This window comes from Arvicola amphibius, chromosome 6 (assembly GCF_903992535.2).
Source record: "Arvicola amphibius chromosome 6, mArvAmp1.2, whole genome shotgun sequence".
NCBI classification, from domain to species: domain Eukaryota; kingdom Metazoa; phylum Chordata; class Mammalia; order Rodentia; family Cricetidae; genus Arvicola; species Arvicola amphibius.
Genome location: NC_052052.2, coordinates 155,712,496 through 155,851,794, shown reverse-complemented (window position 1 = coordinate 155,851,794; position 139,299 = coordinate 155,712,496). Strand labels below are relative to the sequence as shown.

The following is a 139,299-nucleotide window of genomic DNA, read 5'->3' as shown; positions in this document are numbered from 1 at the left end:
TACAAAAATGCTTGCTCTTCCATGTCTTTCGCTGCTGGAATCAGCCTGACAGACAATGGAAGTGTGGTCAAGTTTTACTCAATCAAAGAAAAATGAAGTTAAGCAACCTGCAGGAAAGTGGACCTAATGATATTATGCTGTGTTCTCATGTGAATCCCGGCTTTGAGCTTTCAGAACTGTGTGTTTAAATTGGAGTGTGTGGAGGCCACAAAACCAGAAATGGTCCAAGAGGAGCAGAGGGATGAGGCCTTAAGGGCTGAAGGATTAGAACTCAGATGCTGTAAAAATGGGGGAGTACTGGGGGCTGAAGTTTTAAGTGGAGGTTGAAGCAAGGGATGGAGGAAAGGAATTGATGGTGTGGGTTAACCATATACAAAACTCCTTTATAAAAATTCACCTCTGGGGCTGGAGAGATGGCTCAGCAGTTAAGAGCACTGTCTGCTCTTCCAAAGGTCCTGAGTTCAATTCCCAGCAACCACATGGTAGCTCACAACCATCTGTAATGAGATCTGGTCCCCTCTTCTGGCCTGCAGGCATACATGCAGACAGAACACTGAGAATACTGTACACATAATAAATAAATTTTTTTCAAAAATTCCCCTCTGCATCTGATTAAAAGAGGTATTTTGTAAAGGTTCGAAAACAGGTACCCTACACGGATAGACAGGAGGTTCTTCCCTAGAGACATGAGTAATTAAATGAAAATCTCGGTGCTAGCACAGAATAGCTATCCATGAGGAACTAGTCAGAGAGGGCCCCTGAAACAAGACAAGCTATTGATTGCCTGCAGTTGCTCTTGGCTGACCACCAGAACTAGATGATGAGACTAACTAAAGGCAAACATGCTACAGCTGGAACGGACCTCAAAGCCTCTCTGTTACCTCAAGAGTGACTTGTAACTGGTCAAGGGATTACAAGAAATGACTGTTGGATGCTCAGCCCTATATGAGACATCTTTATCAATATCACTAAGCCCTGCCCAAGGCTCAGGGACACAAGCATAAGAGCAAACAGAATGTAAAAGCCAGAGGAGACACACTGTAAATACCATCTTCTGGGTGTGGCTGTGGTGTCCAGGAACTCATTACAAGACCCGCACAAGACGAAGCCAACAACATTGACCGCAGAAGGTAGCCCTTACTGTACTCAGAGGAAGAGGGAGGGAGGGGCGTGGGTGGGAAGTAGTTATGAAGCGTTATCAAGGGAGGTTAATGTATGAAATTGCCAAAGATAAAAAGATTCAAAACACTTTCACAATTGAAGATTTTCCTAAGTAATGTAAAATGCTTCATTCCCTATGAGTTAATTCCAACATTTACTGGGCACTTCCTAACTTACTTTATCGCCAAGCTTTAAAGAGCAAGCCGTATGCCCGTTGGGCAAGCACTCGATCGACCCCAGGGCACGACTGAGCTACATCCCCAGACCAAATACTTAGAGCCGGTGTTACACTAAGCTCTGTCCACAGTAAATCACAATGTCACCGCCAGCTCAGTACAGTGTTGCCCTTCCCTGATGAGTGAACTGAACGTGGAGGCCGTGTCTGTTTTCTATAAAACATTCTACTGTAAGACTTGAGGCTGGACAGTGGTGGCGCACGCACGCCTTTAATCCCAGCACTTGGGAGGCAGAGGCAGGTGGATCTCTGTGAACTCAAGCCAGCCTGGTCTACAGAGTGAGTTCCAGGACAGGCTCTAGAAACTACAGAGAAACCCTGTCTCGAAAAACAAACAAACAAAAAAGTTAAAACAGGAAGGAAATTAAAAAAGCGTCAGTGGGGGACCGTTCAGTTGGTGTCACAGAACAGAGAAAAGGAGACCATGGCAATGACCTTCAAAGGCCCCCTGGTGACAGAGGACTTCATTAGTCCCTGCCTCTTAAGCTGCATACCGTCTTTCAACTGGGAGTCAGCCAGAACCAAGGCAGCTCTAATACATTGCCAAGGAGTGGATGGTCCTGATGTGTCCTCAGGAATGGGCATCCTTTCATGTTTGCAGAGACTATATTAGTGACTCTCACATAAGAGTCTCTCGGTGAACAAGAGTGCACCTTCCTCCCTAATCCCTAGGACCCTGGGACCTCATGATCTGAGGAAAGCCTCAGTGTGTTGGAAAGTGAGTTCCTCCATCCTGCAGGCTGTGTGATGTTCACCTGTACTTTGAGTTTCAGTGGGCTCCACGAGTCAACTTCTCAGAACCAAGGTTTTCATGGGCCATGAGGTGCTTAGTACTGTGATAGAGTTTCTAGAGCTCAGTCAGGAGCGCGCTGACAGGGCCAGCTTCCTCCACTCCTACAAAATACACCAAATATAGCCAAAGTCAAGGAAGCAATCTTAATCATAATAGCCACAAAAAATATGTTCTGGAACAACCCGAACTGGGGAAAACAAAGACCTCTTCAATAAAAACATTAACGTTGAAAAAAAGAAATCAAGAAGACACTAAAGAGGGAAAGAGCCCATGCTCACGGGCGAGGAACCAATAATATGACAATGACCATCCTATCCCCAGTGGTCTAGAAATCCCCAGGGGTCCTGCTGTGCAACAGTCTCTGTTCACCGTGTGAAGATGAGTCTTGTGATTGGTTGGTAAAGAGCTAAATAGTCAATAGCTAGGCAGGAAGAGGTTAGGCAGGACTTCCAGGCAGAGAGAGGAACAGGGGGACGAATCTGGCACGTCAAGAAACGCCAGGGAGACACGGAGGAAGTCAGACATGCATTATGGGGGAGGCGAAGAGCCACGTAGCAGAATGTAGATGAATAGGAATGGGTTAATTTAAGTTCTAAGAGGTAGTGGGATAAACCTAAGCGAAGACCAAACATTAACAGTAAGTCTCCATATCGTTATTTGGGGGCTGGCAGGCCAAAGAAAATCTGACAAGAAAGCTACACATTCCTAGTCAAAACTCCAGGACAGTTATTGAGGGACTGTTTTTTCTGTAGTGATGAGGCAAGCAGGCCTGCTTTTTGTCCTGCCTGGCTCCCAGCTGCCTGGCTAGCTTATGCCCCGAAATAACAACACACAAATTGTATTCATTTAAACACTGCCTGGCCCATTAGTTTCAGCCTCTTATTAGCTAATTCTCTCACATCTTGATTAACCCATATTTAGTAATCTATGTAGCACCACAAGGGGTGGCTTATCGGGAAGATTCTAGCTTGCATCCATCTCAGAGAGGAGAGTCATGGCGACTGCTTGAGGCAGTTGCCTCACTTCCCTTCTTCCCAGAATTCTGTTCTGTCTACTCCACCTATCTAAATCCTGCCCTATCAAAAAGCTAAGACAGTTTCTTTATTAACCAATGAGAGTCCATCAAGTTTTTCTGTCATGAACACCTGCCCAGAGGTAGTACCTCCCACGGGGCCTGGGCCCTCCCTCATCAATTATTAATGAAATGCCTTACAAACTTCCCTATAGGCCGATCTGATAGAGGGTTTTTTTTTTCAATTGAGGTTCCCACCTCTCAGGTGGCTCTAGCTTGTGTCAAGATGATAATCTATGTCATCAACTTCATATACAACACGTCACTTTTCAACTAGAACTTTTGTTTATCATTTGTCCCCAGGATCTCATGAATATCAATAATTATAAAAGCACATTGCAAACTTAAGTGTCCAACCATCTTTATAAAGTTAATCACTTTAGAAGTTAAATCTCCTTCAAAAACATTCAAAGTCTCTGTAAAACTCCAAAATGTTCTTAAAAGTTCAAAGTCTCTCAACTGTGGGCTCCTAGAAAATAAAAATTACTCTCTTACTTCAAGGGGAAGAACCAGGGCACAGTCACAGTCTGAACAAAGCAAAAACAGCTCTAACAATGTGAATACCTTGGCGTCCAGAAGGCTGAGATTAACTCAAATGTTCAGGGCTCCTTCTCCCCTCTGCCCTCTGCAGCACACACAGCTTGTCTTCTAGGCTCCGATGGCTCCACTCCCCACTGTTGCTGTCCTTGGTGGTCTTCCCATGGTACCGGCATCTCCAAAACGCGGGAGTCTGCTGCAACTGACCTGTACTTTCACCAATACCCCTCTTCTGATCTCCCTTCAGGGACTCTGGTTCTGCCACACAGTGCCCACAGTGCCATGACTCAGCAGTTCCTGACCCTTTTCTGCCCTCCAAACCAGCACCACCTGGATGGCGCTTACACTATCCAGTGCAGCTGCCAGCACGAGATGCAACTTCAGGCCCCTTGAACACAGCTTCTGTGTGCTGACCCTGTGAAAACACCCCCAGAAGATCTGACCTCGGTGATGTTGGTCTCTCCTTAAGCATCGATAATTTCTTAACTAAGCAGCAGCAAGTGTCCCAGTACAACAAAGCTTCTACCTCAGAGGTTCTGGTATCTTGTTACTCACAGCTGATTCTTTAGCCTGAGCTGGCTGACCAGAACCACAGAGTCTTAATTCAAAATAGCAAATGGCCCTGATAGACATCTTCGCTTCCCTCTGCAACATCACGGGCTGCGTTCCTCTCAACTGTGTTGCTCCCAGAAGAATCCTCTAGTTTTTTCAGGTTTCGTAACTGAGCTTTGAAAACTCAGCTTCTCTAGGACAAACTTCTAAAGTCCTTCTACAACCCTCCCCAAAACATGGCCAGGTCTGTCGTAGCCACAGCCCACAAACCTGTCACCAATTCCTGTCTGCAGATGCCTGGAGGGACGCTGCTTACTGGTCTGCTCCTGTGGCTTGCTCGGCTACTTTCTTAGAGAACCCAGAACCTCCTGCCCAGGGCAGCACCACCCACAGTGGGCTGGGCCCTCCCACAGCAATCACTAATTAAGGAAATGCCCCACAGGCTCGCCCGCAGCCGATTGTCTCTGCTGTGCTGAGTTTTCTCTGATTTGGCTGAGCCTGTGCAGGTCTTACGCATGATGTCACAGTTCCTGAGTTCACGTGTGCGTCAATCCTGTTGTCTCCAGAAGACACGGGTTTTTTTTTTGTTTGTTTGTTTTGTTTTTTTGTCATCCCTTCCGTTTCTTACAATCTTCTGCTTCCTCTTCTAAGTAGATCCCCGAGCCTTGAGGGAAGAGGCTAACGTACATTTGCTTTTTAATTCATACAAACCTTGAAAATATTGTTTTCTACAAACTGCCTTTATTGATGTTGGCATAGCAGGCAATCAGAATGTTCTCACGAACCCCATTCTCATTACAAGGCTCTCAGTTTAGAAGAGTGTCACACTGTCACTCCCAGGAGAGAACGCAGGAATGCAGAGGGTGCTGGAGCTGGGAGCCCAGCAGACCACCAGGCACACAGAACAACTCTACTCACAAACTGGCCGATGTTTTAGGTCATATTCTCGGCTACGAGATTGCTTTCATTTTAAAACTAGGACCTTGTTGTTAGAGTTTCTATTGCTGTGTGAAACACCATAACCAAAAGGCAGGCTGTGGAGGAAAAGGTTTGTTCAGCTTACATTTACACACCACAGCTCTGTTCACCACTGACGGAAGTCAGGACAGGAACTCAAACAGCAGGAACCTGGAGGCAGGAGCGGATGCAGAGGCCATGGAGGTTGCTGCTTACTGGCTACTCACATAGCTTCCTGCCTGCTTTCTTCTAGAGCCCAGAGCCACCAGCCCAGGGATGGCCCCACCCACCGTGGACTGGGCTGTCCACCGTTGATCACTGCCTTAGTTAGGGTTTCTATTGCGGTGAATGACCATGGCAACTCCCATAAGGAAAACATTTAATTGAGGGAGCTGGCAGTTTCTGAGGTTTAGTTATTATCCATTGTTATCACAGTGGGGATCATAGCAGCATGCAAGCAGACATGGTGCTGGAGGAGTGCCGAGAGTCTTCCATCTTTCAGGCAACAGGAAGTCGACTGAGACACCAGGCAGATTACTGAGCATAGGAGACCTCAGAGCACACCCCCACAGTGACACACTTCCTCCAACAAAGCCACATCTACTAGTAGTGCCACTCCCTATGAGATTATGGGGGTCGATGACATTCAAACCACCACAATCACTAATTGAGAAAATGCCTTACAGCTGGATCTCATGGAGGCCTTTCCTCAGCTGAGGCTCCTTCCTCTCTGATGACTCTAGTGTCACATTGATATACAAAACCAGCCAGTACAGACCTAATTATTAAGAAATCACTTTTTAAGTGATGCCTTGAGAACATAGGAATCTGTGAGGTTTGTGACCGACTGCCACCTAGAGGTTACTTCACTTCTCTGAGCTTGGTTGTATCCATTGAGAAAAAGCTCCCAGTACCTGCCCTGCTTCCCTCACGGGGTTGCTGAGAGTCCACAAGTCAGGTAGCAACTGTGTTTGCAATAGTTCAGTTGGTGTAAGAAGGATACATGTTAGGACGCTCTATCACTTGACATCAGTGGAGGTCACTGCTGGCAATCCAAAATATGTCCTCACGGACGCAGCTTCACCTTCGTGAAGTTTCCCTTGTTGGGGAGAACCACCGTCCTCAGCCATTCTTTCAGCTTTGCGGGGACACCTGAGAGACACTGAAAATGGACCAAAGTAGGATCTGGGAAAAGAATTGTTACTGAAACTTCATGTAGGCTTGAACTCTTGGCACAAGTCTATACAGGAGAATAGCTAGGCAGTGGTGCCAAGTGTTATTATCAATCTTTCCCAAAGGACCGTTAGTTCACGGCTGAGCGCTGGAGAAACAGGCCGGGAAGCCTAGTCTAGCAGCAGTGATGGACGCTACGGGTAGACTTGCCCGAGGCTATAAGCCAAGAAAGAGGAGCTTGTCCTCTGGGCAGGGGCGTGTGCTGCTTAACTGACAGGCTCTGCCTAGCTTAGAGTCAGTCCCACGCAGGACAGCTCATGAGACGTGTGGGCTGTAGTAGGAAGTGATGGGGTTTAGCGTTTAAGGGAGTCGTGAGAAATGAGCAGACGGAGGAAAAGTCTAGAACACTGTAGGCCACAGTGGGGTATGATTTGGATTTATTTAAACCTGAGAAGAAATACTAATGGCAGGTTCCAGCTTGGGGCCAGGTGGTTATAGCAAGTTTAGTTCAGGGATAAGCAGAGAGAGCCCTGAACCCAGGTTCTGCCTGGGTCCCACCCTGTCACCAAGGACTTGGGGACTCATCCCAAGGGCCTATGGTCAGTCAGCCCTGTCTGAATCACGGAATGCCAATGCAGTTGTTGGCGTGGCCGGGATTCTATTCTCTAGGTAGAGTTGGGGGAAGTCAGGGTCAAAAGATGATGTAGGAGAAATGAAGGAGAGAAGACCAACTCGTCTCAGACATGAGAACAGCGTGTGTGTGTGTGTGTGTGTGTGTGTGTGTGTGTGTGTGTGCGTGTGTGTGACTTAAAAGTCTTGGTCCACTTGATGCTTCACTAGTTTCAGAAAAATAAACGGAATAAAACTATATGCAAGAATGCTGGACAATGTAATTGTGTGCGTAGTGTTTATATTTCTTTAAGTTTGGTGATTTGAGTCTACCCCTGATTAAAGTACAGACTGGAACATGAAAATGTTCTAGTCAACATTTATAGACCTAAGTACAAGAGAACTTTTCTTCCTAGTCCCAGTGAAAATAAAACAGATCCACAGAGAAGATGAGATGAGCTGGAGGACATTTGTGCTGTTAAGATTAAAAGTCCAGCCCAAAGCAAGAATCCCAGGTGGGCTGTTGGAGTCCAAAGCAGTAAAACTGATCACATGTAGACTGAGAGCTGCAAAACCTAAAGCTGGGTGAGGTGAAGTCCTGGAGACAGAGAGAACCAACAGAAAAGCTCCATGTGGAACCCAAAGTGAGGAACGTGGGGTGGGAAGGAGAACAGCAAGCTCGGGCTGTTCTCAAGCTGGGACTTAGGGGGTAGGGAGGGGCTGAGGGCTCACCCTCCTCCCCGCCCTCACAAACCCTCTATGACTGTGCCCTGCTCTGTGATGCAGATCTGACTACAGGGAGGCCCAGGCAGCCTCAGCTCTCAGCTGCCTCAGGCAGCCAAGCGATTCACACTACGGAGAAGGTCCTCTCCTTTCTGAATACCGCCACTGAACCGCGGTTGGGCTCTCTTGGATGCTGATCCACCGTACCTTCCTGAGCGCAGGGGCTGCTTCTCCCGTGCCTGGTGTACAGAACACTGACTTCGTTTTATCACCGTGGAAACGCCAAGACCTCAGAAAGGTGAGCCCTAGAGATTATTCTATACTGATGTGTCCCATTTCTGTCCTCGTATTATTGGAGGGATGTGAAGAGTTTGGCTGTCGCAGAGAGATGTCTGAAGGGGGATGCCGAGGAGAGGAGAGAACATGGCTGCCCTAGGGCATGAGGCCTGGTAGGGCTGGGATTCAAGGAGAACCACAGTTCTCATCTGGACCCACAGCCTACCTCTCTGAGTGTAAGTCAAGTCCCATGATCTAGGGTCAAGCACTGACTTGGGGTCTCATTGACTTCTTTCCACATGGTGGGTTCCCTGAAGAGTGGTGTCCCCAGACGTTTAATCTGCCCTGTTCACTCTCATTGCCCTTCACCAGGCCTTTCCTAAGCTGGGCAGCAAATGAGGTCCCTAAGGGCCTCTGAGCAAAACCTGTGTCCCCAAAACATAGGACCTCCAGAGGTCCTGAGCTGTGGCTGCTGGCCTGAACTATGCCTGGAGTAGAGGACCAGGAGCGAAGAGCCTGGAATGTGACCACGCAAACTCCTTTAGTTTCCCAAAGAAAGAACAGTTGAGTATGACTGTCTTCAAAGTTAATAAGAAGGAAACTGTTACTTGAAGTCAGGATTCATGGATAATAGTTGTAGAAGAGAAACAAGTTGCTCACGCCTTTAATCCCAGCACTCGGGAGGTAGAGGCAGGCGGATCTCTGTGAGTTCGAGGCCAGCCTGGTCTACAAGAGCTAGTTCCAGGACTGTTGTTACACAGAGGAAACCCTGTCTTAAAAAACAAAAACAAAACAAACAAAAGTTAATGCTGCCCACATTCTTATATACTTAATATCAGAGCAGAACCAAGAGAAGACAAAAAAAACAAAAACAAAAACAAAAAAAACCTGTTAACCAAGGTTCTTCCTGTCCGACCTGAGCCCCTCAAGGGGCCCCTTCCTGTTCTTCCATGAGTTTCCAGGCCCATGATCCGATAATGTCATTTGCTAGACACAGTGCCCCTCAAGGGGGAGTTTTCAGAGAAAATGCTTACAGGTTCACATCTGAGCACGCCTCGGAGCCCCATCACCCCCGGAAGTCGCAGGCATTTGAGTGCTTGGTTCCTAGGTGGTGGTGGTGTTTGGGAGGCTTAGGGGGTGTGGCCTTGTTGGGAGGGTGTCACTGGGGACAGGCTATGAGATCTCAGACCCACCTCATTTCAAGTTTGTTCCCTCTGCTTCCTGCTAGAGGCTCCAGATGTGAGTTGTCAGCTGTTCCTCTTGTGGCCAATGGGCTCTTAACTCTCTGGAACTGTAAGCCCAAGCTGCTTGGGCCATGGCGTGTTATCATGGCAACAGGAACAAATGCAGTAATTGGAACAATGTCCTTCATTGGGTCCTTCTCCTTTCTGGTGGGAAGAGGTTTAACCAGGTCTGTTGGCTGCTGGGAGTCACGACGTCTGTCTCCTGACATCACGTGCAGCGCTTTGTCCCCGAGTACCATCAAAGGGCTCCTGTAGAGCCTATGTCTCAATCTTCATTTCTTGTATTACTTACTTTTGCTGTTGCCACAATGAAATGCCCTGACCAAAGCCACCTGGAGGAAGAGTTTGTTTTGGTTTATAGTTCAAAGGTACACTCTATCCTGGAGGGGAAATCCTGGCAGCAGGGGCTCGATGTGACTTATTGCATCTGTTGTTTTGACCTAAGTTGTTCTATTTTACCAGTAAAGTCGCAGGAGTCAGACGTTGGGCTGAAAACCTGCTTAGATCAGAGAAGCTGAGAAGCAACCCTCTGACCTTCCCTTTTGGCCAAAGACCCTGCAAGAGAACCTCTTTCCACGATGTCCCAAACCAAAAAGGCCTGAAAATGTCCTTCTCCTTCCTGACTTCCTGTCTTCCCAGGTCCTTCGTACTCTCTATGGCTAATTCTTGTTGACCAGTCACTGGATCAGGAAAGTAGCCTCATCCAAGGTTAGTCTGATTGACACAGTCTGAGTTTCACGGTGCAGTCAAATATCTCACAACACATCTGCAGCCAGGAAGCACATCAGTATCAACACGAGAGCTGTCGGCTTACTCTCTCCTCTGGGTACAGTCCAGGACCCCAGCCCATCAGCCAGAGTGAGCAAGAATAATAAAAACCTAGAGACAGATATTGGGGTTCAAGCTGAAGATGAGAAAAGCAAAGCAGTCAGCTACTAGAGAGACCTTTTACCTCTACCAAATCTTCAGACCGAAAGGGTGAGAACCTGTCTCCACGAATCCTCAGACTCCACATTTTTCACTAAGTTCCTGTCTTCTCCCCCCTATATTCCCCTCACTGCCCAGCCATATGGCTCCTGTCTCCACCTCCCTAGTGTTGGGATTACAGGCATGGGATCCCAAGAGCTAGGATCACCTTTGTGTGAGCTCGGTTTCTCTTTTTTGTATAGCCCAGGGTGGCCTTGAACTCACAGATATTCGTCTGCCTCTATCTCCTGAGTCCTGGGATTAGAGGTGTGCACCTCCTCCACTGCCTGGCCTCTATGGCTGACTAGTGTGACTGCTTTGCTCTCTGATCCTCAGGCAAGCTTTATTTACTAAAACATATATAATACCATTACACCAGTGCTGCCGTGTAGTGTGGCTCTTCCAATGTCATAGCCTAATATAGAAAGTGCCTCGAAGATATGACAGGGATTTGTTTAAGGATGGTAAATCCCACCAAATCGACGACTGAGATTTACAATTACATAGAAACTACTGTTTTTATTTCCCAGATTGGAGAGCTTTCCAGAGAGAAACAGAAGAAGGGGAGACGCTGTCTGCTCTGGAAGATAACTTAAGTGTTTGTCTTTATTCTTGTTCCCTTTGTAACGTGGCTGTGTGCCGTTTGTCTTTATTCTTGTTCCCTTTGTAACGTGGCTGTGTGCCGTGGGCGCTCAGGGCAGCCAGTCCTGGTCCTGGGAGGGATAGTCTCTGGCTCAGAGATGTGGCAGACCATGACAGGCGTCAGGTCATCCCACCTAAGATGGGCCACCATGGCCTTCCATCCCTTGTGTTGGTCCTTCCATGTGCACTTTGTGGGTGGGCATCGTGACAGCAGCTACTTGCAGGAACTAAGGTGTCCTGCTGAGGTCAGTCACCTGCTGTGCCTGACCAGCACAAATGCCCCATCTCTGGTTCCTTTGGCTTCCTTAGCTCTTGTGGCTGTGCACGACCTCCCTGGCCCTTCTTGGAACCTTAGCGCTAGGCCCTCTGCCTGAGTCTTTTCCTACTTTCTTCTCCATCCTGTCCCCTAACCAGAGGACCTCCTCGGGGAATGCTTCCATTCTCACCACCGAGTAGCTCTCCAACACTAGAGCCCACTCCTCCCCTGGAGTTGACCTTTCCAGGGAGCATTCCTTAACCCGGCTGCACACCCTCCCTCCCTGAAAGTGCTTCACACTCAGAAAGGTGACCCAGTTTTTGGACCGGACCACTTTGTCTCTTCTTGTTGTTCAAATGCAGCCATTCCCCGCACTCCTCCCTGGAGCACACCACACGAGACTGCCTCACTGTGGCTCGTCACAGAGAACGTTTCCCTGGGTTGGGGGATTGGAAACAGGACCAGGCCCTATTTCTTTCTTTGTCCTTCGCATACAGGAATCGTAGAGACAAATGAAGTGGCAATGACAGAAGAGCAGAGTGACACATTTTCGGACTCCGAGGGGTCAGAATGTCAACTCACAGCCCCGTGGAAGGCACCGGGCCAGGACACCCCAGGCCTGAAAACTCACTGGAATCTCACAGGGGAAGCAGGACAGTTGGGGGTCTCTGAAGAGCCTCTGAGTGTGAAGGCCCCAGGGAAAGACTTGGGGCAACTGCAGCACAGTCTACGCTTCTGGGGTCTCCCCTCCCTGCACAGCGAGTCCATCGTGGCCACTCTCCTGGTGCCCCTGGGCAGCTACTCACTAGAACCTCACCTCGTGTTGTTCAATGGGGTCTGTAAAGCTGTCCCAGCCCCAGTACTGGACCACGGATCTCCATCCTCTCCCCAGCCCCTCCCGGTGCCCCTCACCTTCGTACATCCTCAGCCACAGACTGTCCCTTTCTCTCCTGTCCATCCTCAGGCTCCTATGCAATCTCCTCTCTCTCCCATGCAATCATCTGTGCCCCATGGAAGTCCTCTCCGAACACCGCAGAACAGGACTGTCTCTGAAGTCTTAAGCGGAAGTAGACATCCTCAGTACCATTTGTTGCAGAATCATCCAGCTAGCTTGTGGGGTGTGGTCCCTGAATGTCAGTATGAACATGTCTTTGGTCTTCTAATGCCCAGCTTTCCCTCGGTCAGCCAGCCTCCACAGGCCTATGTCTCCATCCCCGGGACTGGCCATTTTCATTTCAACAGTGAACCTCAGAACAACCTGGAGCCCTGTGGACCACACAGCCTGATCCCATCGTGGCATTATCAGCCCTGCATTAGGACAGGCGTCCCAGAAGTGGTGGACCCTCCGTCCAAGCCAACAGGAACATCTCCCCATGGCTGCAGATGTGCTAAACCTCAACGCTCCGTACACTGGAGCCAGAACTGTAGCGACATCAGGACTGGAGAACCGAGCCAGTCAGAGAGTTTCTGTGAGCAGGCCTCAGTGCAGCCTCAGCTGAGAAAGGATATAGCCAAGAATCTCGGCCAAATCCTAGGAAGGTGCCCCCTAGACAACCCACAAGTGATCTCAGAGTGTTATGTCCTGAACAATATCAGCGCTGTACCCAAGACAGAGCAGGATTGTGCGTGCCACTCCAGGACTGGCTCGGAAAGACAGCGGTTCATCATCACAAGGAAGAGCTTGGACCAAAGGCAAACAAGAAGCATTCTTAGGCTACACATGAACAGAAAGCTCTGGCAGATCACAATGGGTCGGATCCCACTCCAGGTGTGCTGTTCATGGCTGGCTGAAGATTTGCCTCCCTGGAACTCACTGGGAAATGTTTCCTGCAATACCGCTATTCCCCTCATACCTTTTCTCGACCACAAGACACAGAAGGTGCTGGAAGCCCATCTTATCAGATTCCGAATGAGTCAGAAGTGGGACCTCCCCCTCAAAGTTATTGAATCCATAAAACTCTTTATATTGAGAGAAGCTAAAACATGGCCCCTTCCTCAGTCTGATTGCCCCTCCCCTTCCAACAGTACTTCTGAATTGGATTTGAAAAATACCTTCTCCCCTCCCCTCAGAGGAAGCTCTAACCTTTTTCATGAAGACAAGATAGAAAGAAACTTAGCAAACTCAGCCTCCATCATAGACCTCCTTCCTCTTGCCATCCCACATGCAGATGGGGAAGGAGGGGAGCCCCTCAGACAATCACACTCCAGCCCTGCTTCTGAGGTTTCAGAGATGGTCCAGACAGCCAAGGGAGACAGACCCAGCAATGTGGACAGCACAAGTCGGGACAACACCGAACCACACAGTAGACCTAGACAGGAGCCACCCATGAAGGACCAAGTGGCCAAGTCTGAATGGAAGAATGAAATGGTAAGCTTGTCTTCTCACCAAATCCCCACAGGCAAACAGAAGGTGGAGAGGAGCCCAATGTACAAGGTAACACGGAGTATGCTCAGCGAGATCCTCAGGGCCCCGGAGGTGAGCGCGCTCCTGTCGGGGTCTGCTTTTGGCGGCAAATTCGGAAGCTCCACGGAGGAGGATGAAGACGGGAATAAAGTAGCCTCCAGTCTGGCCAGTCTGGCCACGGAGCACAACCCATCAAGGGCGCAGCTTCCTGAAGATCCAGCAGCGCTGGACTTTAAGAGGCTGTTGGTTAGAGAACTGAAGCTGAAGTTGGATAATCAGTCCCAGAGCCAAACTGTAAACTCCGAGAGCAATGTGTCCTTGACCTCGGGCAGTCTGACGGGCTACTCGCCATCTTCTGACAGTGTGTCCAGTGTGGACGTCTCGGTTTCCAGGGACTTCCACACCCACCTACATAGCCCAGGGATCAGTTTGGATCTATGGCAGAAGCCCAGGACCTTCAAATATATCTTAAGGAATTTAACACCAGCTGAGAACAGACCGGCCTCACCAGTACCCAGAGGAGAAAGCAGTAGCAGTGAAGCCCCAGTGTTAGTGACTTCCAAAGCAGGAAGGAAGAGCCAACCTGGTAGAGGAAAATCAGACCACAAGCCACATCCTCCCGAAGGTTACTTCAGAAGAAAGATGGGACAGTTTTTCCAGTGGCTTCATTCCAGCAAAGACAGTGCAAGACACAGATCAGAGAAAGACAGGGCTCTCTCTATGAGCTACGGGCCTCCCGAAGCCCACGAGCTCATGGCATCCCTCGGGAAGCTCCTGGAGGATAAGCTCTTGTGCGGGCAGAAATCGGAATTCTTGGAGTGGGGCCAGAAGAAGCGGCTACAGGCTCCGCTCAAGCTCACCAAGGGACAGCCTTCCACCCGTGGGGCTGCTTCCGCCCACCATGGAGAAGGGGAAAGTAGCTGCTACTGTCCCCAGACAGACCTCTCTTCAGGTCCAAGTCAGACACTCGGTCTTGAACAGAGACATCCTCATGTATCTTTTGAGCAGCAGTCACAATTCTTGAGTTATATGCCTTCCCCCGAGGCCAGGGATCCCTAGTCCTAGGCAAGCCCTGGGTGCATGAAGATGTGTGTGTCCTGAGACCTCCAACCCTCTCCGTACTCACATCTGCTAAAGGTAGTGTCCTGAGACCTGACTCTTCCTCAGAAATGGAACATGTTTCTGTCTATGTGAGGGGAAGTTTCCGCAATAGAACCCAGTCTTTGTTTAAAAAATTAAAATATTTTCAGAGCAGTACACACTGTGACGAGAATAATCTATTTACCGAAACTTCTGAGAGTCTTGTGGGCCTTCTTGCCACATGCCTAGTGAGAATGGCTCTATTAAAATGGATGTCTAGTCCTTGTAGGGTGCTTGACAGTGGCCTTGCAGCTTCATTCTGGAACTTTTTGTTTCATTGGTTTTTATCAAACATTGTTTTGAGAAATTTCGTACATGTACATAATGAAATCTACCTCACCATCCTCCCCAAAATGTCTCCCCCAACACACTCCCAACTTCGTGGCTTTTATATATAACTCACTTGGTTCAGATAGTGCTGCCCACATATGCGTAAGAGTAGACACCCACTGGAGCATGGGAAAACTGCATCTTCAAAAGGGATGACTCAGTGGCTCAAAGTATTTGCTGTTCAGAGGAACAGAGTTTGGTTCCCATCATAACGTCAGTTTAGCTTAAAACACACGTGACTCCAGCTTCAGGGGAAATGGTGTCCTCTGGCCTCTGTGGGCCCCACACACATACATGTAAATAATAGCAAGTCTCTTAAAGGACAACTCTTCCTCGCCAGCGATTGGCCACCGCTCCTCTGTAAGGGGTGGGACCTGGGTGTTGTCTGTCCCTCCCAGCTTGGGCTCCTGGCTGGCTGGATCCTGTACAGGCTTTGTGCTGGTCACAGGTGTGCCATGAGTTCGTGGCTGTGTTCTGCACACTCCTCCCCAGCCCCTCTTCCTGCCGTTACCCGAGCCTTGGCGCTAGTGTCGATGAAGCCCACTTAGGGCTGAGCACTTGTCTCTTGTTCTCACCACTTCACCTGGTTCTGTCGGCACCGGATGCTGCCCACTGCAGAGAGAAGTTTCTCAGACAGGACTGAGAGCGGCCCAGGTCTACAGAGAGAAGCAGGTGGTTTGGGAAACCTCCCTACAAGTTCTTGTTCCAGAGGTCTCCAAAACCACACGTGCCGTTGTCACGGCTGCAGTTACCCACCGTAAGCACATGCCAAGACCCTGTTGCTAAAGATACCACTTAACAGAGTACCGGGCCTAGAGAAATCAGTCTAAAGCCACTGGGAAACTTGCAGCTGGTCAGCTTCCACGGTGCCAGAAAGGGCCAAGCAGGTTGCTGGGGGAGAAAACAAACCAGCGGTCTTAGTGCTGGGCTTGCGTGCTGCAGTGTAGACCTGCCAGGCAAGCTGTCCCGACTAGCACACATCTGGTTGGATTGTGAGGTATGATCCACGGAAGGGAATTTCATGCCTGGTTCTGTAATGCTGCTCAAGAGCCCATGGCCAGAGAATATTGTTTTATTCTGCTCAGTGGTCCACTGGGAGATTGCCTTGTAAACATCTATGCTTATATCCATTTCGTGTTTTTAACACAGAGTCTTATTCTGAAAATTTTCAGATTTTTTTTTTAAAAATTGGTTATTTTCAGGTAGGGTCTCATATATGGCCCCAGTCAGACTGGAATGGAATTTGCTATGTAGACTAGGTCAGGATCAAACTCACAGATAGCTGCTTGCCTTTTTTAAATTAAAAACTTTTCATGTGTGTGTGTTTATGTGTGGGGGTCCACGGAGGCCAAGGAGGGCATCAGGCCGCCTTACAAGGGAGCTGCAGGTGGCTGCAAGGCGCTGGGAACCTCTGTAAGCGGCAACAATCAGTCTCCGAGACCTCGCTCCCTTGCTATAGCACACAACAGAGCTTCAGAGCAGGGCACCTTCTGATACACTCAAGACAGAGATGTCCCCTGCAGCCCCAGGAAGCGTGGAGTCAAGGCTCAGAGGTCAGCCTCTCTGACCTCATCTTCATGAGGACTGAGAGTCACCTCACAGAGTCATCTGTCTGTCCTCACAAAGGGTGCGGTGAGAACTCTGCTCCCCGCTTTTATCTGACACTACTGGAAGGGTGACATTTGGCAGGTGTTCCTTATCTGCTGTTCGCAGATGCAGGGAAGACAGAACTTGCTGCCGTAAAGGGTCCCAGAGCTAAGAAGATTTTTCTGAAAAAAGGATTATTTTGTTTTTTTCCTGGTAGCTGGAGGAACAGCTGTGGGTTCTGGGAACTGAACTCTTGTTTTTGGCAGTGAGCCTAGCCTTTAAGGCTGAGCCATCCCTCCAGCCCTTCTGTTCTTAAAGAATAGTCTCGAATGTTTCACAACTGAATAGTCACTGTGAGGTATCCATAGAGCTGAATAGACATTGTGTGCATGGTCCCTGTGTGAGGTGTGTGTCCGCAGACTGTCGTCGTCACTGTGTGAGGTGTGTGTATGGTGGCATGCTGCTCTCCCTGGCAATGACACTGTTCCTATTCTTCACTTGAAGAGGAGGTATCATGACACATGGAAGAGCCTTCATCACCCCAGGGAATGCTCTAGGATGCTGGCTTCTTGACATTAGCAGAACAAAAGAGCCTGCACAGCCACACAGTATTTGAGAATAAAGAAAACTAGTTTTGAGTAGAGTCAAAACCTCAGAACTGGGAGGAGAAAAAGAAGAAAACAGGAGGGGGACGCCACTCCCTCATCCTCTCAAGGGCTTCCTGTGCGACAGTCCTGACCCCCGGAGGACAAGGTGGACTGTCCAGCCCAGGATGCTGTTGCTTCGCTGTGAGAGGTGTCTTCCAGCAAGCAGACAGCCCTGAGGGGTGTGCCTGACTCTGTGTTACTCTGGGAGGGTGGGTCTGCTTCTCACCCAAAGTCACAGCGATTCCCAGAATGTATTGATCACCTATTGGTGTTAGGGGTACTTTAAATTTCAATGGTTGGAAACCTAATTTATTGCCTGAGTCTCTGTGAATCGAGAGTCCAGGCCACTTCTACCTGCATTCTCTGCCTTGGGGTCTTTGACATTGGTGGAATTGGAACCGCTTGACTGGAGACAACCCATTTCCATGTCTGCTCTGTAACTGCTGGCAGGTTCGGTTCCTCGAGGCCACCTGGCTGAGGCTGTCTGTCGTATGCCATCGGATGCCATCGGATGCCGGCTGGTGGCTGAAGCCCTCCCTCTGCCTGGCAGGTGGGCGGACCCCGTGTGGCAGTTTGCTTCATCAAAGCCAGGGCAGGGAGGAATTTGCTAGCACAATGGAAATGCAGTGTGTTGCTAGATGTGCAGAAATGCCTATTTGTTGCGCGCTGGAAGTGCAGGTGATGTGCCAACCTTTCCCACCACCGTGCCAGCTAGAAGCAAATCTGTGAGATTTGTCCAACGCATGATGGAATGACATGCGTGTGGATACCAGAGGCAGGATTGTTGGCACCTTTGTAGAATTCTTTCATCACTTTATGCTCTTCTTGGGAACTTTGTTACCAGTGACAAGGGGACCCTCATCCTCACCCACATGTACGTCAGCAATGTTGACGTGCTTCCTCACCCTCACCCACATATACGTCAGCAATGTCAACGTGTTTAAACACAAGTGGAGTGGATCTTGGTAAAAAACAAGCAGACAAATTTGAGTCACCCAAAGGGAAGGAAGGCTGAGTGAGTCACTCTGTGGATGTAGGAAAGGGTAAAGTAGCTCATAGCGCCATCTGGTGTCCCACTGCCACCAGCACACCCACTAGGTAGCAGGTAGCAGGTACTTGGTGGGCTCATCCAAACCCTATCCATCTCTATATGGCAGACACAGAACTAAATGGCAAAGCCCTTCTGCGCAGACAGCCAAGTCGATAGGAGCAGGGCAGTCAACACGGCTTAGCTTCTCACATTACTATATTCAGTGTGGCGTGCCCATCACCTCAGAGATCTCGGTCACAGTGTGAACACCAGAGAGAGGGGTCTCACCACTGGCGGGAAGGCATTTCCAGGGCATTCCAGGGCCTGTGCCACCAACTCTGGGATGCTTTTCGCATGCCTGAAGAGGAGTAACTGCCTGAGGTGAGGAAGCAACTGTTCTTAAAACACAGCTACTTGTTGCCATTCAGGAAAACACCAGAGGTCGCAATGAGACACAACCCTCACTCAGAGAACATCTAGGAAGTGCACTATCTGAATCATCTTCAGAGACACCCATCTGATGATCAGCCACATCCTAGACTTCACTGTGACAGGGAGGTTGTATTCAAGCTGACAGAGGAAAACCCCCTCCCTAGCAAGCCATGGCCACATATAATTTCTGGTAATGTTTACTTGTGACCAGCCGGATGTTTCTTCTTCCTGCCAGTGTAGACTCCACAGTGAACCAGGGTAGCTGTCCACTTCTGCCAGCGTGGACTCCACAGTGAACCAGGATGGCTGTCCACTTCTGCCAGCGTGGACTCCACAGTGAACCAGGGTGGCTGTCCACTTCTGCCAGTGTAGACTCCACAGTGAACCAGGATGGCTGTCCACTTCTGCCAGCGTGGACTCCACAGTGAACCAGGGTGGCTGTCCACTTCTGCCAGCGTGGGCTCCACAGTGAACTAGGGTGGCTGTCCACTTCTGCCACGTAGAGAACTTTTCACTCTCCATCTCAGAGGTTATTCGTGGCTTTCACGTCCCAGCAGAAGAGTTGAGGTGCACAGTATACAGGGCTCCCCAGATTCCCAGTGGTTCTAATGCGTCTGAAGGCCCCGGGGAAGAAGGGGTAGGAGTTCCAGCAGATCCTGGCTGGCAGAGGAAGCACTCCTTAGCGCTGCTGGCAGTGAGGCTAGTGATTTGAAGCTAGTATATAAAGATGGGCTCTGTTATAGATTAGGTGTAGGTCCTGTGTAGATCACGTATAGGAAGCAGCAAGATGTGTTGTGGGATCAAACGATGCTTGCAAGATGGATAGCCATGGAGCCCCATTATGTTGGAAGCTGGAGAAAAAGAAGGCAATACATTTGTCCAATCATGGCCTGAGACAACATTAATTAAGGGGCCAGGAAAGGCCAGAGTTGGATTGTCCTGCGTTTAACATGGAGACTTAAGGTTTAGTTCAACTTAGAGAAACTACATACTGCTAGTTTTAGCCCAAGGTTTAATTCGGGTGAGCTGTCGTGAGTATCCCTCATCCTGTCTCTTCAGAGCTTTGAAATGTGTCCTCTTCCTTCTTCACAGGCATTGTCCTGAGGGACAGAGGAATCTACCTGCATTAAGTTTACAAAGGCCAGAAAGCCAGGAGTGGAGAGTCCTCCTATATAGAAATGAATAATGGATCCAAAAGGTAATAGCCCATCAGCTGATTAAAGGACAAGCCTGCTGAGCAGAGTACTTGAAAAAGCCTGAGAATAAGGTGGGAGGCTCTTGCCACCTGGTGTCCAAGACAGTTGCAAAACCCCTGGCCAGTGGCAAGATGGCACACCAGAGTTTGCCTCCTGTGTTGCTGAGGAAAGTCTTCTGTGTGCATGTCTCTCTGCCCCGAGGGAATTCTGGATGAGGTGACATCAGGCAACTGCTAATCAGATGGAAACTAAACTCTCTCGATGGCCTTGTGTCTTTATGGTCACCCATGTGTTCAGTCTGTAGCATGCTTGCCAGGTAAGCACAGAGATCTGAATTCAGATTCCCAGAACCCACATAAACAGCTGGGTGCAATAGGTGTGCTGATGGAGGAGGTTACTTTCATTGGTTAATAAAGAAACTGCCTTGGCCCTTTAATAGGACAGAAAATTAGATAGGCGGAGTAGACAGAACAGAATTGTGGGAGAAAGGAAGCAGAGTCAGGCAGACGCTTCAGGCAGTCGCCATGCCTCTCCTCTCCAAGATAGATGCAGGTTAAGATCTCTCCTGGTAAGCTACCACCTCGTGGTGCTACACAGATTACTAAATATGAGTTAAAGCAAGATATGAGAATTAGCCAATAAGAGGCTGAAACTAATGGGCCAAGCAGTGTTTAAATGAATACAGTTTCCGCGTATTTTGGGTAAAGCTAGCCGGGAGGTAGGACGCAGCCCCACCATTCCTTCTACAGTGTGCCTGTGACCCCAGTGTGTGCTGACCATCATCCAAACTGGTGAGCTCCAGATTCGGTGAGAGAGACTGTCTCAAAAAATGACGTAGAGGGCCAGCCTGGGCTACATAGTGAATTTTAGGACAGCCAGAGCTACACAGTGCATCCCTGTCCCAAAACAACAACAAATGAGGTAGGATTGGCCAACATGCAAAGAACATGCAAAGAACACGAGACTGCGGGGAGTTTAGCACAGTCCTCCCCATCAAGGCTCAAAAGAGGAGCGGAAAGTCAGAGGGAGCAGAGATCTCCAGAGCAAGAACATTTGCCAGGCGTGACAGCACAGTTACACATGTGAGCTCACAATGGCTGTGACTGTGTGCACAAGATCAACCAATCAAAACCAAAACCCAGCATGGATGAGGAGGCACTCGGGAGCCAATGACAGCTGATGATAGAGAAGGGAGTATGGAGAGAGAGGGGGGAGGGGGAGAGGGGGAAGAAAGGGGGAGGGGGAGAGGGGGAAGAGAGAGGGAGAGGGGGAGGGAGAGAGAGAGGAGGGAGGGAGAGAAGGAGAGAGAGAGAGATCATGAAGTTGGGGGAATATGGGGGAGGCAAAGCTAGGGGAGGGAAAGAATGGAGGGTGGATTGGATTCAATCACGTTGTATATATGTATGAATATTAAATAAAACATTTAATTTTTAAAATGGAAAGTAATAGAAGACAAACATTATTAACCTCTGATCCCCAGCATGCATATACCTGAACACACATGTGCCCATACACACACACACACGCACACACACACATGCACGCACATACATCCCAAACACTACAAAAAGCTCTTTGAGTTCATAATCCTTTAAAAGGTGTAACCTTCGTCATTGAAGGGGTGCCCTGACTTAGGACTGAATACATGGAATAGGGATCAAAATACTAATTTAAAAACCCAGGGTCTGGGAGATGAGCTGGTTGGTAAGGGGTTCGCTGCACAAGCACAAGAGCCCTAGTCCAATCCCCGAGCCCACATTAAAACAAAACAAAAAACAAACAAAAAAAATGCGCATGAGAAACAGAGAATGACAGCGTCGTCAACCAACAGTGCTCCTCTCCACGTGAGACTAGGTCCTCAGCTGTCACCCTGCACGCCACTGAACTGCAAAGGTATCAAGAATTGGCTTCATAGAACCTTCTTCCAGTAACAGACGGAAGCAGACACAGAGATCCGCAGTCCCAGAGTCTGGTTGAAGAGAGGGAGGAGGGGCCATATGAACAAGGTGGGGTCAAGAGCATGATGGGAAAACCACAGAGACAGCTGACCTGAGCTTGTGAAAGCTCACGGGCTCTGGACTGACAGATGGGGAGCCTGCACAGGATGGAACTACACCCGCTGAATGTGGGTGACAGTTATGTGGCTTGATCTGTCATGTGGTGGAGGGGCAGGGGCGGGGCTGGCAGTCGCACCAGGACCTATCCCAGTGCGTGAACTGGCTTTTTTTGAGCCCGTTTCCTATGGTAGAAAATCTTGTTCAGCCTTGATACGGGGGGTGGAGGGGAAAGGACTTGTTCCTGCCTCAAGTTGGTGTCCCAGACCTTGTTGACTCCCCAAGAAAGGCCTTACTTCCTCTGAGGAATGGATGGGGGATGGGAAGGGGAGAGGTGGAGGGTGAGAGTAGGGGGAGGGAGGAGGAACTGGAGTTGGTATGTAAAATGAAATTTTTTTTGGGGGGGGGTTCAAGACAGGGTTTCTCTGTAGCTTTGAAGCCTGTCCTGGAACTAGCTTTTGTAGACCAGGCTGGCCTCAAACTCACAGAGATCCACTTGCTTCTGCTGGGATTAAAGGTGTGTGCCACCACCACCCGGCTAGTAAATTTTTTTAATTAAAAAAACATGGAAAAGGAAAAAAAAAAAGAGAATCTCAACATGCCAGGCAGTGATTGCACATGCCTTTAATCCCTTCCCAGCACTTGAGAGGCAGCAGCAGGTGGACCTCTGTGAGTTCGAGGCCACCCTGGTCTACAGAGTGAGTTTCAGGACAGCCAGAGAAACCCTGTCATAGAAAAAAAAAAAAGAAGAAAGAAAGAAAGAAAGAAAGAAAGAAAGAAAGAAAGAAAGAAAGAAAAAAGAAAAAAAACAGAATCTCAGTATAAGACTGAATGTTTCAAAATTCTGAAACTGCTGGAGGAAAAAGTAAAGGCATACACTACAAGACAGAGGCATAGGGAAGGATTCTCTAAATAGGAAAGCGCTGTGCAGGCTGTTGGGAGAAGAAAGGTCTTAATAATCTCACCCAACTGCGACCTTACGTGCTACCGTACAGACCAGACATTCGTGGCCACCCTGCCTGCCCTGACAGGTCTTCCTTGGGTCCACCCAGCCTGCTGTGTTCCCAGACTCAGTGAGCTCAGCTGCCTAGCCTGCTGGATCCCACAGCAGCCTGAACCAGCTTAGTCCAAAGCTGCACACTGTTCTCAGCTACCCCAGTGCACCCCGTAGGCTCCATTGCCAGTGTCACAGGGCCCCTCATCTGTGATAGGCGAGTCTGTCCACTGTCCAGGCTCACGTGATCCCATCGGTGGGAAGGATGCCACACGCCCTCTTCCCAAGATGCCCCCAGCGCTTTGTGCTCCCCATCTCACCCAGCCACCTCTGCTCCTCATCTTCAGCCAGCGAGCTTCCCAGCTCACCCTGCTCTGCTGCCACTAGCCTGTTTCCTATTCTCCCCTCAGCTCAGTCCGCCATGGAGCTCTCCTCCAAGTCCCTTCATTATGATGTCACACGGCCCACCAACTTTCCCTTTCCCAATGTCACAATGGTGCCACTAGAGCGCCTGCTTCCACAGACCACCCCCATCCCACCATGGCCAGGCGACATTCAGCCCCTTTTCCACCCTCATCTCCATCTGTATTTGCCCCTGCTGAATGGGCAGGGGGCTCCCGCTATGCCCAAGCTCACCGTGGTCCCATGTTCCAGTGTGTCCCACAGTGGGCACTAGCCTAGCCCGCTACCCTACTCGCGCCCACCAGTTCACACCAAGAACGTGCCAAACCTCACCTGCATCCCATTCTCCATCCCGCTGAGCCTCTGCCTAACCTTCCAGGAGAGCCAATCCCCAAACTTCACTGGCCGACTAGGAGACCATGTTCTGCCCCCTCATGCTTACAGGCTATATTCCATGCCCCCTAGCAGTGCCCCTAAACATATACCCTGGCACCTTTGTACCACCTGACTCCAGTCACATCCGAGGCTGTCAGCCTGTTATGCCCCCAGCTGGTCCTATTCCACACTAGGTTCACCATTACCAGCGTATCATGCGTCTCTATCCTGTTGCTCTGCATAGTAGCCTGCTCTTGACAGCAGTCCTGGCTTCTCTCTCACTCTGTTCAACCAGAACCCCAATCCAGCTTTAGTTCACAATGGCCTGCCATGACGGCGATCCTGAGGTTGTCCGCTTTCCCAGGATCTGACATGTACTGTCCTGCCCCTCAGCTTCCTTCTACCTAACCAGTTCCAGTCCCACTCTACACAGTGCAACCGACCACAAAATCAATTGTCTGCCCAAACTCCATTCCCCAGCTCATGCGAGTTCCCCAGTTTCTTTTCAGCTTGCCTACCAGGATCCCCACCTCACCCTGGTCTACACAGTGTACCATCCAGCTATCCACAGACCAGCTTACTGGGTTCCTTAAGACTCTGCAGCTGGCTGGCCTGCCATCTGATACTGTTACCCACTTTATCCTATACCACCAAGCACTCCCCCCCCCATTCTATGCCTAGCCCTTCTCCTTCCTGATCTGGTTTTCCTACTATATCACCACCAAAAAAAACCTGTATAATCATACACAGAAGGAAGCTTGAATTATATACATCCTATATTTATGATGGCATTATGATTTTAGTCTGTCCCTCGGAAGACAAAGGGAGTTGTGTCAAGTTGACTCAAACACAAAAGTCGGCCATTGGGCATTCACAAAGTAAATGTGTGGGAAGGAAATTTATCTTGTAGCTCATTTGGCGAGAGAAAATGATCCTGTAGATACGATATGCTGAAGGACATTGGTCCTGGAGAGACAGACTAACCCCCAGCAAACACTTCCAGGAGGATGCCACGTAATTCTCTCCAGGCAGGAGAATTGCAAGGGTCCAGCTCAAGAGTTGCAAACAGTAAAGGGGACTGAGGTGACGCCCTGGTCACAGAAGAAACAAACTGTGAGGAAAGCTGGGTGGGAATGGAGCAGAAGGCTGGGGCAGAGGGCTCTGGGGGGTGGGGGGTGGAGTGGGGGATGGGGTGGGCGGGGGAGCAGGGTGGGGCTGAGGGCTCACCCTCCTCCCCGCCCTCACAAACCCTCTATGACTCTGCCCTGCTCTGTGATGCAGACCTGACTACAGAGAGGCCCAGGCAGCCTCAGAACTCTGCTGCCTGCGCAGCTGTGCGATTCACAGTATGGAGAAGGTCCTCTCCTTTCTGAATAGCACTACTGAGCCATGGTTGAGGCTTGGATATTTACCCTCAGCCTTCCCAGACATTTACCCCAAGTGCATCTTTCTGAGTGCAGTAGGGGTGCTGCTTTTGTACCTGAGGTACCTGCTGCTGAAACCATTCTTACCCACACTGAGCAATCAAACCGTCAGAAAGGTGAGGTGGTGTGGGGTGTGGTGAGCTCCTTGGGGGGTTGAGCTCCTGGGGGGGGGTGAGCTCCTGGGGGGGGTGAGCTCCTGGGGGGGGTGAGCTCCTAGGGGGGGTGGTGAGCTCCTGGGGGGGATGGTGAGCTCCTGGGGAGGGTGGTGAGCTCCTGGGGAGGTGAGCTCCTGGGGGTGCGTGAGCTCCTGGGGGTGCGTGAGCTCCTGGGGGTGCGTGAGCTCCTGGGGGGGTGTGGTGAGCTCCTGGGGGGGTGAGCTCCTGGGGTGGGTGAGCACCTAGAGGGGGATGGTGAGCTCCTATGGGGGTGGTGAGTTCCTGGGGGTAGGTGAGCTCCTGGGGGGGTGGGTGAGCTCCTAGGAGGGGTGTCTGCTTTTGTCATGGCCGTTTCTACTCCCCTGTTGTTGAAGGAGAGTGGCTGCCTCGGGACAGTGCCTCAGCTAGGACCCTGAAAAGGAGAGGACACGGCCATGGGAAAGTGCGGAGCCTGGGGTGGAAGGAATTCAAGTTTCCATCTGAATCCATAGCCTACCTCCCTGGGTGTCCGTGGTTCAGCGTTAACATCTTCCTGGCTTAGTTCCAGATGTCAGGTTTTCTGAAGGAGAACAGCTCTCCTGATACTTGTGCCCAGGCCCTATCCCCTGTCTAGCGCCCCTTCAGCTCCTTCACCTTCACTTCCAAGTTGTGCTGTGGGAGACAAGTAGTGGCCACATGTGGCCTCTGAGTAGAACCTGGAGCCTGAGACCTGTCCCCAGGACAGAGAGTCTCAGAGGATCTCAGTCTGTGCTGCTCAACATGGACTTCATACTGATATCCCCAGCTGCGACTCTTGCAGACAAAAATCCTCTTTTGGTTTCTCGAAGAAGAAAAAACTGAGAGTCTTCTGTCACTTGTGAAAGTAAATTATAAAGGTTGGAATTAGGCCAGGTGGTGGTGGAGGCAGGCACATCTCTGTGAGTTTGAGGCCAGCCTGGTCTACAGAGTGAGTTCTTAAAAAAAATTGGAATTAATCTTACTTGACTGGAAGTTACAATATTCTTGGTTAATGGAATTCTTGGGCATTCTAGGAAAAGCAACAGAAAAACATCATTTTTCTTTGTGTTCACAGCAACAGGGAGAAGCTAGGAAAAGAAGGAGAGCATCATTTAAAGGTAGGCTCTTACCTCTAGGGTTGTATCACCCCGGTCTTCCCTTCCTGTTTTCCACGAGAGCCTGGGTCTATGATCTGGGGGTATCATTCACTAGACACACACTGTCTCCCTCCGAGGAGACTGAGAACCAGCCATATGCCCTGCTCTGCTCACCCTGACCTGGACAGTGGGCGCTGCCCATGCAGTGAGCACAGGGGAGGCCAGGGAGGACTCCAGTTTGTTTCGGAGGCACAGTTCCTTCCTCCTGATATCTATCATGTGCACGCTTCACACGTGGGGACTTGTGAGCTTCTGCGGTGTACACAGTGAGGTGATGCCCGCAAAAGGACCTTGCAAACAAAACGACCCAGCTGAGCGTCGCTAGCGTTGTGGGTGCCAGCTCCACCGTGTCTGCTCTCGATGATTTCAGACTGCAGTAGCCTAGGTGTTTCCCTTAGAGGAACTGTGTGATGCTCATGTCTCTGTCTCTTCTTCCATCCAACCCACACCCGATGCTTTCCAGAATTTAGAATCTTCCACAGAGAAACCCAGGAGAGGCGGAAGCTGCTGTCTGTTGTGCAAAGGTAATAATCTTCCCTTCCTTTCAGGGCCCATCCCCATCCCCACCCCAAGGTCAATGCATCCCAGGAACTTAGCACAGCCTGTTCTTGTCATGGGAGGGATACCCAAAGGGATAAGTGTGTAAACTGGAGGCGTGGGAAGAGGCTGCTGCCTCTCTGGTAGCCAAGGACAGAGCAAAAGGAATAGGCACAGAGGCTCCGGTGTCCGCACCCCGCGGGGACCTAGTGCCCTCTTTCTGTGCGTCCTGCTTGTCCTCGTTTTGTTGCTGTTGCTGTGATGAACACCACAACCAAAAGTACCTTTAAGGAACAAGTTTCATTTCAGACTATAAATCCAGATCACAGTCAGCCGGTGAGGGAAATCAAGGCAGGCCAGTTCATTGCCTGCAACCAGGGAACTCGCTTCATAGCCAAGAGGTGGGGTAACTGTGAGCAATGCTGCTTGGTAGCTAGTGCGCTTATATTCCATTAGTTCTCTCATCCACGTCAGTACCATCTGCCTAGGGATGGTGCTGCTCACGATGGGCTAGGCCTTCAGAGCTGAATTAACAACCAAGACAACCCTCTACAGGCAGGGCTTACTTATCTAGACGATCCCTCTGCTGAGGCTGCTCTCTCAGATGACGCAAGGTTGTGTCAAGCTGACAGTTGACGCTAACTAGAACCCAGATCCTGACCGCAGCTCTGAACTCTGTCCTCAGCCCCTTCGGACAGCTGTACGATGCCTCCCACTTCCGACGAGTGCTTTGTCCAGATCCCCACTGTGACGTGTGCAACGAAGCCACGGCCAAGGTCAGTCATCTGCTTTCAGGGGCCACCCCCGAAGATGCCGCTGCCTCTGCATCCAGTGTGGCTTCCACGGCCTCTGTGACTGAGACCTCCTTTACTCTGTCCCCTCCCCTCTCACCGAGCCCTCTGGGGTGTCAGATTTCATCGCTTCCTCCTCCTCCTCTTCCTCCTCCTCCTCCTCCTCCCTCTGTTATCTCAACCTTGGAAGACACACCTTTGTGCACACCACAAGGTGACTCCCCGCCATCAGAGCCTGTTCTTCTCACAAGCGTGGACTTCCCGCCGCCTCTGGGCCACATCCCACCTCATCCACTTCCCACACTTCCTCAAACGGAAGAGTCTTTACAACTAGAAACCTCTCCATCCCTGGTGGACAGCCCAAGCGAGCAGATCCTCAATGCCACAACAAACAAGGAAGCTTGTGGTGGCATGTCAGAGTTCCTCCCATCACAGTCGGAATGCTTGGTGAACCGCCACTCTTCTGAAGCTTTTTTGGGGGGACAACCCACCATCTATTTCCCAATGCCTGGAAAACCCTCTTTTCCCAACCCCAAAGTCCTGGCACTGCTAGAGAGACAAGACCAAAGCCAGTCTGACTTACTTATGCTGAGGGATGAGAAAGAAAAAGCAGAAACTTTTCAATTCGAAAAAACACTTAAGACTTGGAAGGAAATCTCAGAGCCAGCCTCCGGGTCGCAGAGCTCAGGAGTCTCCCTACCTCTGAGGAGCAGCGAAGGCGTGCTCCAGGAGCTGATGGTGCATCAGGAGCTCGTTCAGATGCAAACCTCTAAAGACCGATTAGAACCCAAGGTTATACAGCACTTCTGGGGTCTCCCGTACCTCCACAGTGAGTCTGTGAACACCGTCACTACGCTGTCGACTCGTTCCTCAACGTGCATCTGGTTCAACAGCACCCCAGACTCCTCAGTCCTGATTCACCCAATACCTCTGTCCCTGCCTGAAAGCCAGCCCCAGATCTTGACCCAATCGCAGTCCCAGAGTGTCCTGCTTCAGCCTCCAGTCCCAGTGACACCGTCCTCCTCTCAGTCTCAGCTTAGGATCTGTGAGGTGTATTTTCATACATCCCAAGACAAGACAAAGGCTCTGCTGCAATCTGGGATCCGCCACCTAGAATGGAATGTCACGACAGAGGAAGAGAGGGTGTGGGCTTTACCCGCGAAGGTCCAAACATCTCAGACAAAAGTTTGTCTCCTACCTTCCACGCCCTCACTAGTAAGGCAGTCCTCCAACGTCCACACTCCCAGGTCTGTTCCTCCTAATGACTTCCCCCTGAGTGACGCATTCCGGAAAAAACTTGAGTACCATCTTCGGAAGAGGCTCATCCTACAGCGCAGGGGCCTGCCCCAGAGGATTTTCAAGTCTCAGCCGTGGATGCATCCTGACCTTGTGCAGTCATCTATGAGCAGCTATGGGCTCTCAGGGATCTCTTTCTTTCAGCCCCAGGATAGCAAAGACTGGCAGGACACTGTCTTGAACCAGCCTGGAAGCTCCCAAGAGAGTCTCTCGCTAGATGGAAAAATGGTAGAGGCACAAGGACAGAGTTCAGAGATTGTCCAAAGATATCCACGGGGTAACTCCAAGGGCGCTCTAGATAATGGCCTGCAGTCTGACTCTGAGACAAACCTACAGCGCCACCCAGGCAGTCTGTCAGGTAAACCTTCAGGGACCTCACAGGTGAGCCAGTGTCGGGAAAAACTTAAAACTGCGCTGCAGAAGCCTTTGGTCAGTCATCTCAACGAAGCCAGTAAGGGTCAGAGAGCTGGCACAGCGTCCAGATCAGGGAATTGTCCTCTCCCTCTTACCTCGCGTGTGGATAATGAACAACATGCGGCTCAGAGACAGTCACGTTCTGATAACAAGGACAGACACACCAAGAGCACAGATACAGTGACAAAGCCTGTTCTGCACCAGGCATCCACGGTCTTAGACAACACCAGCTTGAAAGAGTCAGAGGGCAATGAACACAGCCCAGATATGCCCAGAATATCCACTGAGGCTGCCCCTGCACCATTGGGTAAGCAACTGGATTCAGGAAAAACAGTCTTGGGGCCTCAAGGAGCAAAGGTGAATAGCAAAAACATATTTGTAGCTGACAAGATCAATAACATAGTCAAGGGAGGGCAGCTCAGTGTTCTTCAACCACAACCTACCAAGATCTTGAACACCAACCAGGGCAAGAGTACTCAAGGGGCAGATGGGAATACAACAAAAGCACAAAATACTCTGGTAACTGGAAGGGCCCTAAAAGAAATAACATGTCCCCAGAAAAGTCAGACATCTGACTGTAATAGTCAGGTATCCAGGGAAGGGAAATTTAAACCAGAAAGCAGGCTGCCCATCCAAACTCTAGGGCCGCCACGTGACAAGCTCCCTGCCTCAGATGAATTCGCTTACAGACATTTCCTCATGTCTGACCGGAGCCCTTCCAGGGGCCCCATGATGGCTTCTCAGGTGCAGCGACAGGAGCCCCGGATGCCTCCTCACGTCCTGGGCAAAGGCCAGAGCAAGGACATCTCTCCATCTGTCAAGAAAGTCTGGCCTGCTCCATGGAAAATGGAGGAGCTTGGGGCAAGGGTTCCCCGGCCTGGGACATTACAGGCCAATGGGAAGAGCTGCCATGCACAGGTCAGTCCAACCCAGGGGCGTCATGGGGAAAAGCCCACCCAACCCCTGCCCGGGAAGGCACTGACCCCTCCGGAACACCAGTTCAGAAAGCACGTCAAACACTTCCTGCAGTGGCTTTCTCCTGACAGAAGAGGCAAAGTGCAGGAAACGTTCCCACAAAAAGGCTCTTCCCCACCATCACCAGGGCAGGACCCAGAACTATTTAAAGGGAGAGCTACCTTTCCTGGGAATACTATAGCTCAGAGAGCCATGAGAGACCCAGGGAAGGTCTCCAAGGAGCAACTGAGGCACAGGCAAATTGCTGCAGACACCATGCGCCATCCTGTGCCCTCTCCTCTTACCAAGCCTGTGATAGCTAAGCCAAGGAGTCAGTCTTGGGTCCTGGCAGAGCCAGCCCAGGGGCGTCCGTTCCAACACCAAGCAACCTGCCCTAAAGTGCTGAGTTCCAGGCCCTACAACCAAGCCACTGCTGTCGTTGGTCAAAGGAGATGGGTCGAAGACAGGGTCAGCCAGTCCCAGAAAAGTGTGTTTTTACAGCCTAACCCGCCCGCACCCTACAGGGGTCCAGAGCTGCACCGAAACCTCGTTTCAAGGAGAGCTGGGCAACTTCCTCAGACGGCACCGCCCTTCGCTGTAGGGACTGTGCTGGCAGACTTGTCCCGATTATGTGAACAGAAAATCCTGGCTCAGAATTTCAGTGGAAAAGGTTTTCTTCCCCAGAAATAATCTGTCTCTTATTAATGGTATTGATCACCCCCAATAAACGTTCTGATGAAGTAGTGTCTTTTGTGTGCACAGTGTGTGTGCTATGGATGGTGTAGATTGTAGGTGACCCGGGATTTGTGTTTCGAGAAAGGGCTGGGTTAATTCAACATTCACTGCACACCAGTCCCCGCCCTGGCTCCCTCCCACCCCCCCCCACCTCACATGTTCCTCTGAGAGGTGGCCTGGTTCCCTGGACTCTTAGTTTTTTGCTGTTTTGGGGTTTTTTCTTTGTTTTTTTTCCTCTTTCCTTCTTTCTTGCTTTCCTTTTCTTTTTTTTTTTTTTGAGATAGGGTTTCTCTGGGCATACTTGGCTGTCCTGAACTCCCTCTGTAGGCCAGGCTGGCCTTGAACTCAGAGATCCACCTGCCTTAGCCTTCTGAGTGCTGGAATTAAAGGCATGCACCACCGCTGCCAGGCTCCTGGGGCTCTTGTTAAGAATGGATGTCAGGTGCCTCGAAAAGAACCTTGGGTGCAATCGACTCTCAGCTGATCCTTATTGCCAGTGTGTGGCAGCCTCTCCTCCCCCCTCACCGTTTTCCTATCCTTGAGAGCAGAGGTCTCCTTTGACAGCTTTCAGGAAACAGCACGTTTGGGGCCGTTGCTCCAGACGACTGGGAAGGATCCACTGCAGTAGACACTGCTCACACAGGTAAGCAGGTGCTGCTCAACGGCCCTGGGAAATCATGCTGTTTTGACTTTGCCTCTGAGATGTGTCCACTAGAAAACCACCGGGGAAACAGTTCCACTCCGTCCTTACACTGTCTAGACTGACAATACTCCCGAGGAAATCGTCACCCTGCTGTCAGCTAAACACTTCCCAAGTGGTCACCTTCCTCTCAGAACCAAGAGTATGCATATTTGAGTAAGAATGCATGACAGAGAGAGGAAGGACATTGCTATTCAAAAGGGATGACACCTAATGACCCCAGCGTCCCCAGATTTCTGTACCTTCCTGCCCAGTGCCACCCTAGCAATATCGTGAGGGGCTGACTTTGGTGCTGTGTAGCTCATTACTGCCAGGGTCAGAATTTACCTATGGTCATCCTACCAGTGTGGGACATTGTCTGTAGGACCATTGTCTGACATGACATGCCTTCCTCCATGGCATGTGAGTTCTTGCGCTTGGGCTGTGAAGTACACATGGTGATGCCACCCAGTACTGCAGGGCATCGGTGCTGCCCCTGACCTGCCGGCATGCCCCTTCCCCCAACTAACCAGGGTTCTGGTTCCTCTTGGTGGGATAAAACATAGCCAAAGCCAACCTGGAGAGGAGAAGGACCACCAGCCCAGGACTATCCCCACCCACAATGCGTGGTCTTCCCCCATCAGTCATGAAATCAGAAAATGCCCTATAGGCCTGCCTACAGACCATCTTATGGAGGAGGCATTTTCTTAGTTGAAGTTCCCTCCTCTCAGATGACTTGAGTCTGTGTCAGGCTGACAAAAATCAGCCAGCACATCTCCACAACATTCTTCCAGGCTTCTAACCAACCCTGGTAACTATGTCAGCCTAGAACCCTCACTCACCTTGTCTTGCCTTGCCAACCTGACCAGTTCATGCTAACACAGCAGCTGACTCCTGATCTGTCACCGGGACTGCCCCCAGAAGATCCTAGCCCTGCTCCCCAGGCAATCGGCACAGGCCTCCAAGTCTCTCAGTCCAGCTCTCTCCACTCACTGCAGCCTGCTCCACAAGCCGTTTCCCTGTGCATCCTCTTGCATGGCCAACTAGCCAGGATACCAGCAGGGCATTTCCCCAGATTACCTCGGCGTGGTCTGTTTGCTAGACTGCCCGATTGCCCAAGTCACCCGGCTGTACCGCCACATCACTGCAATCCCACACGTACCCAGTGTGGCCTACAACCAGCCTGGCTCCCCTGCTCTGTCTGCCATCTGTGGTGCTGGGTGCCGCTCTACTCCACGGAGAGCGCGTATTCCCCAGGGCATACTGCTCTTCTTACGTCACCCCACTCCATCAAGGGCACTGTAGACCCTACTACAGATCTGCCGTAACCTGGTCTACCAGTTACCCATCTACCCAGTGTGCCCAGGTAACATCCCGCTTGTCTCCCGTGCCTACTTACCCTGCTCAGCCTAGCCCTCTGCGTCACGGTCAGCCGATGGGCATTTTCTCCCAGCTCTTCCTAGCCTACCTCTACCTGAGTTGGCGGTTTTCCCACTTCTGGTTTGCATTAATCCACACGGCAGTGCGGGCTCTCCAGCTCACCGCCTCTGCCTGTTAGCTGCTCTGCTCCTTAGCTCATCCTAGCCCACATGGACGCCCGTTCTCCTCCCCTCACCCGGTTTGCTGTTGTCTGGCCCATAACCCTTCTGTTCCTCCTCTTACCCCATTCATCCTCATTTGACCTACACCTGACTCTATTCCACCAAGCATGTCCCATTTCATAACATGCTCTAGTGTGTCTGCCTGTCTTACCCTAAGGTAGCCTTCTTGTCTGGCTCTACAGTTGATCCTAACCTGGCTGACTGGCTGGCTTCCCTTGTCTCTGGACTCATCCCAGTCCAGTGACCTGTGACCAGCCCTTCGATATCATTCTTCCATCTCCATTCCCCAACCTCCCTCTGGTCCACAGTGGCTGACAGTCAATCTCACATTCCCCATTTGTGGCTAGCGGATCTGCCAGACTGCCTAGTCTCCTGTCTCCCACTAGTGACAACATAGTGACAGGCTACCAACTTACCTTACGCCAGAGCCACCTGGCCTGCCAGACTATAGTATACACTGACACCCAGATCAGTTGCTCAGCTCACTTTAGAACACATGCCTGCCCACACTCCACACACGCACACACACACACACACACACACACACACACACACACACACACCAATTTGTCAGCTTGTATTTACAGTGCCCTTAAATGCCATTTATTTTGGTAGAAAAGCAAAGAATTGTCAGATTTGAGCCCAAATCCTTTCCCTGAAAATGGGCCTGTGAGGGCAGGACAATGGTAGTGCACACTTTTAATCCCAGCACATGAGGCAGAAGCAGGACAATCTCTGTGAATCTGAGGCCAGCCTGGTCTACATAGGGAGTTCCAGGATTTGGTCAGTCCACCCTCTTCTGAAGAAAAGACTAAAGTCTCAATGCAGACACTTTGCTGGAGAGGTGGGGCTCTGACCTGGTCCCCACTGAGGGCTCTGACTTGGTCCCTTCCAGACAGAACCTGCTTACCTAGTTCTGACTCGAGCCCACCCAGCTGCATAAGCAACATCCTAGGTGGAGATGCCCTCAAAGCACACCTGTGTTCAGTGAGGGGGCGGCGGCTGTGGGTGTGGGCAGAGGATTAGTCTCGAGTGAGGGCCGGGAAGGCCCCTGTGACCTCGGGATGTGGACTTGAGAAGAGGCTGCTGGGCCAAGGTGGTCCCTTACTTGCTTTCAGTATGGTTGCTAGCCTTTGTCCTGGGTGCTTTTGTTTGTCCTTCCTCCTCAAACACCATCTTGCTCATGCCTCCAGCTTCCACATACCCACAAGTCTTGGAGTCACCCCACTGAGAGCCGCATTTTGATGTCTTGTCCTGTCCTAAGAGGTGGAGTCTGAAGAAGAGCTAAGCCTCCATCATACCGCCCCACTTGCCCCCAGGCCTGGTTTAGTCCCTATTTCCTGTTTGTGCCTCTTTAGATATCCTCCTTTCAATGAACGGTGTGGATATTCTACCATCCTGAAGGGCAGGGCCACCTCATGCCTGCAGCCTCCCAACCCAGGCTTGTCTACCCAGTTTAACTATTTCCCAAATCATGCAAGTTAAGTCTTACTGGACTGGGCAGCCCAAGTTATCTCCTGGCTCACCCTAGACTGCCATCAAGCCATGCTTCTCCTCTTAATACAACACTTACTGCCAAGTGGTGTGTGTGGCCGCTCTGGTCCCCACTTTAGTTCATGCAGCATGACACATTCGTTTCTTCCCGCTACACACCCCGGCCCTCCAGTCCTCCATATGTCCTACCTGATCTAGTCCACACAAATGTCCTCGTCTCCCTTTTAACCAACTCCATGCAGCATGCTCCACTCCTTACCCCACCAGTAATCCAATGACCTTAACAAGGTGTTCATAGGGCTTGGTTTAAGCAATCTAGATTTTCTTCCTTAATTGCATAGGCTCCTTTGCAGTGATAGGGGGGAACTTTGAAGGGTTGCGCCGTGACCTGTGAGCGCTGACAACTGTCCCTCTGAGAAACTTCCCTGCCCTTGTCAAACGAGGATGACTTCACGCGAGGGGGACCCTGGTCTCAAGAACATAGAGAAGGTCTGGGAGGAAAACTGTGAGGTGACAGACAGGGCTGAGAGCAAAGCTACCTCCCCCCTCAACAGGAGAGAATAAAGAATCTCTTCCTGGTTTGTGGATAAAGGATCCCGAGATCCTTTAAAAAGAATCTCAGGAAATAGTAAGTCTTTTAGAAGAAGCACAAAGAGGCAGAGAGTAAAAGCTGAAGCCCTAAGTCCAGCTCTGGTACAAACGTATGCTACACACACACACACACACACACACACACACACACACACACATTTTCAGCAAATTTATTGGGTAAATCAATACTGTCAGCAAAGGAAAAATTATTCTTGGGTAGAAAACATAGTCCCCGGAGAATCTGGATAAGCATTTTGTTTGGGAAATGGAAGCAGACCTCCCAACATTGCCTTCAACATGGAGAAGGGCAGCTGGGACAACCTGGCCAGCTTGACACCTACAGAGATGATTTGGGCGGGACTCGGGTTCCCTGTGAGGCACGTATGGGGGAGGTCTCCACCACCTCAGCTTTTCCTGCAATGCCACATCTCTTGGGGGTTGTCTGCCCTCGTCCTGGGCTGCACGACCCAACCCTTTGCACTTGAGAGTGAGCAGCTTGGCCGCGGGAGTGATGCCTCTTGACAGGCCCTTCCTGGGCCTGCCAAGTTTCTTCAGACCCCTTGAGGGAAGGCCTAGTGGCCTGAGGACAGGGGATGACTGTCCCATGCCTGTGCCCTAGCTGTTTCCTGAGGATCACCCCGGGGTCTCTCACACAACTCTGAGCTTCAATGTTCCCAAAAAACTCACATCTCTCTTTGACGAGGCTTTTGCCCTTCACAGATGGTGATGAGGACCTTTCCTGACCTTTGTGTTTTCTCCCAGGAGACATCCACTGCCAGAAGCACTTCACCTGGTTGGTGAATTGATTTTCCGGAGGCTGCCCCTTAGGTGATAGTGCCAGGGAAGATGTGTGTCCATGTGTTTCCTTTGGTGCCCTGGCCTGAACAGAGTGCCTCTTCCCTCTGGTTTGGGATGTCCCTAAGTTCGCATCCCCTCCACCAAGTTTTCCTGACTCTGCTGGCAGTGGGGACACTCCCTTGGGAGCTGGGGGACACGCCTGGCTCTGGCACTTGCCAGAGACATGTTGGGGGAACCAGGGACCGTGTCCTGGCTCCACACTGACTCCCACAGTGGGCAAGTACACTCGCAGCACCTGAGAAGTTGTCCTGTCCCCACTGGAGGAGCCCTGGTGTTTGGAAGTCATTTCTTCTGAAGCCGAGGACACGTGATGCAGGCCCGTGGCCTGGATGCAAAGCCCCCTCTCTGAGGGCAACACGACTCCTCTGGACACCCGACTTTTAGAATCAGATGTTTCAGGGTTGTGGGGAACTGACATTCCCTGCATGGCTTGACATGGATTCTCGTGGCTCCCTGGGGAGCATGTGTCTTGGGGGACAGTCAAGATCTTAGGGGACTGTGGGTGAAGACCAGGGTGTTTCTGTCTCTTGAGTAGCTCTGTGGACCCCTCAGTCATGGAGTCATCTTTCCAGCTCAGCCTTTGACCTCGAGGCCCCCGTGTCTTGGTGCTGGAAGCCAGTGTCTCATCTGTTGGCCCGTCTGGTCTCACGGGCAGCTCTGGACTCTGTCTGTTATCTGATCCAGACTGTTGCAGGCTACTTTTGTCTACTGGACTGAGTGTCCGGGACTGGATCAGCTCTCTGCCACTTTGAGCTATGCTGAGGTCTTTGTCTACAAACCCTTTCTTGTGCTCAGAGGCTGGCTCTATCTTGCTCACAGGCGAGGAAGCAGAGAGACGCGCTCCTCGGGTGGGCACGGCATTCATTGTCCACATTCCGTCTCCACTAGGGTGTTTTTGCAGGAACCTGGAGGACTGGCCGGAATCCACTCCAGCTACGGTGTGGGGGTGAGTGTGGAACTGAGAGAAATAATGAGACGGTTCGGCTTGTGTCATGTAGGACTCTAGGGATTCCTCGACTCTTTGGGGAAGACCGAATGTCATCCTCCTGCTGAAGTTCTTAATGTGTTCTTCCAAGACCTTTTCTTTGCTCTGACCGAGCGACAAACCATGCTGGTCTTTGATCAGTGCGTCTTCCTTGCCTGCCAATGGTGCCAGATCTTTCAGTTGTCCGGGGGTTGTCTCAGGTGGAGGCTGTGGCATGTTAATAGAGAGCCAGGATTTCTCCACAGCGCTGGGCATCTGACCCTTGCGGATTTCTTGAGTTTTCTTGTGGACATGTTTTTCCAGTGCGTTTTCAATCCTTTTCTGACACTGGCTCACCAGTGAGAGACTTGAGAGTTGGTCTAACCGACTCCCCACAAGACGCTCCTGGTCTTTCTTCAAAGCAGATGCCAGTCTGTTCCTTGGGGCCTCCCAGAGGTTACTCTGCGGATGGTCTTCTTGGCCAGTATCTTGACTATATGTCTGTGTTTTGACCTCAGTCCCTGCTAGGGGATGACCCTCTGAGGTACTATTGCGAGACTTTCCAGACCCACTGAGTACTGTGGCATAGACCTCCATGCTGCCTCGATGCTTAAAGAGAGAGATCCAGGAGAGGCCACGACTCCTCCCTGGCTCCAAGGGCTCCATCAGCTCTGACTGAGGGTACATTAGTGACAAGGACTCATTGATCCTTTGCGGCAGCCCCCAGCGGTGCTGAATGAGTCTCTTCCGGAGGTGGTGCTCCAGTTTCTTACGAAGCTTGTTGGTGAGGGGAAAGTCTCCAAGAAGGATGGGCCTGGGAGTTTGGGACTTGAAGGACCGGCTCACCAATGAGGGCTTGGGAGGTGGGGGACAAAAAGTATCCTGGGATTTTTGGACCACAGAGGGTAAACCCCACACTTTCTCCTGCTCCTTTTTCAAGATGTTGTATTCCAGACGCTGTGTTTCAGACGGACCAAGAGGTTGTGCTTCCTGAGTTCTGTGAAACTGCACCCCACAGACTTTAAGCTGGGACTGAGGAGAATGTGTCAAAACCAAGACTGGGGTGTGGGGTTGAGGCTGAGCTTGAGACTCAGTGCGAGAGTCAGCTTGGGAATCCGATCTGGACTGTGTCTGTAGCCAGGTCTGTGGCTGACTTTCAGTCACCAGTGGAGCTGGGGGGAAAGTAATGGCCATGGAGGCTTCAGCCATACTGTTGAAGTAGATGGGTGTTGGAGAACGGTCACTCTCAGCAGGAGTGGTAGGATGCAAGGCCTCGCTGTGTAGAGAGGGGGGGACCCCAGAAGAGCTGGGAGGGTTTAGACTCTGCATCGTCTCCAGAGGTCTTGGAGTGAGGGACCTGCTGGTACATGTGCTTGCTTTTGTTGCTTGCCAAAGCCTGTGGGTTAGCCGATGGTTCTGCTGAGGACCGCTTCTCCAAAGAATGGGGTGACTTTATAAAACTTTCTTTGCTCTTCTGATCGCTTGTGGTACGGAAATCACCCCCTTTTCTGTCCTGCCTTTTCAGTCGTACCAGGGCATCAGAGTCAGGAGCCAAGAAGTTTCCAGACTCTAGACGGTCTCCCCGCAAGGGGACTTGAGAAGCATGGGGGTCTGAGAGAGGTTGGTTAAAGGGGTGTGCCAAATCTGAAGATAACGGCTCGCCAGCCGCAGGCCGCTGCTTGGAGAGGTCTGGCGCTGGCTGTCTTTCATAGCCAGTGCGTGTGGTTATTGGGACATTAACAGACACCTCACTGGGTCTGCTCACCAGAGATCTAGTGGCCTCCAGCGGGAAGACCACTTCTGAGTCCTGTGCTTCTTTTGTTGGAAGAGGCAAAGAGGCAAGTGTATAGGGTCGGGTAGGGTCCGGGGGAAATTCAGGGCTCGAGGGAGGCGTTGGCTCCGGTTTCAGAAAGTCACCCAGTGGTGTGGGAAAAAGCAAGTTCTCTAAGGGGGCAAAGTGTTTAGGAGACAGAATGGAAGGGCTCGATGGTAAAGGCCCGTGTGGAATGGCCGGTGCTGGATGTCCTGGCTGGCTCACTGTGAGCTGAGGGGACAGAACAAGCAAGCCCTCTGCCACAGGAGCCCTGGAAGCCAAGCAGGATGGAGCGGCAGCGCCATCTTCGGGGGTGGCCTGGGAGAGCAGAGCACTGACCTTGCTGGCGCCTCTGGGACACTCACTGAAGAGAGGATCTGGATGTCGCGGCTCACGGTGAAAGGCATCATCCAGCTCTCCCAAGGGGCTGCAGGAGAGAAGAAGTTCGAGCTACAATTGGAATCAGCCTGTGGAAACGAGGGCCTGTTCGTCTAGTCAGACTGCAGACACCCGGGCTTTGAGTGTCCCTTCACATTGCCCCATCCGTGGCTGTCCTCTGTACCCTCCTCCCATGCCCTGTTCCCATGTCTACCGCTCTAATGACAGGACGGGATGCATTGGATCCCTGGGAACCATGGGATATGTGGGCAAAGGGACCAGGAGAGGCATAAAAGAATCACCTTTGCTGGGTTGTCTGCAGTTCCCTTCTCTCCTCTGCTCTCTGGCGAGTTCCATCACCTTAAAAAAAGCAAGACCATGGACATGGTGCAATGGAGAGGGGCATGAGGATCGCACAGGAGTGGAGTTACAAGAAAACATTGAGGCTAGTCACTCCTGAAAGCACTAAGAACCACGAGGACACTCGGAATGGCCACACCTGCGCAGCCCCATTTGCAAATCCCTCCACCTGTGGCCCCACGTGAAACTCAAAACCACAGCAGGAAACGCTGGTCAGTGGTTGGTCACAGGTCTGAGCTCTCAGGAATGAAGCACTGAACACAGCATCAGGGGACATAGCCTATGACCCAAGCAGCAGCACGTCCTCCTCCGCATCCCACAGGAGCCCCGAGGGACAGTGCCCACTGCCCAGGACTGTCCCTACTTCATAAGCTCGACGGGATGGAGGGGCATTCAGAGAACTATCTTGGGTCTGGCTGTCTTCGTATGAGTTTTACTTTCCTGATGAGGGGACCATGTATAGCAAGTGACATCCTCGGGTCAGAGACCTCTAACTTTATGGAGAGGACATGCTGGGGAGCCTGGGAAGACGAGGTCAAAGGCAGACACCTACCTTTAAGAGCCGCCCCGGTTTCCTCGGCTTTCTCCTGCAGCTGTTAACACAAGGGTAGAATGAGCACGTGGGACTTCCTGGCTTTGCTTCTCCTCCCAAGATGTCCAGACCTCCACTACCCAGGCTCACCCCGAGGTCCTCTGCAGAGTGAGATGCCTGTCCCAGGATTAACTGTGAAGGTGACTATATTCTCACTCTCCTCCATTGGAAAACTAAAGGACAACGTGGTGTCCTCTCTGAGGACAGAGGTTACACCTGTGCTCCTACTAAAGCTTGAGTCCTGGGGCCAAGGACTGGGTACCATGTTCTCTTCAGAGACATCACCAGCATTCAGCACTGGGATCCTGACCAGTTCAGCATGGAAGAAGGTAAGGGAAAGGACACACGATGTGGGGATGGATCATGGGATCACATGTCAGGAGAGGCTGGTCTCACTCTGAGAGCAAAAGACTGTAGCCAAGCCACTAGGACCAGTTTTGTACCTTGTCCTGGAAACTTCAGCCACACACAGATGGGTCCCAGACAGAAACCTTAGTCCTCCCTGCATCCCTCTCAAGACATCCTAAAACAATGGTCTCTTCTCCTCCCCGCACCTCATCTTCCCTCTCCTGTCTTCCTCTCTCCTCTCCTCTCCTCTCCTCTCTTCTTTCTTTCCCTTTCTTCTCCTCTCCTCTCCTCCCCTCCCTTTCCCTCCCCTCCTCTCCTCTCCCTCCCCATCTTCCTCTCTCCTCCCCTCCTGTCCCCTTTCTTCCCCTTCTCTTCTCTCCCCTTCCCTCCCATGTCTTCCCTTCCCCCTTCTCCTCCCCCATCTTCCTCTCTTCTCCCCTCCCCTCTCTTTCCCTCTTCTCTCTTTCCCTCCCCTTCCCTCCCCTCCCCTCCCCTTCCCTCCTCTCCCCTCCCCTTCTCTCCTCTCCCCTCCCCTCCCTTCCCCTCCTCTCTCCTCCCTGTCCTCTTCTCTCTTTCCCTCCCTTCCCCTCCCCATCTTCCCTTCCTCTTCCCTCCTCATCTTCCCCTTCCCTCCCCTCCCCCCTCCTCAGTGTTCCATCTCAGACAGCCCTCTGACGGTCAAGCTCACTCTAGCTCACCATCGAAGACTCTGTCTCTTGGGAACCCACCCTACTTCCTTACCTTTCGGGTGTGTTTCTTTCTCCACAGTGATTGTAAAACCAGTTTCACTGTCAGGTAGCAGATGCAGGGAAGCAGCAACCCCAGCCCACCTAGTAAGGTGTAGTTGAGGTCTATATGATAGGATGCCGAGCCAAAGGTCAGCCATGTCTCAGCGAGGATATTCAGAGATGAGAGAATGTTCTCCATAGTGCAAACAGCATGGCTGCCTGAGGTGACTGAGTCTGAGGCTTCCTGAGTTTGACTGGAGTCCCAGGCCTGCATCACAGAGCAGGGCAGAGTCACAAGGGTTCCTGAGGGTGGGGATGAGGGTGTGTCTCCAGCCCTTCCCCCACCCAAGGAGCTCTGCAGAGCCCTCTGCCCAAGCCTGCTGCTCCCCTCCTCACACCTTCCTCCTCTGGGAAACTTTGTCAGTTCCACCAGCAACCCAGGTGGTCACCCAACCCTCTTGCTGTTTGGAGAATCTGATGTGGACCTCAGTGGTTCCAGTACCATATGGTGCCTGGAACTTGGCTTTTGCCCAAACATTGATAGTCTTGGGGACCCAGATATTCTCATATATGTACCACCTGAGGAATGGTTATTCCCCCTGCCTATTTATCTTTGTGAATGTGCATTAGCAAATGTTCTCATTTAGTCTGCCTTAATGTCTTTAGACAGACAAGAGTTTTAGTCCTTCGACTATGGGTTCTATTTCTATTTTTGAAGAGTTTATTTGGGCTCATGTTTCCAGAGGGGAATCCATCATGATGGAGGAGGCCACAGACAGGAATGTGGCAGCAGGAGCAGAGGGCTGAGGGCTCACATCCTCACAGACACAGGAGCAGAGGGCTGGGAGCTCACATCCTCACAGACAGACACAGGAGCAGAGGGCTGGGAACTCACATCCTCACAGACAGACACAGGAGCAGAGGGCTGAGGGCTCACATCCTCGCAGACACAGGAGCAGAAGGCTGGGAGCTCACATCCTCACAGACACAGGAGCAGAAGGCTGGGGCTCACATCCTCACAGACACAGGAGCAGAGGGCTGAGGGCTCACATCCTCACAGACACAGGAGCAGAGGGCTGAGGGCTCACATCCTCACAGACACAGGAGCAGAGGGCTGGGAACTCACATCCTCACAGACACAGGAGCAGAGGGCTGAGGGCTCACATCCTCACAGACAGACACAGGAGCAGAGGGCTGGGAACTCACATCCTCACAGACAGACACAGGAGCAGAGGGCTGGGAGCTCACATCCTCACAGACAGACACAGGAGCAGAGGGCTGAGGGCTCACATCCTCACAGACACAGGAGCAGAAGGCTGGGAGCTCACATCCTCACAGACAGACACAGGAGCAGAGGGCTGGGAGCTCACATCCTCACAGACAGACACAGGAGCAGAGGGCTGGGAGCTCACATCCTCACAGACACAGGAACAGGGGAGGGTCTCCAGTATGTTATGTTGTCTGCTGTAACCAGAACAAAGAAAGCAAACTTTCCACAGTCAGATTACTACAGACAGGCTGTTACTTGGCATGATTCACAGACCTCTGGGCTGGTGGGTTTTTGTCCATTGACACAAACCTAAAACACATCCTGGGAGAGAGAATTTCAACTGAGAAAATGCCTCATGAGACAGGCCTGTGTCTTGACGTGAGAGGGCCCAGCTCCCTGTGGAGATGCCAGTCCTCAGCAGGCATAAAAGGCAGGCTGCACAAGCCACGGGGAGCAAACCAGCATGAAGCCCTTCATGGCCTCTGCATCAGCTCCTGCCTTGAGTAGACGCCCTGCCTTCCCTATAACAGACTATAACCTGTAATATGAAATAAAGCCTTTCCCCCAGCAAGTGGTTTTTCTGCCAAGGTGTTTAGCACAGCAGGGCATCTGACACAACCCTGCGTGCAGGGATGGGTCTCCTGCGGGCATGGTAAGCCAGGCTTCCAGGTCTAGGACACTGGTAGATTATGTCTGCGGCCAACAGGAAAACTCAGATACCTTTCATACAAAAGGATTAGTTGAACAAATCAAGCCTGCTCAGTGGAATACATGCAGTCATGAAAAGGGGGGACCTTTACAAAGTGATCTGGAAGGTTGAATTACTGGGGTAAAAAACGAAATGTAACCATAACACGGACTGAATGCTATCATCTATGGAAGAAGCGAGAGACACAAGCAAGCATCATGCAGGCCAGTGGCCCTCCTCAGGGAGACATTTTTTGTTGATGCATCTTAGAAAGGGAGGGAAGGATACTAGCATCCCACATAGGTATTTGGGGACACACACAAAACTCAGCAAGCGTTAGAATGACTTCTACAAAGGATGAAGAGACCCAAACACAGCTACATGGCTCACTCCAATTTTTCAGGCTGCCTGCTGAGCTTCGGTCCTCCACTCTCTCTTTGGCACACTGACCTCAAGAGCCTGGGAATAGTCCACAGCAAGACGCTTAACGAATCAGTGACATCTTCCGCGATTCAACGCTCTGCTAGAAAAAGTGCTTGTCCGCTTTCCTCTCTCTACCACACTGCCCCCTCCCTTACTGGCAAACAGCCGCTTCTGTGACCTTAAGGATTTCAAAATGTCACAATAAACAGTGACTCAGTTACTTACCCTCCACTAAAGCATTAGCACCCTCCTCATTCAGAGTTGGGCCTGGGGTCTACCAGGCGGCTGACACTTCAGCTTTCGCCCTGGGCCCTCGGAGATTAGTGACAGAGATGGTTCTTTAAGCGGACTCTGGGAAACGAAGTGGTGAGCACAGTGGCAGACACTGTCATGGGGCTGTGGGAAATGTGCCTCATGCTTGTCAGGAAGAAGACGGATTGATGGACAACACAGAAAAAAGAAGGAGCTCAAGGCTATATGGTGACAGACAGGTGACTATGTTTGGGTCGGTCCTACCACTAAGGGTGGGAACACACTCCCATCTCCTCCGAGGCTGTTTCAGAAGAGTCGAATCCAGCTAGCACAGCCGAGCCTCTTCTCTTCCACCACGAAGAGCTCCGCCCCTCTGTCTTCTTCTGTGCCTCCGTCCTTTCCATCCCAGGCTCCTTTAGATCCTAGCCCTGACTCTGGGCCATTCCCCATTGCCTGGGGTCCTCTTTCCTCCACCTCCACGTGTACCTCATGGAGGGTCTCCAGCCTAGCAACAAGAGAAGCTCCAAAGCAGGGGAGAAAGGTGGGAGAGCTTCCTCTGGTGTTTTTCAGAACCTGGAGCTCATGAACCAAAACTGAATAGGTGAAAAGTCAAACTGGGTTCCAACCTGCACTGCCAAGGACGACCTCTTCCTGCCACAACAGCCTTGAGGACACCATCCACCCAACCAGGAAGTCCCTATGCAGGAACAGGCTCTGGAGACCAGTCATAAAGCTTGGGACCCCAGCATTAAGCAGACTGTTTCTCTTCCTCCTGCTCGTCTCCCCATCCTCTAACCTGAGACTGGTTCCCTATGCACCTCAGGCTAATGCGTAACTGTCCGTCTGTTCCAAATGCTGAGGTTGTGGAGGTGCGCCATGACATTTTAAATTAATTAACAAGACCCCATGCATGCTAGGTAGATACACTTCTATCATAGAACATCCCCAGCTCATGCAAAGCTCCCTGCATGGGGTTTTATTGCTTCTGATTCTACCCTCGCCTACCCTACTGCCCTCCAGAAAATGTCTTCTCTTCCTCGTTTCTTCTTCATGCACTGGCTCATGTTTCAGACTTCCGGGGCTTTCACGGGCACACTGCAGTGCTGTGGATGGCACACAGGCCTACGCCTGAGCCCTGCCAATGTCTACAGTCTTGTCTACAAGTCATTTGCTGCACAGATTTTCTCCCCTATAGAAACTACATCCCGGCTTTATCTCCTATGCGGATAGCCTCAGGCTGTGCAATCACAGCAGGGTTTTCTCCTCGCTTCCCATCAGCACATCTCTTCCTATGGCAGAGTGTCCCTTCAGCATAAGTTAGAGCCTGTCCTTGAGTGTGCAAGTTCCTCAACTCCCCCAGGACAGCCAGGCTTCTCTTCGCGCGCCTCTCCTGGCTACCAACTCCACATGTGGAGTCTGTATTTATTGCTATCACCCAAATGTAGCGCTCAGCAGGGTGATGTTTCCTCTCCATCTGTTCAGGCTCAGCTTGAATGGTTCACATAGCTGTGGTCCCCCTGGAGAAAGGCCCGAGGCTGAGTGAAACAAAGCTGGTATCCTCACGTGTCCCACGGTTGGCGCAGGCTTCTGCATGGAGGTACAGGCTTCTGACAATGAAGAGAAAAGCCCAAAGGCTCTATGGCCCAGACACCACCATTCACACCATGTCACTCAAACAGGGCCACTTGTTAGTGGGGGAAGCCACACAGAAGGCCAGCCAGAGTCAGATGTGGGCATGTACTTAGCACACAGGAACTCTGAGAATCCTGGGGCTGTTTTCATTCCACCTATAAAATGGTCAGAATTTCTTTTCTCTTTAAAATGTCCACTTTCTATTATTGTTATTACTAGCTTTTCTGTTCTCCTAAATGGATACTTTTCTGGGTAAGGAGGTGAGTGATTCTTCTACTTAGGTATAATCAGAACATTAGGCAACAAAATACAGCAGTTGATCCGGTAGTATTTGGACTAAGATTAAACCTTAACATATATTTGTATAAAAATTTGGAATGTAGGGCTGGAGAGATGGCTCAGTGGTTAAGAGCATTGCCTGCTCTTCCAAAGGTCATGAGTTCAATTCCCGGCAACCACATGGTGGCTCACAACCATCTGTAATGAGGTCTGCTGCCCTCTTCTGGTCTGCAGACACACACAGACAGAATATTGTATACATAATAAATAAACAAACAAACAAATAAATATTTTTTAAAAAATTTGGAAAATAGCAGATAGTGGTGGCACATGCTTTTAATCCCAGCACTCAGGAGGCAGAGGTAGGTGGATCTCTGTGAGTTCAAGGCTAGCCTGGTCTATAGAGGGAGTTCTAGGACAGTCAGGGCTACATAAAGAAGTCTTGTCTTGAGAAAAAAAGAATTTGGAGTGCTGAGATAAAGAGTTGGTTCAAACACGGTTAACTTGACTAATAAAGACTAATAGGAAAAACAAAATAAGAATAAAATGGCAAAACGTGTCACCACGTCTACAAAGTTCAGAAGACATTTGGAAGTGGCACCATGACCCTACTTCCTTTGTCATTCTATCTGACTTTTGACCTTTGATTTTGACCTTCCCCTTTGTTTCTTTTTCAGGGGCTTGGAGATTCAGATCCTCACACAATGTCCCTCCCAGGACATCCCAGCCAGACACTTGGCAGCAGGGCGCCATCCCTTCACCAATGTTCGGTATGAACTTGACATCCCCGATTCTGCCCACAGGCAACTTATAGCAAAGACCGTGACCATACACAGATGTGCCTGGGTGTTGCCCGGAGGGCCAGGGTTTCATTTCGAGGACTTCATTTAAAAAGAACAACACTTTATGTGCATGAGGGTTTTGCCTTATGTGCACTATGTGTGTGCCTGGTGTCCACAGAGGCCAGAAGAGGACATCAGATCCTCCAGAACTGGAGTTACAGACCATGTGGGTGCTGGGAACCAATATGGGTCCCCTGGAAGAGTGGCCAGTGCTCTTAACCACTGAGCCATCTCTCCAGCCCCCTTGACATTTTTGGCCACCATAAGACCTAGCTCTCCAAGGTCAGGGCAGCACCCAAGCTAAGCCCTTTTGCTAACGGAAGCTGCTCTACAAGAGACAAGCTAATTTTAATTCACTCTATGCTGTTTTTCTTGCAACAAAATGACCGAGAGGGGAGAAAGAGACCACATTGGGCCACTGGACCCAGAATCAGGGGGTTATTGACTTAATATTGCTTTGTTTTTCATTTTCTTTCCCCTCTGGGGATAGACCCCAGGGCCTTGCACTGGTAGGCAAGCCCTTTACCCCTGAGCAGCTCCCCCAGGGAAATGACATACACTTGGGCTGTAACCTGAGATAGTAGACTGTCTGGCTTCTCAAGGAAGGCCCACAGATATTTTTAAAGGAACGAACTGATCTGTAGGCAGGACCCTATAAGAAAGCAAGGTTTTGTAGAAGGAGCGGCGGGGCTGTGTCCCGCCACCCGGCTAGCTTTACCCAAAATAATTACACAGAAACTGTATTCTTTTAAACACTGCCTGGCCCCTGGCCCGTTATCTGTAGCTTCTTATTGGTTGATTCTCATATCTTGCTTTAACCCATATTTAGTAATTTATATAGCACCACGAGGGGTGGCTTACCAGGAGAGATCTTAACCTGCGTCCATCTCAGAGAGGAGAAGCATGGCAACTGCCTGAAGTGTCTCCCTCTGCCTTCTACCCAGCATTCTGATCTGTTTACTCCGCCTACCTAATTTTCTGTCTCTTAAAGGGCCAAGGCAGATTCTTTATTAATAATGAAAGTAACACATAGGCACTCCTCCATCAAGGTTTTATTCTCTCTCTGTAGGACTTTAGATGAGAAGGTACATGGTGAGGAATCACTTACAGTTTGTTCTGCCAACAACCGTTTCCAAACACTCAATAATGAAATCGTTTACTTAGGAAAATACTCAGATGACAGCCTCCTTTGCCTTGCATTCTGGAATATTCTGAAATTCTGGTGTCTACATGATCTGTCTTGGTTTCTTTCAAACAAGGCCGCAGCCCACCTCAGCCATCCCTCTGTACCACTACCAGAATGGCCGTGCTAGACAGCTCTCAAAAGCCACCAAGTCCAAACCTAAAGAGCTTATTTCTTTAGCAGCGATCCACCAGCCTTTGCCTCCTGAGTGCTGGGATTAAAGGCATGAGACATCCCTGCCTAGCTAAGGATGTGTCTTAAATTTATCTCTTGAATGATGAAGCTGGCATTCTGCCCGTTTTCAATGACACATTCTGCTACTGATGTGGTTTGCTGAGGCAAGGACACCTTGCAAAGATGAATGTTTCTATGGGGAGAAATCATTACGTTTTCATTGATCTCATGGCTTCCACGCCCTCCCCCCTCACAGATACCAGAATTGTACGCATCAGCTGAGAATTTTAATAACGAGAGCAGGAAATCAAATTTCCAAAAACTCTGCGCCACCTCCTTTGAGGAAGCTCGGCAACTCCTCGGAAAAAACCTTAGTGCTGGGCCATTTGCTGCTTCTGGTGCCGAGAGAAAAGATGAGCCCCACCCTGCCGTACAGACCCCGGCTAGCAACGAGGAAAAGACGCTCGCGTCCATGGCTGATCTACTTCACAACAGCCTGTTGATGGGCTCATTCGTCCCTCTGCAGCAGTTATCCAGGACCCAGAACAGACTGATCCAGGCAGGCATCCCCCCTCCGGTGCACACGTTTCCCTACGGTGTCAGGACCGATGAGCCAATAGTGACTCCACCGCCCCCCTTTAGAAAGAGGCTTCCAAGCCACACGTTCTGCAAACTTCTCCTGGCTTCTGTTACCCCAGAAAGGCTGGTGTTTGAAGATAAAGCAATGCGATTCTTCTCCTTGGAGCCAGGTAATGTAAAGAGGCTCACCTAGGGGGTGGGGGGAAGGATGCAAATCTTGCTGAGAATCTAGGTTGATTTCCAGACAAACGCTCAAGCATTGACCTGTGAATATCTTGCCTATTCTAGGGTTCATAGCTTATGCTGTTGCTGCCTATGGTGGCAATAACATAAAGGAAAGAGTTTTAAAACTTTCATCCTGTGCCAGGTGGTGGTGTCACACACCTTTATCCCAGCACTCAGGAGGCAGAGGCAGGCAGGTCTCTGTGAGTTTGAGGTCTACAAAAACTAGTTCCAGGACAACAAGGGCTGTTACACAGAGAAACTCTGTCTCAAAAAGCAACAAATAGTAAATAATTATTTTTTTTAAAAAAAATCCCATCCTGTGAATGGTACACACCTACTCCAGGGGCTAAGGTGGGAGAATTATTAGTTTGAAGCTAACATGGACAATTTAACTAGACCCAGCCTAAAATTAAATGGTGGGGGGTTGGGAGTTAACAGAGACAGCAGGAGCAGTTACTCATGGCGGAACACTTGTCTAGCATGTTCAAGGTTTTGAGTCCAACCCCAAGAATGACAAAATAATAGGATAAGAGAACCTAGGGCCAAGACTCACATCCATCTGTGGGAGGGGACGTTGTGAGCAGGACATTTGATAGCCCTGATGAAGCTCGTCAGCTCCGGAAACACCTGCCACTACTTGTTTTCTGCATCCTGGGCTTGTTAGAGTATTATCCTTCATAGTTTCCTTGACTTTATTGCCTTTCACAGTTGGTGGTATGTGTGCATGCATGTGTGCACGAGTGCATACGTGTGCGTGTGTGTCTGTGTATTCCCTAAACCTTTCCAGATTGTTTTATCTCTTTCCAAGAGGATCACTGGCAGGAAGAACTTTATTTCTGTTTTTTTTACTAGTTTCCCTTAGGATACCAGAGACCACATGAGGAACTAAATAGCATGTACAGCAGGAGGTATTCAGTTCCGGGGTGATGTGGGATGTTCTGTATATGTGTTGCTTGTTAGGGATTTATTCAGTCTGTGGATTGTGCTGATGTGTGATTCTTTGACTCTTTCTAGGCAAGCAGTTCCTGGACCTAGTGGACCTGGAGTGGCGGTATTTCAACGGACTTGCAAAGTGGGGGCGTGTTCCCAGGAAGTTTTCATTCATGGACATAAAATACAACACTGAGAAGAGATTTGTTGAGAGCCAAGGCATGCCTGGTCTGATTTTTCCTCCTCTAGTTCGTAAGACTTTGGTGATTTATCCTCAGCTTGACCGTCATGAAGAGGGACATTATTCTCTTAAATGGAATGTATAGTACACTGGCAATGGTTCTGGACATGGATTGTTGCATTTGAGAACATTAAATTTATACAGGAGACAGAAATGCATCAGATCCATTTTTCTATACACCATCTGTGCAAAGCCTAAATCCAAATATTCACATGGAGGAAAATGCCCACCTGATTTGCTAACGTTAGCCCTGGTTCACATTTATGACACTCGTCTGAGTCAGGAATGGAGATTCGAGAATAAGTCTCCGGCAAGAGCTGATCTTTACAAAGTTTACCTGACATTAAAAGTCTCCACGCTGAACCCCGGATCCCACTCCTCCCACAGGTAAGTGCATGGTGATTCCATCCCATAAAAGAGTTGAACAACACAACGAACAAAGGAGTTAAAAATGGGTACGGAGATTAACGGGAGGAGGACTCCAAAATAAAGTCTATTACTCAGAGGTAGGGAGGAAGGGGCACCCATCAAACAAGAACAGGGTGATCTGAGAAAGGAACAAGCTGGAAATCTTGGAAGTGAAAAATAAACCATTGAAATAGTGACACGAACCCCACGCCACCCCCCAAACCCGGGTACGTCTGAAGAGACAGGCTAGTAGTTTGGAAAGCGGTACCGAGAAGCTTCTAGCTATAGATCGAAAAGGAACCTATGGAATATCCTCTACAGCAATCAGATAAGGAAGAAGACAGCAAGAGCAGAAAAGAGGTGAGTTTAACTCGGCATCAAGCATTACGTTTAAGATATAAAGAGAAGATCTGGAGAGGAAACTTGGTGGGCGGGCACTTGTCCGGTATGGATGAGGTACAGGGTTCAATCCCTAGCAGCAAAAAGGCAAAAATAATAGAAGGACACAATTATTCAGAAATGAAGAAACACACGAGACTTCATATAGAAAACCTTTGTTACATCACTAACAAGAAATTAGGAATAAATACCACCCCGGCAACAGGGCAGCAAAACTGCAGCACATTAAACAGTAGAGGAAACAGAATCTTATAAAGAAGAATGGATTTCACTAAGATAAGTAAATGACAGTGGAATTTAATTAGCATTAAATATTGGAGGGCAAAGGTCACCTACTGCAAAGACTGAGGGAAGCCAACCACCACGCAGCCAAACTCTTCAAAGAGCTGGGAGTTCAATAAATGTGTTTAAATATATGAGAGCCTTAGAGTGTTTACTGTCTGCAACCCATTCAGAACAAAACAAAACAAACTCTATTAAAACAAGGATAATAAGAACCCAGAACCAAGTGGTGGTGGCGGCACACGCTTTTAATCTCAGCACTTGGGAGGCAGAGACAGGTGGATCTTTGTGAATTCGAGACCAGCCTGGCCAACAGACTGAGTTCCAAGACAGCCAGGGCTGTTACACAGAGAAACACTGTCTCAAAAAACAAAAACAAAAAGCCCAGAAGAAATGCAGGAAATACAAAAGAATGGTCGAAGTATTCATTTTGTATTTATACATCACTTTGAACATATTATGTTTTGATGGAGGAGAGTCATCTGTCTATGTGTTACTTTCATTGGTTAATAAACTGCCTTGGCCCTTTAATAGGACAGAAAATTAGGTAGGCGGAGTAGACAGAACAGAATTCTGGGAGAGAGAAGGTAGACGTTTCAGGCAGTCACCATGCTTCTCCTCTCCAAGACAGACGCAGGTTAAGATCTCTCCTGATGAGCGACCACCTCGAGGTGCTACACAGATTACTAAATATGGGTTAAAGCAAGATGTGAGAATCAACCAATAAGAGGCTGAAACTAATGGGCCAGGCAGTGTTTAAAAGAATATAGTTTCCGTGTAATTATTTCAGGTGTAAAGCTAGCCGCTCCATCTACAATGTTTATATCTGTTAGTATGTATCCTAGAATTGAATTAGAATGTGCTTAAGGTGAGAATGGTAGTGTGCATGCCTGCACACCCAGCACTCAAGGTCACAGGAACAAAACAAGCGTGGTGAGAGGTTGGGTTTTAGAGCAAGGTTGCATTTGCATGCGACTGTAGTCCCAGAACTAGGAGACAGAGGCAGCCTGAATTTTTGAGTCCGAGGTCAGCCTGGTCTATGTAGTGAGTTCCAGGACAGCCAGGGCTACCTAGTGAGAGCCTGTGTCAACAAGGACAATGACAGCAAGCAGGGTTCTGTGTGTGTAATTGCTACCCCCCAGCCCTATCCTTACCTTCCTTCCCTTTCCTGGCGAGGCCTGCTGCAGCCCTGGCTGGCCTGGCATTTGTTATGTGGCCCAGACAGACTGTCAGCCTACATCAGTTCTCTTGCTTCCGAGTTTCAGCTGTGAGAGAGAGATGCAGGTGTGCGCCACCCTGCTTGGCTGAATTCATCTTTCATTTTCCACGTTTGTGCTATTTTTGTTTTGTTTCATCATTTTACCTTTGATTTCTCTTTTCTACTTTTTGAGGCAGAATCTAACTGTAGCTCAAGCTTGACGTGAACCCCTTCGGCCTCAGGTTTTACACACATTCATTTTTAAAACAGGATCTTAGTGTCGAAAGCTTTACTGTCTGTAAATATGATTTCTGGGTTGTCACAAGAACACCGTGACAACAACAAACAAGCACATCCGTGTGCTCTTGTGTATTCACTATGCAAAATTTCCTGAAGCTAAAAATTCACAGTTACAACTTTTCTCGTGAATGTTGTAGTTCCAAAGGTTTTGGTCATGCTAAGGTTATGAGAGGAGCTGGCAAGTTTTCCAAGACCATAAGCTTGTGAACAATAAAAATATTATGTAAAGTCCAGCTAGAAGCTCATCTGAAAAACTATCCCATTTGAGAAATTTTCTTGTTGATTTAATTCTTTTATGCGTGTGCATGTGTGTGCATGCATATGCATGCATGTGCATGTGTGTGCTCATGTGTATATGAAAGCCAGAAGTCAAACCAAATATTTTCCCCAATCATTATCCACCATAGTTTTGAGGCAAGGTCTCTCTCTAAGCCTGGCACTCACTGATCCAGTTAGACTGACTGGCCAGCAGGTTCCTGGGATTCTCTTGTCTCTACCTCCCCAGGGCTGGAATTAGAGAATCCTGCAATTGTCCCCAGCCTCTCCTCCCTCCCTCCTTCTCTCCCCCTTCCCTCCCCCATTCCTTTCTTTAACACGGGTGCTAAGGATTGAATTGGAGTACTCATGCTCACACAGGAATCACTTATTGGGCCATGTCTCCAGACCCCTTTCTGGCTGTTTTTATTATGAAAATAAAGATTCATAAAACAACAAAATTGTATAATATAAAACCAACATCAGACAGGTGGTGGTGGCCCACACCTTTAATCCTAGCAGTTGGGAGGCAGAGGCAGGAGGATTTTTGTGAGTTCAAGGCCAGCCTGGTCTATGGAGTGAATTCCAGGGCAGGCAGGGTTACACAGAGAAACCCAGTCTAGAAAAAACAAAACTAAAACCAAACAACCAAACAAATAAAACACCAAATTTTAAAGTCATTAAGGTGAAATTTTAGCCCATTATTTCATCTGCATTTTGTTGTATCTACTGATGTATTTGAATGCAATCTTGCCCCTCATGTGTAAGAATATTATACATACATATTTATTGTGCACCTCAGAGAATATGGCCACATTCTTTCTTGACCACAATAAATTATCCACCAAAAATAGCGTCAATGATTCTTTGGCCCCATCTTTGTGTCTACGTTAGGCTTTCTTTTATTGCTGGGACTGAAACCTAAAAGCAAACTTTGAAAGGGAGGAAGGCTTTTTGGCTCATGGTTTTACAGTCTTCACTCCATGGTGATCTGGTGGCTTTGTTGAGAGGCCTGTGATATGGCAGAATACTATGGGAGGAGGGCCGGGTAGAGAGCAGTTGCCTATCTGTGCAGATAGAAGGCAGAAGGAGGGTGGGATCAGTGACCAGCTAGAACCTTTAGAGCACATCCCAGTGACCAGCTAGAACCTTTAGAGCACATCCCAGTGACCAGCTAGAACCTTTAGAGCACATCCCAGTGACCAGCTAGAACCTTTAAAGGCACATCCCAATGACCAGACAGAACCTTTAAAGGCACATCCCAGTGACCAGACAGAACCTTTAAAGGCACATCCCAGTGGCCAGACAGAACCTTTAAAGGCACATCCCAGTGGCCAGACAGAACCTTTAAAGGCACATCCCAGTGGCCAGACAGAACCTTTAAAGGCACATTCCAGTGACCTACTTCCGAAAACTCCATCACCTCCCAATAACTCCATCAAATCAAAAGCCCCTGAATGCATTAACTCACTGATGAAGTTAGACCCTTCATGATCACCACCACGTCTGCTCGCTGCTGCATGGGGACTAAGCCTTCAACACACCGGCCTCTTCAGGAGGTTCTTTAGAGCCAAACCCAAGTGTCCGAATTCTCTTCTCACTCTTCAGACTTGCCTTTCTAGGCAGGTTCGTAGGTCTAAGCCTCGCCAACGCTGTTTGGTATCCCATTTATAGGTCAGCTAGAGTACTCCGTGTCCGTGTCTCTTGCCCTCCTCTGAACCCTCATCATTTCTCCGAATCACTCACGACGGAAGTGAGGATATTTGCTCTTCTCTGCCTGCTTCTTTTCTCTCTCCGTGATTATCCAGGTTCCTTGTAAGGAAAGTCCCAGTAGTGTGGAGTCTTAATGAGGATTAGTGGCCACTTTTCTCTACAGAGTCTAGAGAAATCCATGCTAGGCTGAGGGATGGTCACACAAATCAGACCCCTCCTGCTGGAAGCTTCATTTGGAGTCTTAGCAAGTCCTGGGGTCTGTTGGAGGGTCCCATCCCTCTAAGAAACGGCGGAGGGTAGCAGGAAGAACCCCGGGCAGAGCCACACATTTGCTTCTATACTGGGTATTAAGTTTGGTTTCAGCATATTCTCAGGTCTGGCTTGAAGGCCAAAGTTGAAGAGCCAGGCTTTGCTTGGAGTAAATAGGAACCAGATCCACAGACATATCTATGAGAGGAAAGAGAGAGTGCGGTTGTTGAGATGATATGGCCATACCTGTCGGTGCTAGCCCACCATTGGGTTCCAGGAACAGAGCAATGGACCATGAAGTTACAGGTCTTGCTTGGCAGGAAAGGGCCCCGTGAGAACGGTTCATGTCCTGGAACCTGGGCCTGCCTCCTCATAATGGAAGGGACTTTGCAAGCGTTGGGTTGAGGATTCACAGTTGGTGGCGGGGAGTAATTCTAGAATATTCAGGGAAATCAGCATAAGCACAAAGTCCTAACAATGACAACCCCTCCTAATGAGGAAAGAGGAATAACTATGGAAGCAGGGTTAGAAAATATTGCACTACTGACCCAACAAGGAACGTGTGCAGCCTTTACAAGCTGGGACCCTCCCCAAAGCCTAGAAGAAAAGACAGACCTCCAGACAACCAGACTTTAGTGAATAGCTCAGTGACATTCCCAACCCACAGAACTCTAAATACATTTGTTTCACTGGGGGCTGGCTCTTGTGGTGTACACCTTTAATCCCAGGACTTTAGTCAAGGCCAGACAGGGCTACATAGAGAGTTCTGGGTCAGTCAGAACTACACAGTGATACTCTGTCTCAAAAAGCAAACAACAAAAACTGTGTTGTTTTAAGATGTTAAGTTTGTAATAATGTGTTAAATCAGCAAAGAGAAAGCTAACACAGTATCCAGTCAGTGGGGGAAGACATTGATTGGCAGACCTACCAAGGCCATAATCCTGAAAAGTAGGCAAGATCCTATGGCAGTCAGGTGGTTTTAGAAAGTGAAGGAGAAGGGGCTGTGAAGACCAAGTGTCAACACGTCTGGAAGTGAGTTGTACCTGGATGCTGGGACCCAACAATTGGTTAGGGAAGATGAAGGAGGAAGGGCTGGAGAAGGAAGCTCAGAGCAATGCTCACACGTACTGAGGTGTGCACAGACACACAACAGAAGTGTGTCTGCAGCTTAAACATTCTAAGGATTATCAAAAAGAAAACAGGGAAACTAGAGAGGGAGTGAATTCTCAGTAAAGAGGAAGTTAGCTCAGTCCAGTACCTCAGCTCCTAAACACACACACCTGCAGCTCAACAACAGACTTGAGAGTCACCGACTTAGGCTCAGCAGAGAAGCGTCTAGAACCATCTTTGGGCAGGATGAGGCTTCACAGCAACTCATGACTGGTCAAAGTGCAAAAAATGAGTGTCTGTGGAGTGCTTGGCCATAATGGGATGCCGGTACCACACACCCTCCCCTGAGACTCCTAAGATGGGGCAAGAAGATTTTAAGGTCAAAGGTTGGGGAGGGCTGAGGGTAAACTGTCTTCTGAACAAGACGGGGTTACTGTACCTGTGTGCCCACAGGGGCTAAGGTTGCCTGCACAGGAACAAGACAGCCAGCATTCCAGCACGAAGGGAAGAGTGGTGCTTGAGTGTGTCCCATCCCCAGCTGAGAGAGCTTGGTGGGGAGGAAAAGGCCAGCTTAGAGAGGCCGTGACCTCAAACACTTCATCACTGAAAGCCGCACCCCAGCATGGGTGCTGACACCCCACAGCTGCATTAGATGAAGACCCCAGCTCGGTTGACTTTCCCTGGTCTCCGTGCTCTAGCACCTCCTGGGCAACATTCAGCTTGGGCAGAATTTCGTGTAACCACCAGGGGAGTGCAGGAAGGCAGGGATGGTGTCTCAGGTGCGGGCAAACAGCCCTCCCGACCCCCTCTAGGAGGGGCACAGACAAGTAGTGTCACAGCTGCTCTGGTGAAGATGTAGCAACCCCTCTGCCCTAAGACAGAGAGCAGTCTGCATCCACCCCTCCCCCAGCTCTACCGTCTGTCTGCCCATCCTCCCACAGCAGCCTGAGCTCAGGCGGGCTGACGTAGACAACAGGTGATTTCTTCCTGATCGTTTGCACTGTGCTCAGACAACAATCATCAGCAGCTGTCAACATCTACAACAGTCACTGAAGGGGGAGGTGCTGTAGGCAGGGAGAGGCTGCCTGTGCAGGTATAGTTACAAGGCAATTTGATGGGGCTACTGTATCTATTTAACAATAGCTGGTTTCATAGTCTGGGTCTTGTACTCAACAAAACCACACATGGTTCATCTCTATGCCTTCATCTCATTTTAACACTTTTTAAGGTCATGACCTTGTGGGCAAGCCTGGCTGTTACTGCTATTTCTACTCTATAAACTTGTAGTGTGCGTGCGTGCGTGCGTGCGTGTGCGTGCGTGCGTGCGTGTGTGTAGCTGAGGAGGTAGCTCAGCAGCATGGGGAAGGCTGCTAGACTAACAGGTATTAGCAGGGATCTGTTTTCTGTTAATTAGTAACTGGGCTTAGGCTGCCTCAAGGCACCGTTGAAGGGAAGCCATGAGAATGCTGTGACCTTACAGCCGTCGGGCAGGATGCTGGATGCATCTGGAACAGTCTGTGCCACCCTCGTACCACCTAGCACGTCTTTCCTGGCATGCTGACAGCGCAGCACGAAGAGTCCCCAGCCTAGCCCGGGGTGACCGTTTCCCATGGCAGCCTGCACAGTGCCTAGCTAGCAGGAGGAACTTGCCACTCAGTCCCAGGGTGATTTCTCCATGTCCTGCAACCACTGTGCCATCTTCAGTAACAGGGTCTTGAAGTTTAGCTCTGGCATGCAATCCACAGCGGTGACAGTAATCTCTATTGTTTCGGTGTCCAAGAGCCCCTCAGAACACAGAACACCCTGCCAAGCCCTCCTCAGAAGGTGGCGCACCCTGGCAAGGTGATTCTGAGTTAGTAACCTAATGGTTTCAGAGAGAAAGCTCCTCCACCCACACAGGTCTTGGTTTTCTAATTATGAATCTCTGGCAGGAGCATCCTTAACCACGTCCCTATGCTCGAAGAGAGTCCTGTCTAGAAATGTCATCTTAGTCATGGTTCCATTGCTGTGAAGAGACACCGTGACCAAGGCAACCTATGAAAGAAAGGATTTAACTGGGGACTTGCTTACTGTTTCAGAGGGTGAGTCCATGACCCTCATGGTAGGGGCCATGGTGGCGGAGCAGTAGCTGAGATCTGATGTCTTACCCACTAACAGGAGGCAGAGGTTTGGGGAGCCCGACCTGGCATGGGCTTGTAAAATCTCAAAGCCCTTTGGCAGTGACACACCTACCCCAAGGTCACACCTCCTAATCCTTCCTAAACAGTTCATCAACTGGGAAGCAAACATTCAAATAAATCAGCTTATGAGGGCTATTCTCATTCAAACAACCACAAGCAGTCTCTTGGGAAAACAAAGTCAGGGTTGGAGGTACTGGTGAGGTCATAGGGCAATGCTTAGTTGTTTCAAGGACATGCTCTTGAACCAGCTTCCTTACCCAGACAGACTGGGAAGCCTTGAAAGAGTCTTCTTCAACTGTTCTCAGCCCTAGCCGTGTATTAAGAAATGGAGGCTCAAAAACGTGCAAAAGAATCCTAGCACTCTGGAGGCAGAGGTAGGCAGATCTCTGTGAGTTCGAGGCCAACCTGGTCTACAAGTCAAGTTCCAGGACAGCCAGGACTACACAGAGAAACCCGGGGGGGCGGGGTGCGAAAAGAAAAGAAAGAAAACAACAACAAAACAACCAACCATAACAAAATGACATCGAAGACAAAAAAAAAAAAAAAAAACATGCGAATGCACCCCAATAACTGTTAAATGCTGCCAGAGTTAAGAATTCAGAGACAGAGGTAGGAGGGCCTCCCGGAGTTCGAGGCCAGCATGGTCCACCCAGCGAGCTCCAGGTCAACCTGAACTGCACAGTGAGACCTCTCCTGAAAGACAAAATCCTGCTTCGCGGATACCTCGGAGGTACGTGGGGGGCGGGAGGCGATGGTTCTGCCCTGGAGGACTGAGCGCACCGGCGCTCGCACAGGGCGGGGAGCAGGCGGAGGAGGGCGGCGCCGCGGGGCTGGGGCCTGGGCTGCCGCTCGGCCGGAAGTGCCCGCCCGCCGGGGGAGCCTCGGCGGAGAACGCGCTCGCTCGCTCCCTCGCTTCCTTGCTCACTCGCTCGGCGCCCGGACCAGGCGCCCCGCAGCCCCGCAGCCCCGCAGCCCCGCAGCCCCGCAGCCCCGCAGCTCCGCAGGTGAGCGCCGCGCCTCTCCCGCGGGATGCAACGTGGGCTGCCCTGCTCGCACCCTCTCCGCTCCCGCCTCATCCTCCTCGGCTCTGGGTCACTTCCCCCTTCGCCTCCCTCTTATGTCTCTCCTTCCTTCTCTTCTCTCTCTCTGTCCTCCTCCGGTCTTTTCTCTCCTCTCTTAGTTTCCCCCTTCTTCTTCCTCCCCAGCAAACCCTGCTAGTGGCCCCGGAGACCCCCGGGTCGCCAGGCACAGGCAGCTGTAGCCGGCTGCCTGGGATGCTCTTTGCCGGGGTGGAACTACCGAACTATTTCTGCTCTGTTCTAGAAGCGCTCGCTGGGGGTTTTTGATAAGCTCGCTGGGGGTTTTTGATACGCTGTATTTAAAAATGTTGGCAATTACTTTAAAGATGTAAAACAAGATTGGGAAACAATGCCAGTTTTGATGAGATCTTTCTAGCATTTTTAAGAGTGGCGAGGTTAGGGAAGTCACTACGGGCTAGCCATTTCCAGGTGCCGCACTCGAAGTGTGTGTGTGTGTGTGTGTGTGTGTGTGTGTGTGTGTGTGTGTGTGTGTGTGTGAAACTTTCAAGGTTTGAGGCTTTCTTTGTCTGGTTAGGGGGTCTCAGCCTCCCCTCCCCCCCTTCCATACTGAGGAAGGTTCTTTAGAAGCTGAGTAAAATGCACGCGTTTTATGAACTGTTTGTTCAGCAGTGATGGAATGAGTGACCGTGACTGAATGAATGGCCGTCAGCTTGGGTCAGATTTGACAGTTGTGTTTCTGAAGGTGAGGGCTGGGGGCTGGGAAGCCACCAGCGGTACGGTACTGTTGGGTCTGAGTTAGCACACTGCAGCTTCTGACTTAGAGAGCCGGTCTGCTCTCTACGGGCAGGAATCTTTTCCCCTCGCAAACAGAAAACGGTAGCCAGTTGGCTGTAGAAGATCTTGTTAGGACGGACCCACCTGAAAGTGCTAGTGAATGATAAGTTGAATTCTTAAAACACGGAAAGAAATTATGTTGGTTTTCAGGCCTAATTCTTCCTCTTGGGGAATGATTTTTATATTTTGCACAATTAAGTGAATGAGTTTTGTACAAAAATAACAGAAATGTTGCTTGCAGGGAGCCTGTGTGTGTGTGTGTGGGGGGGGGTGGTTAGGGTGATGGGACCCTGTGACCTGTTCTGGCTATTAGGCCTTGAAGTCCATCTGCTTTGTAATTGCTGGTGACTCTCAGCTGGTTATTGGTGTGGGATGGGAAGGGTTTACATTTGTTTGTTTTTTAGGCCTAGGGCAAAAAGAGCGTGAGCTCTTTTGGTGTGTTACCATGGCCATCTCAGCAGGGAAGGCCTGCAGTGTCCTGTGAAAGACAGGACCTGGGAACAAGGCCTGTGAGGGGCGGTTGGAGGGCTGGGAAAGGGAGTTTGCTGGAAGGGGGGGCTGAGGAGCAGCCCCTGGGAATCCTGGGGTGCTGAGGGGAAAGGAAGCCCGTGAGCCCCATGTTTTTCCTTCAAATTTCTTTACATAGTTGTCATTTTTTTCTTTAAAAAAATTAAAGATTCCTTTACTTTAGGACCTAACATGAAAAATAACATCCGTAATTTCTTTTTTTTAAAAAGCATTTCTTGTTTGGGAAAGGGAAAAAATAAAGGTAGGAGGTGTGGCTTTCAGATGCCTTTCCTCTCCTGCTGGGGGAATGGCTAGGGGTGTGTGTACAAAAGTGTACAAAAGGACTGCATTCCTCAGCTGGGTAGATGGACAGAGGCCCTGGTGTGGTCCACCAGGGTCCAGGGGAATCCGTGAAAGGCCCTGGCTCAAACAGCGCAGTAGAGATCCGTAGAGGAAGATGCTGGACGTGGAGGGGCATCCTCCCTCATGTGTGTGCACACCAACATATAAACACACGCGCAACCAACATATAAACACACATGCACATCAACATACGAACATGTGCGCACATAGACATAAACATGTGTGCACATCGACACATAAACATGTGTGCACATCAACATATAAACATGCATAGCGCGCGTGCACACACACCCAGGCTTTAGCTTCTATCTTAGAAACGTCAAGAGGTATTAAACACTTTAAAAGTCCTTTGACAGTTTCACACCTGAAAACCTTCTCTCAGTGTCCCAGGCCAGTTTGCTTTCCAGGCTTTTGAAGTGTGATTATTTGGGCGAGAGAGTTGGCTTGAGGTTTTCAGGTGTTCCCGATTCTCCAGAGCGACTTTCTCGAGCTTCGTCAGGTGTCACTTTAACAGGACGTAGCCTGACCAAGATCTGAGCGCCTGGCACCAATGCACACGTAAAGACAGTTACACGAGACGGCAGCCTATGCCACAGCCTGATTGTTTTCCTCTCCAAAGCCGGCTCCCCTGGATAGATGTGCATGTGCTAATTGTCCTCACGTTATTTCTGAAGACTCAGGTTTCATTTTAGCCACGGTTGCTGTAAAGTTGGTGGAGAACCGTGCTCCAACCATTTCGCTTAATTCAGGATCCATTTCCTGTCCAGTCGGCTTCTATCCTGAGGGCTTTGACTTTGCGTGTGTGGCTCACGTGCGGAGCTTGTGCCTTGCCTGACCTTTTTGTGTTGCTCGTGTTCCACTTGTGCCTTTCACGCCCATCCTAAGTGCTTGCTATTCCCGTAAGGTTTCCTGTAGCTAAAAATCCGCCCATGTACCCCACTGTGTACAGGCCGGCTAGATAGTTGGAAAGGCGACAGGGACCTGTCTGTGGGAGAGTGTAGACTGGTGCTCCCACGTGTAACGAATACCGTGAGTGTTTTACGATCTCGTAACCCAGCTGGTGAGAATCAATGAAGTACAACTTCTTTGTGTCCACTGTATGCAGATGTAACGCCATGCTCGTGATATGCAGTGCTTTGCTGCAACGCTCCCTGCAACTGGGTGAAAAAGGAGAGTTTCTCCTCTCTAGCTCACTGCCACCCCTCCCACAGCCTCTGGGATAGACAGCTGGTCTTCTGCTTAGATAGTTCTCACATCTGAGCCCCATGAGGCCGGGCTAGCACTCTCCCCTTTCTGTAGTTCCGTGGTTAAACATTTTCTTGAAGGTGACTGGTTTCCTTAATATTCTCTTTAGGTTTCTTAACCTCCTCGGGCAACAGTCACCAGGTGAGCTGGCTAGTTTGGGTTTTTTTGTTTTGTTTTTAATGAGTTTGATACAAGCTAGGGTCATCTGGGAAGAAGGAACCTCAACTGAAGATTTGCCTCCATCAGACTGGCCTGTGGGCATGTCGTGGTGCATTTGCTTGATTAAAGATTGATGTAGGAAGGCCATGCCCACTGTGGATGGGGGGGGGGGGGTCATCCCTGGGCAGGTAGGTGGTCCCTATGGTATTAGAAAGCAGGCTGAGCAAACCATGGAGACCCAACAGAGAGCAGCATTCTCTCATGGTCTCTGCATCAGTTCCTGCCCTGAGTTCTTGCCCTGACTTCCCTCTGTGATGTGGGAACTGCATGAGTCAAACCTTTTCCTCCCCAAGCTGTTTTTGGTTGTGGTAGAAACCAGGGTCAACCCTACAGAATGGCCTGCAAGTTACCTGACTCAGATGGCAGAATCTTCCCTGTGTCTCTTTGGAGACTTTCCCCTACTACCTTGTTCTTGGGGTGGTGGTGCCCAGCCCAAGGCACCCAGGTTGTGGAGGGGACCGGCGTTTCCACTTCCTGGTGCCCATGTGACATAAACAGGGGAGGTGTAGCGTGCCCCGAGATGCAGCTCTCAGGCTGCATTAAACAGGGGAGGTGTAGCGTGCCCCGAGATGCAGCTCTCAGGCTGCATTAAACAGGGGAGGTGTAGCGTGCCCCGAGATGCAGCTCTCAGACTGCATTAAACAGGGGAGGTGTAGCGTGCCCCGAGATGCAGCTCTCAGACTGGCCAGAGTTTTATCTCTTTCTTGCATCATACTTGTTTTCACCATTTTGCTTTTGTAGAAAACAAAATCGAACAGTGGGGGAACAGTCCTCCAGCATACAGCGTATCGGTGTCCTGGCTTCTGTGCATTTCCCGTGCAGAGGACAGGAAACCATATTCAGGCCCTGGATGTCCTTAAGTTGTTTTTGTTTTGCAGAAAAACCAGAAACATACTCTTCTGCCTGTTCTGTAACCTTTGCATTCTACAGTTTTTATGCTGTGGTTTTGTTTTCTAGTTTAACACTATGATTTTCCTCTTGCTAGTGATTCTTTGCACAGTACTGGCCAGGGTTGTAGTCCTTGGGAAACTCAATTTGGGAGGCTGAGACTTCAAGATGGGTCATTGGCTGTTACCAGTTTTAAAATATTGTTGTCTTGCTGACTGCTTAGCAGGGACAGGGTTTTATTACTCTAGTCAAATAATTGATTGGTCTGATGTTCCTGGCAGCAGAACTGGAGACCTGGTGTTTTCTGCTTCTCTCTGCTGTTGGTATTGAGGCAGCAGACAGGTTATTCCTTACCACGCCCCCACCACTCACTCCCCCACACATCGCTTTTGCCAGGTCCTGCAGAGACAGGTCTGCTCTGGGCACATTCTGATGGACGCGTTAGCCTTGCCTACGTTTGTGCAGGAAATTTGATCAATGCAGAGACCAGCTTTAGACGAGGAAGCTGCATTAGACAGAGCCATGGCATGTTACTCTTCTGCAAGCAGTGAACGGGAAAGCTACGTACATGGGGCAGACATTCATAGGTCTGGGTGTGGGGGAAAAGGGGAAAGGCTGTTCTGTGTAGAGGGTGCTGGGGGTAACACGGGGAGAAAGCCAGGAAGCTACAAACGAGCTAGACAGTGAACAAAACCTTCATCCCCAAATGGCAGGGAAATGGCAAATTTTTCTCCAGAAATAAGTGGGTCACTTTCTCTGGTGACTTACCAGATCCATGTTGGTCCTATCTGGAAGCAACTAAAGGGAACAGGTGTGGCCTCTAGCCTCCCTTAGCATTGCTGACCTCCATGTCTGCTCCTGGTGGCCAGAGTCTTGAAACCTTGTGGGTTTGCTGTGAGTCAGAAAATTTGCATTTTCAACATTGCTAATGCTGGCCCAGTGACCTCACTTACAGCTGTTAACCTGGGTTGGGAGAGGTGGCTCCGTGGTCAAGAGTACTTATTGCTTTCACAGAGGACCTGGGTTTGGTGCCCATCACTACATGTTGGCTTACAACCATCCTTAACTCCAGTTCCAGGGGCTCTGAAGCCCTCTTCTGACCTCTGAGGGAACTGGGCACTCCTAAGGACAGGCTTTTCTGGGCCTTCCCTAAGCAGCACAGCTCCTGGGGGACTTAGCCTTAGCACTGTCGGGATGCTGGCACTAAGGATGACTGCATGGCACAGCAGTGTTATCTACCTTGCTGGTAGTGTTATCTGCCTTGCAGTACAGCCCTTGTAAACACAGGGCAGGAAAGTCATTACTATGCTGGCTGAAACTTTCCTATGCGCACCGGGTGGGGCTGCTTCGCCGGAGTCTTGCTGTGTAGCTCAGGCTAGCCTGGAGTTTGCCCTCCTGCCTCATCCTCCTGCGAGCTGGGGTGCCAGGCGTGACCCACCCGCCTAGTCCTTTTTTTCACTTTCTAGAAATGATATAGAGGTCCAGAAGTGGAGGGACTGTGGTTTACTGTCGCGGTTTATCGCTGGCTGTGAGAAGTGAAAGGGACGCAGCCTTTGGACTTCCTGGTGACTTAATGAAGGAAGTTAGCCAGACTTGGTGGACTTGACCTTACCTCTCTATTAGAGGAAGTTTGTCGCTGTTTAAAGATTGTTAATGTTTAAACTCCACAATGGTCCTATTCAGAGGTCTCTGATTTAACCGTTCACTTCCGTCTTATGCTTGGAGAACAGCTATAGGAGATGGCCCTATCAGTCAAGCCATGTTTACAGGCAATGCCAGCTGTGGGCTGGGGACTGTGTTTGCTGATCTCTGACTCAGAAGCAGTTTTGAGACAGGCAGGACTGTTTTTAAACTCAGAAGCAGTGTGGTGGTCCCAGCCTTCGAAGACCTTGCTGCTGCCATGCAGGGCGTGGCGTACTCATCACGGTGATTTTTGAACAAGCTGCTCTGCAGCTTGCCGTCCGGGTTTAGGTGGAGCCCAGCCTGTGGTTAGGGACAGAGGTGTGGCCCCAGCCCTATTTGCAGAAGCTGTGTTATTTCTGCTTCAGTGACTTCGTGCCCCAGGCAGGTTTCTGTTCCTGTGAAAACACTGTGGCCGAAAGCAACCTGGGGAGGAAAGGGACTGTTTGACTTCCGGGTTCCAGTTCATCCTTGGAGGAAGCCACTGAGGCATCCTTGGAGGAAGCAGGAACTGAGGCAGAGACCATGTTGGGATGCCCTTTACTGGTTTGCTTTCCATGACTTGGTCAGTTTGCTTTTTGATACAACCCAGGACCACTTGCCCAGAGGTGGTACTGCTCACAGTGAGCTGGGTCCTCCCACATCAGTTCCTAACCAAGAAAATGCACCTCTGCCTTGCCCACCAGCCAGTCTCTCAGTTGGCTCCTCCTCCCAGATGACCGGAACTGTGGCAAGCTGACTGGCAGGCAAACATGGCTATCCAGGTTCCTCTCATCTGTTGTTCAAATGTATTTGGCTTATTATTAAAAATCTGTGCAAAAAAATTTTTTTTTTGAGACTAGGTTTCTTTGTGTAGCTCTAGCTGTCCTGGACTCACTCTGTAGACCAGGCTGGCCTAGAACTCAGAGATCCACCTGCCTTGAACTCCTTAGTGCTGGGATTAAAGATGTGCGCCACCACCTGGCCTAAAAATGGAAAGTTTTTAAAATGGGAAATACTTAAAGTGTTGGACACGCCAGAGTCCCTGTCTCCCTTTCCCTCCCTCCCTCTCTCCCTCCCTTTCTTAGTCAGGTGTGGTGTCATACACTTAATCCCAGCACTTGCAAAACAAAGGCAGTTGCATCTCTTTGACTCTTTGAGTTCAAGCCTGATCTACATAGTGAGTTCCAGGACAGCTAGTGCTACATACAGAGAGACCCATACAAACAAACAACAACCAAACACCTTTAAACCAAGATCTCTATTCCCATCGTCCACTTGGTGCTGAGATTCTAACCCAGGGCCTTATTTGTGCTAAACACAGGCTGCCACTGGGTTACATCCTCGGGATCCTTTCTATTTTCTAAAGCAAGGGAAAAAATTAGGCATAGAATAGTGGTTGCTGATGCCTGTAATCCCAGTACTCAGGGGCTGAAGCAGGAGGATCACTAAGGGTTCAAAGTCAGCCTGAGCTACAGAGTGAGACCCTGTCTTAGACAAAATTACCTTTTAAGCAAATGTTAACTCAACCAGTTGGTTAAAACTTTAAAACACAGTAAAGCCATGAGAATCCACAGCTTTTCCCATGGCTTTCCTGATTCATGGAGCCGTTTACCCCTCTGTGGTGGCACAAGTTTGTCGTCCCAGCAGGTGGGAGACTGGGACTGAAGGCCAGCCTGGTCTATACTGTAGAACTGTTCTCCCAACCCCACCACCAAAGACATAGACTTTTAACACAGAAACAAACAGTTCTTATGTTCACAGTAGGGAGGTCTGGAGGAGGAGGTTTGCAGAATTTAGACAGTTTAGATTTTATAGTCTAAAGTGAGTCAAGGAAAAGTGGGAATCCTGCCTGCAGTCCTCGTCCAGTGTGGCCGCTCAGCTGCTCAGCTCACTGGTCTTGCTGGTCAGCTCAGCTCGCTGGCCCTGCCGGTCGCTTAGTCGCTCAGCTCGCTGCTGGCCCTGCCGGTCAGCCTTGCCTCTCCCTCTCCATGCAGCTGCTTTCCCACCTGAGACCCTGGTTCCCAGCAGCACACTGGGTTGTCCCTGGCTTTGCAGTTGGCGTGTCTTCCTGGGCAGTCATGCTCTAGACCACAGTGAGGCGTTCCTTTCTCTTGGAGTTGTTGGCTAGACAGTCTGCTGCGGTCACACTCACAAGCCGCCCACTGGTGATGTCTATCAGCTCTGCCTCAGTGGACAGTGGAGCCAAAGGAGAACAGCCAGCAGGAGGGACGGGTACAGGAGAACAGACTTGGGGTCTGTCACTGGCCATCCCTTGGGATGAGCCACTTCTGTGTCATTGTAACCAAAGCTCTGGATGGAAGCCATGGATCCATTTAAGGAAAGGTATATATTGGCTCCCGGTTTCATGGGAATTTCAGGCTTATGGTTCCCACCCCATCTTAGCCCAACTGCACATCTGACTCCCATTCCTGCTCCTGGGAGGGACAAGTCCTCTCTGCTTCCTGTTGAGCGGTGACATTGTGCATGGTGTAACTCAGACCAGTTCACACTTCCAGCATGGTGTTCCTGCTTTGCTTCTGGAGGCTTTATTGGGGTGGCAGATATGATGTGGGGGTACATGACCAAAGCTTCCCCCACTCTCTGGATAGCCTGAAGATGTCAGATTTCTCACAGATGTGGACACAGGGTTTGCTATTCCTGTTCGCAAACATGAGCAATCTCAGGTCATACTGGACATTGAGGGCTGCGCTGCACCCACTATACAGATGAGCAATTCGGGGTTCAAGAGGTATAGTGCCATGCTGAGGACTCCAGCTTGTTTTGTCTGGGTCCCTGAATGGTGCCAATCCATGAGCCTCAGCCCAGAGCCCTGGCCTCACCATTTGGGCATGTAGACCTGTGACTATGGGCACTGGTACATGTTCTGCATGAAAAGGGCCTTCGTGTCACGGAGTATGTGAGTCAGCGTTCCCTCATGATTGCCTTCCTGTGTTCTGCCTTGGGAACAGTAGTCTTAGTGTGGAAACTTAATGTGTTTTTATTTGGCAGATCCTCAGCCCTGGTTTTAAGATGATGGGATTGGGAAATGGGCGTCGCAGCATGAAGTCTCCGCCCCTTATCATGGCTGCCCTGGTGGCCTGCGTCATTGTGCTGGGCTTCAATTATTGGCTTGCAAGCTCCAGAAGCATGGAACTCCAGGTATCTTGTTTATTTAGAATGTATGGATGCCACTTAATGTTTAAAGTCCCTGGGTGACAGCACCACGGGCTCCCTGTTCATTGTCAGTCAATTCCTTGGGTTCCTGTAGCCCACACTAATGGTATTTTAGGCCCCAACCCCCTCCCCAGCCCAGGACTGCCTACTCTGTGTTGAGTTACAGCTCACCACACTCTGTACTCTGTGACTGTTGAGTTACAGCTCACACCACATTCTGTACTCTGTGACTGTTGAGTTACAGTTCACACCACATTCTGTACTCTGTGACTGTTGAGTTACAGCTCACACCACATTCTGTACTCTGTGACTGTTGAGTTACAGCTCACACCACATTCTGTACTCTGTGACTGTTGAGTTACAGCTCACACCTCATTCTGTACTCTGTGACTGTTGAGTTACAGTTCACACCTCATTCTGTACTCTGACTGTTGAGTTACAGCTCATACCACATTCTGTACTCTGTGACTGTTGAGTTACAGCTCACACCACATTCTGTACTCTGTGACTGTTGAGTTACAGTTCACACCACATTCTGTACTCTGTGACTGTTGAGTTACAGCTCACACCACATTCTGTACTCTGTGACTGTTGAGTTACAGTTCACACCTCATTCTGTAAGATGGGTCCGTAGCAAGCCTGTAGGCATTTCCTAATTAGTGGTTGATGTGGGTGAGCCGTCCCAGTGTGGGGTGATACACACGCTGGTAGGAGAGAGGAGTCCCGGGGCAGGTAGACCAAAGTTGTGCAGAAAGAAAGCAGCCAGACAAGCCAAGGGGAACAAACCAGTAAGCAACACTCCTGTGGTCTCTGCTTCAGTTCCTGCCTCCAGGCTCCTGCCCTGACTTCCCTCAGTGATGGATTGTGATCGGGACATGTTAGCCAATAAACCATGTCCTCCCCGGGGTGCCTTTGGTCATGGCGTTTGTCATAGCAACAGAAACCCACCTAAGACACATATTAAACAATGTCAAAGTGTCTCCTTGACAGACGAGCTCCTCTGAGGCCTCCTTTGCCCTCTAGGACACGCTTGTTGCTTTTGCTCTGCCCAATCTTCTAGTCTCACAGAGGGTAGGCTTAACCTTCCCCTAGATGTATTGATCATTGGCTGCCTCTGGCAAGTGTCTAATTAAAGTATTTTAGCAAGTCCGTCCCCCTCCCCCCGACCCCCACCTTGTGTCCTCTGGGTAAGCTTCTGCACACCACCCCTTCCCTTGCTCTGGTCTTTGTTGGGCTCCAAGCTTTGGTACTGTGAGGTCTTGCTGAGGAGCTGGCAGTATCTCGGTGACATGGACCTTTGGGCCTGTGATTTCCTCGTAGACACGCATCTTGGAGCTGGAAGGCCGGGTGCGCCGGGCCGCCGCAGAGAGGGGTGCTGTAGAGCTGAAGAAGAACGAGTTCCAAGGCGAACTGCAGAAGCAGCGGGAGCAGCTCGACAGGATCCAGTCCAGCCACAGCTTCCAGATGGAGAACGTCAACAGGATGCACCAGGACGAGAAGGCAAGGCCCTCTGTCCCCACTGCCCTCTTCCGAGTGACACTTACCTGGCCATGTGGCCGTGTTCCAGGTGGAGGAGTGAGCTCGCTGGTGCAGCTTTGGCTCCAAGCTCCGCTGTTCCCGGCTGAAATGTTTGTGGTATCAGTAGTGGGGGAGTGAGCAGAGGAAGGTGGGGTGGATCTCCTGCTGCAGGCATTCGCACCTTTCTTTTCTCCAGGCTGTGCCAAATGCTTGTCATAGACAGATATTTTTTGTGTCTTCAGGCATCTCATACACAGATTAGAGGCAGCTTAGAAACCAAGGCAGATACTGAACATGCGTGTCAAGAACCAGTCTCCATAAGACCTAAAAATTACCATCAGTCCAGAAAACAAAAATCCAGTGCCCTCAAAGATTTCTGAATGGAAGGTATAAATGCAAAATTGGAAGAAGAGAAAACAAAAAGCTCTACAGAGAGAGACGAATACAAATTAAATATGAAATATAATTTTAGGCAAACAAAACAAAACCAAGAACGTCACACAGGAAAGCATTGCTCTCTAACCCCGTCAGCAAAGAGGGGATCGGCAGATGGGCTGTCAGCCACACCTTAGACCAGCAGAACAAATGCCTCCTGTTCATTGACTTTCCTAAGTCCACTTGGTTTTTCTGAGGTTTATGTGACTAAACTCTCTTTATTCACGTCTAAGATGGTGGAAGTCATTAGTGTCTTCCAAACCAAAGTACATCAAAGCCATGGCCACTTGGGTTCTCTCCCTCCTTGGCTGTGGCTGCTTGGTTGGAAGGAAGGGAGTGTGAGGGCCATGGTCTCGGGTCTCAGGTCCCCGTGACAAATGCCAGAGAACCAACTTCATGGAGGGAGGGCTCTGTGCATGGAGGGAGGGCTCTGTGCAGGAAGGGAGGGTTCTGTGCAGGGAGGGAGGGCTCTGTGCAGGGAGGGAGGGTTCTGTGCAGGGAGGGAGGGCTCTGTGCAGGGAGGGAGGGCTCTGTGCAGGGAGGGAGGGCTCTGTGCAGGGAGGGCTCTGCTGCACCCCTGGTGGTGCTGAAGGCAGGACAGCAGCTCAGTTAGTAGCAGGAAGCAGGCCTTGCCTCCTTTCTGATTAATTCCACCCCAGCCCCAGCCTGTGGCAGGGTGTTCTCACATTCAGTATGGTGGTCCCCCTTTTAGTCAGTCTCCATAGAAACAAGCCACACCCTCAGCTACACTCTTCAACCCCATACCGGTCTAGGCATCCCTCAGTCTAATCACCTATAGAGTCAGGTTCCACAGGCTTCTTCTTGTTCTCATAGTAGCGGAGACCGAATCCAGACCCTCTCATCTGCTCCCTGCTCCATTTTTTTTTTAATGTTTTTAAGTTTTGGAATAGGGTCCCAGTAAGTTTCTCAGGCTGGCCTTGACCTGACTATGTAGCCCAGGCTGGCCTTGAACTCAGTGCTTTTGCCTCAGCATCCTTAGTGTTCCTGCTTTTGTTGCAGATGTCACCAAGGGTGAGATCTAGACCCTGGATGGCTCCAAGGGCCAACTTCCCCTTGGCGTCCAGCTACATTCTTCCTTTACTGGCGGGGTGAGAAAGTCACCAAAATTGCTGCCTTGCCTAGAATTCAAATAATGGTGGGTCTTGGGGTCCTTAGCACTGAAATCAGCTTTCTTGAGAGCCCTTCACATGGGCCAGAGTGTTGAGCAAGTGTGAGGTACCAACCACTCCAGTAGTTTAACAGGATCCAATAGTAATCTCCACCCATATTTTATATGTTTAGAGACAGGATCTTTGCATCCCAGGCCACCTGAGAACTCCCTGTCCTCCTCCCCAGCAAGGATGAGATCACCCATACAATTTTTGAGCCAAATTTGAATTGAGCTTTATTACCTACTGATCAGGATGATGGGCACTGGCCAGGTCCATACCAGGGATTGCCATTGAATTGCTGTGAATTCCTTGTGTCCCTTGTGTATAAAGGCAAAACCCACAAGGCTACACACTTCCTCCCTTTGTCCAATTGGGGGCAAGCATACATCCTGATGTACCTCCTGCCTGTGTGTGATCAAGCCCATCCCGTGCAATTAGCAAACAACCTTGTTTGCAGAAGTGGAAACACGTAGCTTGTTACCTTACGTGAACAACAGCCTCCAGCATTTCCAGAAGTATCTGTCCTTGGGCAAGTGGGGTTTACAGGCTAGAGGCATTTTTGTTTTCTAGATCTCTTAAGCACAGGAATTTAAACTCAAAACATACCTGTGTAGCCTTCACAAGGCACCCAGATACTACTTGAGGATCATAATAAATTATAAAATTGGGTGTGCCTGCCCCTTCTTTATCTCTGCATTCTTCCCTGCCTCTGTGAACTTTAACTGTTAGCCTTCTAGCTCATATTGCTGAACTTTCTCACACCCAAAAGGAAAGCTTTTCTATGTTCATTTTTCAGGTATTTGCTCAGGTCGTCTCTCATTCTTCTTGTAGTTAGTTTTCCTTTGAGGTCCTTGTTGAGTTCATATCTCGTTCATTCCTTAAAGTGGCCACACCCTCCCTAACCTCCTCAGTAAAGTAGCCTTCTTTGCTTTTAGTTGTTTCTGTTATCGATGGTTGCAGTGAGCTGCTCTGCCCTGCTCCCTGGGCTCTCAGAGTCTGAACCTTGTAGTGCTTTCCCAGGTACAGTCTGGGTCTCATTATCGAGCTGTGACAGGAATTTAGTACATGCTGCCCACACTCAGAAAATGAAAAATAATTGAGTGTCGTTATACGTGTTGTTTTTTTTAAGTTTTTAAAAAAATATTTATTATGCATACAATATTGTCTGTGTGTATGTCTGCAGGCCAGAAGAGGGCACCAGATCTCATTACAGATGGTTGGGAGCCACCATGTGGTTGCGGGGAATTGAACTCAGGACCTTTGGAAGAGCAGGCAATGCTGTCCTTCCTTCTGTGCGTACATGTTCCTGTGTATGTGTACATGTGAGTTCATGTGCATGTGTGTTCACGTGGAGAGCAGAGGTTAATGTCAGCCTCCCTGCCCCACTCTCTACCTTATGCTTTGAGACAGGGTCTCACTGAACTTGGGGCTCTTGGCCTTGGCTAGACTAGCTGGTCAGCACACCCCAGATGCCCTCCTGTTTGTCTCTCAAGAGCTGGGATTATAGGTCTGTGCCGCAGTATGGCTTTTCATGTAGGCGCTGGGTGCCTGAGCTGAGGTCGCAATGCTTGCATGCTTCCCTATGGTGCTTTTTTGTTAGTTTGAGCTTTTTTTTTTTTTAAGATTTATTTATTTTCATGTATGTGTATGTCTGTGTGAGGGTATGTGTACATGTGTGTGCAGAGTAGATGCCACTAGATGCCTTGGGGTGTCTTCTTCTGTTGCTGTCCTCTGATTATACCTTTGAGGCCATGGTCTTTCGTGTCCTGGGCTTGTGTTTCCTCAGTTAGGTCGGAGAAAACAAGCTTGGCAGTCCTCCTGTCTTGCTACCTTGGAGCTGGGAGCACATGGGGAGCCTGGGTTTGTCGCATAACTGCTGGGACGGGACTGCTACTCTGGTCTCCGAGATGGCACAGAAATCCTCTTACCTGCTAATGATCTTTCTAGTTCCATTTTTTTGGAGGCAGTCTGGCCTGAAACTTACTGTGTGGCCCAGGCTAGTCTCAAACTCACAGCAATTGTCCTGCCTCAGATTCCCAGCTTGAAACATGTTTCTAAAGATTTAAGAGGCAGCCAGGCTTGAGGTTTTAATTGACAGAAATCTGTAACATTCATGTGTGAGGTTCGGCATTGTCTCCCAAGGTTAGCTGAGTACGTTCTGTTATGTTCCTGTCTGAAGGCTGATTTGGGGTCTAGTGATCTTCTGTAGTCTTGGGTGCAATCTTGGGTCTGGGGCAGGGGAAGAGGCAGAGATCCCGGTCTACTGGGTAGAACTGTCCGACAAACGTGGACCTTCATGCTATTCGCTCGTGTGGATTGCCAAACCTTAGTCAGAAATAGCTTCCCCTTCAGTGTCTGTCTGTGGCATCCTGGCAGCTGTGTGTCCGCCTTGACATTCGTACTTGCTGTGCTCTTGCCAAGCTTGTTAATTAGCCGGCTGCAGGGCACAAAGAAAATTCTGAGAGTGCATTTCCTTTGTGATGGAAATAGAGTTCCTGAGGGGAAACAAGGGGAAGAAAGGACTGGAAAAAAAAGATCTGAGCGGATGGAAAGGAAGCCACAGAGGCCTGTGCATTGCTTTGTGTTCCTGAACCCCGGGTGTGAGCCCAGCCTCATCAAAACAGAAGCACTGGGGAGGTAGGGGAAGAACTGGGCCTCTGGCAGGGAGACCCTCACTTTCAGCGTGCTAGGGTGCCCTGAGGTGCTGTCAATGTCCTGGTTCTCCCTGTGTGTGACACTGTTCCTGAGGGGACTGAAATGTCTACTCACCCTAGATAGGGAACCAACAACAAACCAAAATACAGACGCCACCAGAGTCCACTGCGGTAAACCGGTGAGTTTTACAATGTTGCTTACAGGGGCAGAACATGATTCAGACAGCTTTGCTTCTGCGGGGAGCCACTCGCCCATGTGCTGCTGGCATCACAACCTTATTGGGAATGAGTGCGGAAAGTGGAATTGAGTGTCCGGCCTTACTGTGCAGGATCCCATGTACCCAGAGTACACACAGCAGACAGCTGTGCACAGTCTGAGGCCCATCATACAGCTGTGCACGGTCTGAGGGACACAGCGTCATACAGCGGTGCACAGTCTGAGGCCCATCATACAGCTGTGCACGGTCTGAGGGACACAGCGTCATACAGCGGTGCACAGTCTGAGGCCCATCATACAGCTGTGCACGGTCTGAGGGACACAGCGTCATACAGCGGTGCACAGTCTGAGGGTGTCGTACAGCTGTGCACGGTCTGAGGGGCACAGCGTCATACAGCTGTGCACGGTCTGAGGGCGTCATACAGCGGTGCACAGTCTGAGGGTGTCGTACAGCTGTGCACGGTTTGAGGGACACAGCGTCATATAGCCGTGCACAGTCTGAGGGCCACTGTGTCATACAACTGTGCACAGTCTGATGGCTGCTGAGTCATACAGCGGTGCACAGTCTGAGGGTGTCATACAAGTGTTGCTTTCTCTACTTCACTTGGCAGAACCTAAGAAGTGGCTGTGGCAGGATGGCAGATGGCTGGTGGCTGTCCTGAGCAGAGGGTGGTGTTGCAGTGCAGAGAGGAGGCCTGGGGCCCTTCCCAAGGGAGTGTTAAATCAGGAAAGCCCACTTGGCCTGGAGTTTAGACTATAGGGTTAAATAACAGGCCCCTGGGGGCAAGGTCAGGTTAGCGGGACAGAAAGGTGGTCCTGTGTTGTGTCATTCCCCCCCCCCCAATCAGGTCACTCTTGAAATGCTAGAGTTGTGGGCTGGGCCTTCCTGCTCAGCCCAGTTGTGAAGGTGGGAGGATGTTGCTCTCCTTAAAGGCACACAATATCCTGGTAGGAGTTGCTTTGGTTGTGTGGTGCGACCAGCCTGTGTGTACTTGGCCTGGGGACACCCTTTTGTCAGAGAGCAGCCATGCTTTTCCGGCTCTTTGTCCCCCTCCCCCACCCCCCACCTCATAAAATGTCCAGAGTCCAGAGGGAGACACCGTTCAGCTCCTTGCTGTTCCGAACACTGGCTATATAATAGAGGTGCAGGAATCGGGTAGTCGTGAAGGCCAGAGGCGTTCATATAGGGAGGGTGGATTTGCAGGCAGAGCTGCCTTAGGCCTACAGGCCTCCTGTGGAACTTCTTTGGACTGCAGCTGTGGAAAAGGAAGGCAGCTTTTGCTGCGTGTCGGTGGTTTGGCTGTGGGTTGCCGCACATAGGCGCCTGCACCATGGGGTTGGCCCCAGCTGGCAGTGCTATTTTGGGAGGCTATAGAAACAGGTCACTGGGGGCATCTGTCGAGCCTGTTTCTTTCCAATTGAACCACTCCCTCCTGGAGGGAGCCAGAGTGTTCAGACACTGAGGAAGTTCTCCCAGGAGGCTCGAACCACCACAAAACTTTTCCTCCAGAGGTTATACAGGCAAGAAGGAATTGTGGGGGAGTCTTTAATAGAGCAGCCTGCAAGGGGAGCTCCGAGGTGCAGCTTCCCTGAGGCCGAGGTGAGTTTTCAGTGAGGAGCCTCAGAGTCAGCCATGCTCCTGTAGTAGCCCCTCACTCCGGTTGCTGTGAACCTCCCCCCAGTAAGACCCCACAGTTCACCAAGCTAGGTTTGTGTTATGTTGGAAGTGTGCGGTTTGCTCATGACTCCCCAAGGAAAGGGCCTCGGGACTACCTTGTCCCTGCCTCCTGTGTCTGTCCTGGTCACCGTGGTGTGAGCTCCTTCTCCACGATCCTTGTCACAGTGACCTGCCAGTGTCTTCTGAACCCTGATCGATGTCACAGTGCCCTACACCACTTACCGTGAAAGAGCAGGTCAGGGTTCAACCTGAAGGTCAGGAAAGCAAAACAGCCATCCACTTGCTCTTACCTCAGTCTGGAAATGGTAATCCTGCCTCCAGGAATCTCAGAATGAGACTGTCTGAGAGCTGTCTTCTCCTGTTTTATGATCCTCCTTAGTTCTGGGATTAAAGGTATGCACCACTACTGCCCGGTTTCAATGACTGGGATTAAAGGTGTGTGTCACCACTGCCTGGTCTGTAAGGCTGATCGGTGCAGCTGTTTTCCTCTCTGATCTTCAGGCAAGCTTTCTTTTTTTTTTTTTTTTGGTTTTTCGAGACAGGGTTTCTCTGCAGCTTTTTTAGAGCCTGTCCTGGAACTAGCTCTTGTAGACCAGGCTGGCCTCGAACTCACAGAGATCCGCCTGCCTCTGCCTCCCGAGTGCTGGAAGCTTTCTTTATTAAAATACAAATGGAATATCACTACACCCTCTCATAAAAGACAGACCAATGAGACAGAAACACACCGTTTCCAGGACAAGAGGACTTCGGGAGTGAAGTCTAAAGACCCCGGTGAATGGCCCTCTTCATGCTTGAGCTTGTGTGATGTTCCCGAATCGCTGTGTGGATGCGTGGGGAGGCAGGACATGCTCAGCCCCCACCAAGGGAGACACTCAGGCCATCTGGGTGTCTGCTGTTCTGAGGCCAGGCCCCTCTGCAGTGTGAGCTAATGTAGCCCAGAGTGTTTGTGGCCAGCTCTGACGTGGCAGACGGGGAAAGCTAGAGAGATATTATTAGGTTCAGTGACTGTTGTTGAGAAAAAATGAGTCTGTTTCCTGTGTCTGTGCTCTGGAGAGAGGAATCCCCATCTCTGCTGATTCCTGAGGGAGGAGGGGGAGGGGAGAGAACTCTGCTGCTGAGGCCTTCATCTCCCTTTCCTGTGCCTGCTTTCCCACCAGCTCCATCCATAGCTGCTGAGCCCTGTTCATAGCCCCTGGCATTTCCTGGAGACAGTGTGGGAAGACATGCTGTGGGAGGGGGCTTTGTTGTTTGTAGGTTTGGGAAACAACAATGGAAGGTGAATAGGGTCTCACTATGTAGCCCTGGCTACCCTAGACCTCTGAAATAGACCAGGCTGGTCTCAGACTCACAGACATTTGCCTGCCTCTGCTGGTATTAAAGTTATGCACCACAACATCCTACTTTAAGATTTAATTTTTATAAATGTGGCAGAGGTGTGTGTGTGTGTGTGTGTGTGTGTGTGATTGTGGGGAAATGTAAGCAGGAAAGCGCAGGCAGAGTGGATTCAGTATTATCAGCAGTCTCTCTGCATGCAGTGCGCCTCTGCCCGTAGTGTGACTCTGCACAGTGTCTGGGGCTGCTTTACTCCATGAAGGGCTGAGATAACTGCAGTCCGTAAGACCATATGGGGTAGAAAATTCCAGTTGCCTCAGAGCTGTTCTAGCATATTCTCCTACTGTGTTTGCGAAGAGAGATACCACAGTCTGCTCACTGCCAGCTCTGTAAGAAACACATGCAGTTCATACAGGTCACAAAACCTGCAGAAGTAGCTGGTTTGTTTTTCCTTCTTTTGAATTTCTGTGTCACAGAGGTCACGCTTCCCACACGGCCGTCCCCCTCCCTCTCAGCAATGGAAACCACCTTCCTTTGTGTCCTGGGGCTTTACTACTTTAGGTTTCTCATGTGAGTGGAGTCCAGGCAACAGTTTCTTTTTATGGCCAAGTGGGGGTGTACACCTTTAATCCCAGCACTTGGGAGGCAGAGGTGATCAGATCTCGGTGAGTTCGAGGCTAGCTTGATCTACAGAGCTTGTTCTAGGACAGCCAGGGCTACACAGAGAGACTCAATTTTGAAAAACAAAAACAGACAAACAAAAAATTTCCTTTTGTGAGTAGCCTCTTCTTTCACCTAACCCCAAGTCTTAGAGGTTCATTTGCATTGTATGCGTGTTGGAATCTTCTCTTTTTTTCTTTTCTTTTTGGTTTTTCGAGACAGGGTTTCTCTGTAACAGTCCTGGTTGTTTCGGAACTCTCTTTGTAGACCAGGTTGGCCTCAAACTCACTGAGATCCACCTACCTCTACCTCTCAAATGCTGGGATTAAAGGTGTGTGCCACCACCACCCGGCACTGGAATCTCCCTTTAAAAGGCTATGCAATACACCTGTAATACATGTGCAATACACCTGTAATACATGTGCAATACACATGCAATACACCTGTAATAACATGTGCAATACACGTGTAATACACCTGTAATACACGTGCAGTACACCTGTAATACACCTGCAATACATGTGTGATACACCTGCAATACACCTATAATAGATGTGCAATACACGTGCAATACACCTGTAATACATGTGCAATACACCTGTAATACACGTGCAATACACGTGTAATACACCTGGAATACACGTGTAATACACCTGCAATACACGTGAAATACACCTGCAATACATGTGCAATACACCTGCAATACATGTGTAATACACCTGCACTACACCTGTAATACATATGCAATACACCTGTAATACACGTGCAATATATCATGTGTCTGTCTGCCCACTCAAGGGCTCTAAGATCACTTCACCTCTTGGTCGTGAGACAGATTGCAATGAATGTAGATAGTTGAGGATCCTTTCTGAATTATCTGCATGTATATTCGGAGAGAGATTGTGGGGTCTGGGACAGATTCATCCATGCAGTTTAGCAAATGCATGCTTTTTTGCCCAGAGCAGCAGGAAGTTTGGCTGGGGAAGCCCTGTTCCTAGAGTGGGCCTTCTGAGTCCCTCATTCTCTACCCCTCCATACCCATGTAAAAGAAACACTTTGCTAGGAAAGTGTCTCCACGGTAGAAGAGTTTTACCAGTACCATTCTGGGGACTTCTCTACCATTGCCAAATTACTCCCAAAGCAAGCATCTCCCACACGCGTTCCTGTGTTCCTCTCCGGGCACGCGTTTCTGTGTTCCTCTCCCAGCATGTGTTCTTGTATGTGTTCATCTCTTGGCACACATTTATCAGCTGTCTGATTTAGCGTTTGTCTTCCTTGCAGGCGATTTTGGTGACTAACATCACCACAGGAGAGAAGCTCATCAGAGACCTGAAAGGTAAGCCCCCTCCCGCCAGCCCAGCAGCTGCCTCACGGGAAAGCCTGCATGTCCCTGTCCCAATGCCTCACAATGGCCTCCCCTGGCTCTGTCACTATAATCTTATGTTAGGAGTAACCGAGCCATCCTTAATGTAATCTTATCTGTCCTTATAAATATTACGGTGACATTGCAAGTTATGATGGACGTAATTCAGCCCTTTGGTTTGTGAATCTTTAGGAAATACTGGGAGGGTGTGCTGAGTTTGGGGCACTTGCCTGGTGTCCACAAGACCTTAGGTTCAGTCCGCACCACCAAACAAGTAACGAAATTAGGTGAGTGAGGCTCAAGCTGAGCATCCCTGATGTATGAGCCTCCACCACCACGTGGAAGATCCCACATCTGACCTCAGGCCAAGGTCAGACTGCACAAAATCCTTGTGCAAAGTTATTTTTTAGCTGCGTATATAAAGCATGTATGAGGGCCGGCGAGGAGGTGCAGCAGGAAAGACGCTTGCTGCCCAGCCTGATGACCCAGAGTTTGATCCCAAGGCCACATAGTCCAAGGAGAGGACTGAGTCTCACAAGTTGACCTTTGACCTTTGCACATGCACAGTGGTGCACACACAAGTAAAAAGTCTAATAATTAAACATTTTAATAGAGATTTCAAATAGGATCGAGGAGCAGGTTTCTGTGGGAGAGATGGTTGGCACCGTGATGGCAGGGGAGGGGCTCTTCTCTCTCTCCCCTGTTTCTCCCCTTTGTGTCATTTGTGCTGAGCGTGGTGCTGTTGTGTCTTGTATGTCTGAGTGGCAGGACAGCCACACAGAGACCAGTGGAGTGATTTGTCCCCTTGCCTTAGCCCAGCTGAAGGCTCTGCAGAGCAGTTATGGCAGACTGCAGCAGGACATCTTCCAGTTCCAGAGGAACCAGACTAGCCTGGAGAAGAAGTTCTCCTATGACCTGTGAGTGTGGCTTGGGATGAACCGCACCCCCTGGGGAGGAGGGTCTGGGTTCTGAGCATCAGAGGCCAAGGCCAGAGTCCAGTCCACTCATTCAGCCTGGCACAGAGCTGGGAGTTGTTGTATAGAACATGTGAGAAGGGACTCAGGGCTTCTGGGGTGATGCCCTCTAGAAATTAGCATTCCATCTGGTAAGTATCAACCAGCAGGGATAGTTATACAGAGTAAGATAGGCATGTTTATATGCATGCATGCATGTGCACTTGGGTGTGGAGCATGAATCTAATTGGTGCTGAGCACTGCATCATCAGAAGCAGGCCAGGTGCTGAGGACTGCATCATTAGAAGCAGGCCAGGTGCTGAGCACTGCATCACCAGTAGGCAGGGCAGGTGCTGAGCACTGCATCATCAGAAGGCCTACCCCTTGGGAATGTGGGAGTCATGTTCTCTAGACTGCTTCCTGTTGTCTGGGGTGCTGACATCTTTAGGAGACTCTAGAAAAATTGAGATAATGGTCAAGTTCTGTTAGGTGTATTATTCGTTGTTCAGTCTCTGTGCAATGGGAAAGGGCAGGGCTTATTTGAAGTCCTGGCTGGAGAGGTCTGTGAGGCTGGACCATCTCAGCCAGCAGCCTTGAAGCTGTTCTGGATGCAGAACTCTGGAAACTGCTGGGTCACCCGTTTTCATTGATGTGTGGTCCCCTGCTCTGAAAACACAAACTTTTAAAGGTAACACATCTGCATTAACACAGTATGGAATGTGCTGTGTGTACAAATTAGCTAAAGATAATTTTTTGTTCTGTGTCTGTGTAGATAAAAGGCATCTGCCCACTTTATAAGTCCGCTTGGACTGCATAACCAAACTATAATATAAATCTCTATCCATGGTATATGTAGTAAGTTATCACGAGGACTCTGTAGCCAACAAGATTTATCATGTTTCATCCAGTCTCAGAGCTGTTCCCAGGCAGAGGGATCAGCTTATACTCCACCTGTCTCGTATTCTTTCTTGGCTTCCTCCTCTGTGTCTGTAGCCAAGATATCCAGGAGGTGTCCCTGGTCAAATCTGATTTCCAATAATCTCGAAGGAATCCACAGCCTTTCATTTCCTATGGAAACAAAAGCATAACCTCTCGCTCAATGCATGATTTAAGACTTTTTTAATATATATAAGTTGGTTTAATTTAGCAGTTTCCATAATCTAATGTCTGTCAGCAGTTACTGTTTTTTTATACATTAGCATTTAAAAAATTCAAAGTTAACAAGACACCATCCAGGATCCAGACTCCCTGTGTATTTTCCATCCTTATTTAGCTTTCTTTATTACTTTACTCTCTCTTTAAAGCATTTATTATTTTTAAACCATTTTTTTTTCTGTGACTGTCTATAACCATTTTTTCTTAAGCCTACATACATTTTTATGCTGTAACCCGTGGAGGTTTTTTTTTTTTTTTTCTGTCTGAACCTGCTTTACTGTATATCTGTAACCATTTCTGTCTTCATGAGCAAAATCTTAAACCTGCCACACAGTTTAGCTGGACTGAGCTGGAATGTGGGGGTGTGGATAGCATTTGCATGGCTAGAGTTGGAGGGAGACCCTTCCTGCTTACTTCAGCACAGTCCAGGCAGGTGAAGTTCAGGAGAAGAAGATGGCCTGCCTACGCATTCCTTAATCACTGTGTTCTAGCCCCTTCTGCTAGTCAACCACCTGCAGCGTGACTGACTGTGGGAAGTTTTTCAATGAAGTCTTTGCTTCTTTCTCACGTCTGAGGTTCCTGTTGTTATCCAGTTCCCTGCTGTGTGTGGAATGTTTTGATCCATTGATGCTTTTTGATCTGCCAAAGGGTATGTTCCAAGTTAGGGACCAAGGCCCCAAAATATTTCCAACCCAGGAAAGGCTACACAGAGAGAACACTGCAGTCTTCTGAAGACTTGAGTCTTTCTCTTAGCGTTAGCTATAGAAGGCAACAGAGTGCCCGCTAGCATCCCTGTTTGCTAAGTAGGTGGTTTCTGCTCTGCTCTGCCCCCTGCGGAAACCAGGCTCTGGCCTCCAGTGTATGTCAGGGCAGGTCTCTGACAGCTAGACCAACTGTCAGTCTTGATGCTGCCCAGAGTCCATCCCCACCCCACAAGCTAAAGGAGTCAAGCTCCTCAGACTGCTCCATGGGCTAGTCACAAGAACTGGGTGTCACTCAGCCCTTTGTGGGTTGGTTTACAACAAGTTCAGGAATACCTGCCATATTCCTTGGTAATTTGCCAGGACAGCTCACTGAACTGAGGACAGCTTTACTCACCGCTAGGGCTTCATTACAAAGGCTGTGATAGGGGAACAGCCACAAATGGCAGAGTTATAAGGCAAGTCTGGGAATAGGGGACTTATGTCTCCCGTGGACTCAGGACCCAGCTTTCTGGTGCATCTGTATCGTTACCAGCCCAGAAACTATGAAACCTCAAGGTCTAGAGGTGGTAACTGGGTTTGTTATGTAGGCATGATTGATGAAATCATCCTCCACATGGTTGAACCTTCCAGTGCCCCTCACTTCTGCTAGGCATGCAAGTGTTACAACTCCAGAGGAAAAGGTATCCTGACTTTTTGGGAACTCAGGCTCTGTCTGAAGCTAGGGTGCAGTGGGGGATGGTCTCCCTAAGGATGTAGTAATTCTGCATCTCTCTGAGACAGCCATTACAAGATGCTTCCAACACCAGGAAATCACAGGGGTTGTAGAAATCTGTACTGGCAGTGTTTTTTAAGTGTGTATGTGTGTGCATGTGCGTGGCGTGTTTATAGCAATATAACAAATCTAGAGTGTGGTTATCTTTACATTTCTTCCCTGTCATCTAATACTTGCAAGTTCCCTTTTCAGATTGTGTCCAGAGTAGGAAAGGGCTGTTCTGCCTTCTGCATGGACTGTGGGTGTGGGGTTCAGCAGGGAGTGCTTGGTTCACCCACACATCCTTCCATTTGCCTCCCCCAGGAGCCAGTGTATCAACCAGATGAAAGAGGTGAAGGAGCAGTGTGAAGAACGGATAGAAGAGGTCACCAGGAAGAGAAACGAGGTGGTCATTTCCAGAGATGCAGGTGACAAAAACACCCAGCGTCAGCAGGTAATTTGGGTCTGTTCTGGCCTGGGTGTCCGGGAGCTGCACCTCTCTCCTCAGCATTTTATTCCGACCTGTGTCTCTGTTCTCCCCATGGGTGTGGTTCTCTGTGACACAATGGAGCAAATCCTGGTACCAGGATACCCAGACCCAACTGGGGATGCTGGCCCCCGAGCTAGAGCTGGCCTTTACCATCCCTGCCCCGTGTGGAAGGAGCCAATGCTGTTTGGCTGTTTGAGGCTGCTGGGGTGGAGATGTGAAGTGCTGTGGCCAGGGTCAGCCTGGCCCCGTGGCAGGGCCCGGAGTAGAGTTCCCTCGTGAGTTCTGACAGCAGAGCATCTTCTTTTTACAGGATGAACTTGCTTTCACTGATTTTTTTTTTCATTTTAATTAATTTATGGACTAATTCATGTGTCTTTTATTCTACTTACTTTGGATTTAATTTACTAATTTGTTTCATGGCTTCTTAAGGTACAGTCTTGATTCTTAGCTACAGATCTGAAGATTCCTTTCTCATGAAAAAGCATTGTTTTTATTGCAGCCTAAAAAATTCCAGTAAATTGTTCTCATTTAGACCAAAATATATTTTATCTACCTGTCTGTCAGTCTGTCACTCTGCCTGCCTGTCTGTCTGTCTGTCTGTCTGTCTATCTATCTATCTATCTATCTATCTATCTATCTATCTATCTATCTATCTATCTTCTCTTCAAGACAGGGTCTCATCTCACTGTATAGCTCAGGCTGTCCTAGAACCCACTCTGTAGACCAGGCTGGCCTCTGACTCACTGAGATCCACCTACCTCTGCCTACCAAAGTGCTGAGATTAAAGGTGTAACCAAAATATTTTTAAATTTGAGACTTTTACTTTAATATGTGCATTATTTAAAAGCAAGTGCCTTAATCTCCACACATTTAGGGATTTTCCAGATACCTTTCTATTTCTGATTCCTTGTTAATTCTTCTGTAATAGAAGGGGAGACGTGATGTGGTTCCAAGTTTAAATTTGCTATGATGGAGTTTTAGAATAGAATGTAGTCTGTTTTGTTGAGCGTCCCCTGTGAGTGAGGTGGATCCTTTTCCTTTGGCTTCTCAGAACTTTTATTTTCCCTGCTGTAAATGGAAGTTTCTGTTCTGCCTGGTCCCACAGCCATTCAGTCCCAGCAAAACACAGAGGCTTGTATTAACTATAAACTGGTTAGCCCACTAGCTCAGGCTTATCATTAACTAGCTCTTACAACTTAAATTAACCCATAATTCTTATCTGTATTTAGCCATGTGGCTTGGTACCTTATTCAGTGAGACATTCTCATCCTGTTTCCTCTGTGTCTGGGTGGTGACTGCAGACAGAGTTATTCTCTTCCCAGAATTCTCCTAATCTGGTTGCCCCACCTATACTTCTTGCCTGGTTACTGGCCAATAAGCATTTTATTAAACCAATTCAAGGGACAAATCTTTACAGGGTACAAGAGCATTATCCACAGCACCCTGTAGTTTGAAGTGACACACCTTCTTAGTTTTTATTCTGCTGGGTGTTCTCTGGACTTTCTCAATCTAGTGTTTGACATGAATTTGGAGGAATTCTTAAATCTTGATTATCTAGATGTTTCTTTGTCTTAGCCAGGTCTGATTATTATGTATGTGTGACATTCAGACTTTGTCTCTGTACTTCTACCCTGAGTAGGAGGGATCTAGAATGACCATGTATGTCTGCCATCCTACCCTGAGTATGAGAGATCCTATCTCTAGTTGTCTCACAGTCTTTGGGATTTTGTTTCATGTTTTCAGACTATATTCTGTTTTTCATTTTCAGTAGGTTTCTATTTTATCTCCAAACTTGGGAAATTGTCCCTTGGCCATATGAGCCCGCCAAAAGCTTCATTCACGTGATAGCATTTTTATTTCATTATTCCTTTTCTTCCCTTAACATTTCCATCTCTACCTCATTGTCTGCTTTATTCACTGGGGCTCTGTATGTTGGCTACTTTTGCTCTAAATCCATGGCCTGGTAAATCAGGTATCACTGTGTGTCTGCTTCCAGTGTTTCCTGTCTCCAGATATGTCTTTGTTTTACAGGATGCCTTCTAATCTTGTACTTGGCCATGGGACAGGATATGCTGGGTGAAGGGGTCTACTGTAAATAGGTTGTCTACCACCTGTTTTAAGATGATGGAGTGGAGACATACATTCTTTAGGGCTAGATACAGGAATGAGCCTGCTTCTCAGAATCCCCATCAAGTGGAACAAGAGACAGAAAGGGACTGACGTTGGATGGTCCCCTTCCCTCAGCTCATTTAGTGTCTGAGAGTAACTAAAGGGAATTGACAGCTTCTCTGTCATCAGGGAGTGCTAATTTCCACGTATCTGTGACTTTCTCGAGTTTCATGCCATAAGATGGGAGAATGTGTTCTGTGTGAGTCAGTCATGTCAGGCAGACAGAGTGAGCATATCCTAGTGGCGGGCTGAGCGCTATAGATATTTGGTCAGGTAACTTGGTGTATTGGGATGGTTACATTTCCCCTTATTTCCTCCATTGTGGAGTGTGTTTTCTGGAGGACCTGGACTTAACTGCAGCCTACTGTTCTATGCCGTGTGACAGGGTAGACGGTGGTGTTTGAGTCTAGGGGTTTTGACTTGCTGGTGGATACAATGAGGATCCCATGACCTACTTTTAGAGCCCTGTGCTTATTTAAATTCCAGCCCCTCAAGCCTCAACCTGAGTTTCAGGAAGTCATCCCAGCAAAGGATCAGCTGCCACAAGGGGAAGGGGCTGTGCCCAGGAACCAGTCCCAGACACCAGCCCCCAGTTCAGAGGTGCGGGATTTGAAACCACACGAGCAGAATGGTAAATGAACACACTGATGGGTGGGTGTGTGTCTTCCAAATCCAAGCAGGAGTGTATGGTTTGGGAGGGTGGTGTGGAAGCAGAGACTGGGCAGTATAGCCAGCTGGAGGTACTTTCTCTTGGGTCCCTGGATGGGAGACGCAGGCTTCCACACTGTCTGACTAACACCTCGTCCTTGTAAGCTGAGTGCTGAGTTTCTTGGCAGCTATGTACAGGTGCATACAGCACTTTAGTTCAGGGTACTGGAGAATTGTGGGACTTAGGGGCAGACACTGAGTCCTAGTGGCTGGTGCACCTGGACCCCCAGGGCTTTTCCTAAACCTATGACCATGAGAACCTAGCCCTCATGGTGTCGGGGTACCTGAATCCATGTTATTTTCTGATTTTTGTTTGTTCATTGGGTTTTGTTTTGTTTTTGTTTAGAGATAGATCTCTATTTATATAGATCTGCTGACCTGAAACTCTCTATATAGACCAAGCTGGTCTTGAACTCATAGAAATCCACCTGCTTCTGTTGAGTGCTAGGATTAAAGGTGTGGGCCATCATGCCCTGAACTTTTAGCTATTTAATCAGAAGATGAGGAAGGACAGAAGCCTGTGGTCGGAGTGGAGGTCAGAGGACAAGCTTCTAGCCAGCTACTCTGAAGTATGCAGCTCGCCCTGTAGCCATTCTTTCTGGCGACACTCTAGGAATGAGGTGGTGACACTTCTTTGGTTTTCTGAGATAAGTTCTTGTGCAGCCCAGGCTGGGCTCAGACTCACTGTGCAGCCACGCGTGGTCTATCTGTTTTTTTTTGGTTTTTCGAGACAAGGTTTCTCTGCAGCTTTGGAGCATGTCCTGGAGATAGTTCTTATAGACCAGGCTGGTCTCGAACTCACAGAGATCCGCCTGCCTCTGCCTCCCAAGTGCTGGGATTAAAGGCGTGCGCCACCACCGCCCGGCTTGCAGCCACGCGTGGAACTGACTTTGCTGCTTTCCCCTCCCAAGTCCTGGGATGACGGGTGTGCTGCATGCGTTCTTTGTAGTTAATGTTTGTCAGAGGCAGAGTATCCCAGGCTGGCCCCACACTGACTGTGTAGCCCAACATTCCTAATGCTGTGACCCTTTAATATAGTTCACGTTGTGATGGCCCCAACCATAAAGTATTTTCATAACTGTCATTTTGTGGCTGTTATGAATCATAATGAAAATAGTTTTGGAGACAGAGGTTCGCTAAAGGGGCTGCAACCCACAAGGTCGAGAACTGCAAATGTAGCCAAAGCTGGCTTTCGATGGCCGGATCTTCCTGCCCCTGCCTCCGGAGTGACAGGATGATAGGTGTCAGCTCCACGCCCAGAAAGGCTAGGCATGGTGGTGCGTGTCTTTAATCCTAGCACTCACTTGCCATGGTGTACAAAGTTTTCAGACAGCCAGGGCTACACGGAAAAACCCTGTCTCAAAACAACAACAAAAACCAAACCAAAACCAAAACAAAGGATGCTTTTGCAATCATATCTAACTATGTTCTGTGCAGAGGAAAGCAACAAGATTCAGATTGTCAGTGAGGAGCATGGCCTGGGACCACCGAAGGCATCAGTCCAAAACCAGGCCCCCGCTGATGACATACCTGTAGGAGCTGGGAGACCTCAGCAGATCGCACAAGGGCCAGCTGCTCTGTTGGCTAAGCCTGAGGATTCTCAGTACCCCGAGCGGTACCAGCTTGTCGTCCAAGATGGGCAGGAGAAGCAGCATGCTGCTGAGGAAGGTGGGTGGCCCTGAGGTTCCTAGACTTCCTGCCAGGCAGTCGGCTCTCTCCATTTTCTCAGCACCGGACACGTCTTGAATTTCACCAACTGGCCTTCATGGCTTGTTTACTCTTTTTTGTGTTTATTTGATGTCCACTATCGAGAGGGAAACCGGGCAGGTAGGCCACCTGTCTATCTCTACCTGCCTATGGGTTATGTACCGATAGTGCCTGGTACGTGACTGGAGGGAGGGATGAGGGATCCGTGTATCTGAGGAGCCGTGACAGCTGAATCCCACCTTCCTCCCCTCCTTAAAGAGTGGAATCTTCGTTCAGCCAAGTGTCTGGGGTGTATTCTGCTGCCTTAAAGGTGTGGAAGCTTCCCATTCTGTGGCACCAGGCGCACTCATGACGACACCTGTGCTCCTGAGCGGAGCACATGCCAGACCTGAGGGAAGTGTCTTAAGTCTGTCAGTCCTCTGTTGTTCTGCTTACGGGTGCATTTTGTCAGCCTGCTGCTGAGTGTCACTGTCAGGGCCTGCCTTACAGCTACAGTCAGAAGGTGCTCACGAGGGGAGGGAGGGACCCCACTCTGGTGGCACTCAGCTGAGGTACGGAACTTGAAGTGGAACGGCTAAGGGCAGACATGCGTGACCAAGCCTGTGTGGTGCACCGGCTTCTGCGGCAGCGGTAACGATCTCATTTGGAGGCTACGTGGATCGAGAATTGCTCTTGCTGCTTCTACATCGGAGAATAAAAGCAGAGTAGAGATTTTCTAGGCATTCCTTTTAAGGAAGGTCTGCTGTGCCTCCCCATGTACACACACTGCGGAGGTCAGGGAGACTCCTGTTGTCTCTAGCCTGCATTCTGTGCCTTTTCCAGGGCAGAGCATGGTTGTGGACAGTCCAGTCCTGTACGTGGAGGCCCATGGTAGTCACACGTACCCTTTCTTGGAGTCATTCTGAGAAGCCACTGTCATTTCCCATCATTAACCTGTTATTTCCCGAAACAGGGGTTGCTTTTCCTTAATCTTGTTGATTGCCTTTCTCAAAAAGGTGTGTAGTTTCTCAGTTTCCTGACTCAATCATGGCTTCTAGGGTTTTGTTTGTTTGTTTTGTGTTAGGAATGAAGCCCAAAGCCTTTGCGCACTTAGGGTTTCCGTCTCCAGGGCTGAATTTTCTAGACTCAGTGTTGAAGGGGTATGTTTGCCAGTAGTCTTCATGGTGTTTGTACTGGGAAGAGGCTCACGAGTCGGGCAGTTTTCTGAGGTACGGGTCTGGTATTCCAGTGACGTCAAGAATGACACGTGTGCTGGTTTTACAGAGAGGAACCAGCAGCAGTTGAGAGACGACTACGACACAGACGAAAACGAAGCCGAGTCTGAGAGAGACAAGCAGGCCGTCCTTGCGGGGAACGATGGCGATAAAAACGGTAGGAACAGTGTGTGGGACTGGTCACCTTCTGTTCTTCCTTAACTGTTGAGAAGTAGTGGTCATTCAGGGAGACTCTGTCTTTTTGGTTTTTCAAGACAGGGTTTCTCTGTGTAACAACCTTTATGTCCTGGAACTAGCTCTTAGAGACCAGGCTGGCCTCACACTCACAGAGATCTGCCTGCCTCTGCCTCCTGGGTGCTGGGATTAAAGGCGTGCTCCATCCCTATCTGGAGAGGCTGTTTTCTTTAGAAGTCCTGGCAAGTGAGGTAGTGGGTCAGGGTGAGAGCAGAGATGCCCCAGATACCAGAGGGCTTTCCCAACAATGACCAGGGCACCCGAGTCATCCACACCTGGTTTGGGCCCAATCATTAGATTCTCTGTTGACTGCCTCTTAACCAGGGTTCCGCTGTGGCTAGCCCTCTAGAGAAGCTGATGGAACGCGTCTTTGACGAGGCTCTTGTCCCTTCTGACTCCTTGAGCGTCCGTCAGCAGCACCGCTCTGTCCTACTAAGCCCTTTGTCTCTGCCTTTCTGGACTGCGAACGGCGTAAGCAGTGTTCACCCGGCTCACATGTTGATTTGCAGATTTTGTGCCATCTGCCCTTTATCCCAGTTCTCTGTAGTTTCCCACTTCCTTGCAGTTGACGATGCTGCAGCCCTGAGCACTAGTTTTTGTGAACCTGAGTCAGGGGGCATATGAGGGAGTATAGGCCACTCTGCGAGTAAGTAGTCTTCCAGAGGACATGCGGGCACTGCACAAGGCCCAAGTCCCTCTGCTGACATAAAGGACTGTGGATTGCAAGGGTGCAGCATCCCATGGCTGACACCGTCTTGCTCCTACTTGCTCTGCAAGTTTATTCCTGCTGACCTTTAAACCAGGAACAGGGCCTCTGAGTTTCAGTTTTGTGCTTGATTCTCCACCTCAGAACCTGAGGTATTTTTTGGAATTGTTTTGGCCTTTTAAATTACACGCGTGTAGGCACAAATGTGCCACTGTGCATGTCTAGAGGTCAAAGGACAACCCCATCATGCGGGATCTGGAGATCAGATTTAGGTTTCAGGCTTTATTCATACCTTTAGAAGCGGAGGGAGAAGTCCGGGCTCTTTAGGCTCCATCAGAAATCCTTTGGCCAGCTTGCATCTTAATTATTATCTGGTTATTACCCTACCTCACCTTTGGACTGAGAATGCCTTCTCTTATTATCACGAGTAATTCTTGATGTTTGATGGATTTTTCAAAAACATCAGGACTGGAGAGATGGTTCAGTAGTTAAAGACCCAAGTTCAATTCCCAGTATCCACGTAAGGTGGTTCATAACCATCTTAACTCCAGTTCTAGGGGATCTTCCTCTGGCTTCCATGGGCCCTGTATTTATATGTATCTATCTGCACAGACAGGTAACTACAAATAAAATTCTAAATCTTAAACAGTAGCAAAAGGGTTCCCATGCGCCTTCTCTCCACATTCCCCAAATGTTATCCCTTAAGTAATCCAAGTCCAACGTCCACAAGAAGTGTTGACATAGTACACTAACATAGCAAAATGTCTGTCCAACTGTTGTCTTCTCTGTCGTTTAGACACACACATGCCCCACACCCACTATCCTGCCTGCTCTGTGTCTGTAACGTATTTATCACTGTTTTGTTTTTCAAGACAACGGTTTCTGTGTGTAGCCCTGGGTGTATGGAATTCACTCTGTAGACCAGGCTGTCCTCAAACTCAGAGACTGCTTGCCTCTGCCTCCCAAGTGAGTGCTGGGATTAATGGTGTGTGCCACCAGGCCCAACTCACTCAGATACTCCTGTTTGAAGTGTACTGGCCTAATCTGGGAGACAGTCCTTCAATGTGGATGTCTGATTCAGCATCTTAGAATTCTGTATTTATCCAGCAAGTCACTTGCCAGAGGTTCTACAGAGAAGCCCTCCGTTTGATTGTATCGCATACTATACAGGTGATGGTTTCTGAGGCACAGGGATCAATAATCCATTAGCAGGAAGAATGCCAAACAAATACAAGACGTCTCATCTTTCTTTTGTGTACATCTGACTGTACTGAATTGTGTCCTCTGGTTCCTGCGTTAACACCCCTGCAGCTGACTATCCTGCTAGATGTCTGGCTTTGCGGTGAAAAGCTGTGGTGTTAGTCCGTTATGGGAGGCCTGTGGGGCACTCTGATCTGTGCAATGCTGTCAGCAGAGCGAGAGCAAAGCAAAAGGATAAAACGGGCAGCTTAAGACCTTGCTTGTCCCGGGGACTCTGTAGTCTCGTAACGTTGGCTTTAAGTCTTGTGACTCGTTTGTGCACTTGTGATAAAATATAGTCAATACCCAGGGTGGACGCTTAGACAGAAGCTGCAGGCAGGTGGCTCTGGGAAGGAGTGTGTGCTAGGGTCGCCACCCTTTGGAGAAGGTCATACAGCACTGGGGGCTGTATTACTATTATCTACCACTCAATAGCTGTGGTCTTTTCAGGGCTTTCGGCTTTGTTTTGTGGCGTGCTGTACACACGGTTTCTTTTGCTCTTGATGGGAACACAATTCTAAGCTGCAGTGGTGCTGTGGAAAGTGGATTCTCTTTATGAAAACCCTAGGAACGGACATGAAGTGAGACCTGACCAGGCTGTTTCCCCAAAGTGCTTAATATTGAAATATTGCTTTCTGTTTGCAGTTTTTAATGATGAAGATCAGAAGAGAGGCCCAGTAGATGCACCCAATGGGAGTGAAAAGCAGAAGCCCGTCCTAAATCAAGCAGGAGTCCATAATCCTCAGGAGGCCTGAACAGAGATCCAGCAAAGGCTCACCAACGACTGAGTACGAACCTGAAATGTACAAAGTAGATGCGCATTGGCAGATGATGATTCCGGGGTTTAATCAGTACACTGTAGCAAAGACAGTTTGGGGACCTTTAAAGTGTCTACAGAGGATGTCAAAATTGGTCAAGCTTTCTTAATAGGTATTTCTTGAGCAAGTCAGGCAACACCGAAGAGAAATGAGGTTGTTCTGTGGGGCGGTGTCTGCGGGACAGAGCAGCAGCAGCAGGAGGCCAGCTGCTGGCCAACGGCCGTGCCCCTTCCTGTGCGCTGCTTGCCAGTTTCTGTTCACTGGACCCGTGTGGCTCATCTCTCCTGCACACACCTGATCCCACCACCGATGGCCTGGAGCTTACTGTCAGCATGACCACCACTAGTCAGTGTAGAAAAGTCTCAATACAATGTTGTTCTGTGCAAAAGTAAATTAAAAGACAGCCATTACATCAGGCTAACCCTTGGACTCAGAAGGCTGAGGCAGGAAGATTGCTATAGGCTTGGGCCAGTCCTAGCTACATAGTGAATTTCAAGTCAGATTGGGCAAGAAAGTAAGACCCCGTCTTAAAACACCAATTGTGGGGGAGAATTTCCTTTCTTCTTCTTCTTCTTCTTTTTTTTTTTTTAAAGACTACTGGTTCAGATAACCTTTGTTATTCTTTTGATGTACTACAGAACACTATTAACTTAGTCATATGTGAGCATCAATGGTCTCTGCCTTGTTTTTTGAGTAGGCAAAGGGAAGTCTCTGGTAAGCCACTGCCCCTCACCGGGAAAGGCAGTGGCTGGACTGGGCTCTGGATGCAGAGCACTGCAAGGACAGAGGCCCAGAGACTCACAGTTGTGTTGCTGTGACAGTCCCGGAAGAAGGGCTGGCTGCCGGGGACACCCAGGTCATAGCAGGGGTTTTTCTGTAGGTATGTATTGGTTTGGAAACCCCACCAGGTTCATGGAGTTTCCCGACTGTAGTTGGTCCTTGATTCTGATCACTGGGTTCTAACCAACTGTAACTTGACGGCAGTCACCCTGACAACAGAACTGCTTTCCGTTGTTCTCTGAAGAGTGAGACACTCCACAGGGTCTGAGGTGGTCTGGTGTTTGTTGGTCTGACTCAGTGGACAGTGCTGGTTAGTTGGGACGCTCCACCACTAGAGGCCACTGGAAAACCTCTAGTGCCTTTGGGGCTGGCTGAAAAATCCCTGCAGTGTACATGCATGCCCAGGTGTCCACTCTTCCTGTCAGCCATTCTGCTCTTTAAAACATACCGATCACCCATGGCAGATGTGGGTTGTGTCTCCCTGCCCAACCAACCAGATTTGGTGCTCACCCCACCCGATCTAACATACAACCGTGTGTTTAGATGGACACTCGTTTACCTGCAAGGTCCTCAGACACACTGTTAGCGCACTACATTCTACTCCAAGCTTCCACGTTCAAGGGGACTTTGTATTTCCTATTGCTCATTTCCTGCCTTAGCTCTGGTTCTGGTTTAAAGTGTAGACGTTGATGACATCGTATGCTGATTTTCTTTCAACAAGTAAAATAGATGAGGAGACCACTCTGGTCTCTGAGCTCTAAAATTGCCAGCTGTCTAATGTCTGTGCTTGACACTTGAGCCAGACCATCTCAGTACTGACGAGGAAGTCGGCAACAGCCTGACCTCCATCTTTGCTAGCACTGCAATCAAGTCCACTCAGGCATGTTTCCAAGTATTTCTAGGAAATGTTTTGATAAAAGGAAGGCATCCTGAGGTTGGGGCACAGCTCCCTGAGAGCATCTGCCTAGTATGTACAAGGCCCTGGTTGCATCTTCAGCACCACCAAAAAGTATCAAATTAGAACTAGAACACTGAAATCTCAGGACCATTTTTACCATATGCCAAATGAACTGCCGATGCTCTTGGGCCAACCCACACAAAACCAGGCTAAAGTTCAGAGTAGCTCACTGTGCTAAAACCACTGCTCCTACAGAGGACAAAAGGGAAGGCCTACAGGCTTAGACAGTTGTTACGTAACATACACCAGTGCAGAGGGATGGGGCCGCTGGCTGGTGGACTGAGAACAGGACCTGCATCTCAATACAGTTCGAGGGCTCAGCTGGAACAAAGGCGTGTACCGCATTCAAACAGACCTAAGGCTCAGCAGTGTACACACCTCGCCCGCTGCCACTAGCAGCAGACACTGCAGCGGGATGTGGTTTCTTAAACTGTATGATTGTAACTCCTCGCAAATCTGTGTCTCCCCTCAAAATCCATTTCAAATTTCAACAGAATCTAAATGCTTAATAAACTCATGTTTTGAAACTTCTTTTGATCAGTTTTTGGGGCTGTTTGGTGTTTAAGCCCAGGCTGGCCTCAAACACAGTACACAGCTGAGGGTAAGTGAAGCCTGATCCTGCTGCCTCTGCCTAAGTGCTGGGATGTAAGGCTTACAGTGCCACGGCCAGCTTGGGTGACCTGCACTGCTGGATGGTGATGCTCAGACCGCAGTTCTTGGTTTTGTCAAGAAATTTATTAACATTACAAACACTATTTCACTTACTCATTCATTAAAAAAAGTTTTACAATTAAGTCTGTAATAAAATCACGTAAAGTTCACCAATGCATTCCAGCCCAGTTACACCCATGGAGTATAGTAAACCACTTTAAAACAGCAGTTTTCATTCCCATCAGATAAGGGTATTAAACTGAAAATATTCCTTATAACAGGCTGTTATCCAAGAAATCCACTTTATGTCACTGTGTGTGGCAGAATGGTGTCTCCAGCACGGATATAGTCCGTCTCTGCATTCTCTTTCACACCAGTTTCACAACAGGAAAGTACTTGTGAACAGAGAAATCAAATTCAGGAGGAACCTATGAAGAAACCCAGAAAGCCAATGAATACATCTGTGAGTGTTCAGGCAGTGGACAGTGACTACTTTGCACGTCACGTGTTTCAGAAGTGAGGCAGAAGAGAGACTGGCCTAATGGCAACACTCAAACAGAGAAATGAGGAAGCTGCTTCTCTTTCATGAAGGGCATGAGAAAAACATCCAGGCCATCTTTCTTATCTTTGGAGAAAGTTGAAGATGGAAGTCCCTTCGAGACTAGGCACCCAGATCAGGCTGACAGCACAGCTCAACTGTAGAGTAACAAGTGAGGGGCAAAGCCACACACAATAGGCACATGCCACAAAGTTGCCCCAGAAGCTGGCCATATTAACACCACATGTTATCAGTGTTTAAAGACAGTCTTGGGGCTGGGGAAATGGCTCAGTTGGTTCCTAGCAACTCTGTTAAAAAGCCAGGCATGAGAGCACACACCTAAAATTCTAGTGCTGGGGAGGTGGAGGCAGCTGCACCTTGGGGCTTGCTAGGCCAGTCAGGTTAGCTATTGGTGGGCTCCAGGTTCAGTGATCCCTGTTTCAAAAACTAACAAGACTGAGTGAACATGTATCCACTCTGAGTGGGTACATACCTGGAAGTGGGGGTAGGGGGTGGGATTTGGATCTTTCCTTCTGCAGCGTAGGTTCCAGTTACTACACTAAGGTCAGCCTGGATGGCAGGCACCTTGACACACTGATCATTTTGCCAGTCTCTATTTCTGAGCTCTTGACACTCCAGCCCATACTTTAACTGCTTGAAGTTAGCCAATGATTTATATGAGAGCCAGAGGAAAAAAAAAAAGAGTATAAGTTCTAAATCTCAAAATGTATCTAAAGAAAAATGGTGAGCTTTACTTTTCAGCAGCTGAGCCCCATCTCTTCTAGGATGACTGACACAATGGTGTGACTTTTGCTGTAACAGCACACAGGGGACGTTGCACTCACCTTTGACTCTTTTTTGTGCCCTCCTGCTAAAAGCTTCATGACCACGAAGTTGGGCTTGGCAACCTTGAGGATCCTACTGACCTGAAATAAGAAGAGCATCAGCAGCACAGCACGAGGTGCCGGTGCTGTGCTGCACACACTCGCACGCTGCACTTCTCTGAACACACCTCCCATCTACCAGTCATGAACCTCCAGTCACTGCAGGCCCTGCAGAGACCACAGTTGTGTTCAGAACATGCAGCAATACCGCAGATTCACCACGGACCCCAAAGTCCTCTCATCCATGAGTTCCTCACTCTCATCCTCAAAGAAATGAAGGTGAAGATTCTCACCCCCATGAAAACTACTGAGGACTGGGTTAATGGACAGGCTCCTGCTGCACACTCAACTGTGGATGCACAGATACCGACCAACACAGCCTAGCTCTGCACTTGTAGCACATGGCTGTATTTAAAGCTAAGAAACAATCCTGACAAGGAGTGAGTGTTCTCGGAGCACTAACTTTTATTTCTGACAACTACTAGTCTCCACAGTTTCACTGAAACACATGAATCCTAACAGTGATGCTAGATTCCTCCCAGGTAACCCACAAGTCCCCACTTCTGCATTATTGACCTCTGGAAGGTACCAAAGGGCAGGATGGGTTCTTCAACCCCACAACAGATATCCACCCGCCTTGAGGAAGCAGCTTCATTTCCACATCTCCTGGAGAAGGTGCACACACAAGTTCAGAGCTGTAATCTCAGCACCTGAGGCTAAATAAGAGGAATGCCACGGTCTGAGGTAAGCCCAGGCAGTTCCAGTCCTGAGCTACAGGATGAGACCTTGTCTCAAAAAATAAAAAATAAATTGATAATAATAATTTGACATGTTCAAAACTACACTGGTCCACAGCAATCTTGCCACCATGCAAACCAACGAATCAGTTGCCCAGGCCCTTTCAAGTCCTCCCTGATTCTCCCATATCCCACATCTAACCCATGAGTCAACCCAGAAGACTGTAAATCCAGGGAGAAGGCTGACCACACCTCCTCTCCTACGTTCTGACTTTCACCTCTGCGGCCCAGAGTGCTCCTCCATCACAGGCAGACCTGGCTGTCCTTTGCTCACACACCAATACTCGCTTCTCCTAACCCCACCACAGGACCCTGACTGCTGCTCCAACACTTCAGGTGCAGTGTTCTGCACTGTTCTGCACCTGGGTCCCCCGAATAGAAAGGTCCATCCTTGACATGTGACTTGCTTCCCCTTCTAAAATTTACTAAATTGGGTTATTTAAAATGCTTCAAGCATCTCAGTGGTGGAAGTGTTTATACCGAGTGCTCAAGACCCTGGGTTTAACACCAGCAGTGGAAAAGCAGGGTTTCCCTCTGCCTGACAGCAGCGTTTCTTCAGAGTCTCTGTGCAGTGCACACCATGACCCTGCTATATATCCTCTGCTGGGAATACATAGATAGATACTTGACAAATCTTTGAAATTCCCACTAAATGAAATGTCTTTCATTATTGAACCTCCCTCAAATTTTTGTAATTACCATTTTTATTAGCTGGAGTATATACATTTTTTTTTTTGAAATAGGGTCTTACTATTACATTATGTAGCCATAGCTGGCCTTGAACTCAGAGAGATCCTTCTGCCTCTGCCACCACACCCAACTAAAATACAATTTTTACATCACCTTCCTGCTTTCTTTTCCAAGGCATTCAATGTTTCTCAGAGGTTAAGGCAGAACAGAAGTGACTTGTTCGCATAATACAGTTCTCTCTGCCAACTTTCAATGAAATGGTAGTGTACCACTCACACTGTTAGATCCTTGTCAGCGTAATCTCCTTGACCCCGTGAGTGGCTGGATTGCAGTTAATTAAAACCTGCTGTGACTACTCATCTGCACCCATCACTCTTTCTGTATGTCACATGGACCTGAAAGGCGACCCCAGGCCTCGTGTGACAGTAAGCACACTCCATCCCCGAGCCCTGCACTGGTTGTTTTTGATAGATAATGTGGAATCACCTGCACTGAGTTGCATCAAGGGCTCCCCCGGTGACCAACACATGTCAAGAGTAACTCCTGCACTAACAGAGTATATGGATCTCAGTTACGATGGAGACAGTACACTATTAGATCATCAAATGTTTGCTTTAAAAGTTTATTCTGGTATTTCAGTCTTTTAATGCAACAGTTTTTACTTCAAATGGTCAAGTATGGTGAAATGTTCTATAGTAACTGGCTACGTGATTTTTCTTATTTAAGACTTATAATGGAAGCTGGGCATGGCAGATCATGACCTAATCATCCTAACACTAGAGAGGCGAGGCGAGAGGATTACCGGGAATTCAGAGACCAGCCTGGACTACAGAGTGAAACCCTATGGGGTGCAGCGAAGAGACATACAATGGTTAAGTTGGCAAACTTACCTGAAATTCTTGCTAGTGCTGTCCAGATGACTCACTATAGTTAACGTCCACCTAGTGGCAGGATGAGCTTCCTGTCAAGTGTGTCCCCTGGAAGTACAGTGAACCCACTCTTACCTCCCGGTCTGGGTTGGGGATGTTTTCAAGGATCATCTTCGCTTGCTGAAAGTGCTTACTAGCTGCCATATACAGCTCTGGAGACTGAGGAGGAGGGCTGTATTTATTGAGGTCAGACATTTCCTAAACAGAAGGGAGACTATCATAATATATTTAATATAAACCCTTTAAAGTTATTACTAATTGATTCCCCATCCATCCAGATGCTGAAGCAATTGCTTAGCACATCTCAGACTGAACCCATGTGATATAAAGATCTCAACCTGCACACACCTTATCTCAACTATCCTAATGATGTAAACAAACTGCTCATGTGATCAACACGTCCAAACACTTTCTACACCATTAAGACTGTTATTTTAGCACTTGTCCCACTGGCCCAGCAAGATGGGTTGGTTGTAAACACAACCTCTCTAGCATGGTGTCCAGCGGAAGGGCTTGCTGTGTCCCCAGCAGGCTCACCTTGAACTGCAGGTAGTGCACTGGGGGCGGGGTCATCACGCTGTTGAATGGAGCAAACCTGTGCTCATAGCGAACCTGTTCGCTGTCGAGCTCAAACTTGGGCCTGCGCACTCTGCCATCCATGTCAAACGCTACCATCGTCTACGGAGAAGGGAATGATGTGAAAGGTGAACACGTACAGGACAGGAAAAAGAAGTCGCAACTTAAATACTTATCTCAGAAATCAGAAAAAGGAAGAGTAAAACAGACTTCTTATCCATTTTAAATTTATATGCCATGCTTTACATAAAAAATTTCCAGCCTCTGATTGTTTATCAAATACCAAGTAGTCAGCCCTGAAATCATATACATACAGTAACTGAAATCATATACATACAGTAACGTTATATGGACTAGGGAGACTAATTATTTAGGAATACACACACACACACACACACACACACACACACACACACACACACCCCCTCCCACCCCACCCCCCCGACACCACTCTTCCACATCTCATGCTTCTGTAGTTGCCTTGAGACTTGAAGTAAAATGTTGAAGGAACAAGTCCCTTATAATCAATCACACAGACCAGTGTCTGTTCCAGGTCCCCTCTTGGTTCTGGGAACCTCAGGTGAGTCACCCCAGATCTTTCTGAATTAATGTCCACAGCCGTGTAAAGCTCTGCTATTGCGCATAGCAGCCATGCTGGACTCTCCTCCTCCACACTGCACTGCAGGAACGCTCTCTGGCTGTGAGCCAGGCCAACTGTGTGAGTACACAGTTAGAATGGAGTGAGGGAGCCTCACAGATGGAAACAATGGGGGTGGGAGCGCCGGGTGGTGGGGGCACTGTCTTTAATCCCAGCACTCAGGAGGCAGAGGCAGGCGGATTTCTGTGAGTTCAAGGCCAGCCTGGTCTACAGAGTGAGTTCCAGGACAGCCAGGGCTGCACAGAGAAACCCTGTGTTGAGAAAGAAGAAAAAGGAATGAGAGTGAAACGCCACGAGGTCTTGATTTCACCACTTACTTTGAACATCCCAGCACACATGTTCTGATAGGCCTGGCTCATTGTGATCTCTCGGCTCAATGGGCGAACTGTAATCAGAAACAAAAAATCTTCTGTACTCCTTTCCCCTCTCTTAAATTACTGTAGAAGAAAAACTAAATAAGAAATACCCCACTTATTTACTGAATGTAAACTCCATTTTGCGTCTCTAAATTTTATTTATAAATAAATCTTCTCTAAATTAAATCTAAATACAACTGTGCTCTCTTACTGGCTAGCACTATAGAATTTTGGCAAGACATAATGGTAGTCCCATTGAAACATCTGCTTCCTGGGGTTCTTAACTCTGTGATTACCTGTCCACACCAACACAGCAGCACAGCAGCACAACTCAGGGTGGACCCCTGCCTGCTCTCTCGTCTATTCTGCTGGCACAACCTGTGTGCTGCCTCCTGCTCTAAGCCTCCGGCGTACAGAATGGGAAAGGACCTGAACAGTGCCATTACTGACACTGGGGCTCAGCCCCCCTCTAGTCGGATCACGGTGGTGGAAGAGGACGACAGACACACGCAGCTACTTTGGCTCACAAAGAGATCTTCAGCCACTTGTCAGTCAAAGGTAAGGTGGTCTTCATTCTATTTCAAGTTTAAAAATAGTCCACAAAGCCAGGTGTGACGGTGCACACCTGCAATTCCAACACGGGCAGACTGGCAAGTGGGCTGTTTATTCAGGCCAGCCTGGCTAACAGTGAGACCCTCGCTGAATAAGGAATGAGACCATCTATTGTACCTTTCTTTTTCTTCTTTGTTTTTTTGCTGCTACGTCCTTTCTGCTGCTCTTCCATTATCCTCTCCTCTGCCATCTGAGAGCCATCAGCACGACTCAGGGTTGACATCAGCCACGCATACAGGAATTCAGAGAGGTACCTTAAGGGTCACAAAGTATCAGTTAATGGCAGATATCTAAATGAGACAACCTTACCAATATATTATTAATAATAATGAAGAGGTTTATTATTTCATACTGATGAGAGGAACTGAAGCCACAGCCTCAGAGACTAACTAATACAGCACATACTCCAATACGCCTTCAGCCCCATGTAGACAACTTGTGAAATGCTTTAAAGTTTGTAAAACACAGGGTTTTTTTGTGTGTGTGTGGGGGGGAGGGTTTGATAAGCACAGATCTTACAAGTGAGTGTTGAAAGTGATCTCTCCCTCTCCACATTTTACAACTTTTCAAAAGATTTCTGGGTAATTATCTACATACATGCAAGTTATAATACCCTTATTTTTTTCATTATCAGGACACAATTCACCCCAGCCTATTAAATATTTTCTTTGCAAAGCAAATGAAAAAAATTAATTCAGAAAGTGTCAAAAATTATCGGCACTAATTAAAACTCACTCTAGAACTCAAAAACATGTTTATTCACCTTGAATCTATTCAATAAACAAATGTAAAGTAGGCTATGTCATGAAAACATTGTTCAAGTTTAACCTAACAAGGCATCTAAGTCAGAAAAGCAGATCAAATCTAGGAGATTGCATACTGTTTCCAGTATAACCAGCAACATGAAAAATTAAGGACTCATAATGAATAAAAACCAAAGATCAGGAAAATGTTTATGGTCTCTTATGATATATATTTTAGGATGCCTATTCCCAAAACTGCACTGAAAGATGAAAGGCAGGCTACAATATTAAAGCACATATAAAACAGAACATTTTAATGTCATCATGATGATGTGCATGTGTGTGCGCGGGTGACAGAGAGCACGCATGGAGACTAGGAGACAGCTCTGTGCAGTCAGTTCTCCCTTTCTTCATTTCACGTGGGTTCTTGAGTTGAACTTAGGTCATCAGGCTGTATGGAAATTTATTTTACCTGCTGAGCCATCTTGTTGTCCAAAACAGAATACTTTCAGCCAACAGAAACTAATCAAAGTCCACACTGGAATTACATAGGTCTTACATTCTCAAGTTTTAGAACTATGGTTCCCACAGGTGAGGGACACACACATCTCATGAAAGAGTAAATATTAGCATACACTTTACAGAGTACAAATGAATCCCCAGAGCACAGAGTACACTTAGGGTCTGCAATGTCTATTGCAAAGCTGCACAGTAAGTAACAGGTGATGTTTAACTGTCCATTGTCTGAGGACAGATGGTGAAGGGAAGGGACGACATGACTTTCAAACACAGGTACTTCTCATTTTTCTTAAGAGCTTTACCAGCATCTACAGTTCTATTTAAAAAGAGCCAGAATGCTGACATTCTGTAACACTGGCCCTCCAACTGCCATCTCTGGGCCAGCAGCAGTACTTACTCCCTGGGAAGTAGCTAGAAATGGAAATGACTGGCTTCCTCCCTCTGTAGGTCTTACTAACTCAGGGCTGACTCTAGACAAGGGAGCAGACAGCCATGATAGATTCATCACTTGTTTCTGGTGCTCATCTTATAAAGGCCTATAAGACATAGGAACTACATTTATAAACAAAACACGACGATTCTGCAAAAAGTTAGGATTTTGATCTGCAATTCCAGAGCCAACGATCCGTGTAGAATGTACCAAGCAGCCCACTGGAGTTTCTGGGTGTAGAATTAGAATTACAGCAAGGGCCATGTGGAGGGGGCTAGTCAGTTCTCACATTCAGCTTGCACAGCCTAGAATGGCCTCTCAGAACCTCAGCGGCTCTTAACATAGCCATGTCAAATGTGGGGAAGGGAGATCTTTCCCTTCTCAGGCTAGGGATTAAGTTAAACGAATTTAACCATGAATTTAAAAAGCAAATACACTGAAGTGTAACAAACTTAAGCATTTGATGAACAGAAAACTGTTTAAAATGCCTCAGTCCTTTGACAGATGAAGATAACTCATCACTATGCTGACTTCAATGTTTTCTACAGCTTTTCCATGGCTAAGAGCCTCAGCCTCTTCCTAGGAATCTTTATCTTTCCTCTAGTGAAGGGGAAGAGCTACTCTACAGACTTGACTCCTCACGGATTATGCTCAATGGGTGTGCAGTCATGATATCACATAAGAAAGATCCTTCTACTGAGTGCATCCACAGCATGGACTGTTGCTGCAGAAGTCACAGCAACAAACCGTGTTTACGTTTCTCCACAGTTGCAAATAGAAGATGTTGAATTAACCTTTTCACCTTTATTATTACCTTTTACAGAAATACGAAAAGGGGAAGAACATTTGTGTAACAGTAAAGATGTGTTCTTTGACCTATTTTCAAAATAGTTTACCAACTGTGCCACAACTACAATAAAAATTCAATGAAGGAAGAAAACGTTAGGGGCCAGTGAGATGGCCCAGCTGGTCAGAGACTGCCAGAAAGACTGCCAGCCTGACGTCGTCCCACACATCTGTAAGTCCACCCTTCTCAGCTTGAGATGGCAGACAGCAGTGTAACCTAGACTTGTACGCCACATAGCACGGAGACACCGCCTCAACAAGGGGGAAGTAAAGCACCAACTCCTGGAAGCGTTTGCTGCAACACACAGAGCACCCCAAACTGCACTCTTTGCAGATGCATGCTTAGACCTCGGCTCTCCCACCACTGCTAGCTGCAACAGTCCTCACCAGTAGATATAGTAGTACTCATGCATGCTGTACAGCTCCAGCTCAAAGCCACTGAGCAGATACTGGATCATAATTCGAAGGTTATGGTAGAGGACCCAGGTTCCCAAACACGCCAGGTGCTGTCTCTGGGGCTCCTGCTTCAACAGCATAGTGTGAAGTGCTGCATCGACCTTCTCTGCCTGTCAAATAGTTATTTAGATAGAGAACTTGAAATATAAACATATAAATGTAAATCTCACAACCCAAAAGAGTTTTGCTTTCAAATGCTTCTGGTTAGGCTTACAGTTTTTATCCTACAATAATTAACATTTACCCAATTACTCCCAAAATCATCATCCAGTTTCATGCAGGTTATTCTATCCAAAGTGGTGGTATAGACTTGTAAACCTATAGTACCATCAACCTATACCAGAGACCGAGACAGGAGGATCATATGAGCCCAACGGCTAAAAATTAAGCCTGACAAAACAATCAGACCCTGAAAACAGCAAGCCTCAACTTGTCATTTCAGGTTTTGTGGTATTAGTAATAGGAACCACTGTTGCCCACAAGTCAGCTTTACTGTTCCATTGTGGGGTAAACTCACCATGAAACCATAGTTCTCTACAAATGCCACAATTTATTCTCACGAACAAAGACATGATTTAAGATGTCTATAACTGGCCAGGCGGTGGTGGCGCACTCCTTTAATCCCGGCACTCGGGAGGCAGAGGCAGGCCAACCCGGTCTATAGAGCAAGTTCTAGGACAGCCAGGGTAACACAGAGAAACCTATCTTGAAAAACCAAAACGAACAAACAAAAAAACCCCCCCCCCCCCAAAAAAAAAAAAAACCAAGCCAAAAATAAACCAAACAAGCAGTCTATACACTGTATTTTTCCATTTCCTCATGGACATTTTTATTTGTCCTCTAAAGTATAACACTCAAATTTTATGTGGAAAATAGACACAGTGAAAAAATAACCATCAAATCATTGTTTTTGAAGAACTGCTTTTCAAAAGTTAAAAGTATGAGAAAACTGACCCCATGTGACCTAGGATGGCCTTGAACTCCCCAGTTCAGCGACTGTAAGCACGCACTCTTATGCATGCTACTCATGTAGTCTATGACTTGCTGTGGTTCAGAAAACGACACCTGGCTCTGGCTCTTACCTCATCTTGCAAGGTAGCAAACTCCTCAAGAATGTGACCCAGTTTGTCTCTCTGCCGAGCCCTGTTATGGCCATGGATCTGAACAAGACTACAGAATGGCTGTAAGACACAGACAACTTGTTAACAGTCAACGTGAAATTTCTTCATTCCAAAGAAATAATATGTCCAATTCTAAAATCTCGTTTAAACGCGTATGCACATGTGGAGACATATACACATAATCACAATGCTTATACTTCTTACACAACAGGTGTCCATTTTAAATGAATTCAATATCAAAACAACCCAAGCTGTAGCTCTTACCCGAACACAGTGGGTAACAAAGGAGTCGATACAGTCCTTAGCCTGGTGATTATTGTAGAGGCAACACCTGTAAGATAATAGTCATATACTAACATCAAACTATGTATCTTAGACAAAAGAAGCAGTGATTACTATAGATGCTACTGGCAGAGAAAACACAACCCAATACATTACGAAGTTGAAGAAAACTAGCACTATGTTAAACATCTCATATTACTGTGCTTTCCATATTTGTGTATGTGATCTACTAGTGAGAACAGGAACTATCAAGTCCTATACTTCCCTGGCCTTTCATCACTTCCTCTTCAATAATATCCTCTTAGGAACCACAGAGTCTTAATTTCCAAGTGTTATAAACACCGCCTGTGCTCCCTGACCCTGTCTACTGTCTTTGTGAAGTGCTGTCCTTGCTCCTCATCTAACTGTCCCTGCCTTGCAGCCTTTAAGGACTAGAGTAGCTACAGAGGCCAAACAGATACCAGGACCTTAAAGACAAACTGTGCAAGGCCAGTGCTGTAGGATCTAAGGCAATGGAGGAAAAGCAGGTGAGACTTTCTCCTGGGGCCTTGATGGGAATTTGCCAAAGAGGAGCAATCTCATAAGCCTCAAAGAGAAGCAGAACAATGTGGCCAGGAGGGAGCAAAGCAGAACACCAGGGATGAGGCAAGGGGTCATTCAAATTAAAAAAAAAAATAATATTAAAAGAAAGGCTAGAAGACTCTTGTGTCTTTAATTACAAATTAAAATAAAAGCCTTTCCGGTTCTACGAATAATCATCAAGCTTAAATCTAAGTAGCTGAGAGGAGGATGCTCACAAATAAGTTTCAGACAGACAAAAAGCACTGCCTGACAGAGCAGAACTGATGAGAACATGAGGGTCACAGAGTACCCACAGGTGATCTCAAGACCCCAAGCATCAGCTCTGTTTGCTGCTGGTTTATGTCAACTTGGCACAAGCCGGAGACATTTTATAAGAGGAAACTTGGACTGGGAAAAGGCCCCTGCCAGGCTGGCCTGTAGGTCTTTACTGACTGATGACTGAAACCAGGTTGGTTGATGGTCTTGTGTGCTGTAAGAAAGTAGGTGCAGCAACCAGTAAACAGTGTTCTCCTGTCCTGTGCAGTAGTTCCTGCCCAGGGTTCCCTCAAAGGATGCAGTGTCACTCACAACTGCAAGCGGAAATAAACCCTTTAGTGCCCAGTCATGGGGCTTTGGGAAGTGGAGGAAGGAGGATCAAGAACTGAAGAGCAGCCTAGGCTACATGAAACTCTGTCTCAAAAATACAAAACAAAGAAAAGAAATAAAGTTTTATACAGGTCATTTTTAAACAGGCATTAAAACTCAAGTAAGGACAAAGAATGAAAAGTGGCAACATGTCTGCACATCTTTAAAACCAGAAATAAACCAGAGCCCTGTTATGGACATGTTTAGTAAGCGAGGACCAGAGGCAGGAGGAGGTGGAACAGCAGCGAGGACCGGGGGAAACACAGCCAGGAGCTGGCTACCTGCCGCACACCTTTGACCCCAGCACCCGGAGGCAGAGGCAGGTGATTCTCTGAGTTTTAGTACAGATTGAGAGGCCCTGTCTCAGAAAGCAAACCTAAGACTTTACCCTTTGTATTGTCTGTCTGTGCCTGTCTGTCGGTCTGTCTGTCTGTCTCGCTCTCACGCTAAGGAAAGAGCACCTGCAGTGTGCACTGCAGATTAATTTCCACAAATCCAGTGTGTTTAAATGTGGAGGAAAACCACTTTGATAAGGGTCAGTGGGCAAAGGATATAATGGGCAATTCTGAGGAAATCTGGCCAATAAATATTCTCCCAGGTTAATGTGAGGTTTATCATTCGTCAAAGAGGGCATTCAACAACTACTATTGGTCATAATGCCCCAACGTGAACTTTCATTTCTCCCTACATTACAGTACTGCAATGTAGTACAGAAATTTAACAGTTTTTTAGAATGCAATCTCACTCTTAAAACTATACGAGGGGCTGGAGACATGGCTCAGCAGGTAAGAGAGCTTACTATGCAGGCTGAGAACCACGTTGATTCAGGCACCATATAGAGAGTCAGGCACTTTCCCAGTGTCGGGCGGAAGTTTGGAGAAATAGACAGGAGGCTCCAGGTTCAGTGCGAGACTATCTCATGAGGATACCGCACAGAGCAAACACTCTACCTCTACACACACAGGTTTGTACACCTGCAGACATATATGCAACACATGCAAGTGTACGCACATACACCCACATGTGCGTGCACACACGCATACATACACACAAACAAGATTTTTAGTAGCTCTATTCCTTGGAGCATATTTCTAATTATGAAATGTTTGGCAGCTACTAAAAAAGTAGATAGAGTAATTTGGTACAGTCATGAAAAAAATGTTTTGCTTCTTCGGTCTTTTGAGATAGACTCAGTATGGTAGCTCAGGCTGACCTCAAACTTACTCAGTGGCATAGGCTTGCTTTAAACTCAATACCCTGCATAGTCTTCCCCATGCTGGGATCAAGGGCATGTGCCAAACCTGGGAAGAAGGAAAGAGTCCAAAAAAAGCAACCCACAAAGAGATTTTCTGTACCCTATTCAATCACTGCATCATCAACTTTCTGGGTTGCCTATGCGACCAGTTTTCTCCCTCCCACTTACGACACACTTTACAAAAGCACTCACAACACACGAGTGTCCTGCTATTCCATCCATCCTCCCCTTCACCTCTCCACTCAGTCTACAAATATTTACTGGGTGTCTACTGCATGCTAATCTCCAGTGTCACAGCTAGCATCAGTCAAAGCTAGCATCAAAGACACAACAGTCACAACCACTGTCCCAGTGAGTGGAGCTGATGTCCTCACTGGGGCAACAGAGAGAGCAGCACAACACAGCAGGGCACTCTAGGTGAGAAACAGGGAATGAGGAATGAGGTGGGCTTTAAGACAGCACTCACTAATGAGACACTCAACAGACCAAAGGGCATAGGTGCAGAGCTCTGGGTCCCCATCCTTCACCCTTTATAAATCCCAGCAAGAGAAAACTTCCAAATAGCAAGAAAGTCAGTATGTCTGGGGCAGAGTGAACAGCAAGAACAGGAAGATGAGGCTGTAGAGCAGGAGACAGGACATGGATCTACTCCAGAGCACACAGGTCTTCTGGGCTGAATTACAAGACCACTGCCTGTATGGTGACCATGAGGTGGAACGGTAGTTGTTATTTGCAGTCTCCCAGGAGGAAAGGCTGAGGTTGTAACCAACACTGCAGAGCTTCCTACGGGACTGAACAAACTCACATCCAGGGGCATGCATGCCGCCTGACTTCCTTTATATGTCCTTCTTGCCTACAACACTGCTGGCTTATCCTGGTAATAGCGCTAAATATATTTACATGAATACTGATCTCAAGGTCTGTTTCCAGGAAACCCAAACACAGGAAGCTACCAGTTTTACATGGCATGTGGCTTGATTTATTTTAACAAGTCATGGTGAGAATGCTGAAGCATTAATATTTCATGTATGAAAATACATGTCATATTCTCATGCTTTTATAAATGCTGGGTTCTAGCCGGGCGGTGGTGGCGCACGCCTTTAATCCCAGCACTCGGGAGGCAGAGGCAGACGGATCTCTATGAGTTCGAGGCCAGCCTGGTCTACAAGAGCTAGTTCTAGGACAGGCTTCAAAGCCACAGAGAAACTCTGTCTCGAAAAACCAAAAAAAAAAAATGCTGGGTTCTCTGTACAAAATAATGACTCAGTTCTTCCCTTTCTGCTGGAAAAAGTAAGAAAGCCCTACTCATCTCTTAAAGCACCAGCTCAAACGGCTGCATGCTGGCATCCCGGGCTCTATGACAGGAGGGAGTCTGAACAGCAGTGACTGTCTATATGGTAGACCGGCACTAAGAGGTAAGGCCTCGGCTGTAAGGAGCACAGAGAAGTTGGTGTTCACAAGCACACAGTACAGCACCTCTAGCAACACTTACTTGGGGGAGAGCACCGGAGGACTGACAAAGGACCGAAGGGCGTCTTTCACCATGTCTTGCATGAGGTGAGTTCCAAAGACCTTTTTGTTATCCACGAGGAAAGTGGTCTTGAAACAAGTATGAGACATATTAGTGTCACTACCACTGCATATGCAGCTGTCACCACTGAGACACACACAGACTACCTGTAATACTGCAGAATACAAAGGACTAAATTTCAAAAACAGGTAGATACTTTATAAAATCAGTTTGTAAATCCTTTAATTTTTTTTTATTTTATGTGTCTGGATATATGTCTGTGCACCACATGCATGCATGCCTAGGGATCAGATAAGGGCATCAGATCTAGGATAAGAGTTACAGATGGTTGAGAGCTGCCTCATGGGTGCTGGGAATCCAAATCAGGTCCTCTGGAAAAGCAGTCACCTCTTAGCCACCAAGTCATCCCTCCAGCATCCTAAATTAATCCTTATTTAATGTGCACTTTGAAAAAGATTAAATAACATGTAAAAGTATAAATTTCTTAAGTCAAGAACAATAATGTTGAGCTGAAGGAGTCAACAGGTTGGCTTACAATAGAAATATGAACATGTCTGAGCATACAACTGGAGGCCCAAGGTTGACACCGGGAATTATCCTGGATCAGCTGCTCTTCTACCTGACTCACTGAGGCAGGGGCTCTAATCAAGCCCAGAGCTCATGACTGTGGCTAGTGTTACCAGACAGCTTGCTCTGGGGACTCCCTGTCTCTACCTTCCAAGGCTAGAATTAGAGGCAGCCATCACACCCACCCAATAATCCTCTGGGCTCAGTGATACAGCTCTGGCTGTAAGCTTGTGCAGCAAGTATTTTAACCACAAGACACATGTCTAGCCAAGTTTATTTAATTCAAAATGTTTCCATTCTCCCCCAAAACATGAGATCTGTGAGCTACTGATGCACTTTTTAGTTTCACAGTATCTAGAACACTTCCCCCGGGTTACCTTCCTCTTCTTGAAGACTACCTTGACTCTAAACTTGGTCAGAAAGCAAGCGCTCCTGCGTGACCTCACGTGTTAGAGAGCTCCTGAGGCGTGTCTTACGTCCAACACAAGCCCTGAGTCAGTGTTTCAATGAGCGGAGGGCACAGCAGTGTTGGCACTCGCAGAGCAGGTGCGGGCCGGGACAGGGTCACCTAGGGGACACCTTTAACAGCAGCTACATTTTGTTCATCCATCAATAAAAGAGTGAAACTTACTTGCAACAGAGATCTTGAAAGAACACATGGTGACTGTTCACTAAATTCACAGAAAAAATCCTAATAGATATAGAAAAAGCAGTATTGTTAATAGAATAAACAAAAGCTGGGGATGTTTGCATATAAGGTATAATTTTGTTCAGAAATAATATCCTATTAGTGTTAAAATAAGATAAAGAATTAAAAGTCAGTTTTATAGAAAATGTTTAATTATACCAAAGGGCTAACGACAGAGTCTACAAATCCTTTTTCAAAATCTGACCAAAACAGAATTGTGTACACATTCTCATTAAATTTGTACACCAAGAAAACACTATCAACAGTAACTAGGTGATAATGAAACTTTAGCTATTATTTAAAAGGAGTAAGTATTGGGGGTGAGGGGTTCAGTGGTCAAGAGAGCACATTCTCTGTGAGGGCCCAGCCGTGTTTCTCAGTACATTCAGCAGCTTACAACTGCTTACAACTCCAATTCCAGGGGGATCTGACACCTCTAGCCTTCAAGGACACATGCATTCATGTGTACATACCCACACACAGAAAACACATACACATAATTTAAAGTAATAAAAATAAATCTTAAAAAAAAACTATTAGTAACCAGACAACTGGTATTATTTAGGATGAAGACCAAGAAATATGGGTTTACATAAGAAAGAAAAGACAAGAAAATACACAAAACATTAATATTTAAAAACTGAGACAGTGGCTAGTTTATTGTATTTTTTCAACCTTTTCATTTTTATTATGTGTAAATTTTAATATTTGAAATGATTAAAGCTAGGCATGTGGACTTTGTAACGCCTATGAATTGCTGCAGACTGGCAGTGAGGACAAAAGAAGAGATGTGTGTTCCCAGGAGACGTCACCATGGAAAGCAGGTATCACAGACAGCCTGTGGCTCCATTCAGCTTCCAAAGCAGAGGATGAATCTTCCAAGGACAGCACTCAGCAGTATCAGAGACGGCATTAGAAAAGCCTATCATAGCCCAGACTATCAGAGCAAAGCTGTAGTACTCAGGGACCCTGACATCCCTGATCGCTGTGAAAAGTTCTAAAATACATGACGGCAAAGGGAGGGAGGATCAAAGAGGAGGAAGCAGGGAGGGAGGGTACTCAACTAACTCCTGCCTACTTAGTCAGTTTTCTTTTTCTCCGTTAGCTGGTATTCCCTCTAGTTATGACCCTGCAATACATCATGCAGAGCAGAGGAAACAAACCTGCGCTCTCCAGTCACGCCTGCGTCTTCACAAGCACTCTAGCTCCTTTACTGGCTTCTCTTCTTCAGCCTAAATTTTAGGTATGGACACTCTGTGCTTTTCTTCAGCTACTTATACCCCAGACATCTTAGCTAGGATTCCGCCTCTGTGATGAAACACAGCACAAGAGCATTGGGTAGGAGGTTTACTTGGGCTCACGTGCTCTCACTTCACTCTGCATCACGGAAGGAAGTCAGGACAGGAGCCCGGAGGCAGGGCTGATGCTGAGGCCATGTAAGGGTGCTGTTTACTGGCTTGCTCCTCATCCCTTGTTCAGCCTGCTTTCTTACAGAACCCAGGACCGCCAGTCCAGGGAAGGCACAATGAAGAATGGGCTGGGCTCTCCTCCATCAATCACTAATTAAAATGTCCTACAGCTGGATCTTGTGAAGGCATTTTCTCAGCTGAGGTCCTTCTTTTCAGATGATGTCAGCTTGTGTTGAGTAGACACAGTGAGCATGTGCATATCTGCATGCTGTACTGAGTATGCTACCAAAGCCTATCTTCTGTGTCTGTGAGGGCACACAATGGACATATATCCTTAAACGTAAAACTGACATTCACTAGACACTGTTTTGTTGTGGAATATCCCTTTACACTATGTGAAGATATGTCACTGTGATTGTTTAATAAAAACCTAAACAGTCAGTAGGTAGCAAGCATTTTTAGGGCAGAGAGAATGCTGGGAAGAAGGGTGGAGAAGCCATGAGATGCAGAGCGAGCAGGAGGGGCAATACAGAGATGATAAAGAAAAGCAGAAAATAAATTAATAGAAGTGGGTTAATTTAAGTTGTGAGAACTAGTTAGAAACACGCCTAGGCTATCGCCCGAGTGTTCATCATTAGAGTGTTCATCATTACTAAGAAGTCTCTGTGTGGATATCTGGGAGCTGGTAGGCAGGACAGAAAAATCAGTCTCAACTGTTTAGTGGCTGAATGGCATTTATTTTACTCATCTCATAGAATGGACAGTCACCACTAAAAACTTAATATTTCATGTTTCTCAAGTCATAAATAGTGCAACAAATATACTCTGTGTGTGTGTGTGTGTGTGTGCACGCGCACGCGCAGTGAGCACACAGCTGTGAATGCATGTGAAGGACAGAGGTCAGTATTCGGATTCCTCATTGATAGTTCCCTGAAGCACAGCTAATAAAAACTCAAGACAGAGAAACTGCAGTTCATCCTGAAGATCCAAAATTCAAACAGCCAGTTACTGGCTCTTACCTCTACTTCAGTCCAAAAATGGTGATCCTGCCTCCAGGAATCTCAGAATGAGACAGAGACTGAGTCTGCTCCCATTTTATAATCCTCTCTAGGGCTAGGATTAAAGGTGTGCACCACCGGTTTTTACGGCAAAGTAGTGTGGCTACTGGGATAAAGGTGTGTGTTATTGCAGCCTGGTCTGTAAGGCTGGCCAGTGTGGCTGTTTTACTCTCTAACTTCAGGCAGGCTTTATTTACTAAAATAAAAATGAAATGCCACTATAGCTCTCCGTCTTATTGAAATAGGGTCTCTCACTGAGCCTGCAGCTATACCTGTCAATCTGGCTTGTTTTCTTTTACACGTAACTACGCCTTGCCACCTGACACCGCACAGCAGACACAGACTGTTAGCCCTTTCCCTCCCTCTCTCCCTAGCCACACTGCCCACCACGCACCGCCGGACGCCTTTCAGAAAGGCATCTGTCTTCCCTTACTACACGCTCTTAACACAGCCCCAGCAGCCAACTCCCTCTACTGACAGGCAAATCAGAGTCCCTAAAGTTGGAAGAAAACCAAGGAGTTACCCTGCTGAGCTAGTATGTCACTAGGGATGAGTCACACTTGATCCAAGAACAGTATAATGATGGCTGAAAGTTAAATTGATAGTAACTATTTTAATGTGTATGAAAAAGATCAATAAATAACTATTGGGAAACCTGCAAAACTAGAAAATTTTGAGTATTAGGTCTAAGTATTAAGAAAAAAAAAAAACCTGACTTATGTATAGCAGAACACTGCAGAAACGTACGGGAAGCATTTGCTGTGTAACAGTCTCAAAACAGACCTTTCCTTTGCTTACTGTTCTGCCTTGAGCTAAGGTCTTATTACACAGCCCAGGCTAGCCCACAACCCAAGCTTCTTCTGCTTTGGTATCCCTGGTTCTGGGATTAAAGCCACTTGCCACCGGAATTTTTGCTTTGTTGGGCTTCCAATTAGAAAGATGTTCTCACTCAGCAAAGACAGTACATGCTGTACAGGTTTACATAAAAAGGTTTCATCTTCATACTGTCTGTCTGTTATAAAGGCAAAATAATGAAATTGACCTAAATGTAATTTGTTATGAACTAAATACTAGTTATGTTATATAAGCTTACAGTGGGATATGTCTTCAAAAGAATGTAGAAATATGCATACTTGCTGATATAAAAAGAAGCATCAAGCTGGGCAGCAGTGGCGCACACCTTTAATGCCTTTAATCCCAGCACTCAGGAGGCAGAGGTAGGCGGATCTCTGTGAGTTCGAGGCCAGTCTGGTCTACAAGAGCTAGTTCCAGGACAGGCCACAAAGCTACAGAGAAGCCCCGTCTCGAAAAACAAACAAACAAACAAACAAACAAATAAAATAACCCCCCAAACTAACAAACAACAACAAAAAAGAAAGCATCAGTAATACAAAAGTTTTCAATAGAACAAAACAACAAACAGATCACCAAGCACCATGATCTCATATTCATATGCAAGAACACTAAAAGCTCCAGGACTGGCAATACAAGTCTGAAGTCTCCGCTATTCAGGAGACTAGGGCTGAAGTCCCACCTTCAAGGCCTGGCTGGACCACAGAACCAGTCAATGTCAGCTTAAACAATTTAGTGAGAGCCTATCTCAAAGTAGAGAATTTAAAAAGAGCTGAAGACATAGCTCAGAGGTGGAAGACTAACCTAGCATGTATGACGTTTAAGAACGACTCTATATTCTCCCCCCTCTCTCTCTCACACACACTCACACACACACACACGCGTGCGCGCACACACACACACACACACACACACACACACACACACACACACACAGTATTTTGAAGGCAGAATCTAGTTACCAAATCCTATTCCTACAATTTGGGTGATTTACCTAGTGTCTTAAGTTTAGCTTCTCAATTTCTAAAAATGTATCAAATCCTAATGAAAATTAATTGTGTTATGTGTGTGCATACACACTCTACCCCAAAGCTATTTACTGTTCTGTCAGTCAGTCTCTAGAGTGGCAAACTATCCTCTTACTTCACCAAAGCTCCAGAATATAGTTTTATACTTACCAGAATACAATGTAAGTTTGGTAAGGTCACAACTTCACAGACTGTTTTTATTCTGTCTATTAATCTTGAGAAATAGTTGACCATTTCTTCTCTTTTAATTATTTTTGCATAGCGAGGGAAGGTGGGTGGAAGTAGTCTCTGGTTAACGAGGGGCTCAAAACCCATCATAATGGGATGGTCTAAAGAAGAAAGAGGTAAATAATATTTCCAGTATCTTTATGGATTTCAAAATGAAAACTATTACATATAATACAAAAAAGCCCAAATTTTAAAGCCATTTCCAAATTCTAATCACAAAAGTCTAATAAATTTTATAATTTACAACTAATTTATGTATCCATATATAAATTTGAATGAGATTTAGTAACATCAAATTGTACTTCCTAGCTACATGAAGGTGGTAGATGTTAGAGCCAAAGACTATAGCAGCAGGCATTCAACAAGGCCAGGGATAACAGCTGAGTCTGATCTCCAGTCTGAGAGCAGACCTAACACCTGGAGCTGCCTGGAGGGCCACCAATAAGTGACTAGCTAACCAGTTCTAAGTGCAATGGCCTTCCTAAAACAACAGGAGACTTTCCAGAATACAACACTGTAAGACCTGCATCCTGACAAACATGGCTGCACTGGACAAAGAGCCTATAAGAGAAAGTTGCCCACTCTGGGGAAAGTCACAAAAAAAGTCAAAAGCCTAAGGATACAAGACAGGAGCGATCCTCACTTGGGCCACTGTGCACTCTAACACCTTCACAGTGTGCACTCCGCTCTGCTGTGCAATAAGCTCCCTATTCTTTACACTACACCATGGGACTCATCTGAAGTCTTCTAATAGGAGGATTCCAGAGTAGAACCCTGGTGACACCACTGCTCCAAGTGCACACTCCAGTTCTTTCCCCATCTGGAATCTGAAATGAAATACTTGGCCTCGAAGGAGCATCTATACAGTCTACACCCAAAGCTGTGCTCATCAGCAAATGAGCTACCCGCTAAGGATACAGTTTTATATGTCAGTGAGACAACACTCAGGCTTCACAGCTGACTGACTGCAATAGCTAGGGAGCAGTCCGCTGCTCTCAGATCTATCTCATCTTTGCAGATGCTCCCAGGCCTGGGCTTTCTGTCTCTCCACAATAACGTCTCTTTCTTGGCAGTAACTTACATGAATCATCCTTATACGAGACCAAGACAAGAGCAGACTCTCGGATTAAAACCTTAGCCCATAAGCTTTCTTCTGAGCTGTTCAGAGGGCATTTCTACTTGGCATCCCACATCTCAAAAGGCAATTTCATGCACTGTGTTTCTCCTAATCATACCCTCTCAGATAAGAGGAACTTTGCCTTCAGTGCTTCACCTAGTTTCCACTTAAACCAGTTAGCTATTAAGGATCCTACTGCCGACTGCCGCTTCTCTTGCTTCACTCCTTCACTAAATCAATCCTATGCACTGCCGTCTCAATTTTCTATGTGCAATACAGTCTTTTTCTGTCACAAAAGCCTAAAAAAATGTATGTATGTATGTATGTATGTATGTATGTATGTATATATGTATGTACGTATGGATGGATGTGTGCCTGCAAGAATTTATGTGAATCATGTGCATTCAGGAACATGAAGTCTAAAGACTGACCCCTGGAACTGGAGTTACAGGCAGTTGTGAGCCACCATATAGGTGCTGGGAATCAAACCCAGATCCTCTGCAAAAGCAGTCAGCACTCTCAACCTCTGAGATCTCTCCAATCTCCCATCTGTACAATGTAGTGTCCTAAGGGATCACTGGAAAGAGTTCAGTGGTTTCCTGAGACTCAACAGAAAAATCAAGATAGCTCTTTGGCTCTACGAGGGCTGTTTGTTTGTTTGTTTCAGTGTGTATCCGTGTTCTGTCTGCATATATGCCTGTGTGCTACGTGTGTGCATTGCCCATGGAGTTCAGAAGAGGGGCATCAGACCCCCAGGACCAGAGTTACAGAGAGTTGTGAGCTGCTATGTAGGTGCTAGTAGTCAAACCCAGCCCTCTGGAAGAGCCACTAGTGCTCTTAATTGCTGAGCCATCTCTCCAGTCCTAGGACAGCTGTTTCACAAATCCATCGTATGTACGGAGATTACATACATAAATCCCATTCCCAACTATATTCACTGTCTTTATCATTTTAAGTGGGGAAAAAAAAGCTTTGCTTCCATTTATAATTAACTTAGGCATGTCATTATTCCATATACATTTTGCTAGGTGGTAGTGCACACGCCTTTAATCCCAGCACTCAGGAGGCAGAGGCAGGTGGATCTATATTAGTTCAAAGCCAGCCTGGTCTAAACAGTGAGTTCCAGAATAGCCAGGACTACACAGAAAAACTGTATCTTGAAAAAACAAAAAGAAAACAATGATAAAAAGTTAAGCTGAGAACTGGGGGAGAAAGCTCTGTGACAGAGTGCTTGACTAGCACGCATGAGGCACTGAGTCCAACCTTGGCAGCATAAACACACACCAAACTGAACCTGGGACTTTGTGAGACACCTGCAACCCCAGCACTTGCAAGGTTGAGGCAGGGGAAACTGAGAGTACTCTTAATTGCTCTCACAATATTAAACTAAGTCTGAAAGCATCAAGGAATGCTCTTACGTACTTTATACATAGATGTTTAGGCCTCCTACAAGCAGGCAACGCAATGAGGGTCAGCCGTCCCTACTGCAGTGAGAAAGAACACTGAGAGCAACACCCAAGGCGGTGAGAAAGGCTCATTTGGCTCACAACCACAGGCCACAGTCCATCACTGCAGGGAACTCAAGGCAGCAGAAACCTGATGCAGCTGTCATGTCCACAGCAGAGGGCAGAGAGAATAAAATGCATGCAAGTTTGCTCTCAGGCCCCTTTCCCCACCCTTATATGATTCAGGACCCAGCCTAGGGAATGGTGGTACCCACAGTGGTAGTGAATATATCAACCTCAAAACAATGAAGAAAATTCCCCAGAACATGCCCAGAAGAAAATTTGAACACAGAATTTCTGCAATCACAAGTAAGCTACCTTAACATGTTAGAGTCACTTTATAAGCATTTCCAGAATTATATCATGTGTTTCAGAGTAGTGGATATTTTACACCTCAATAATCTCACAAATACAAAAACCATCCCATGAGTTTTAGGCATAATCAGTGTTGCTTTACACTCTAGTATGTTGACCCACTAGTGAATTTTACAGCAGAGATACATTGTTCCTGTTAAAGCTCATTTAACATACAAAATATGAATGCTACCAACATGTCAAGCACTCTATTCCTAAAACTCTTCAGAGTCTCATGCAGAAGTACAGTGTAATGTGAAGACAGGTGGTACCCATGAGTACCATGAACCTCAGGAACACGAGACTATGTAACGACTGTAATGGGTTTCTCAAAGAGATAAAGAAAGGAGATGATGAAAAACCAAGTTACTGCTGGCATCCATAGTACAAACAAAAGACAGGGTACATATGGAGTCCAACAATAAGGTACAAGAAAGATATGGCCAAGTACTACCAACAGTTTTTAATATAGACTAAACCAACAAAGCAGCCTAAAGCACTCAAAAGTATTCAGAGTAAACACCCCAAAGTTGAAGCAAACTGACTTAAATGAAAGTCAGAGCAAACTGTATTGCATGTAAGAAAATACAAGTAAGAGTAAACATGAAGAATTACCTCCTTTGGTAGTGCCATTCTGAGCCTGGATGCCATGATGCAATGAAGTGTGGATGGCAGAAAGAAGGTCTGCTGCTTGGACCATTAGTTTCTGAGCCTCTGCAACAGCACTGGTCTAGCAAACAAATCACCAAAAACACACTTTAACACATAGAAGGGGAGGTCCTACAACAGCGCTGAGATCCGTGCACACTGCATTACACGGATCCTCACAAATTATTCACTTAATGCATGATGCCCAAATTCTGACAGGATACAAAGCATTTTTCCCTCAAATCTGTATCTTATTTGATATGATAAAAATGAAAAGGTAAATATTTCCGGCTTATGATCAGAGATACAGTCAACTGTAAAAAGGGATTAAAAAAAATCCCAACATTATACAGTCATTTACAAATATGGAGTAGAGGGAATCCAGGAAAAAAGAGACTGACCTGAATCAGTATTTATCTATCCATAAGACATTTCTGTGTGCTAGACAGAACTGTAAAGCAGTAGTAACTTCTAACACAGAAAAACCACGTGCGCCTGTGGTGTCAGCACCCAGGGCAGGGCTGAGAGAGCAGGGAGGACACTGTCCAGAAGTGACCAGTCGCGGCGTTCTTACCTCTTTCTTAGTGAAGGCTATGAGCACCGTCAGCAGCACACGCGTGAACTTCACTCTGCTGAATGCTGCCAAGCACTGCTGGTGCTGCAAAGACAGAGTGTGGTGAGGAGCGGAACCTGCAAAGGCCCAGCTGCAGAGGCTGCATTTTAGCACTCCAACACCTAACCTGTGTCAGTAACGCATTACAGTAAAAGGGCCTCTCCTTGGCTTTTTAAATGCCTCGAAAACAAGCCACCAAAAACTAGTAAACAAAGCCTGCTCCTCTGAAACAGGAAAGAAACTAAACTGTACTCACCAGCAACAGGACTGACTTTCATCCAAAGTTAGAACGAGACTATTATCTCAAAAACATGAACTTAGCAGTAACAAAGGGCTGAAAGTTTCAGCAACTTTTGATATGGAAATTTTTGATTTTGCTAAGTTCTGAAACATCTAAATGTAATCTTTTATTCTAGTTCCTACTTCCCAGAAATTCTAAAGTTTTGAAATAACATATTTAAAAGAGCTGTATTACCATTCTATACATAAAAACACAAGAGGAATTAAGTTCCCTGCAGTGTCCAGTTAAAGAAATACTGCAAAGAGGCTTCCATCAACGACAATGCAGTTCAGAGAACTACAGCATTAAAGATGGGCTTTTCTGAAATTCTCTACAGAAAATAAGGGCAGTTACTTCTAGTTCAACTTCTGGATCTCTCTCTTCTCCTTGTCGACTTCGAGTACTCTAAAATTAAAAAATAAAATAAATTAAGACAAATACAACCCTAGAGAAGTCAAGAAAAAGTTAATCTACTGAGAATACACAAAAACCTATGTTCACAAAAAATATCTGAAAGAGGCCGGGCGGTGGTGGCGCATGCCTTTAATCCCAGCACTCGGGAGGCAGAGGCAGGCGGATCTCTGTGAGTTTGAGACCAGCCTGGTCTACAAGAGCTAGTTCCAGGACAGGCTCCAAAGCCACAGAGAAACCCTGTCTCGAAAAACCAAAAAAAAAAAAAAAAAAATCTGAAAGATAGAAAAAAGGTTGTGTCCAGTACTTCCCTTTTTCCTATGGATGTTTTATGCAGGTATCTGTATATAGATTAGAAAGATTGTGAAAAGAAGCAGGTATTAAAACAATACATATAGCAGAAGCAAAGTACATGGCCACAATGCGACCGCCTTTTAAGGTGCTAGCAGCTGGGAGGCAGAAGCAGAGTGACTGACTGCTGAGTTTGAGGGCAGCCTGGTCTACAGAGTAAGATTAGAAAACCTGTCTCAAAAACAAAGCAAAAAACCACAACCACATACACACACACTTCTGAAGATTTCAAAACCAATTCACAACAAAAATCACTATCACCATTAAAAATCCTATCATTTTTAAAAAGAGCCTGGCTGATCCTGATGGTGCATACCTTTAACCTAGCACCAAGGAGGCAAAGGCAAGCAGGGTGAAGTGAGTTCAAACCCAGCCTGATCTACATACTGACTTCCCGGTGAGGCTACAGAGTTAAACTTTGTCTCAAAAAACAAAACAAGTCCCAAACAAAGCAAGGAAAACACACCTTCACTCTCCTTTGCATATCATCTTCCACGTCTTTCAGCATTCCTAGAATGAGAAACAGTAAGTTTTAAAACAAATCAGCATGTAAAACACACAAATTATTGTTGTGAATTATCTCTGTAAATGGTTTATACCTGTAACTCGAAGATCTGTCACACTGTTGGCCATTTTAAATCCGTATGTCATTGACTGGAAATCTTCCTACACAAAAAAGGATTAATTAAGCTCTCGGATAGCAGCAACCATATTTTTCTAACAAAATGACCAGTTACTTAGAAAGAAATAGCATGCTATTCAGCATGTCTCAATATTGCCATCATACATCTAGCCTTCCTTGCAGGCATACAGCCAGACACCTTGACATTACAGCTGTTATCTGTCCTGGGCTTATCTGCTTGTCAGTGGTCTAGAGGTTAAGCATTCTCAAGTAGCATTACTCAAAGAAAACAGCAAATGTACATTTTATAGGCCGTGGTTTAAAAATATAAAAACAACAAACAAAGAACAAATCGGGCAGTGGTGGCACACACCTTTAGTCCCAGAAGCAGAGACAGGAGAATGTGAGTTTGAGGCCAGCCTGGCCTACAGATGTAGTTCCAAGATAGCCAAGGCTACAAAGAGAAACCCTGTCTCAAAAAGACAAAACAAAAAAACAAAAATCAAACCAAAGCATGGTTCTCCGGCCACTCCCGTTCCCCGCAAATTTCACTGCTAAGACGGGATTCGCTGGGTTTACTCTGAAGAATGAATTTAATATTATCTGGTATGGTATTTCCCCCATATTATAATTTCTACAAATACATGCAATTCTGGGATGCTTAGTTGAGCATTGAATTCACGTTAGTCTGTCTCAGAGAAAGAACAGAGTACCATGTAAGGAAAGAGACAAAACACAAACCATGGATCTGAGTAGTGAGATGCACACGTCTGGGTCTTCTAAAGACCCCAGGTGCGGTTTCAGAGGGTCAGTGTACCCCCTTTATTTCCTTGGAACTCTACTTCTCAAGTCTTACGTACCCAAGAGGAGCCCGATGTCCACTTTCTAGCACTTACCAGATGGACACTCTACCTCCATCTCATACGCATGAGGAGCCTGAGGATCTGCCCTGATGGTTAACCTAATTCCTTCTCATCTCACTCTAGTTCATTTCTGTATACCAGACACTTCCACCACTTGCTACAATTGTCCCTGATAAAATTTTTTGGGGGGTTGTTGGTGGTGGCAGGGGCAGGGACAACAGACTACTTAGCGCTGGTTGGCCTGGAACTCAAGAGAGAGTACTGGGACAAAGGTGTGCACCACCATCTATGGACTAGTCCTTGTGATGGATTCAACCACCAAATGTCAGAGGGACTCCTACAGAAGTCAGAATACGTCCCCTGCCCAGATCGAAGTCCTTACCTGGTATCATACCTCACAGTAACCTTTGTGCATGCTGGCACCACTCTCAGAGTACGTCTTTAAAACTCTTCAAGGCCCACCCTAACTATATTCCAGCTCAGTGTCAGTCCTCAGCGGGCATTTCTCTCTTAACATGCTTGCATGTCCCCTTAGCCACAGAGCTTCTCACCACACAACATTCCACATGTACTTATTTACTATTATACTTTGTCCCAAAGAAAATATTCATGAAACTAAGACTTTAATTCCCTGCTTCATCTTCAGGGCTTAGCACAGGGTTTGGCACGTAAGTACTTACTGTTCAATATGCACTAATGAATGATTTTGTGCTGGGTGGTTTTTGTCAACTTGACACAAAGCTAGAAGGATGTGAGTAGGAAGAGGGAATCTTAATGCCTGGGTTAGTGAACTACGCAGGAGGCCCAGCCCTGTGTGCAGTCGTCCTTGGGTAGGAGGTCCCAGGCTGCAGAAGCAGCACTCCTCCCTGCCTTCTGCTTTAGTTCCTATTCCCAGGTTCCCGCCTTCCTTGAGTTCTTCTGCTGAATTCCCTAAGTGCTGGCTAGTTTACTGTCAACTCAACACAGTAGACTTACTTGGGAAGAGGGACCCTCAATTAAGAAAATGCCTCCATAAGATTTGCCTTATGCAAATCTGTAGTATACTTTAATTAGCGATTGATGTGGGAAGGCCCAGATCACTGTGGGTGTTGCCACCTCAGGACAGGTGGTTGTCCTAGGGTATAAGACAGCAGCAGGCTGAACATGCCAGGAGAAGCAAACCAGTAAGCGGCATTCACCAAGGACTCTGCATCAACTCCTGCCTCCAGTTTCCTGCCCTGGCTGCTCTCAGGACCAAATGGGGCCTGAGGACTGTACTGAAATAAACCCTGTCCTCCCAAGGAGCTTTTCTTCAGGTCTGTGGTTTGTTGTTTTTTAATCACCATAGAAACCCTAACTAAGTCTGACTTACTGCACAGCGGGGGGTCAAAATGTAAAAGGCAAATTACTAAATACATTGGGGGATAGCAAGAACTGTCCAAAATCAGAGAATATCTGCTTCATTTAGAATAAGCTAGGTACTGCTTACTCCATGGTGGCCATGAATGAGCACAGAGCCCATGTAGGCAGATCTCCTATCTTTTCAAAAGAAAAGTCTGGGCTTTTAAGTTTACTATATATCAAATCTTCCTTTAAAAACTATGTAGGTCAACTGTGAGAAGACAACCAACTAAGCTATTAGGTTTTAACCAAAAGACCTAAGGAAGGGCGTTTTCTAGGGGAGCGTGGCAGACTCTGTCTAGGTGTGTGTGTGTGATTCTCAGAACTGTCAGGCTGTCTAACAAGAACTGAGTTGGCGTCACTGGAGCCCTACTCCAGGGGAGACACACACACAAACTGCTGCCACTAAAATGTTTGTTCTGAAAGCTTTGTGGAATTGCAGACAAAAATCACTGCCAACCCAGGAAGGCCAGGTACTGACTATACCCACTATCCAGGCAGCAACCGAAGGCAGCCTGAGTCAGGGCTATGACAGAAGAAATGGGATCTACTTCACAGGGCAGTTTTACATTGCTATGACAGAAACTACAGAACAAGGAGATGTGGAATCATCCTTCTGTACACTGTGAATATGTGCTACCCTCATTAGCTAGACTGAAAGAACGCTGGGAACAAGGGCAGAGTCCCCAGCCAGACGCAGAGGGAGGACATAGAAATGTGCTAATTTAAGTTGTAACAGCTAGTTAGTAACAAGTCTAAGCTATAAGCCAGCCGTTTATAATTAATAATAAGTCTATGTAGTTATTTTGGAGCTCACTGGTGGGACAGAAAAGTCTACCACCATATGGTGCCCAAGGTCTGGCACCTACATCCACTTAAGGCCTAAGATAGCTTTTAAAATGGTTCTAAACGTGAGGCTGGAGAGATGGCTCAGAGGTTAAGAGCACTGACTGACTGCTCTTCCAGAGGTCCTGAGTTCAATTCCCAGCAACTACATGGTGGCTCACAACCATCTGTAATGAGATCTGGTGCCCTCTTCTGCTCTGCAGGCGTATGTGCAGACAGAATGCTGTATCCACAACAAATCAATCAATCTTAAAATTTTTTTTTTTTTTTTTTTAAAAAGGGTTCTAAACAGACAAAAACAGAGTCAACCACTGTTTCCTAGTCTCATGCCGGATACGGTATAGATATGTCTCCTGGCAGCTGCCTGCCTGCTTGCCAGTGCACTATGAGCTAAGTCGCATGGCTGTTTAAGATTTTGCTCATGAGCACAGAAAAATTACAGATATGCAGTAAAGCAGGTTCAGAGACAACAAAAACCTCTAAACAGGTTTTTATAGTGTGTTTAAAAATCTGCTTAGGCTTAAAGAAAAGAGAAAGTATAAAAAGTTTAAAAAGTAAGTAGTTTAAAAATAATAAAGTCTTTAAGGAGCGAAATGAAGTAATATATAGATATATAAATAATGAAATGATAAGCAAAGAATGGCTTTTTAAATTTTCAATATATGCAAATAAAACAAAATCCATACTTTATCTATGAAGTGCAGTTTAGATTTCCCAAAGATAATAAAATGTTGAAATTTTGAGAATTAGTCATGCAGATTGGGAAATATACAGGGAATCTGGATCCTGTATGTTATTGTGTTGACTTTGAACTTTCTGATTGCTGATAAGCAAAAGACAGCCGCTAAGAGACCTGGAGTTGAAAGGAGGACCGCTGAAGCAAACAGCCTAGCGATTTTATGACTGAACTTTACTTTTATCAAACGGAAGTCAAAAGTGCTTTGGAAACAAGAGGCCATGGATGTTCCAGGTTAATATGGATCAGGTTTCATCAGGGAAGACCTCCTGAATCTTGGCAGGCGATTATATCAGCAAAGGCTACAGCTGGTCCTTCTATTACCTCAATTTTCTCAGAGACCCCTTAAGATCTCTTGCCCCAAGACAAGAGGAAGCAGTCTAGAGAAAACAGTGCCCACATTCCCAAGAGATGGGATGGACGGTCTTTATTTGTTGGTTATGGATGTTTGTTATCATTTAGGGGAATATAGGAACATAGAATAAAAAGATAAGTATTAACCTCAGATATATTTTACGTTGGCACGATTCTGGTTTACTGATACAAATTTACTTTTGTTATATTGGATATATGCTTTTACTCGTTTGGGGTATTGTGCTTATGCAGCTCATTTAAAAATGTAACCTAAAATTACAAAATACAGGATAGTAATTAGTCATCTACAATAATCAAACATGTAGCTATATTAGGCATGTTTTCAAAGTTAAACAGATATATTTAGATAGATAAATGGTCTTCAAACACTTCAGAGACCTAAAGAATATGGCTTTAAGATGTTTAATAACTTGAGGCTTTTCATGACAGTGAGAAATGTCTCCTCCTGGAAGCACCAATTTACTTCAAAAGATGATGATGGGCATCAAAGAACCTCCATATGAAGTTTTCTTACTTTATTTATAACAACAGCGAACCATTTGGGCAAGAAACTGCCCTTGCTCTGACTGCTGAGAGTATACTGTTCAAAATGGACCAGCAGGATGCATAAGTAAGCGACTCTCAAACTTTGCCTAGACAAGGTTTTTCAAAATTCCCTGCTTTCTGAGAAATATCTGTCAGATATACTAGGGCTAAAGGCCAAAAATGGATGCCCCAACGTTGCAAAGGAACTTTGGGTCACTATCCAGGGAGCCAGATGTCCCTGTCATCCTTCTGGGGTCTTTCAAAGAGTTAAAGACAAAATAGTTAGACTTTATAGTTTTCCTTAGTTATGAAAAAAATTACTAGGTATAAAACTTTAAATTCACAAAGGTAATAAAATATTTTATCCAAATCTGCCAAATACAAACAGACTAGATATTCTAACTGTAATTCTTACTTGATAACTGTCTTTGTTGCATATAATTTTACTGTGTTAAAGTTAAAATTTTCCTTTTAAATTGGACAAAAAAGGGAGAAATGCTGTAGAACAATTCTTTTGTACACTGTGAAGATGTGTTGCTCTCATTGTTTTAATAAAGTGATAACTGGCCAATAGCTAGGAGAGGTTAGGTAGGGAAGAAGTGTGGAGTAGCGAGAGAGAGAGAGAGAGAGAGAGAGAGAGAGAGAGAGAGAGAGAGAGAGAGAGAGAGAGAGAAGGATTTGTAGAAAATGAGGTAACAAGACATGAGCCATACAGAAGCATGTAAATTAAAAAAAATATGGGTTAATTTAAGTTGTAAGAGTCAGTTAAAAGCAAGCCTAAGCTACTGGCTGAGCATTTAAAATTAATAATAAGTCTCTGTCTTGTTTATTGGGGAGCTGGCAGTCCTGATGAAAAAATCCCGATGGAAAAAATCCTGCCTCCATTTTTATATTATAAGGCCAGAAGGCAGTGAGTGTCTGTCTGAATGTCTCAATATTGGGAACACTGCTCTGTTCACAGGACACTCGGTGAGCAGGACTACTAGGAGCACGGGAGGCTGAAAGCTCTACTACATAGCTGACACACAATCAGTATTCACAAGAGTGGCTTTGAGATCTCCTTGCCTTAGGTGTGTGCCACCACAGGCAGCAATGTTCACCCCACAGGATCTTACTGGAGAGACCAGGCTAGCCTTGAATTCATTACTCTTCTCTGACTCTGTGTTCTGTGTGTCTGGACTGCAGACATGTGCCACTCATGGCAACAGCAATGCTTTTTAATAACTACTCCTTAGTTACAAACACGGACATAGACACGAGTCACAGAATCACTCATCTACAGTAAGGTAAGACAGCCAATGAGCTTCTGGGTTTCTTTACCTCTTCAAAAACAGCAGCTTTATTTACTTTTTCCCTTGCAATGTCACAGATCTTCAAGATCCCCAGAGCAAATGCTTTCATGGCAGGATCTTCTATGAAGTCTGGATTATGAATGTAAAGGCACGTAAACACTGTCTGTGCCAGAGAATGGCCTTCTAACCACGTGATCTGTTGAGGAGAAAGAATGAGTGAATAAATCATTTCAAGTGCTACAAAGGGTTTGCAAAGTCTAAATTGAGCTAGACACATATCACTACAATTAATTATAAGATTGAAAAGATAATCAATTAAAAAGAATGTCACAGAAGACAGGACTGAGAACAAGCTTTCACTGGCTAGATTTCACGAAGCCTACATAAACTGGGTATCCAAATGCTCTGGAACATGAAACTGTTTTGCACATGAAGCTAGTGCTCTAAAGGGTCTGTATTTCTGATTTTCAAACCACAGTACTCCCTCTGCACTCTAAGTGCCTAGCCATCAATGAGAAGCATTCTTAAGCCTAACATTCCAATCTGTGAGACCTTAGTGTCTAAGCAAAGTAGAGAAACTATATAACATTGAAAAGCAAACAATTCTACAATGCAATCAACAGAATGCATGGGTTAGGGAATTCAGTCTTAGAACTGACCAGGTTTTAAGCTTCTCCATCTATCACTAACTCAACAACAGAACTGTCTCCTTTAGATTATAAAATAAAACATCCTTGCCTCCCATATAGGGCTTGCTACTCCAACGAGAAGGATCTTTCCACACTAAAGATAAACATCCAACACCATTTCTCCATAATCTACAGGCTGGACTGCCAACAATAGTCAGTACTAACTGCCATCTCCCCAAATTATGCTAGATATTTTCATATATTTCATCTCATGTTTCTCTAGTCCTTTTAGAAAAGAGGTTATTTTCCTCCTTCTACATGCAAGTAAACAAAGTCAACACATGTAAATACGTTTCCCCAGGTTTATCCTAAAACCCAAGAACTATGTGACTGAAAACACACGTTCCTAGAAGACACAGTCAGAAATGGTGGGAAGTGTTCTGATTGGGGTGTGAACTAGAATGGCTGTACAGAGTATCCCCAGATGGAACCCACGCCTCGCTAAAGCCCAGAGTCTCATACAGGTGCCGCTCAACTCTGCTCTGCCTGTGAACAGTCTGGTCAACCCCGTACCAGTATGACTTCTTTGTCTACTTCTCCTTAGTCCCTACTGGGTTCTCAGACCTCCTCTGTCCTACAACACCACCCTGAGACTCTGACGAGTCACCAGCATGTGTCTTTGCATATCTACTCCCAGCAATCCTCCCTGGGCTTCCATATTCCTTTAGGAATAGTATTGCTACAAGGTAATAAAAAACCTTTTCAAGACAGACAGAATTCTGGCTGTACCCCTTCAGCAATGCAGCCTCAGGCATAATAATATGTTGAAATAAGCAAGATGAAGGGGAGAAACAGTACATGTCAACAACTCATGTGCATGTGCTTCTGACACATCCCATTACCAACACTGCCTAACAGACCAATCAGATGCTACAAAAACACGGGACCTTACTACAATTGGATCACCCTGCCAGAAGACACGCACCCAGCACAGACAAGTCTCCAGAGTATGTGTGTGGCACAGGACAGCAGCAAAGCAGACCCCCAAAGCCAGTCCACACCTCCCTCTGCTTCAACTGGACTCATCTCACGGGACCTCAATTACACATTTCCCTGATAGCTTGAAAAGAGAGCATTGTGGATAATGGCTGTAATTTTATCTTCACCAAAACAAAGCACCCACTTGACAGCACCATGGCCAGAGCAGTGCCAGCTGTTAGGTGAAACACGTCTTCCGTGGTTTAACTTAGTCTGTGGATCCTGTGTTGACTTTTTGAGGCCTGACAGTGCATAATTTCATATTCAACATGGTGCACACACTTTACATTCAAAGATTCGGGTAAGCCACAGTTTAATTAACCAACAATCTTGTTTTAATTCTTACCAAACAGCAAAAACACGTATCCATTATTCCTATCAATTCAGGCAAGGTGAGATCTTTAATTTTAATGGTGCCATCCTAAAAAGGAGGGAGCATAAAAACAGAAAGTTAAGAAAATTAGTATGTACACTTGTATTTTATATTTTAAAACTAGTTATTTATTAAAAAAATAATCCAAAGAAAACAGTAATATCTGATAAAACCAAGACATCAACTTCATTTTTTTGGTCTTAGGAACAAAATTTTGCTTCTTGTTCTGTCTATGATACTCATGGAAGACCTGGGACTCCTGAGCCTCCTGCCTCAACCTCTCAAGAGCTGAACTGACATATGCACTTTGTCAACTTTAACACACCACTGAAGAAACCACGTATCTTAAATAAGTCTATTAATTTATCTTAAATCTTGAATAAGAAAAATCAAAGTCTAATTTAAAACAATAAAGGTCCTTATAATAAAAAGTTCAGTATTTCTACACACAGTGTCTCAGGTCTATAGCCCAGCACTTGTGAAGTCAGGAGGAACAGGAGCTCAATGCCAATGAGACTACATGAGACTGTGTCTCCAGGAAGGAAGGAAAGGCAGCAGGAGGAAGAGAGGTCAAATCGTTAAGTATTTTCTAAAGCACAGTCAAAATCACACAGCCCAGGTTGGGATGACAGGCATATGCTACCTACTGCCTACTGGCTCAAAATTAGTTTTGTTTATCTCATTTACTCCCTGCTCCCGTTTGTCGTCCCCCCCCACCCCTAATATAGCCTCATTCTGTAGCTTGGACCTCACAGCAATTCTACCCCAGCATCTCAGTATATTACAACATGAAATGTATCTGAGTCAAATATCCTGAATATATATACTCAAATGCCTTCAAAATCAATTCAAAGAATACACAAGTGGACAATCTAGAGCAAGTTCATGAGAACCTCAGGTCATTAACTTCTAGATTTTAACTGAGACTGGTAACTAATATATATATAGACAAAGTTTAACAAAGCCCAGACGGATCTCGAAGTCACTATATAGCCGAGGACAATCTTAAACGCCCAATCCTCCTGCCTCTACCTCCCCAAGTGCTGAAACTATAGGAAAGTACCATCATGCCTGCTTTAGATCACTGCTAATCTTGTGTCTGAGAGGCTTTTAAGAATACAGTTGAGGGCTGGAGAGATGGCTCAGAGGCTAAGAGCATTGCCTGCTCTTTCAAAGGTCCTGAGTTCAATTCCCAGCAACCACATGGTGGCTCACAACCATCTGTAATGGGGTCTGGTGCCCTCTTCTGGCCTGCAGACATACACACAGACAGAGTATTGTATACATAATAAATAAATATTAAAAAAAAAAGAATACAGTTGAACAGTCTGTATGATTTCAGTATTAAGCATGTTTTTTATTTTGGTTTGACTTTTCAAGACAGGATTTCTCTGAGTAGCTCTGGCTGTCCTGGAACTCGCTCTGTAGACCAGGCTGGCCTCAAATTCACAAGACCTACCTGACTCTGCCTTAAGTGGTGGGATTGAAGGCATGCGCCACCACTGCCTGGACGAGCACATTTTAACATAAAAAAGGTATGTTTTAAAAGCCAGAGACACACAAAAATACAATAACTACCTTGATAGCTTGTTCAAAATTGAGAACCTTCCGATTTACTTGGTTTCCAATCATACCAGCATCCATCTTGGGATCCATCATTTCAATAGCAGACATGGCTTCAAAAAGGCCAAATCTACAAATAAATGAACCCACAAGCTGTTTTTAAACCCAGATTTCCAAAACGGTACAAAAATTATCATGGTACTTTTGAAAACTACAGTATTCCATGTATTTATTTGTATTACTGTCTAATTTGCTAAAACTTCCATTTCAATTAATCATCATTTAGTGCAAAAATTCATGTATTCACCATACAATTATCTTACATGTTCTGGAGGAAAGAACAGAAGCATCTTTACATTTTCCTCAACAGGATACGGACCAGCAGCTTTCGGAAGAAAGAGATCTACCCCTGTCAGATGGTTTTACGTTCCTTAAATAACTTTCTTTCATTTTAAAATGTTATCATGTGAAATTTTTTTCATTTTCCATGTTATCTTTTGTGTGTGTGTGTGTGTGTGTGTATTGGAGGACAGGCTCAGGGGTCATCCTTTGAGACACATCTCTCCTTGGCCTGGAGCTCACCACTTGAGCTGGCCGAGTGGCCAGCAATCCCCTAGTGATTCCATTGTCTCTGCCGTATCATTTCTAGGATTACAAACTCACGCAGGGATTTTACAGGGCTCTAGAGATTAAACCCAGGCCTTCATGTTTACAAGGCCAACACTTTACCAACTGAGCCATCTCCCCAATTGTAGCTCCATTTTCTTCATACCTAATCGATTTTCAAAGTTCAAAATTTTGGTGTTTATGTAATGCAAAACAATCCAGAAATTCTAATTGCTCACCATGAAAAATAGTAACTATATATTGAAAATGGATTACAAAGATTTGAGGCATGCCTCAAAAGATCACAGGAAAAGATGAGGCTTAACTAAAACCTTGACCAAACTACTGACAACTACCCCATTGCTGCGGGTGCTCGTTCTGCTCCTTCAGCCAATAACCTTTAAGATACCAGCCCACATGGGCGTGGTCTCTTTTGCTTTAAAAAAGCAGCGGTAGCCCTGCTCTCACTCCCTTGCTTCCCGCTGCTAGACTCTGTTCCTGTTCGCTCAGAGGGCTGTTGTCTAGGACAGTGATCTGTAAGCTTTCCCCTTAAATAACCCTTTTATTAATCATAATCCCAAGCTGGTGTGGGATTGTTTTGTAACTTCGCCTTCATCTGGAGCCTTGTGGGCCCATCTGAGAAAATGCTACTATCAATAAGTCACGATTAACTCTTTTCTGTCTAGAGTAACTTCCCAAGCTCTCAAGCTCTCTGTGGACGCAGTTGTTCACGTGGGTCATTTGTTCTCGGCATTCTCTGTCCTGCCAGGTTCCCGCAGTCTTTAAGTCCCAAAGAAACCACACAGAAGTCTACATTAACTATAAACTGATTGGTCTATTAGCTCAGGCTTCTTATTAACTCTTATAACTTATATTAGCCCATTATTCTTATCTATGTTAACCACATGGCTCACTACCCTTTTCAGTGAGGCAGTCACATCTTGCTTCTTCTGTGGCTGGGCTAGGACTGTGGAGGAATGGGCTTTCCTCGTCCCAGAATTCTCCTGCTCTCTTTGACCTGCCTCTACTTCCTGTCTGGTTGTCCTGCCTATACTTCCTGCTTGCTACTGGCCAATCAGTGTTTATTTAAAATATAATTGACAGAATACAGACCATGGTCCCACACCACTTCCTCTAAAAAAAATAAGAACATCCATAGTCCATTTTTTTAAAAAACTAAAAGCAGCTGGGACCAACAAGCAGCCTCTCCTTGCAACACCCCATCACTCCATCACTCTAAATGATTTCTCTTAAATAAAATCAATAGAGGGCTTGTTTCGGCAGCACACATATACTCCACCCAACAGAAAGACATAAAAAAGAGCTTTAAGGAATGGTGATGTGACTCAGAGGCAAAGCCTGTGTTCAGTTCCCAGGTCTGAAAGCACAAACTGAACTCCATGAGGACAAGCGTCCTGCCATGACCTTAATGTGAGGTTCAGGTCAGGACCCTCTGGCGTTTGCTCACAGTACAGCAGAAACAACTCTCTCACACACATTAGATGACTGGCTGACCGAAGCCCAAAAGAATGACCAGAATAGTACCTTTTCAAAAAGTACTGGAAGTTAAAAAGGAAAGCATTCAAGAATGTAAGAGAATTTTGTCAATAAAATAAATATAGCACAATTTGGCTTCAACAACTACCAAAGAATGCTATAAACTAAGAATAAAAAAAAAAATCTAGAACAGATCCTATGGAAATTACCAAAAAGAAGGAATTTCACACTACTGAAAACACCAGTCAACACAGCTGAGAAAAATCACTCATCACATGGGAAAATGCAAATGTATGTTTATATAATTTAAGAAAAATAAATCAGATACAAGTTCTAACCCTATAAAACAAGCAAACAAAACCTCTTCTCTGATAATCTACAAGCTATAAAGGAAAAGCAACTGCAGAAATATTCTAAATTCTTGTGGTGGTTTTAATGCAATTGGCCACCATAATCTCATAGGGAGTGGTATTATTAGGACATGTGGCTTAGCTGGAGTGGATATGGCCTTGTTGGAGGAAGTGTGTCACTGTGGGACCGGACTTTAAGATTTCCGATGCTCAGGATACTGCCCAATGTCTCAGTCGACTTCCTGCTGCCTGTAAGGCAAGATGCGGCCAGTGCCATGTCTGCCTACCACCAGGCTCCCCACCATGATGATAATGGACTACACCTCTGAAACTGTAAGCCAGCCCCAATTAAATGGTTTCCTTCTAGGAGTTACCATGGTCATGATGTCTCTTCACAGCAAGAAAAACCCATGGATTAGCAAGTTATCTCACCTGAGAGAAGCTGCTGCAAATTCAAACTCTTCTCAAGCTGACTTAGGACATGTGCAACTTAGATCCAGCAGGTATTTGTAAAGCTTTCTAGATGAGTCTTTGCATGCTAAGGTTTTAAGAGCAAAATAAGTCTCTTCCTGTTCCTCCAGCAAAAACTGTTTAATTTAATCTACTTGCTAATTCAAGATTTTATAGTCCTCACCCCGAAGCAGCCTGGCCACAGCATGTTTCTAGCACAGTGGGGGAATAAACAGAAAAAAAAATAAGCCAGTACTTCCTTTTCTTTGTTTCACTTGGAGATCTTTGATTTTCTTCCGCACTAGCATTTAGTCATCAATAAATCTACCACACTAGACATACACCTGATAGTTTTCTTCAAGAAATCCCATGTTGAGTATATTCAACTTCATAAAAAGAATCCCACAGTCTCATGTTTCCTGTCTTAACCAGGTCAGCCACTTAAGATAGCTCACCCAAGTGGAAATTGTATTTATAACTCATTTTAACAGCTTTGAAGCATAACTTTACTTGGACTTCAAGAACTAATCTATGTGAGAAAAAAGATTAAAGTGTTACAGTCTCAGAGGACACGACACTCACAGCTTATCATGAAGCAGCTCTCCCAACTTCAGCTCTGAAAGAGACAAAGTGGAAAACTACTGAGTCACAATACCACAGTACCACAGTACCACAGTTAGTCCAGACCAGGGGCAAACCAGCTCGATTACTAAGATGCGTTCTCTAAGGACTGTTGTCCACTCAGTTATAATGGTGCTCTCAAGAACATTATAAAGTAGATGAAGAGAAAAAAAAGACTGAAAATTAACAAGCCAACAACCCTCTTAATATTCCATTAAGAATTATAAATTTAAAAATCATTTTTAAATTACTAATATAGTTTTACCATATTCTAAACTTTTTCACAGAAACAACTGCTGCCTCTCTGGTTGTTTTAAGACCACGTCTTCATCTAGTCTTTGTTGTGAGAGGAACAATGTTAAAATCACATTTAAAGATTCAAATTTACTTAAATGTACAGAACACTTTGAGTAAACTGCTAATCCACACGGTGTTCATGAGATGAGCGGTAGAGCGGTCACCCAGCATGTTCCGCACCTAGCATTCCATCCCAGCACAGAGGAAGGGAGCAAAAAGGCAGCAGAGACGGGTGGGTGTGGGTGTGAAACGACAGTCTTCAAACTTGAGGTTTAAAATGAACCAGAGATCGTCTTAAACCCAACCTTCATATATCACTCCAAACCAGTCAAACCCCACGGTGGTACTCCAATAATGCTTCTAAAGCAGCCTAAGTGATGTCAAAGACAAATACCAAATGTATTGTCTCACATGGGGATCCCAGCTTCCAATTTTAATGTGTTTCTGAGGAAGTGCATGGAAGTCATGGAACTAGAAAAGGAACCACAAAAGGGCAGAAGCAGGCATTAATGAAAGGAGGAGAGCTAGGTAGTGAGGTTAACTGAGCATGTGTAAACGTGTGATGAAGTAACTTGCTATTCTAAATGCTAAACGTTAAATTAGTGCATTAAATATTTAAAAATACATCAAGGAGACTACTTTCTCAGTTTCAGGCTCAAAACCCTCTGCACTGCCCAGAAAACAAGCTCACACCAACAAGACAAAAGAATGGCACTCAAGAATCTCACCTAAAAGTTGTTCTCTAGCCAGGCAGAATTATTGGGTATCCCAAAACAAAATTCTCAATGAACCCAGGCTCAAATGGTTTACCTCAATCTAGGGTAATTTCCTCATCTTCACTTTCAGAAATATGGCCTTTCCTTTAAGATACAACTTCCCTACTTAGATTCATGAAAACAGCCCTCTAATACAAATTATTTTAAAAGACAAAACAAAACCAGCACCCACTGACACACGTGAGCCATGTGATCACCCAGACCTGAGTATAAAGACTACCACATACACACAGGTCTCCTGGTAGACATACAGCAGCACACACGTAGGTTTCTCCACAACCTGAGACACTTCAACTGGACATGCAGTTCAAACCTAACGGGATGGCTATGCTCAGCCGGCCTCCGCTATGGCCAGTGCCGTGCCAGTCTTCACGCCTCCCCTTCAAAGACACGTTATTATTACCACAGACCTGGCCTTAGAAAGAGAGGGATCAGGAGTGAACGCCTTAACATCTGAGCTTACCACTTTACCTTCATCTTCACCTTAACCAGATTTTCGTTTGTCTTTTTCTTACCCCAGCACCAGTATATTCTACATCCTCTCTCACTACCAAGATCTTGAACCCATCCTTCTCTTGAAATTCAAGCTTTCCCTGGTGCTTGTTCCTTCCTCTCATCCTTCAGTCTCTCCTTTCAACAACAGACATGCTCATATTTACAATCACTTACTTCTAGACACTGCTGGGAGGGGTGCTTATTCGTTATAGAAGGAAGTTACGTTTCTCCAAGGGAACTGCTGGGTTTCAAGTGATCCTCCTGACCAGAACATGGGAGTAGCTTGGACTACAAATGTATCCACTAAACCCAGTTATTCCCAAACACTGACTCTACTACATGCCATACACAGCTCTGTGGTCTAGGGTTATACATGATCTCTGCCCTTATCAAAATTCCTCATGGTAGTAAGGCTGACAAAAAGCAACAAATAACTACAATTATGGCTTTTGACAGACTAAACACTGAAGAAAGTAAAACACGGTGATTCAGTTGAGATACACTTAGCTGAATGGCTTACAGCTGTCCTTCGTGGGCAAGGTAACAAACAACACAGAAGTGGCTCAGTATCTGAGGGTCTGAGGAAAGTGAAGATGGAGTAAACAAGACCCACCGAGCTCTGGCAAGGCAGCCTGGCGCTCAGCGACAAGAGGGTGACGGGAAAGGATAGAGCAAAGGCAGAAAATGGAACCTGGGCACGAAGCAGGGGAACCCTGGAAAAGGAGTCTGAACTTTACTCCAACAGGAAGCCAGCTGAGGATCTTAAGAGAGTGACAGGATGGGATCATTTTTACACCTCCAACAAGCAACAATTCTTTAGCCCAATACAGTAAGTGCTCGCACAGCCAGACATTATGGTTATGTCGGCATCTTTTTCTTCTTCTCTGGTTGGACAGGGTCTCACTCTCACTGTGTGGCCCTGGCTGGTCTGGAACTTACTGTACAGACCAGGCTGGCCTTGCACTGCCTCTAGACTGCTGGGATTGAGTGTGCATTTCGAGTCCTGACCATTATCTGACCTGTTACAGTCAGAAGGATTTAGGGGGGGAAGTGCCTCGGAGCTGGAAAGATGGCTCAGCAGTTAAAGAGCATTTGGTGCACAATCTCGAGGACCAGCAAAGGCCAGGATTCCAGAAAAGACTTGTAACCACAACTCCAGGGGATCCAATACCTTATCCTGGCACCCATGTGCACACAGGTGTTTGCACCCTCACACATATGCAAATACATAAACCAAGATCTTTTTAAAACATGCCTTGACATCTGTATTTAATGTTTTACCAAATACACACAGGCTTTACACCAAACTTAGAGAGCGAAGAGCTCAACATTGAGCCTACGATGTGTGCAATCTCAGCGTGTACAGGAGGAGCAGGAATTCAGGGCCATCCTCCACAGCAGACTTCCTTGTCAGTCTGGGCTACAGGACTTTCTCAAAAACAAACAAAACGACTACAAATTTGGTAAAAATCACAGGGTTGTTTAGCTTTTTTTTTTTTTTTCAAAAAAAAAAAAGGTAAAGTTGAGAAAACACAAATACGATTTTACTTTATCCTGTCCGACTTTAAACCAATAGTCAAAATATTCAAACTTACCTCGACAAGCATCTTCAAAATCCTGGGTTATGTCCACCCAACTTGTGCTACTTTTTTCCATCTTTTCAGGGACACTTAGCTCCCACCCTGAGTCATCCTCATCCACAGCAGCTTTCATAACCATTATGCCTATAAAATGAACACTGGTGTGAGTCGGAGGGCAGCGTTTGGCAGGAACAGTATCCTCAGCACTACCTAAGTACCGGGTAAAGTCTTCCTAAACTCCGTGGGCAGAACGCCTTCGATCCATTGGCTGGAATGCAAAAATCCTCTGTGCAATGAGACCTCACGTTAAATCTGCAGCTGCTCACGCGCCGACATGACCACCTGCCAGGACTAGTTCGGAGATCTTCCACCCTCCCAGCCCAAGAAACAACTCCGGGGACCGCCGGCTTTCCACACCGGCCTCCGGAAACCAGAACCGCCCTCTCGGCTCGACAGCGGTCGAGCAGCGCTCACCGCGCGGGCTTCGCCAGACCAGGGCCTCGCCTCGCCCTTGCAGTCGCGTCCCCTCAGACCCCGGCCCGTAGCCCGTGGAGGACAAACGCGACCGGCCGAGGCGGGGACGCGCGTCCACGCGGCGCCTCGCGGGGAAGAAGCGGCTCCGCGCGGCCCTCGTCACCCGGGCGACACGGGCACAGCCCGGCCTCCCTGGCGGCGCGCGCCCCTGGCTCCGGCCGGAGGTGCGGCGAGGAACCGGTCAGCGCCGGCTCCCGGGGTCGGCCCCACGCGGGTCGCGGGGTCGTGCCGGCCCCACGCACGCCACCCCAGGTGCTTTTCCCACCACCGCCCGCGCCACCACGCACCGTCCGCGCCACGAAGCTAACGACACCGCCACCACAGCCACCGCCCCCTCCTCTCTCAGCCCCGCCCCGCCTCGCCGGCCGCCTGCGCGCATGCGTACGCCCCGGGCGCGCGATCCCGCCCCCATACTCTCGGGACTCCGCGCTCCGGCCACGCCCCCTCCCTCACCTAGGCCACCGTACCCGGATAGACGGGCGTCCTCCCTTCCCGCGGGATGAGAGTCCATCGCGAGACCGGAAGCCGCCTCCAAATTCCTCCCCCTCCGGTAGAGGACTGGTAGGGGCAAAATCCCAGGGAGGGGCGGAGCCTGAGGACTGGCAGCCGGGCTCATCCAGTCCTGGAAGACTCTGAGAGGTGACTCTAAGGGGAAGGGGAGGAGTTTGGCGGAGCTTCCGGTAGGAAGCGACCGGCCATGCTGCGCTCGGGTGGTAGGTAGTGCAAACTGATTGGCTATACGTCTTTTTGTAGTGCGGAAGGACTTCATAAGAGAAAGAAAAACAAAACGTCTCTGTCGAGCTGCGATTTTCTTCCCAGCTCAGATGTTTTAAGTTTTTCTTATTAAGTCAGACCTCAATCAAGTAGATTTTGTGTGGGTGGAGCTGGGCAAAGAACCCACGTCCTGAATTAATTTAAAAAAAATACAAAAGGAAAGACATGACTTCTAGTATGATGAAGCAGGAGGTTTATTGTAGATATGAGGGAGAGCAGAGGCAGAGGCATAGCCAGAGTCCAGAGTTAACATGACCCTGAGCTGAGCCTGGTGAGGAGCGTGGGGAGGAAGAGAAGAGACCAGGTAACCAAAATGGCTGGATTATATAGGGAAGGGCAGCCCAGGGTAGGCCCGCCATACCTTGTAATAGGTAGAGACTGAGGGACTCTGGGAGAACCTGGCAGCCAGGTCTGCTTAAATAGGCACCTCAGCCACTTGTCTTGGGGCTTGAGACGTGAGTAAGAGAGCACTCAAGCGGTCTGTCATTGAGCTACATCTTCAGGCTTCGTGTGGATTGTTTAAATTTTTGTTTGTTTGTTTGTTTTCAAGACACGGCTTCTTTGTGTAACTTTGGCTGTCCTGGAACTAGCTCTGTAGACCAGGCTGGCCTCGAACTCACAGAGACCCACCTGCCTCTGCCTCCTGAGTGCTAGGATTAAATGTGTATGCCCCGCACCCAACAGATTATTTAAATTTAAAAAAATTGTTTCTCACATAGAATGTGTTTCCCGAGGACAGGAACTTTCTTTTTATTAAAACTGCCCTAGCACCGAAGGCATGTAGTTAGTTCTCACAAAGCACATGGAAGATGAGAATGTAGAAAATAAATTACAGAAACTGATTAATGGTCATTTGAGACCCCAAAAGAAATCTAG

General features: G+C 47.5%; 4 protein-coding genes across 6 annotated transcripts; 2 read left to right on the top strand and 2 right to left on the bottom strand.

Moving 5' to 3' along the window:
- The first annotated feature begins 25,135 nt into the window (after positions 1-25,135).
- LOC119817142 (spermatogenesis-associated protein 31D4-like) lies at positions 25,136-31,202 on the top strand. The gene is made up of 4 exons (XM_038334334.1): positions 25,136-25,327; positions 26,439-26,481; positions 26,984-27,044; positions 27,743-31,202. Exons 1-4 carry the CDS (start codon positions 25,136-25,138, stop codon positions 31,200-31,202), a joined length of 3,756 nt encoding a protein of 1,251 aa, XP_038190262.1.
- A 4,747-nt stretch (positions 31,203-35,949) lies between these two features.
- On the bottom strand, positions 35,950-41,852 carry LOC119817141 (spermatogenesis-associated protein 31D3-like). The gene is given in 5 exon segments (XM_042055337.1): positions 35,950-38,727; positions 38,729-39,674; positions 39,840-39,985; positions 40,539-40,694; positions 41,667-41,852. Coding segments are annotated over 5 exon segments (4,212 nt in total).
- Positions 41,853-59,346: 17,494 nt separating this feature from the next.
- Positions 59,347-94,539, top strand: Golm1 (golgi membrane protein 1). 2 transcript variants are annotated; one of them, XM_038333519.1, is made up of 10 exons: positions 59,347-59,469; positions 68,233-68,382; positions 69,718-69,897; positions 79,345-79,399; positions 80,241-80,343; positions 83,314-83,443; positions 86,135-86,279; positions 87,794-88,024; positions 89,327-89,434; positions 92,102-94,539. In XM_038333519.1, exons 2-10 carry the CDS (start codon positions 68,254-68,256, stop codon positions 92,209-92,211), a joined length of 1,191 nt encoding a protein of 396 aa, XP_038189447.1. In that variant the 5' UTR covers positions 59,347-59,469; positions 68,233-68,253; the 3' UTR covers positions 92,212-94,539. The 2 variants fall into 2 exon arrangements, with proteins under 2 accessions (XP_038189447.1, XP_038189448.1); XM_038333520.1 differs by lacking the exon at positions 59,347-59,469 and adding an exon at positions 67,546-67,566.
- A 189-nt stretch (positions 94,540-94,728) lies between these two features.
- Positions 94,729-137,997, bottom strand: Naa35 (N-alpha-acetyltransferase 35, NatC auxiliary subunit). 2 transcript variants are annotated; one of them, XM_038333674.2, is made up of 23 exons: positions 137,937-137,997; positions 137,131-137,259; positions 133,929-133,962; positions 130,459-130,573; positions 128,854-128,928; positions 126,869-127,036; positions 120,801-120,867; positions 120,668-120,711; positions 119,794-119,844; positions 119,121-119,204; positions 118,514-118,628; positions 114,845-115,023; positions 110,291-110,350; positions 109,054-109,160; positions 105,083-105,149; positions 104,780-104,878; positions 103,629-103,807; positions 100,821-100,957; positions 100,053-100,120; positions 99,039-99,179; positions 98,577-98,699; positions 96,047-96,127; positions 94,729-95,091 (listed from the first exon to the last, which is right to left on the bottom strand). In XM_038333674.2, the coding sequence occupies exons 2-23, from the start codon at positions 137,252-137,254 to the stop codon at positions 95,032-95,034; spliced, it is 2,178 nt and encodes a 725-aa protein (XP_038189602.1). In that variant the 5' UTR covers positions 137,255-137,259; positions 137,937-137,997; the 3' UTR covers positions 94,729-95,031. The 2 variants fall into 2 exon arrangements, with proteins under 2 accessions (XP_038189602.1, XP_038189603.1); XM_038333675.2 differs by lacking the exons at positions 130,459-130,573; positions 137,937-137,997 and having other exon boundaries at positions 137,131-137,238.
- Positions 137,998-139,299: the final 1,302 nt, after the last annotated feature.

Excerpts from the sequence above, each read along its gene's own strand:
- Golm1 (XM_038333519.1), top strand. The coding sequence starts at position 68,254 with ATGATGGGATTGGGAAATGGGCGTCGCAGCATGAAGTCTCCGCCCCTT. Across the intron at positions 86,280-87,793 it reads GAAACCACACGAGCAGAATG|AGGAAAGCAACAAGATTCAG; the intron begins GTAAATGAACAC and ends TGTTCTGTGCAG. Across the intron at positions 88,025-89,326 it reads GCAGCATGCTGCTGAGGAAG|AGAGGAACCAGCAGCAGTTG; the intron begins GTGGGTGGCCCT and ends CTGGTTTTACAG.
- Naa35 (XM_038333674.2), bottom strand. The coding sequence starts at position 137,254 with ATGGTTATGAAAGCTGCTGTGGATGAGGATGACTCAGGGTGGGAGCTA. Across the intron at positions 119,205-119,793 it reads ATCCAGAAGTTGAACTAGAA|CACCAGCAGTGCTTGGCAGC; the intron begins GTAACTGCCCTT and ends CTGTCTTTGCAG. Across the intron at positions 103,808-104,779 it reads TTGCTACCTTGCAAGATGAG|GCAGAGAAGGTCGATGCAGC; the intron begins GTAAGAGCCAGA and ends ACTATTTGACAG.
- LOC119817142 (XM_038334334.1), top strand. The coding sequence starts at position 25,136 with ATGGAGAAGGTCCTCTCCTTTCTGAATAGCACTACTGAGCCATGGTTG. Across the intron at positions 26,482-26,983 it reads AAGGAGAGCATCATTTAAAG|AATTTAGAATCTTCCACAGA; the intron begins GTAGGCTCTTAC and ends GATGCTTTCCAG. Across the intron at positions 27,045-27,742 it reads CTGCTGTCTGTTGTGCAAAG|CCCCTTCGGACAGCTGTACG; the intron begins GTAATAATCTTC and ends CTCTGTCCTCAG.